General features: G+C 46.1%; 2 protein-coding genes, 1 long non-coding RNA gene and 1 other non-coding gene across 6 annotated transcripts; 2 read left to right on the plus strand and 2 right to left on the minus strand.

Moving 5' to 3' along the window:
* Positions 1-45699: 45699 nt before the first annotated feature.
* On the minus strand, positions 45700-107221 carry PRSS55 (serine protease 55). 3 transcript variants are annotated; one of them, XM_063709051.1, is made up of 8 exons: positions 107113-107221; positions 100590-105245; positions 66677-66937; positions 58747-62565; positions 54799-54991; positions 52968-53218; positions 51467-51609; positions 45700-46043 (listed from the first exon to the last, which is right to left on the minus strand). In XM_063709051.1, the coding sequence occupies exons 4-8, from the start codon at positions 58898-58900 to the stop codon at positions 45726-45728; spliced, it is 1059 nt and encodes a 352-aa protein (XP_063565121.1). In that variant the 5' UTR covers positions 58901-62565; positions 66677-66937; positions 100590-105245; positions 107113-107221; the 3' UTR covers positions 45700-45725. The 3 variants fall into 3 exon arrangements, with proteins under 3 accessions (XP_063565121.1, XP_055205052.2, XP_055205051.2); XM_055349077.2 differs by lacking the exons at positions 66677-66937; positions 100590-105245; positions 107113-107221 and having other exon boundaries at positions 54799-57494; positions 58747-58873; XM_055349076.2 differs by lacking the exons at positions 66677-66937; positions 100590-105245; positions 107113-107221 and having other exon boundaries at positions 54799-57581; positions 58747-58836.
* On the plus strand, positions 66375-107271 carry PRSS51 (serine protease 51). The gene is made up of 5 exons (XM_063709674.1): positions 66375-66621; positions 85765-85957; positions 86601-86860; positions 87821-87963; positions 107176-107271. The coding sequence occupies exons 1-5, from the start codon at positions 66375-66377 to the stop codon at positions 107269-107271; spliced, it is 939 nt and encodes a 312-aa protein (XP_063565744.1).
* Positions 107272-111079: 3808 nt separating this feature from the next.
* LOC129524211 (uncharacterized) lies at positions 111080-113096 on the plus strand. The gene is made up of 3 exons (XR_010134920.1): positions 111080-111227; positions 111845-111912; positions 112936-113096. It is a non-coding gene; the product is annotated as an uncharacterized lncRNA (long non-coding RNA).
* Positions 113097-114051: 955 nt separating this feature from the next.
* LOC115935756 (U6 spliceosomal RNA) lies at positions 114052-114158 on the minus strand. The gene has a single exon (XR_004071359.1). It is a non-coding gene; the product is annotated as a U6 spliceosomal RNA (small nuclear RNA).
* Between the last annotated feature and the right edge of the window lie 7738 nt (positions 114159-121896).

A 121896-nucleotide genomic window follows, 5' to 3' on the forward strand; every position in this document is an offset into this window, starting at 1 on the left:
AGGACAGGTGTCCCATCTTTGCCAGCACTGACGTTGGAGACAAGACTCTAGATCCCATCAGCTGTGGGGTAAAAGCTTGGCCAAGCCAGGCCTTGAATGCAGTTCTTAGCTTCCCCGTCTGCAGATGGAGCCTAATGATGTGTCCAACTCTTCTGCTTTCTTTCCTCCGAGGGCTGCACACGTAGCTGCGCCTTTGACTAGAGAAGAAGGGACGGCCTGGGCGGCTTTATTTTAGGAAGTGTCTGAACTCTGGACTTGGCCCTTTCACACTTGCTAGGCTTGTTACTGGAAAGGGGTCTGGATCCAGACCCCAAGAGAGGGTTCTTGGATCTCATGCAAGAAAGAATTCAGGGCAAGTCCACACAGTGAAGTGAAAGCAACTTGATTAAGAAAGTAAAGGAATAAAAGAATGGCTACTCCATAGACAGAGCAGCCCCCAGGACTTCTGGTTGCCCATTTTATGGTTATTTCTTGATGATATGCTAAACAAGGGGTGGATTATTCATGCCTCCCTTTTTTAGACCATGTAGAGTAACTTCCCAACGTTGCCATGGCATTCGTAACCTGTCATGGAGCTGGTGGGAGTGTAGCAGTGAGGACGACCACAGGTCGCTCTCATGGCCATCTCGGTTTTGGCGGGTTTTGGCCCACTCCTTCACTGCAACCTGTCTTATCAGCAAGGTCTTTGTGACCTGTATCTTGTGCCAACTGTCTATCTCATCCTGTGACTAAGAATGCCTTAACCTCCTGGGAATGCAGCCCGGTAGGTCTCAGCCTCATTTTACCCAGCCCCTATTCAAGATGGAGTTGCTCTGGTTCAAATGCCTGTGACAGGCTGAGTGCAGTGAGACGCTGTCTGACACTGAGAGAGTCCTGGTCCCTGATAAGCCCTTACTCAACTCATGTCCCGCTGGTTAACCTGCCCTTGGCATCAGATTCACACCGAGAATGACACAAGCACTCTACCTTAGTGGCATCACTGATCACCCATGTGTTCTGGCCTGGAGGGTCCGAGAAGGTCTTACAACCCTCTAATCTTTTCTGTAGCTGCCAACGTCTGTCTGAAAGCAAGTGGCCAGCATTTGACTCTTCGGGTTACCAAAGGTTGGCGTGCATTGCAAGTTGAGGCATAGTGTCAGGAAAGCCCTGTTGGGGTGGATGTAAGCCTGTGAGGGAGATGTAGGGCCTCAATCTCTTTGTTTGGGAAGACAGGGCAGCTGTCAGACAGGGCCTGGGGAGTCAGAGGGCCTGGATAGGACACTGTAGGGGCAGGAGGGACAGAGGAGGCTGGCCTGGGGTCTGGGGAACTCTTGGAATTATTCAGGGGACAGAGGGGAGAATAAATCTGTGAGTGCTTGTCTGTAACGTTAAATTCTGAAATCTAACACAAAAGAGTGGACTAATATATTTTTTTTCCAGGTATAAACACTACTTTACTCAGTCTCTATTTTTCTTCTACACATGATGGATGCCATTCCAATTATGAAACAAACAAAATTGTCAATATATAAGGCAATCAACAGAACCAGACTCAGATATGGTCCAGATATTGCAGCTATTATACAACAACTTTAAACATAACTATAATTACTATATTAAAAGATATACCAGGAAAGGTAAGCAACATATATGACGGTGAATTTCAGCAGAGAGAAAGTACAAAAAGGAGTTAAATAAAATGCTCAAAATACAAACAAATCAGATACAAAGGATTAGTATGAGAAGCCCATGGATCCCTATCCAAAATTTAGTTCAGATGGGAGTGGACTAATAATACCTTATTTTGAGTGCTCAAGGGGCAAGGATTCACTTTTCAGAGCTAGTATGCATCTCAGAGACTACTCCAGGCTAAATGCTGAGGCTCAGAGGGAGGATGTGACTTGGCAGTGGTCACAGCATGAGTGTGACGGGTCAGAGGTGGGAGCCTGGACTTTCCCAGTCTGGCCTTCCTCCCCACACACCTCACAGCTCCCACCCTGCAGAGCCTGAGATGGCAGCAGATGTCCTGAGAGCTTCCCAGCTTCTCAACCCCAGAGAGAGGCCTGACCCAGCACCCTGCTCAGGGAGTACCTGCATTCATCATTCCCGGAATCCCCAGCCTACCTGCCTCCTAGGAGCTCACAGCACAGGGCCTCCCCGGCAACCTCTCAGCAGGGAGGAGGAAAGCAGGCTTGCTGGGTGCAGCACCCTTTCATCCCTGCCTGAGAACGAGGCTTCACCCAGGCCAGGAGAAGCCCGTGACCAGCCACCGGACCTCACCCGTGGCCACTCTGCCTTCCCTGCCGTCCAAGGAGAGGAGGGAGACAATGGTGAATGCTAGCAAGGACCACACACACACAAAATCATATCCCAGGACACCAAACTCACTACGCCAAAGGGAAAAGTTCAGCTAGGAACTGAGTCACACAAAAATTATCCTCCTTTTGTTCCCAAAAGCAAAGCTGTAGGGGCACATTCTTACTTTACCTCATGTAAAATGTAGATTTACTTTCACATGTAAAATATGGATTGGCTGGGCACAGTGGCTCACGCTTGTAATCCTGGCACTTAGGGAGGCCGAGGTGGGTGGATCACTTGAGGTCAGGAGTTCGAGACCAGCCTGGCCAACATGAGGAAACCCCGTCTCTACCAAAAAAATACAAAAATTAGCCAGGCGTGGTGGTGCATGCCTGTAGTCCCAGCTATTTGGGAGGCTGAGGCATGAGAATAGCTTGAACCCAGGAGGCGGAGGTTGCAGTGAGCTGAGATCACACCTGGCTAATTTTTCTATTTTTTGTAGAGACAAGGTCTTACTATGTTGCCCAGGCTGGTCTTGAACTCCTGGGCTCAACTGATCCTCCCAGCTTGGCCTCCCAAAGTGCTGGGATTACAGTCATGAGTCACCACGCCCGGCCTATTTTGTATCCTTTAACAAATCTCCCCTTATTTCTCCCTTCACCTGCCCTTCCCAGCGTCTAGTATACTCTATTCTACTTTTTGCTTGTATGAGATCATTTTTTTTTTTTTTTAGCTTCCATATAGGAGTGAGAACATGTGCTGTTTACCTTTGTTCCTGTCTCCAGCCTGGGTGACGGAGGGAGACCCTCTCTCAAAAAAAAAAAAAAAAAAAAATAGGATTCAGTGAGTGCTAACCAGAGCCTCAGGGGAAGGGAACCACTTGCTCATTTCCTACCCTCAGAATGTGCTTCTCCACCCCCTAGAACACTTTGGGGGTGCAGGCAGTCCCCCCTGGAAAGACCTTGGTATTAACTGATAACATCAGCTGCCACTTGCCAAGTGCTAACTGCCTCGGAGCCCTCTGCTAACTCTAAGCACATCGCCCCACCTAATCCTCGCCCCCACCTCTCACATTAGGTCTCATTATTTCCACTTTCAGAGGAAGATGCGGTGCTTAGAAAGGCCGCCGGAGCTCATCATTTTCCCCCACTTCTGCCTCACAACCATGTGAGGTGTTATTTCTACAGGATGGTTCGCAAAATTGGGGTTCAAAAATCTTCAGCCACTGGCCCTTGCATGTGGTGGAGCTGGGATGAAAGTCCAGACCTGGGGACTTTGCTCCCTGGGTCCACTCTGTTGCTACTGACAGGGTGGAGGGAAGGCTCACCATGGGAGCCCAGCAATGGCCTGCGGGCACTCCCATTGCTTCACTGAGCGGAGGAAAGGAGGTGAGGAGCTTATCATTGCTTTCAAGGGACAATGAGGCACATCACATATGATGCATGAGTCAATTAACTAGGGGGTCCCAAGACCTGGGAAGAGGTCTTGCTTCTGTTATTAGCTGTATGTCATGGGCAAATAACTTAACCTCTCTTAGCCTCCTTTTCCTTTAACTCTAATTTGGTGTATTAGGCCCTTCTTGTGTTGCTCTAAAGAAGTTTGGGAGGCTGGATAATTTATAAGAGGTTTAATTGGCTCACGGTTCTGCAGGCTGTACAGGACGCACGGTGGCATCTGCTTCTGGGGCAGCTTCAGGAAGCTTCCAGTCATGGTGGAAAGCAAAGGGGGAGCAGGTATGTCACATGGTGAGGGCGGGAGCAAGAGCAAGGGAGGGGGTGCCATACACTTTTAAATGACCAGACCTCATGGGAACTCAGAGCCAGAGCTGACTTATCACCAAGGGGATGGCCTAAGCCGTTCATGGGCGATCTATCTCATGATGCAAACACCTCCCACCAGGCCCCACGTCCAGCACTGGAGACTACAATTCAACCTGAGATTTGGGCAGGGACATACATTCAAGCTATATTACTTTCTTCCCGGCAAGAAGCAGAGCGGGAAATGGTGAGCAAGTAACAATCAAGATGCTTGCAGATAGCGATAATGTGATAACTGATATGGAGGAGAGGAACAGATTCGGTAGGGGATGGGAGAGAGAGAGGGACGGGATCGCATCAGCCTGTCCCTGCTGAATCTGTCCCTCACCCCCACTCCCGCCAAGCTGGAGCCAGGACTGACCTTTCTCCCCTGTGCCTGAGTCATGGGTGATTTGCCTCCTCTTGTACCCGGGGCATGAAAATCTCCATCCTATGTTTCTTCCACCTGCCTCCCCCTTTCCTTGCCCGGAAGGCATGAAAGCAGTGGCCTTGCTGGTGGTCATATTCCTGGTCTCCTTCCAAGGGGATTCCTTTGGTACTGGGATAGAATTTTCAGCTCTGTGGACAGTTGTTTAGTGGCTGGCTCACTTACCTCACAGCCCTGGCTGTGACCGCAAGCAAAGTCCAGAAACCAGGTGCAAAACCACATCTGCATCAACACAAGGGTGCATTCCACACCCTTCCCCAAAATATGAAGATTAGAAAGCCATCTACAGCCAACACAGCGTACCCAAAGTGTGAATTCTAGGCCATGGGGAGCCTGGGGGGGATGGGGGGTGGGGCTGTCCTGGTTTGCACCTTTGGAACATTCTGGAAAGTAAGACTCAGAGCTCAACTTGGAAATTGCAAAAGTGTGAGGGGTGTGGTTCGGCAGTGGAATCGGTGGGGAGGTGCTGACCTGGGGATAGAAGGTGCGCTGGGCCCAGTGGGGGGCCGGGTGGGGGAAGGCTGGGTTGCTGCTATGGGATCTGCTGTTTCAGAGCAGGGTCTTGACCTGGAAGATGGCTGGGGTTTGCACAGCTGGAGCAGATGAGGAGAACCTTCTCCCAGGGGTGGCACCTGCCTCCCGCTCTCAGTTCTCTCTTATTCCACGTAAGAAGATGGTATTGTAGTAGCCTCCACTGGGTGGACTTCTGGAAGGCTCAAGCAGCCCCTGAAGGGCCCTGGAGCCATTTTAGAATCGCTCATAATAAAACTGGATGGAAACACAACAGAGTATGTAATTGAATTCCTCGACTTCACAGATGAGGAGACTGAGGGCCGTTCAACTAAGATCACACCGGTAGAAAGTGGCTGTCTTGTGGCTGTCCCGTGATTCAACATAGATTTTTGGCATCTAGTTTGGTGGCTTTTTTTTCTACCACACTTTTCATCTGCCTTACGCCCGGCAGCCCTGAGCCTGACACGCCTACAGACTGAAGGATGGAGGAGAGACAGGCTTGCATCCTGCAGAGTCTAGCAGAGGCCCTGGGTCACTTTGCTTCCCAGAGGCACATCCGATTTCCCATACTTGTTGTAAAAGAAACTAAAGTCGTCCAGTTCCAGTGGTGTTTCAGAGCCCAACAGACTCCCCCAGCGTGGCCAATATTCAGGTGGCCTGGGATCTTCTGGGCGGTGCCACCGTGCTAGGCTGCAGACCTGGCTTTTTGGCCGAAAAGACAAAAGATGGTCTCTTCCCCTCACTAGTTATGAGACTTCTGACAACCCACGTAACTTCTATGAGCCCCCGTGTTCTTATCTGTACAATAATCTATACTCTTCTTACATCAATTAGTCGCTAGAACAAAAATAAAATGTCTGCTATGAAAAGTCCATAGCTCCGCATTCAGCCTGAACTGTTTATCTGTGTCTCCTCCTCCTGATCATGGCCTGGGGGAGCTGAAGATGTGCATTATCTTGGATGTCATTATGCATAACTCTAATTAGTGATTACCAAAGGCCTCAGGGGACTAATAAGGATACCCATCAGATACTTGGACTGCCCAGAGTTGGAGCTTGTATTCCCAACAACTTCCTCTTTTTGAACCAGCCTTGTATACCTGGGATAAATTCCACTTGGTCTTGGTATATAATTCTTTTTATCCAGTGTTGGATTTGATTTTCTGATATTTAAGTAAGGATTTTTGCATCTATGTCCATGCAAATACTGGTCTGCAGTTTTCTTTTGTTTTGTAGTATCTGTCTGGTTTTGGTATTACGGTAACACTGATCTCATAGAATGCACCCAGGCTGGAGTGCAGTGGTATGATCTTGGCTCACTGCAACGTCCGCCTCCCAGGTTCAAGCAAATCTCCTGCCTCAACCTCCCAAGTAGCTGGAATTAAAGGCACATGCCACCATGCCTGGCTAACTTTTGTATTTTTTGTAGAGAAGGGGTTTTGTCATGTTGGCCAGGCTGGTCTTGAACTCCTGGCCTCAAGTGACCCGCCCACCTTGGCCTACAGGCATGAGCCACTGCACCCGGCCTCAGAACAGTTTCAGTGAGAGGACTGCTCTGCTCCCAGTAGTTTCTGTAAATACTGATTTCTTGACTTACCAACCTCTCCTGTAGGTGGAACCCAGAGAAGCTGGGCATGGAGGTGGTTATATTTAGGGCTCACAAATGGAGGTTCTACCACCAGCCCTGGCGATGCTGCAACAGCTGGATCAGCACAGTGATCCTCGTAGAGGCATGACTCCCAGACACTGCGGGCTCTGTTCCAGGCAGAGGCATGCCTCAGAGACACTGCAGTCTCCATTCCAGACCATGGCAATAAAGTGACTACCGAGCTAAAGCTACTCACACTAATTTTTGGTTGGTTTGTTTGTTTCCCAGCACATATAAAAGTTATGTTTCCAGCCAGGCGCGGTGGCTCATACTGTAATCCCAGCACTTTGGGAGGGTGAGGCGGGCAGATCACCTGAGGTCAGGAGTTTGAAAGCAGCCTGGCCAACATGGTGAAACCCGGTCGCTACTAAAAATAAAAAAATTAGCTGGGCATGGTGGTGGCACGCCTGTAATCCCAGCTACTCGGGAGGCTGAGGCTGGAGAATCACTTGAACACAGGAGGCAGAGGTTGCAGTGAGCTGTGATCGTGCCATTGCACTCCAGCCTGGGTGACAAGGGCGAAACTCTGTCTCAAAAAAAAAAAAAAAAAGTTATGTTCCATTGTAGTCTGTTAAGTGTGCAATAGTGTTGTGCCAAAAAAAGCCATGCACATACTTTCATGTGCGTCCGTGTGAAGAGACCACCAAACAGGCTTTGTGTGAGCAATAAAGCTGTTTATTTCACCTGGGTGCAGGTGGGCTGAGTCCGAAAAGAGAGTCAGCGAAGGGAGGTAGGGGTGGGGCCGTTTTATAGGATTTGGGTAGGTAAAGGAAAAAGGGGGGTTGTTCTCTGGCAGGCAGGAGTGGGGGTCACAAGGTACTCAGTGTGGGAGCTTTTGAGCCAGGAGAAGGAATTTCACAAGACAATGTCATCAGTTTAGGCAGGAACAGGCCATTTTCACTTCTTTTGTGGTGGAATGTCATCAGTTAAGGCAGGAACGGGCCATCTGGATGTGTACGTGCAGGTCACAGGGGATATGATGGCTTAGCCTGGGCTCAGAGGCCTGACATTCCTGTCTTCTTATATTAATAAGAAAAATAAAACGAAATAGTGGTAAAGTGTTGGGGTGGTGAAAATTTTTGGGGGTGGTAGGGAGAGATAATAGGCGATATTTCTCAGGGCTGCTTCGAGCGGGATTAGGGGTGGCGTGGGAACCTACAGTGGGAGAGGTTAAGCTGAAGGAAGGTTTTGTGGTAAGGGGTGATATTGTGGGGTTGTTAGAAGAAACATTTGTCATTTAGAATTATTGATGATGGCCTGGATACAGTTTTGGATGAATTGAGAAACTAAATGGAATAAGAGAAGGAGAAAAACAGGTATTAAAGGACTAAGAATTGGGAGGACCTAGGACATCTAAATAGAGAGTGCCTAAGGAGGTTCAGCATAGCCTTGCTGGCAAAGATTATTTATTTACTTTAAGAGTTAAGAGTGGCAGTTTGGGGATAGCACCAGGAGATATCAGCTGCGATGGCTTGGGGAAACAGTGTAAACCGGCAGTGTAAACAAGAGCAGGGCATGTATGAGTAGTTGAGAATGGTGAATAGGAGTATGACTAGACAGAAGACAGTAGGGATGACAAGTTTTTTGGGGCACAGTCCAAGTTGGTCCATTGTCTGGAATGAGACTGGGGCCTAATAAAAAGGAGCATCTATACAGGAGTTTAAATGGGGTGTACTTTGTAGCATTCTGAAGACAGGCCTGAATTCTGAGAAGGGAAAATGGTAAAAGTATTGTCTATTCTTTTTTAAGTTGGTGGCTGAGCTTGGTGAGGTGTGTTTTTAAAAGACCTTTAGTCTGTTCTACTTTTCCTGAAGACTGAGGACTGTAAGTGATATAAAGGTCTCACTGAATACTAAGAGCCTGAAAAACTGCTGGGCTGATTTGACTAATAAAGGCTGGTCTGTTATCAGATTATATAGAGGTGGGAAGGCTGAACTGAGGAATTATGTCTGACAGAAGGGAAGAAATGACTGCGGTGGCCTTCTCAGACCCTATAGGAAAGGCCTCTACGTATCTAGTGAAAGTGTCTACTTAGAGTAAGAGGTATTTTAGTTTTTGTGACTTGGGGCATGTTGAGTAAAGCTAATTTGCCAGTCCTGGGTGGGGGCTAATCCCTGAGCTTGATGTGTAGGGAAGGGAGGGGGCCTGAATAATCCCAGAGGAGTAGTAGAATAGCAGATGGAACACTGAGAAGTTATTTCCTAGAGGATAGATTTCCACGATGGAAGGGAAATGAGAGGTTCTAAGAGGCGGGCTAGTGGCTTGTACTATAACATAGCCTGCCTTTGCTGGTGTGTGGCGATTAGGCCTGGTGGAACTGCCATCAATAAACTAAGTGTGGTCAGGGTGAGAAACAGGGAAGAAAGAAATATGGGGAAATGGGGTGAACGTCAGGTGGATCAGAGAGACGCAGTCATGAGGGTCAGGTGTGGTATCAGGAATAATGTCTGAGGCCGGATTGAAGTCCTGGCCGGGAACAATGGTAATTGTGGGAGACTCAACAAAGAGTGAGTACAGCTGAAGGAGCCAGGGAGCAGACAGTATATGCATCAGGTGTGTGGAAGAAAATAGATTTTGGAAATTATGAGAGCTGTAGAGAGTGAGTTGAGCACAGTTTGTGATTTTAACGGCCTCTAAAACTATTATGGAGGCAGCAGCTGCTGCACGGAGACATGATGGCCAGCCTAAAACAGTAAGGTCAAGTTGTTTGGACAAAAAGGCTACAGGACGCGATCCTGGTCCTTGTGTAAGAATTCTGACTGCACAGCCCTCCCTGCACTTCAGCTGTATGTAATGAAAAGGGTTGGGATGAGTCAGGGAGAGCTAGAGTGGGGGCAGTCTCTAAAGCTGTCTTCAAGGAATGGAAAGAGGAGTGGGGAAAGGATTTAGGATATATGGGGTCAGCTAGTTTTCGTTTTGTGAGTTTATATAATGGTTTTGTTAGGATGGCAAAACCAGGTATCTAAAGGCGAAAGTATCCAACTATGCCCAGGAAGGAAAGGAGATGTTGTTTTGTAGAAGGGATTGGGGTTTGGGAGATTAGTCGGACACGATCGGCAGGGAGAGCACGTGTGTTTTTATGAAGAATTATGCCAAGGTACGTAATGGATGGAGAAGAAATTTGAGCTTTGGAGGGGGATACCTGATATTCTTTGGAAAATAAATGCTGAAGGAGCAGAAGTGTGTCTTGTTGAGACGATTCAAAGGAGGGGCTACAAAGATGAAGGTCATCAATATATTGAATAAGGTGAGAAGCGGAGGAGTGGAAAGAAAGTAAATCATGGGAAAGAGCTTCGCTGAAGTAATGAGGGCTGTCCCTGAAACCTTGCGGCAGTACAGCCCAGGTAAGCTGCTGGGACTGATGGGTATCAGGGTCAGTGCAGGTGAAAGCAAAGAGAGGCTGGGACGAGGGGTGCAGGGGAATAGTAAAGAAAGCATGTTTGAGATCCAGAACAGAATAATGGATTGTGGAGGGAGGTACTGAGGATAGGAGAGTATATGGGTTTGGCACCACAGGGTGGATAGGCAAAACAATTTGGTTGATAAGGCATAGATCCTGAACTAACTTGCAAGGCTTGTCTGGTTTTAGGACAGGTAAAATGGGAGAATTGTAAGGAGAGTTTATAGGCTTTAAAAGGCCATGGTGTAGCAGGCGAGTGATAACAGGCTTTAATCCTTCCAAAGCATGCTGTGGGATGGGATATTGGCATTGAGCAGGGTAAGGGTGATTAGGTTTTAATGAGATGGTAAGGGGTGCATGATCGGTCGCCAAGGAGGGAGTAGAGGTATCTTATACTTGTGGGTTAAGGTGGGGGAATACAAGAGGAGGACGCAAAGGAGACTTTGGATTGGGAAGAAGGGTGGCAATGAGATGTAGCTGTAATCCAGGAATAGTCAGGGAAGCAGATAATTTAGTTAAAGTGTCTCGGCCTAATAAGGGAACTGGGCATATGGGGATAACTAAAAAGGAGTGCTTAAAAGAGTATTGTCTAAGTTGGCGCCAGAACTGGGGAGTTTTAAGAGGTGTAGAAGCCTGGCTGTCAATACTTACAACAGTTATGGAGGCAAGGGAAACAGGCCTTTGAAAAGAAGGTAATGTGGAGTGGGTAGCCTCTGTATTGATTAAGAAGAGGACAGACTTATTTTCCACTGTGAGAGTTACTTAAAACTCGGTGTCCGTGATGGTCTACGGGACTTCCGAGGCGATCGTGCAGCGTCAGTCTTCAGCCGCTAAGCCAAGAAGATCTGGGAAGGAGTCAGTCAGAGAGCCTTGGGCCAGAGTTCCAGGGGCTCTGGGAGTGGCTGCCAGGTGAGTTGAACAGTCCTATTTCCAGTGGGGTCCTGCGTAGATGGGACACGCCTTAGGAGGAATCCTAGGCTGCGGGCATTCCTTGGCCTGGTGGCCAGATTTCTGGCACTTGTAGCAAGCTCCTGGGGAAGGTGGTTCTGGAGGAATGCCTGGACACTGCGGTTTAGGCGTTTGGAAGTCCTCGTGTGCTGGAGATGTGGCTGGGGTTTGTCTCACAGTGGAGGCAAGGAATTGCAACTCAGAAATATGCTGCTACTTGGCTGCCTCTATTATTGTACACCTTGAAGGTGAGGTTAATTAAGTCCTGTTGTGGGGTTTGAGGGCCGGAATTTAATTTTTGGAGTTTTATTTAATGTCAGGAGCAGATTGAGTAATAGAATGTATATTGAGAATAAGACGGCCTTTTGACCTTTTAGGGTCTAGGGTTGTAAAGTGTCTCAGGGTTGCTGCCAAATGAGCCATGAAATGGGCTGGATTTTTGTATTTGATGAAAAAGAGCCTAAACACTATCTGATTTGGGATAAAGAAAAAAGAGCATTAACCTTGACTATGGCTTTAGCTCCAGCCACCCTTTTAGGAGGAAATTGCTGGGCAGGTGGGGGAGGGCTAGTCAGGGAATGAAACTGTAAGCCGGACTGGGTGTGTGGAGGGGAGGTGATAAAAGGATTATAGGGTGGAGGAGCGGAGGCTGAGGAAGAATTGGGACCTAGCTCAGCCTGGCGAGGAGGGGAGAGGTCAGATGGGTCTGTAGAAAAGGAAGATTAGAAAGACTCAGTGACACTTGGGGTTGGGACTGAGGGGACAGGTGGGAGGGAAAGAAGGAAGATTTGGGACGAGTTGCATGGGGAACAGAGACTAGGGAGTGACTGATGTGTAAAAGAATGCCTGAATGTCAGGCACTCCAGACCATTTGTCCATTTTACAACAAGAATTATTTAGATCTTGTAGGATGGAAAAATTGGAAGTGCTGTTTTTTGGCTATTTGGAACTACTGTCGAGTTTGTATTGGGGTCGAACAGCATTGTAGAAGAAAATAAGGCATTTAGGTTTTAGGTCAGGTGTGAGTTGCAGAGGTTTTAAGTTCTTGAGAACACAGGCTAAGGGAGAAGAAGGAGGAATGGAGGGTGGAAGGTTGCCCATAGTGAAGGAAGCAAGCCCAGAGAAAAGAGAGAGTAGAGACATGGAGGGAAGGGGTTCAGGGGTTCTTACCCTCCAGAAAAGTGGGAAAGGGGTCGGGGTGTGGAAATAAGGGGTTGGGGCACAGAGATAAGACGTCAGGGTGCAGAAATAAGGGATTAGGGTACAGAGATAAGAGGTCGGGGCATGGAAATAAGGGATCGGGGTGCAGAGATAAGAGGTCAGGGTGCGGAAATAAGGGATTGGGGTACAGAGATAAGAGGTTGGGGCACGGAAATAAGGGATTGGGGTTTCTTGCCCCCTAGAAAAGTGGGATTTGCCGCTAAGGGGTTGAGAAGGAGAATGGGTTGAGGGGTTCTTGCCCCTCCCCCAGAAAAGTGGAGAAGGGGTAGAGACACGGAGGGAAGGGATTGGGGTACTTGCCCCTCCCCTAGAAAAGTGCGACTTGCTGCTAAGGGTGAAAGACCAAGGCAGGCATCCTTGCGTAGTCTGACACCTCTGAAACCTGGGTGAATAATCAGAGAGGTGTCCCTGCAATGATTAAACACTAAGGGAAGGCTGCCTTCCGTAGTCCGTGAGCAGTGCCAGAGTTTTGGGTCCATGGATAAAACGTGTCTCCTTGGTCTCTACCAGAAAATGAAAGGAACTGAAATTAAGAGAAGGGAGAGATTGAAGTGTGGTGCCAAGATTGAAAGGAGAAAGAGGTTGAGGGATAGTGAGGGAGGTTGGAGAAGAGAGTAAAAAGAGGCTGCTTACTGGATTTGAAATTACTGGATTGAAACTAATGGATTTGAAATTGGTGAGATGTTTCTTGGGCTGGTCGGTCTGAGAACCTGAGGTCGTAGGTGGACTTTTCTCACAGAGCAAAGAGCAGGAGGACAGGGGATTGATCTCCCAAGGGAGGTCCCCTGATCCGAGTCACAGCACCAAATTTCATGAGCGTCCGTGTAAAGAGACCACCAAACAGGCTTTGTGTGAGCAATAAAGCTGTTTATTTCACCTGGGTGCAGGTGGGCTGAGTCTGAAAAGAGAGTCAGCGAAGGGAGATAGGGGTGGAGCCGTTTTATAGGATTTGGGTAGGTAAAGGAAATAGGGGGGTTGTTCTCTGGCAGGCAGGAGTGGGGGTCACAAGTTACTCAGTGGGGGAGCTTTTGAGCCAGGATGAGCCAGGAGAAGGAATTTCACAAGACAATGTCATCAGTTAAGGTAGGAACAGGCCATTTTCACTTCTTTTTTGGTGGAATGTCATCAGTTAAGGCAGGAACCTGCCGTCTGGATGTGTACGTGCAGGTCACAGGGGATATGATGGTTTAGCTTGGGTGCAGAGGCCTGACACATACCTTAATTTGAAAATACATTATTGCTAAAAATGCTAATGAAGTAAGCACTTGCTGTTGGAAAAATGGCACTGATAGACTTGTTTGATGCATGGTTGCCACAAACCTTCAATTTGTAAAAAAATGAAATAGCTATGAAGTGCACAAAGTGAAGAATAATAACACAAGTTGTGCCTATAAAATGTTCTTAGGGACTATGGGGTGAGCTATCCATATACACGAAGCAGGGTCCCCCAGGTGGGGCAGTCAAGAGATGCTCTCTGGAGGTAAACCTTCTTACCTGGGCTGGGGGATGAGTGACTGGTTCCCTGAGCAGGTCAGAACTATGGCTGGTCCAAGATCTCTTGTCCATTCGGCTAGTGTGTGTTGCAAACCATCTGCTGTGTAAAAAGCCAAGTCATTCATGAGATATTTCCTACCTCCAGAGAATGAACCCCCTCTTTGAGAGTGACAGGGCAGCATGTCTGTGAATCTGCTCCCCTGAAACAGTTAAAGCACAGTGTGGACTTCACACCCCAGCAGCCTCCCCAGCATCCAGTGACAGGAAGGCTGTCTAAGTGGGCCCCTCATCTGGTAGCAGGTATATGTTCCGGGGCCTGCATGCTGTTGCAATACACAGACCGTGGACATCTGTAGGAGGGTGGTGGACCCATGCCCCATGGCCCCCATTCCTCCCTGAGGTCTTGTGCCAGGTCGACTTTGCTCATCTGTGTGTCCTGCCTGGTTCACGTGAACAAAGCCTCCCTTTCCCTGTGTGCAATTCCACAGATGTGTGTGTGATTCTGCAGACGTGTGTGCGATTCTGCAGATGTGTGTGCAATTCTGCAGATGTGTGTGCGATTCTGCAGATGTGTGTGTGATTCCGCAGATGTGTGTGTGATTCCGCAGATGTGTGTGCGATTCTGCAGATTGCATCCTGTGTGGAATCTGGTTTTGGATCATTTCAGGTACCACTGGGTGAGCAGGCCATCCCCACCTCCTTGTTTGGGAACGAAGGGCCAGCTTTGGCGGGGCAAGTGATGAGCTCAAGGTCACAGGGCGAGTTGGAGGCGGCAGCCTCCAGGCTCCTAGCTCTGACTGCTGCAGTGTTCCCCTGGCGTGGCTATGCCTTAGCTCCTGCAGGTAGATGGATGCTCCTCCTCAGCTTCTAATCCAGTCCTCCCTGCTTTGCCAAGGCCCTCTTGACTCCAGTGTCTCTGCCCCCCATCACCTGTGGCCACCTGTCTCCATGTGCACCTGGATCCCCTCTCCTGAGCGTCTCCTATGGAGAATGAGGGGGCGACAGACCTGGGGGAGCTGTCATCTGGTGACCACCTTCTCTCTCCCACCCCTCACCATCTCCTTCAGAACAGATCTCACAGAGCTGGGGCCATAGGGATGAAGCCATGCTCATCATAGAGTCCCGGGAGCCCAGGCCCGAGGGGCATCTGGTGGACACGGTGAGGTCACGGGCACGGGGCAAGGGGCCGGGGCTGGGCGGGGGATGATTTGGCCCCATCGGCCATCCCGAGCCTGAATGGATGGAAGTCCTGGCGGAAACACCTGGTGGGGACGGAAATCCAGGACAACTTTTATTATCCCTGTTCACAGGTCCATTCAGACTATATTGGGGGCTTCCTATTTCCTCTGCTGGCACCTCACACTCATTCATAACAAGAAAGGCCATTGTGCTCCTGAGTTATGGGCCCAGGAGCCCCATGGGGCGGGCATTAAACACATCAGCCCCAATACTTATTTTTAAAATCGTATTCCCTGCTGAGTTGCGATTCTTATTTTTTCCTCCTCCCACAAAGAAAACTTTATGGGTAGTTTTGTCCCAACTTTGAGGGTGAAAAATAAGTGAAGTCCTTTTCAGGCACCCTGTGGGATCCCGCTGATTGGGAGGGGAGCTCCCCACAGCTCCACTCCGATTCCAATCCTGGCTGTGCCCACATAGTCACTGCTTAGCGTTGAGTGAGGGATTTAACCCAATGTTCAGTCCCTAACTGTCAAATGAGGGAGTGAGCAAGATCTCTAGTGTCTCTTTCAGTTCCTAAATGCTATAATTACATGGAGCGTGCAATGAAGAGTGAAATCTTCCGCTGGGATGTGGCCCGCGGAAAGGAGCTCCACTCAGAGAAAGCAAGGAACCAGGCCTGGTGGCTCTTGCCTGAAATCCCAGCACTTTGGGAGCCTGAGGCAGGCGGATCACTTGTGCCCAGGAGTTTGAGACCAGCCTGGGCAACATGGGGAGAACCTGTCTCTACAAAAAATAAAGTTAAAAAAATTAGGTACGCACGGTGGTGTGCACCTGTAGACCCAGCTACTCAGGAGGCTGAGGTGGGAGGATTGCTTGAGCCCAGGAGTTTGAGGCTGCAAGTGAGCTAAGATCACTTGCCTGTACTCCAGCCTGAGCAAAAGAGCAAGACCCTGTCTCAATACACACACACACACACACACACACACACACACACACACACGGCAAGACTTGGCCGCAAACCTGGTTGTTCATCTCCATGCAAGAGTCAGCCACAGCTCCAGGAATCATAGCTTCCAACACAGACCCTGGCCAGCACCCCGTGATACTAGGAGACTATCTCCAGGGGCGAGGGTGGCTTTCAGCAGAGGCTCCATTTTCAAGTCAGACCCTCAATAAACAGGCATCCAGCCTTGGTAACCACCAACAGAGCAGTGGCTGGCACTCTGCTAGGGCTCCCCTCCAGGGCTGCTGCCTGCAGCTGCTCAGGCTCTCCTCCCCACAAGGGAACTCCTGCACAACTGGGTCTTCCACCTGCCACAACTCGGTGTTGGTATAAGGCCCCATAATGGCTCCTCGAGTCACCGGGTCAGCTCCATAGCTCATGCAACTCATAGTCAAGCGCCGTATTCAGCTGAGCACCCAACCAGAGCAGATATGCATTTGTTTGTGTTTGCTCCTAATATTACCTGTTAAAGGAAACATTATTTTGATGCGTGTTTAAAGGGTAAGGAAGGCTTTACTCAGGACTATCTGGGCAGGTTTCAAGACTGTCACAATAGAGGAGAGAGATTGGCCCAACTTGGAACATAAGAATAAGTGGGGATTTATCACCAAAGAGCAGGTTAGGGGTTCAGTGGGTGGAAAATCACTAAGGGGAGGTACCAACGGGTGGGGATTCTGGCAAAACCGACCTACCACATTCTCGCTGAAGGCAGAGGCCAGGGTGACCAGACACCACAGAGGGAATGGGGCAGAGGAGGAAATTGACCCACCTTCACGGGTGACTAGCGGGATTCTTAATTAAACGGAACTCTATAAGGACAGACAAGGAAGCCCAAGGAGGAGTCTGTGCTGAAAAGACAGCCCAGAGGAGCCTGTCTCATGTTTGACCATGGCAAGTGACTTGGTCCTGCCCCTGCCCAAACATGGGAAATGGATTTTCCAGGGAAAAACCATGCCTTTCTCTTCTGGGTCTTGATGATCCTGCAATTGATGAGTTCTCTCCTTTCTTTGCCTGGCAGGGAGAGGGTCCTGGCCTTGGGGGGAGTTGGGTCTGGATCCTGACTCAGTTGCCTTTGGATTCCGAGTCCATGATGGGAGGAGTGCTTTGGGAATGACGGGGAGAGCCCAGGGCTACCGGGTGCACCAGTTCCTCCCCCAGTGCAAGTAGCCTGCAGGAAGCTGGCTTTCTTCTTTTTCTTTCTTTCTGTTTTTTTTTTTTTGGAGTCTTGCACTGTCTCCCAGGCTGGAGTGCAATGGCATGATCTTAGCTCACTGCAATCTCTGCCTTACAGGTTCAAGTGATTCTCCTGCCTCAGCCTCACAAGTAGCTGGGATTACAGGCACCCGCCACTATGCTCAGCTAATTTTTAGTAGAGATAGGGTTTCAATATGTTGACCAGGCTGGTCTCAAACTCCTGGCTTCAAGTGATCCACCTGCCTTGGCCTCCCAAACTTCTGGGATTATAGGCATGAGCCACTGCTCCCAGCAAAGCTGGCATTTTTCTTTGTCTCTTTTTCTTCTTCCTTACTTAGCTGCTTGTAGCCAAGGGGAGGGGCCACATGGATTGTCAAGCCTGGGTGGAAAGGGCTGGGGTAGGACCTGTTCTCTGTGCAGAGACTTCTCGAACAGTGCCTGCAGGAGTGAGCCAATGAAGAGCAGACGGGATGGGGGCAGAGACACAGGGTGGGCAGGTCCCTGGGATGTGAGGCTTTGTGAGGTTGTGGGACCCTTGGCCCACTGTGGCTTCTGAGAAAGGTCCAGGTTCCCCTTGTCTGCCTTCTTAGCTCTGATCTGGGGTTTTGCTAGTTTGGCAGCCATTGCAAGTGAAAAATGGAAAAGACAAGACACTGATGACCCTAATTACTCCTAGTCCCAGACCTCAGTGGGTCAGATCAGAGCCAGCCTTGTGGTGGGACAGCTGGGCAAAGAGGCCTCTGTAGACCAGTTCTGCTCTCCGCGGTCCTGGGCTGTCCACCTGCCCTCTTGGAAGGTCAAGGAAGCAAGGAGGGGCTGCCACATCTATCTCCAGTTGTGCTTCATGGTTTACTTACTTTGTCTCATCAACCACTGCGAAAGTCCTTTGATAGATTCCAACATCCCCATTTTACATCTAAGGACATTGGGGTTCAGGGAGGTTAACCTTGCCCTAAGTCACACAACTGCAAAGAGGCTGAGCCAGGATCCCCACCCTGATCCCCACCCATGCTGCCAAACCAGGCAGTACTACCCGCTCTGCCACAGAGCCACTGTGAGAACCCCGTGGGCATGTCTTTTTGTGGTGTGGAAGGGCTTCCTAGGATGATCTGTGTCTCTCCCAGTCAGAAGATTCTTCTTCTCTCAAATCCCGATCACCTCTGTCTCTTTATAATGGGGGGCTTCCTGGAGAAAAGCAAACAGACCAGCAATGAACCAAAGGAAACCTCTGAAGAAGGAACTGGCTGTAGGGGAGAAGCACATGCCTCCATCTCTCTGGGGTGCAGCCAGTGCTTGCTGTGCTGGCCCCACTCACAAGGGGCCTACAGCCCAAACTGCAGACTCCTTATTCCTCCTGGGCCCAAGGGCCTTTCATCACCTCATCCAGGGCACTCAGCCACTTGTAGTGCATGAGGGTGCGCACACACACATGCAAACCCACGCACGCACATGCATGCAGGGGGACACACGCACACACATGCACACACATGCATGCCCACACATACAGGCACACGTGCATGCACACATGCATGCACATGCATGGCACACACATACATGACACACATATGCATGTACACACATGCACACACACACTACGGAGTAGAAGCCTAAATCTCAGGAGCCACTCAGGGACACCCAGGACACCACACATCTGCAAGGCAAATGACTCGTGGTAAGTGGAGCTGTGGCTGCCATGACGACAGAGGCAAGCGCTCCTCGGAGCCTTCAGCACCCCTCAGAGAAGCTTCCTCAGGGCAAGTGAGCTGTAAAACAGTTACCAGGTGGACTCATGGGGACATGGGGTGTGTCGGGGGCAGGTGGGAGGTAGAAATCCCCAGGAAGAAGGAGCTAGTTCCAGAGAGGGGAGCCCCAGCAGCGCATGGATTTTCTGAGCTGGAGCCAGGTGGGCCAGAAGACAGGAGGTGAGAGGGATTAGTGAGGGATGAATCGGATTTAAATGCACGGGCACTAGTAATGGGGGAGTGGGAAGAGTGGGGTGGAGGCGCTGAACAGTCCTCAAAGACTGGCTCTGAGTTCGGAGGAGCCCTCGGCCCCCCTGGCCTCCCCTTCTTTCACAGGTTTGACCTGGGGGGCTCCTTGACAGGGCAGCTGGGCTCCGGTTGAACATGAGTGTGGGAGGGGACTCCCTGGGTTCTAGTTTTAGCTCTGTCCAGGCTCCCTGGGTGGCCTGGGGTGGTCCCAGGGTGAGCTGAGCCCCAGCTTCCTAGCCCCGTCTCAGTGGTCTCCAGACACCCTCTGGCTCGTAAATGCCGCTGCTCTGCTTCTCGGGGTGGGAGTTTACTGCCTTCCCGGGGTTGTATGTGCACCTCCAGCATAGGGGAGCATCCTTTATTGACAGGATCTAGGCTTCCAGGAGTTTCCACCCTGGTTCTAGGGTCTGCCCTTGAGTTACTCAGAGTAAATGTGCGCCTCTGCTCCATGGCAGCCCCTGATAGATGAGGAACCCCCATCCGCCACCGCCCCACTGGCATCACGGTGCCGTGGTCTTCTCCAGGCCTGGCCTCTGGAGTCCACTTGACTCCTTTGCCTTCCATGGAACTTCCAGGCCTTTCCAGGGCCTTCTCTCCCCTCTGCCTGGTCGGTCAATGTTCCTTTGAAGACGTGCGTGTCTCATCAGCTTGTGTCCCTGTGGCTGCAGAGAGTTGGCCCTTTCTCAGGACAGCCTCAATTTCTAAGATGCCACCCTCTTCCCCTCCTGCCTCTCCCATGTGCCACCAATCACCCAAACTATTCTTTGCCCAGGCCCTTCCTGGAACCCCGTGTCACTGTCCCCAGCCAATACCGGGAAGATGGGGCCGGGGTCTAGGCTGGCTGCACCTGTTGTTAGAGGAGCCCCATTCCTTCTTTTGCTCTTTGAAGGGTTAACAGAACCTCGAGACCAGAAGGCCAGGGTAGGAAGCTGGCTCCGGGGCAAAGAGAAACCCCCTGAGATCTGACTTTCTAATCCAGGCCACAATGCTGAAAGTGAGCCAGTGGGGGAAGGGCCACAGCCAAAACCCAGCCACCCCAAGCAAAATTCTGAATGGGCTGCTCCACAGTGTGCAAAGTTTGGTGGGGGTGGGGGGCCAGCCTGTTGACAAGTAGCAAGGTCACGGCCCCCGTTAGCACTGTAAACAGGGGCGCACAATGCCCTCCCTTCCTCCGGAGAGGCAGCTCCTCTCCGGGCTGGTCCCCTGGGTCCAGGCCTCCCTGTCCCCCATCCTTGCGGGAGTCTGACACTGAAAAGCCGCTGCTGCTTCCTCAAGGAAAAGCCGAGCCTTTTGTGAGCTCTCACTTCCTCCTTCTGTGGGAACCATTCCTGGGCCTATGAACATCTGCCTGGGGCGTCTTTCTCAGAGGCCCGAGGTGGGAAAAGAGGAGGGGTGCTGATTGCCAGGGAGGGGGCTGCAACCCGCAGGGCTGGGATTGTCATCACCAGGCTGGGGAAGAGAACAATGGGGGACCCCCAGCCCCCCCTGGCTTGGCTTCCCTCTTCCCACAAGCCTGCTCTTTTGTGCTTAGAGGGAGGCCAGGGGAATTCTTTTGTTTGCTTTTGTTTCCCTTGTTTTGTTTTGTTTTTGTTTGGCATTTGGCTCGCCCCCCAAGGTGGGGGGTCGGGCGTGCAGAGGGGGTGGCCCAGGCAGAGGGGCAGCGATGGGGTTGGTGGGAAATCCCACAGCTTCTCTGGGAGGAAATGTTTTGGGGGCTTCACGAGGTGAGGAGAGTCAGATGCTGGGAGTCAGTGCCAGATGTTTCACTGCTGGGCAGACCGGGCCTCCGAGGCGTGTGCTTTCATCTGGGCAGCTCATGGAGACCCTAGGCAAGTGCAGCGCGGGTGACAGGTGCCCCATGGTCATCCGAAGGGCCACTGGAGGTGTGGCCTAGAGCTGTCTCTGGAGGGGAAGCTGGAAGCAGCTCAGACTCAGGGACTCCGATCCTTGCTTTCAGGCTGCATTCCAGGAAATGTGTCCAAGGAAGTCCTGCCCATGCTCCCAGGGTGGCTGTCCCAGGGGTTTACCTTGCCCGCTGCCTGGACAGAGCTGATTTATCAAGACAGGAGAATTGCAAGGTAGAAATAGTAACTCACGCAGAGCCGGCTGTGTGGGGGATCAGAGTTTTATTATAACTTTCTTGACGAAGAGAGTCAAACTGTAAAATATTTGAAGAGATTTATTCTGAGCCAAATATGAGTGACCATGGCCTGTGACCCAGCCCTCAGGAGGTTCTGAGAACATGTGCCCAAGGTGGTCGGGGCACAGCTTGGTTTTATATATTTTAGGGAGGCACGAGACATCAATCAAATATGTTTAAGAAATACATTGGTTTGCTTCAGAAAGGCGGGGCAATTCAAAGCTGGGGGCTACCAGGCTATAGATAAATGTCAACATTTTCTGGTTGGTAATTGGTTATCTGAGGACCTGAGACCAATGGAAAGGAATGCTTAGGTTGAGGGAAAGGATTGTGGAGACCACGTTTCATTGTGCAGAGGAATCTTTCAGGTTGCAGACTTCAGAGAGAGAGCAGGTTGTAAAATGTTTCTTATTAGACCTAAAAGGGTGCCTGGCTCTTAGTCAATTATCTACTGGATCTGGAAAGAAAGGAGGGAAGACAAAGGGGGAAGGGGATTCTCTATAGAATGTGGATTTTTCCCACAAAAGACTTTGCAGGGCAATTTCAAGGTGTGAAAGGAAATATATTTTGGGGTTAAATATATTTTCCTTGTCTCATAATGTTATGCCAGAATCAGACTGAAAAGTAAGTCGCAATATATCGGGTCAAATAAAACCCCCATCTGATGACAATGTATGGTTTGTAGGGCCTGACTCCCTAGCCCCCTTAGGTAGGAATTTGGCTGAGATAAAAAATCAGAGCTTAGTCCTCAACTTAAATCATTCTCCCGAAGTATTCAGGAATTTGCGTTTTTAAGGATAATTTGGTGGATAGGAGCTCGGAAGAGGGGAGTGCTGATTGGTCATGTTGGAGATGGAATCAGAGGGGGTCCGAAGTGAGTTTTTCTTGCTGTCTTCTGTTCCTGGGTGGGATGGCAGGACTGGTTGAGCCAGATTACCGGTCTTGGTGGAGTGCAGGGTCTGCAAAATACCTCCAGCACTGATCTTAGGTTTGACAGTAGTGATGTTATCCCCAGGAGAAATTGGGGGAGGTTCAGACTCTTGGAGTCAGAGGCTGCATGACCCCTGAGCTGTAATTTCCAATCTTGTAGCTATTTCGTTAGTCCTGCAAAGGCAGACTGGTCCCCAGACAAGAAGGGGGTCTTTTTGGGAAAGGGCTGTTATCAATTTTCTTTCACAGTCAAACCATGAACTGAATTCCTTCCTAAAGTTAGTTTGGCCTCTGCCCAGAAGTGAACAAGGACAGCTTAAAGGTTACAAGCAAGATGGTGTCGGTTAGGTCTGATTTCTTTCACTTTTGTGAGCTCTCACAAGTTATAACTTCCTCAGTTATAATTTTGCAAAGGCGGTTTCACCAGCTACAAATGCTATTTGCTCCTCATGGCTGGAAAAGACATGGAACACTCATCCCAGAACACCCAAGGGTGCCCAGAGAAGTCACACCTCTTGGGAAAGAAACTGCCTTGACTTCGATTCTTTGCAAGCTCTAGCATGAGGCTCAGGGCACAGGAACACTGGGCTATGGCAAAAGAGCACTGTTCTGGAGAAAAACCCCTCAGCCTCCAAGACACAGTGCCAGCAGTCAGAAAAACAATTGCCCCCAGTCACAGAGCTCAGCCAGACCCCCCAGTCAGCTGCATTTTAGGCCAGTTTGCTACCCCGAGACCTGTGTAGATGTCAGTGTGGACACTGACATTCTCTTGAGCTCACACCCAAGTGGCCCACACATAAGTTCATTAAGAAGACAGAGGAAACGGCCCACTTCAGTAGCTGGGAGATGATTCAGAAAGATTTCCCAGGAACTATCCCTGAAAACAACTGAGTACCTTGTGTTCTGTGTGGATGAAATGAAGACCTCAGCTTCATCAGCTGACATTCCGGCCACATCTGGGATGCCTCAGTTTGGCTTCCAGAGCAGTAATGCTCAGCCCTGACTACACAAGAGAGTCATAGGAGAGTTAAAACAACAACAAAACCCATCTCTACAGAGAGAGAGAGAGAGAAATTAGCAGGGCACAGTGATGTAACCATGGTCCCAGCTACTTGGGAAGCTAAGGGGGAGGATTGCTTGAGTCCAGGAATTCGGGGCTGCAGTGAGCTATGATTACACAACTACACTCCAGCCTGAGAGACAGAGCGAGACATTGTCTCAAAACATGCCCCCCAAAACCAAAAAGCAACAACATCAACATAGGCATTTACTGCATTTACTGTAGAAAAGAGTTAGGCTGTATCGTATAACACTGAAATGCAATTATCACAGAACGCAGCATTTGCGCTTTTGGGCATTTATTCTAGAGAAATGAAAAGTTATGTTCACATGAAAACCTGTACCTGAACGTTCATGGCAGCTTTCTTTGGGACAGCCCCAAACTGGAAATAATCTGGATGTTCCTTCATGGGTGAGGGTGAAACAAACTGTGCTCCGTCCATGCCAGGGAGGTTTGCTCAGCAGCAGAGATGATGAACTCTTGTTGTGCATGACAACATGAGGATCTCAAGGGAATGATGCTGAGTGAAAGAAGCCAGTCTCAAAAATGTTCTTGGAGAATGTGTGATTCCATCTAAATAACATTCTTGAAATATCAACATTAGAGACGGAGAACATGAGTGGCTGTTCAGGGTTAGGAATGGGGATGGAGCCTGAGGGGTAATGAGGGATGTCATTGCCCGGTGGTCATAAAGCAGTTTTGGCTGTTGTCACTTGTGATGGCCACATGAATCTGCACACATGAGGAAATTGCACAGAATGATACACACCCACACCCACAGGCATGTAAACCAGTGAAATCTGAAGAAGTTAGGCTGGGTGTGATGGTGCATGCCTGTAGTCCCAGCTACTTGGGGGCTGAGACAGGAGGATCACTTGAGCCCACGAGGTTGAAGCTGCAGTGAGCCATGTTCCCAACACTGCACTCCAGGCTAGGTGGCCAAATGAGACCTTGTATCAAAAAGAAAAAGAAAAAAGAGAAAAAGAAATATGAAGAAGTTCTGTGGATGGTACCAAAGTCTCCCTCGTCGTTTTGACGCCATCCTGGAGTTCTGCACAGCATTACCTTTGGAGTTGAGGAAAAGACATACAAGCCTGCTGTTCACTGTTTCGCAAATTTCTGTGCATCCATAATTGCTTCCAAATAAAAAGTAAAAACCAAAACCTCAAACAAAGCATTCTAGCCTTCATCCCTACCTGCTGCTGCGTCCGATTCTTGTCAAGTACACCCATTGAACAAGGCCAAAGCCTCACATATGAGCCACTGTTAGAGCCTTTTATTACACACAGAGATGGAGAAAAGAGTTAGGCCAAAGGTGCCATCTCCCCCCGAGCCTCGTCCCACACACTGGAAACCCTGACCAGGACACCACCAAGACAATGGGCTGGATGGCTGGGATAGGAGCTATGGGACACCCCATTGCTAGGGAGCTGGTTCTAGACTGCAGCAGAGTGGTTTTGTATCGTGCACCTGCACTCTAAGCACTGAGAGTGTGGGAGAAGACCTTTACTTCATTAGCCCTGAGGAGAAGGAGGGGGAGGTGGGGGTGGCTCTGGAGCAGCTCCTCGTAGGCTCCCATCCTCTTGTGGTCTGGGGAATCACAAACTGTTCTGCCAAGATCCAGATAGGCAGTACTTCGATGGAGCCTGTGTGGATCCACACAAGGTTGTCCTGGCACCATGGCAGAGCAGTACCCATAGAACTCTGTTGGAGTGGGCTCTGGCATCAGAATTTGTAAAAGCCTCCCCTCTAATTCTGCTGGGAAGCTGGGCTTGAGATGTCCTGTCTAGCTTGGCAGTAGGAGGAGCCAGAAACCTGCTTTTGGCTTATGCCTGCAGCGTGGCCCCAGGCAAGTCAGCATCCTGCTCCACTTTGGTTCCTCATCTGCAAAAGTGCGGGCCTGGCCAGCCTGAAAGGGAAAGCCACTGGGTGTAGGATTGGAACTTGCTCCCTGGCCACTCTGGCACCTGCTGCTATGAGCTGCGGCACAGCCTCCCTGTTGATAGAGAAATGGTCAGGACATGCAAAAGCCACAGTCATCAACTGTAGGCCCCAATGAGACTTTTTCCTGGCCATAAGCAGGACAGTGAGAAAGGCTGGAGAAAGAGTGCACCTGCTACCATATGCCACAGCTGCATGCTGTGTCTAGAGCTTTCTAGAGCAACTCCTCCCTCAGACTGGGAGAGTCTTTTGCACATTCACATACATGCGTCTAAGAGGGGAATATGATGGTTTTCACCTACATATAAAAATACATTAGAACAATGTCCTAGATCCTAGCTTATTAGCTTTCTCATTCATTCAGCTAATCCACGTGTCCCTTCAATCCTGCATTCATTCAGTCCACGTACACTAAAATATGACTCAACATCACCGAGCTCTGCTTACATCAGGTTTCAACTTCTCACTTGGGATTTCATGTTCAGGCTGGAACTCTGGGGCCTCTAGAAAAGTCCCAGCTCCTTGAGTGACAGAAGCAAATAAAAAGAAAAGAAAAGAAAGCCCCAGCTCCTTGCTATTAGATCAGGGCTTGAAATATAATGAAGTAACCAGGATAAAGACAAGGCTAGGGGCTTGCAGAAGAAGCAGGGAGCTGGGCTTGGGATACCTAGGAAGAAAAGGGCTGGTGCATGTGCTGGTAGCCAAATTATTGGTGCTTGGCTGGAGCAATCACACCTGCATGCCTGTGTCAAATGTCTGCGTCTGTCTGCATCATTCGTGGCATGTTCACAAATGTTATGTGGACATGGGCGTCCAGGGTGATGAAGGTTTAGGGAAGGCCCCGTTCACCAGATGGAACAGTAGCTTATACTGCAGAACTTTCCAGAAACTTTACTGTGCTAACACAGTGAATCTCCAATATGAAGATGGAGATGCAACCAGGAGAGTTTCCCAAACATGCATCGATAAGGTTTGGATCTGTGTCCCTGCCCAAATCCCATGTCAAATTGTAATCCCCAGTGTTGAAGGTGAGGTCTGGTGGGAAGTGGCTGGATCATAGGGGTGGAAACTTCATGAATGGTTAAGCACCATCACCTTGGTGCTGTCTTGTGATAGAGTTCTCAGGAGATCTCATTATTTAAAAGTATGCGCCGCCTCCCCCCTCCTGCTGTTTCTTGGTCCTGCTCTGGGCATATGAGATGTGCCTGCTTCCCCTTTGCCTTCTGCCATGATTCTAAGTTTCCTAAGGCCTCCCCAGAAGCAGAAGCCACCGTGCTTCCTGTACAGCCTGCAGAGCCATGAGCCAATGAAAGCTCTTTTCTTTATGAATTACTCAGTCTCAGGTATTTCTTTATAGCAGTGAGAGAATGGACAAACACAGCCATGAACACGAAGCATCTCATGGGACCCTTGGAAGTGTTACCTGAGGGCAAGGACAAGATCTGTTGGAAGGGATGGCTGACTCTGGGTCCCCAGAGAGGCCAGGCTCATGCCAAGGGCCAGGCAGCCAGGTCAAGGGTGGGGACAGGAGGAAAAGGAGTCAGCTGGGATGGCAAGGGTGTGAGCTGGGAGGTTTTTGTAGGATTTGGGACCAGGAGTGACCTGAAAGTGACAGGAACACATTCTGTCGACTCTAGAGGAAGAGGCAGCTGCTTCTCCCTGGGTTCTGAAGGACTTGGGGCAACCCAACTTAGAGTGAAGGCTGACTCTAGAGAGCAGGAAGAAAAAGCCGGATATCTCATTTGCAGAGAACAAAGATCCTGGCAAGAGAAGGAACAGCCCTGGGGGGTTGCAGAGGCTTCTGTAACAGAGGCTTCTTCTAGACTCACAGCCCAGGCAGGATGGGGCCTGGTTTTCTAGTCTGAACCAGAACCTTCCCTCCTGTGGTTAATCCATCAGTTTAGCAGTCATAAGAAACCATAACTGGGGGAGCTGTTGGTAGAAGTCTCAGAATCCAAAGGCCCAAGAATCAGGATCTCCAATGTTCAAGGGCAAGAGAAGATGGATGTCCCAGCTTGAGAAGAGAGAGAACGAATGTACCCTTCCTCTGTCTTTTTGTTCTATCTGGGTCCTCAGTGGATTTGGTGATGCCCACCTACATGGGAGAAGGAGGATCTTTCTTACTCAGTCTTTGTATTCAAATACTCATCTCTTCTGGAAACAGCCTTGCAGATACACCCAGAAATAATGCGTTCCCAGCTATCTAGGCATCACTTAGGGTAGTCAAGCTGATACATGAAAATAACCATCACACCCTCTTTCAGCCTCTGAGATCCAGCATGTCCTCTCTTGCTACAAGGGTGTTGAGCACATTGTGCCCTTTGCCTGGAATGCTCTTTCCTTCGTTGTTCTCCTACTCGTCACTTCCTATTTTGGTTTTAAAACTGAGTACTTCCATCTTTCTAAGAACAAGAGAATGAGTTTATTATTTTTTTTCTTCTTTTCTCTTTCCTACTTTTCCTCTGCTCCCCACTTCCTACTTAACTCTTTAGAAGTGCAGTTATAGCCTTTTACCTCCACTTCACCAGGTACTGTCTACAGGGCAAGTTCAGCTAACTAGGTGCTTAGTAGCTCCAGGGTGGAACTCTCTGTCACCTTGAAAGAGAGCAATCCATCTATACAACTCAAAGTATCCCCAACATGAAACTCTCTCCCACCTGGAGATTGCCTCAAGACAGCAGTCTATCCACAACTCAAAGTATGGCCAACATGAAACTCTCCCACCTTGAGATATTCAATCACTTTTACAACTTAGTTCTGCCCGTGAAGGTGCCAACTCGACCACCTAGTAGATAAAGCACCAAAGTGAGTTACACAGACCCCTACCTGCCTGCTTCCTCCACTGCATGCCATTTATGTCAATTTTCCTTTTTTTTTTCGAGACAGAGCTTCGCTTTTGTTGCCCAGGCTGGAGTGCAATGGTGCAAGCTCATCTCACTGCAACCTCCGCTTCCCAGGTTCAAGCGATTCTCCTGCCTCAGCCTCCCAAGTAGCTGGGATTACGGGCAGGCGCCACCACGCCAGGCTATTTTTCTTGTATTTTTAGTAGAGATGGGGTTTTGCCATGTTGGCCAGGCTAGTCTTGAACTCCTGACCTCAGGTGATCCACCTGCCTCAGCCTCCCAAAGTGCTGGGATTACAGGCATGAGCCACCATGCCCAACATGTCAATTTTCCTTTTAAAAGCACCTGCTTTCTGTTCCAAAAGGGAAGCAGCACCCTTAAGGCAGAAAGCCTGTACTTCTTCCCCTAAGCTAGCTCTGTCATAAAAAGTCACTTTCTTTATACTCTTGTTAATTAAACTCTGCCAGCAAAGAACAACTGAGCCTGTGTTTTGGTTACAGCTTCAATGCCATGTTCACAGGAAGACTTCTAGGAGGCTGTCCAGAAACCAACTCCTCCTCTCATCTCCATTTTCTCCCTGCAAAGTCATGTTGACAAAAGGAGACAAACTAAAATATTTGAAGAGATTTATTCTGAGCCAAATATGGGTGACCATGGCAGATGGCACAGCCTAGGAGATCCTGAGAACATGTGCCCAAGGTGGTCGGGCTACAGCTTGGTTTTATACATTTTAGGGAGACAGAAGACATCAATCAATACATATAAGATGTAAATTGGTTGGTCATGGGGCTTCCAGGTCATAGGTGGATTCAAAGATTTTCTAATTAGCAATTGGTTGAAATAATTAAATTGTTATCTAAAGACCTGGAATCAATAGAAGGGAGTGTCTGGATTATGATAAGGGGTTGTGGAGACCAAGGTTTTTATTATGTAGATGAAGCCTCCAGGTAGCAGGCTGCAGAGAGAATAGACTGTAAATGTTTCTTATCAGACTTAAGAAGAGGCCAGACTCTCAGTTAATTCTCTCCTGGATCAGAGAAAGATCTGGAAAGGGAAGAAAATTATAGAATGTTGATTTTCCTCACAAGAGACAGCTTTGTGAGACCATTTCAAAATATGTCAAAGAAATACAGTTTAGGGTAAAAAGCTTCAATTTCTTTCAGGGCCTGCTATCTGTCATGTTGGTATCTTATTGCTACAAAGAGTCTGTTTCCTCAGTCTTAATGCCTCTGTTTTAATGTGAGTGCTGGCCAGCTGTGCCTGAATTCCAAAGGGAGGAGGGCATAATGAGGCATGCCTGATCCCCTCTTCCCATCATGCCCTGAACTAGTGTTTCAGGTTAACTTTGGAATGCCCTTGGCCAAAAGGAGGGGGTCCATTCAGCTGGTTGGGGGGCTTAGAATTTTTGATTTGCATTCATGTTTATTGCAGATGCAAGTTACGTATATTTGTGTAGTGATTTCATAGATGCCAGGCTTCCCCATACGGTATATGCTCCACAGAGCAATGCCTGTTCCTTTTTGCTCACTGCTCCATTCCCAGCCCCATGCCCATGGATGGCTTCTCAGGAGGCATCTGTTAAATAGTTGTGAGACAAATGGAGGACATCAGGACAAACAATAGGGGCAGGTTGGTGGGGCTAAGCATTCAGAGTGAAAGGGATTATAATTAAAACTTGTCTCACCATTGGATCCTTTACAAAATAATTGTTGGGTTATTTTCTTGGTGATGCAGTGATCCATATTGATTTTAGAAAATGCATGCATCTTGGCTGGGGGATCTGGAAGTCTGGAGGGTGGCCACACGAGCAAAGACCGTGCAATGCAGGCAGAAGAAGTCCTTGGAGCCCTGTTCCCTAGCTTAGGAGACCACATGCCCCAAACCTGGCTGGCCACCAGGGCTTGCTCTTTTCCTGGGTGGTTCTCAGCAATTTCATGGAGGATGACCCAGAAGGCAGGAAGTCTACTGCCAGTTCCTGTGTGCCCTTGGGCAAGCTATCTAAACCCTTTTATGTCCCATTTTCTTAATCAGTCAATAGGTATAAATAGTAGGGCCTACTTCATTTGGCCATATTGAGGATTAAGTGAGATTTTACATACAGTGCTTAACAGTATACATAAAAAGTGTTAAATAAATATCATTATGAAATCAGTCATCATTCAAAGGTCCACCAAAGCAAGCAGACTCCTGGCCCCCTCTCTTGCCATGAAATAAAACCTGTAGTCATAATCATGATGAGGCCTAATTCTCCTACCAAGGCAACTTGTTATCTTTGCTAGTAATTGCCTGGATTTTCATTATTAGACAAGAAAAGGGAACCCTTTAGCAACACTTTGAGGCTACTCCCATCACAAAGCATGAGCATCATGAAAATGGGGAGGCTTTTGTTGATTTTTTCAGTCATTTGGACAGAAAACACCCTCAAAGATTTTCAACTCAAGGCTATGCCCAAGGGTATGTTTTCTGCCCCAAAAATGGCTCCATGTAGAAGAAAGAGCAAAGCATCAATTTTGCAGATGAAAGGTGTGAGACCCAGGCGGCTTTGTTTGAGAGCTTCCAGTGTTCATTCTTTGTAAAGTGGGAAAATAGCTTTGCTTTTAAAAAAAAATTAAATTGACAAATTAAAAAAATTTTATGTATTTATTGTACAATGTGGTGCTTTGATTTTTGTATACATTGTGAAATCGTTACTCCAATTAAACTAATTAACATATCCATCACCTTACATATTGCTTTTTTGTGATAAGAACATTCAAGATCTCTTCTCTTAGCAATTTTCCAGTCTATAATACGTTATTACTGTATTAACAATAATAACCATGCTGTACAATAGATCTTCAAAATTTATTTCTCCTGTCTAACTGAAATTTTGTGTCCTTTGACCATTTCACCCTCCGGGTCTCATAACCACCATTCTATTCTGTGATTCTATGAGTTCAAATTTTTTAGATTCCATATGTAAGTGAGATAGTGCAGTATTTGTCTTTCTGGGCCTGGTTTAATTCACTTAGTCTAATGTCCTCTAGGTTCATCTGTGTCATTGTCAATGACAGAATTTCCTTCTTGTTTAAGGCTGAGTAGTATTTTATTGTGTACATATATATCACATTCTGTTTATCATTCATCTGTTGATGGACACATAGGTTGTTTCTATGTTGTATTAGTCCATTCTCACAGTGCCATAAAGACATACCTAAAACTAGGTAATTTATTAAAAAAAGAGGTTTAATTAACTCACAGTTCCACATGACTGGAGAGGCCTCAGGAAACTTACGATCATGGCAGAAGATGAGAGAGAAGCAAAGGCATGTCTTACATGGCAGCAGGTGAGAGAGAGAGCAAGCAAAGGGGGAAGAGCCCCTTATGAAACCATCAGATCTCGTGAGAACTCACTCACTATCATGAGAATAGCATATGGAAAACTGCCCACATGATCCAATCACTTCCCACCAGGTCCCACCCTCTACACTTGAGAATTATGGGGATTACACTTCAAAATGAGATTTGGGTGGGGACACAGAACTAAACCACATCTCATGTCTTGGCTATTATGAATAATACAAGCATGAGAGTGCAAATATATTTTCAACATACTGATTTCATTTCCTTTGAATAGATACCCCGAAGTGGGATTGCTGGATGATATGGTAGTTCTATTTTTAGTTTTTGAGAAGCCTCCATAGTGTTCCCCATTTTGGTTGTATTAATTTACATTCCTACCAATGGAGTACAAACATTCCCCTTTCTCCACACCCTCACCAACACTCACTATCTTTTGTCTTTTTGACAACAGCCATTCTAAAAGGTGTGAGGTCATGTGTCTTTGTGGTATTAATTTGCATTTCCTTGATGATTAGTGATGTTGAGAAGTTTTTCATTTAGCCACTTATGTGTCTTCTTTTGAGAAATGTCTATTCGGGTCCTTTGCCCATTTTTAAATTGGGTTATTTGTTTTCTTACTACTGAGTTGTTTGGGTTTTTTGTATATTTTGGGGATTAACCCCTTAAAAGATGCATGGTTTGCAAATGTTTTCTCCCATTCCAAAGGTTGTCTCTTTACTCTGCTAATTGTTTCCTTGGCTGTGTAGAAGCTTCTTAGTTTAGTGCAACCCCATTTGTCTAATTTTTTGCTTTTGCCGTCTGTGCTTTTGGGGTCATATCTAAGCTTTGCTTTTTCAACCCAGTGCTCAGTAGATTAAAGTAGGAAGATGTTTCCTGGAGGTCTCCAGCCATCCGTAGATTTGCCATGATTAACACTCCCATGATTTCACTCTCTCAAAGAATGGGATTCTTTAAAAGTTCCAATCTTGAGGGCATCAGTAAGTTAGAAACGGGCTCTCTGCTTTCAGTCAAATGGATCCCAGCGTTTGTTCTAAGAGAAAGATGAGGAGGTTCCTCATAACCAGTAGGTTCCAGTATTCTTTATTCTAAGCATGAAGACATTTCCCTTTGCACAGAGCACATTAAGGCTTCCTGAGGCAAGGCAGGAAACGGTGCCTTTCCCCAGTAACTTCCGGCATGTTCTGCCGTGCATCTCCACACCCGGCTGCTCTGTATAGCTATTATCCAAACGGGCAATGTTTCTGTCGTTTAACTGCCTCTTTGGGCAGCAACATTTGAAAGCAGGGATTTTGCAAAGGTTCTGCTTTTGGAAGAATTTGTTGGTTCCTATTAAATGGGCAGATGGAAAGCACAGGGAATCTGGAGGTGCTTTGCAGTGAGGACAGTACGGGGCTTGACACAGGAGAGGGAGGAGTGCGATTTTTTGTGCCCCCGCTGAAAGTTTGGGGTGGGAGCTTATCCCCATCACCAAGTGCTCTCAGAGCCCGTGCAGATGGAGAGACATGGTTCCAATGTTCTCAGCTGTTCCCTTCAGCCGCTGTCATTGGCACATTGGTCAGCGTTGCCAGCGTTAGGAGGTGAAGCCCCTCTGTGGGGTGCCCCTACCTCACACAAGATGACCTTGCAGGACATGCAGTCACAGGGAAGCTGGTCCTTGATCTGCTGGGATTTGTGGCCTCAGTTCATGCCTCCACCTGTGCTGCACGTCACAGCCTGCAATGCTGCCGGTTACCCTGCCGTCCCCACCAGAGGTCGAGCTCCCTAAGACAGCCACTGGGCACTGCCTGTCTTTGTGTTTCCCAGCACAAAGAAAAGAACTGAACACTTATTCTGATTCAATAACAGGAAGAATAAGTGAATGAATGAATGAGTGAGTGAGGGCATTTTAAAGCCAAGGGTGTTTCTGCCCCACAAGCTCATTGTCTTAGAAGAAAAGAAGGCAAATAAGGAGATCAGTAAGAAGTCCTGTGTGCCCGATTGCTTCCTGTGCCTTTCGACCTTCAGCCATGAAGCACGACCTTTATTGCTTGTTGAGCACAGACAGCTTTTAAAGGATATCCTTCCACTGCCCTCTCAGAAGGAAGGGGTCTTGGAAAGTGCTCAAAGCCCATCACTTGCAGGACCTTCTGAGTATGCTATGAATAAGAAGATAGTAAGAGAAGGTGGTGGCAACAGGGGATTTCAAAGTGTCCTGGAAGGCTGGGTCCATTTCAGCTGTTGGGGCAGAAAAATGTTTTAGTGGGAGTAATTGATTTATTCAGTGTCATCTGAATGTGAAAGAAGACAGGATAGCTGAGCAAGCACTCCTCCCTCCAGCTTTCCATGCACTCCTACAGATGTGTTTGTGCTCATGCACACACACGTGCACACACACACATGCATACACACACCTGCCATGTCTTTTGCATGTACATCAGGTGATTAACACAGGTATCGAATGGAAAGCTACATCTTCAGGAGAAGCTGATACAGTAAAAACCAAGGTAACACATCCCAGGGTAACACAGTTATCATCAAGCATTGTCTCAGGGCAGGCAGGCAGCAGAGGGGAAGGCTGGTTGGGAAACTGCAGGCAATCGGTCTCAGAAGTGGGGAGGCAGAGATTGGGTCCCTGTGCCCCAATTTTCTCCAGTCAACTCAACAAAACGGCATCAGCTGGGAGTGTTCTGGAGTTTGTATCTGTCTTGGAAGTTCCATCAAGAGTCCCAGAAATTCTTGTTGTTTAAGGCACAGCAGCCAACTGCCACCAGGTGATGCTACACCAGAGCCAGGACTAGTATAGGCTTATGGGGCCAGGGACGTGAGGCCAGGCTGCTGACTCCATAGGCTCGGCCCCTTCCTTCATTGACTTGGCCATAACCAGCCTTGCATTTCAGGAGCTGGGAGTTCTAGACCCCCACTTATGTGTTATGGGGCTCCCTAGGTAATTCTCTGTGGATAGTGATGACTTGGATAGCTAAAATGCCCTGTGGGCTGGGCGCAATGGCTCACACCTGTAATCCCAGCACTTTGGGAAGCCGAGGTGGGTGCATCACCTGAAATCAGGAGTTTGAGACCAACCAGCCTGGCCAACATGGAGAAACCCCGTCTCCACTAAAAATACAAAAATTAGCAGGGCATGGTGGCGTGCACCTGTAATTCAGCTACTTGGGAGGCTGAGGCAGGAGAATCGCTGGAACCTGGGAGGCGGAGGCTGCAGTGAGCTGAGATCACAGCACGGCACTCCAGCCTGAGCGATAGAGTGAGACTCTGTCTCAAAAATTAAAAATAAAAGATAAAAATGACTTACGGATTATCAGTGCTTCTCTATGCATCATTTTACTATAGAAAGACTGAGAGCCAGGCCAGGAACAAGGCCTTACCTCCATCTTGCAGATAAGAAAATTGCAGTTTAGAGAAATGACAGAGTGGGGAGCTGCTGGCTGTGCCTGTGCTGTTTCATGGTCCCAAGCACTCCGTCTTTCTCCAAAGTCAGGGGGAGAGACACAGCTGAAAAGGGGCACTGAGCGTTGGAACCGACGTCAGGAAGCCCCTGCCTGGTACCCTAACATGGCCACTGAACAGCAGGTGGGCTGAGCTCCTGGGGCTTTGTTTCGCATCTTAGAACCAGGGTCTTTTCTTGATGATCTGTGGGGTCTCATCACTGTCACATTTAGCAGGGCTTGGTGAGCCCCTGTGTGACCCCCAGTGTGCTGGAGACAGGCTGGACGTGGGCTTAGCCCCGAACCCAGCCCACATCCCAACATGCCGATGCCATCATCCACCCTCTGAAATGCCATCAACTCGGGCCATCCCTACAGGCCACCCGTCCTAGGCTCTTACAACCATCTCCCACCGGGGCACTGGCTCTGCAGCTGTCTCCTCACTCCCACTTCCCACACCAGAGTTTCTGGGATTGGATTACATCAGTCTTGCTCAAGCCTCTTCAGTGGCTCTCCGCGGCCACGGCCACTGCAGGGACCTTTCAGAGGCCTAAAGGATAGGACCCAGTTCCATCCTTCATCTGCCCCCGCCTCCATCCTAGCACTTATTATGATGAGGTGACTATCCGTTTACATCCACCTCCCCCTCTAGACCAGGGTAAGCGAATGTTTTCTGTCAAGGGTCAGGTAGTAAATGCTCCAGGCTCCAGGGGCCACCTAGCCTTGGTTGCATCTATTGAGCTTATGCCTATATATACAGCAGCACCCACAGACCAGATGCCAGGGAAGAGGCATGGCTGCGTTCCAATAAGACACACAGTGGGCTTGATCCAACCCCAGCCTCAGTCAGACCCCTGCTTTTGACTTTGATCTCTGGGGCTGGCCATTCCTAGTCTGTCTCCCCCACCACCAGGTCCCCAGCACAGTGCCTGACACACAGGAGATGCTTAATAAAAGGCTTTTGAGTGGATGCGTGACCAGGAGGGCTGCCTGGAGGGGGCACGGGAGCCCTGGGGCTGCCCTGCGGATCCAAGTCTGAGGCTTTGGAGCCCTGGGTGCCTCATGCTGCCGGGTCCCACCTTGTGCCTGGGCTTCTGTCCCAACAGCTCCTCATCTGCTTCCGGAGGAGACTTGCAGGCAGGGGGAATGGCCGGGGCTAAGGTGTTGGCCCAGATTCCTGGCTCACTGTGTCAGGAAGGAAAGGGTCCAAAGTGACCCCAGCCTCAGAGTGAGGGAAACCGTCTCCCAGCTCCCAGGACCCAGTGGAGCCCCGCGGTGCCACAGCCCATCGGATGCAATGCCTGGGCCCAGGGCCCCACCCGTGAGGGCCCAGCAGGGTGGCAGCCACCGGGAGGGTGGGGACAAGCCTCTCCTGGAAGGCTCCAGCCAGCTCTCAGGGAACCTCTGCTTCCCTCCCCCTCCAGGCCTGTGTCTGTCACCTGCCTGGCTGCCCCAGGTCTCCAGGCCTGACCAAGCACAGGGAGACACTGAAGCCCTCGTGCCTGGTCTGGAGTCACTCTGCCACCTTGAGGCGACATCTGGGAACTGCACCCCACCCCAGCTAGGCCCACCTGAGCGCTCGCTGCCTGAGCCCCCTCTCCAAAGCCCGCCCCAGCTGCCTAAGGAAGCCTGTTCATTCTGCAAATCTCTGGGAATCTCTGTTCTGGAAAGGCCCAGAGATCCCCGAGACACTCTTTCACACGGAGCAGTCCTGTCCTGGGCCTCCTGTCCTCCAGGTCTCTGCTCTCATCCGGGCCTTCCCTGTGACCTGAGGTAGGAAGGAGTCCCTCCTCCGCCCACACTCCTTCTTCCCTGTTCTCCTCTGTGCCTCTCCACCAGTCATGTTCAGCAAAGCTGTATGTTTACGGTGTCTGTCCCCCTAGAGTGTCGGCTTCAGAGGGCGTGACATGTTGTTCCCTGCTCTTCCCCGTGACTGGAACAGCAACGGCACATAAAAGACTCTCAGCAAATGTTTGATGAGTGAATGAGCAACACCAGATCCAGAACAATCCACCAAGACTGGGGCGGGGCGGGGCGGGGGGTGGGGGAAGGGGAGAGGAGCGAAGGAGAAAGGTATATAGGAGGGAAGGGGAGAGGGAGGAAGGAAGGGAAGGAAAGGGAAAAGGAGGGACGGGAAGGGGAAGGTGCCAGCTTGGGATTTCGAGCCTGGGTAGTGCCTGCTAACGGGGTTGGCCGGAGGAGCAGAGCACCGGGAGGCCCAGGGATGTGGCGAGGCAGCCGCGGTGTCAGAAAGAGGAAGGCAGGAGGCTGAGGCTGAGGGCCCTGGAATCTCGCACATTCCAGGGTTCAGAAAGATCACGGTGGGGTCCACCTCTGGAGTCCACAAAAGGTAAGTGCTGGGTAGGGATTAGTCTAGAAGCAGCTCTGCAAAACAGTGCAGGTTTCCAGTCCACCGGAAGCTCAAAGAGGAGAGAAAAGACATGGGCTCTCGGGGAGGGAGGGGGCGTTGTTGGAGGCCCGGTCTTTGGGTGAGGGCTGATGCCCCTGTGTCAGAGGCCACAGGCTGGCGCACGCCTGGACCACTATGCTCACCCCTCGGCGGCTCACTCTGGCAAGAGTGTTGCAAGAGAGGTTGTCGAGTGACAAGGATGGCGGGAATTGTGGAGCTATAAATAGGAGCGGCGACTGCAGTAGCTGAGATGTGTGGTTTGGGGATGTCATGGCTCCATGAAGCCAGAGCGTGGTCTTCCCGCCTGCACACTGCCATCTGCTGGGCTACAGCGAGGCTGATGTGGCTCAGCATAGGATTCTGTACTCTTGGTCAAAGCTGAGGGCTGGGTCGGACGCCGTGGCTCACACCTGTAATCCCAGCACTTTGAGAGGCTTGAGGTGGGAGGATCATTTGAGCCCAGGAGTACAAGGCCAGCCTGGGAAACATAGGGGGAACTTGTATCTACAAAAAATAATTAGCTAGGTGTGATTGCACACTCCTGTGTGCAATCAGCTACTCAGGAGGTGGAGGTGGGAGGATCACTTGAGCCTGGAAGGGTGAGGCTTCAGTGAGCCTTGATTGGGCCACTGAACTTCTGGGCAACAGAGTGAGACCCTGTGTTTTTTGTTTGTTTGTTTGTTTTATTTGTCAAGAGCAGGCAGCAGAGGGCTGCCTGTAGGTGGTGAGTTCTCCATGTGCGACCAGGAGGGCTTCCTGGAGGGGGCAACAGGAGCACCGTGGCTGCCCTGCAGAGCCAAGTTTAAGGCTTTGGAGCTGGCTAAGGCTGGGTTGACAGGGTGTGTGGTCAGTTTTCGGATGCTGGATGCCTGGTTACTGCAGAGGCATTCAAAAGTGCAACTAGCTGCTGGGATTGATGTGAAGAGCATCAAGGGGACTTGAACCTGTTGCAGGGAGGGATTTGGGGGTGAGATCGGGAACTGGCTAGCCCCGAGGGTTATAAGGGTCTGTGGCAACCCTGGGGTCATGTGGCTAAGCTTTGTCTGGGGCTGTTTAGTTCCCTGAGTGTTCAGTGTATGGCAGGCTTTGCTCATGGCTTTTTCTGCATCGTCACAGCCTCAATAGCCTTACTCTGTCCATGCAATGATTCTCATTTTACAGGCAAGGGACCTGGGACATAGAGGCTCACGTTCTTGGGGCTAAGCTTTGAGCCGTGGCCAGCTTCATTCTGGAAGCTGGCTCAGCTCAGGGGAGCCTAGTTCCCCTGGTCATAAGTGACACCGAGCCCTGCCTTTGCTCCTTGGACCTCAGATGGGGGCTGTCTTCCTCTCCCCATCTGTGCCCAGCAGCTGCTCACGCAGTATCTGAGCCTCAGGGTAATCTGGGGACAGCGCTCTGGCAAGAAGCTCTGCAGGGAGGGGCCCAGCATTCACACTCGCAAGCAAAGAGCAATAAGCCAGGACTAAAGATAGAAGATGCCTCTTACTGGGCCGGTTCTGATGTAAAAATGCAGAACTCAGAATTAAACAGGCACTTTGCATTGCAGAGCAACAGTACCCAATTAAGCTATTCTGGGCTAGGACACTGAGAAGCTTTGTGAGTTTTTACTGCTCAAGACAATGAATAACACGTCTCCACAGTCTCGATTCAAACGATGATTCACGAGCCACACCGAAAGCTTCATTCCAATCCAATCCATATTCTAATGTGATCCTCTTATACCTTAGAAAGCCTGGGCTTGGTAGCCAGGTGGCCTCTATTTCTTGGTGATTAAAGTCTGGGTCTTCTAGGGAAACGCTTCTGAAGTGTGGAACAGGGACTACTGCTGGTCTGAAAACTGCTTGTTACTGGCCCACGAAGAGATAAGCATAGAAATGGAGAGTAAATGCTTAGAAACCTTTACAGCAACTTAAAGTTAAGTGGGTTATGTGGTTGACTGTAATAATAATGTTTGCAGCCTGGGCAACATGGTGAGACCCCATCTCTCCATAAAATAAAATTAGCCAGGCATGATGGTGCACACCTGTGGTCCCAGATACTTAGAAGGCTGAGACAGTAGGATCACTTGAGCCTGGGAGGTTGAGGCTGCAGTGAGTCCTGACTGCACCACTCCCCTCCAGCCTGGGTGACAAAGTGAGACACTCTCGGAAAAAAAAAAAAAAAAATAGTGTGGGCTTGCATTTTATTTGTTCATTTTCGATTTCATTTTTCGAGTAGTTCAATTTTATGTTTTATGAAAATATTGGTTTGAAATAAGTTGGAAATTTCAAAGCAAAACCAAAAACCAAACGCCCTGGTCTTTTTCCTCACAGATGGTCTGAGAAGTATGGGTCCAGGCCACCATGTCCTGTTTGTTGAGGCTGGGTCAACAGAGCACACAGTCAGTTTTCTGTCCCTGTTAAGGTTAATATAAAAATTCTATAAATGCATACTTTATCTTCTTTCTTCTCTTAAAATCTATGAGACATAAAGTTAGATAATGTAACAATTATAGTGAGGTATTTTTGGATTTATAACATATGTAGATGTAAGTATACGAAAATAATAGCAAAAAAAAAAAAGAGGAGGAAATAGGACTACGTAGGAAGAAAGTTTTGATCTCTTACTAGAAATAAGTTAGTCTAAACCAGAAGTTAATTCTAATAAGTTGAGATGTGTATTATAAGTTCTAGTGCAACTACTAAGAAAACTCGAAAATATAATTAGCATCATTAAAAAATTAAAATGCTACACTAGAAAATATTGACTTGACGCAAAAGGCTGTAAAGGAAGGTCAGAGGGACAAAAAGGAAAAGCATCATACAGGAAAACAAACCAAAATGGCATATGTAAATCAAACTATATCAGTGATAACATTAAATGTGAGTGGACTAAAAATGCAATTAAAAGACAGAGATTGTCAGACTGGATAAACAAACAAGTTCTATGTGTTGTCTACAGGAAACACATTTAAATTCACATATATAAGTCGGTTAAAAATAAAAAGAAACAGATAAACTATACAAATGATAATGATGAAAGAGCTGATATGGTGCTAATAATATCAACAAAATAGACTGTAAAATAAAAAAGTCATTAGAGATAAAGAGGGACATTTTATAATGACTAAAGGGTCAATGATTCAGAAAGCTACAGCAGCTGTCAACATACGTGCATCTAACGATAGAACATTGAAATATTGGAAGCAAAAAATGACAACTGAAGAAAGAGACAATTTAATAACAGAAGTTGGAGACTTAAATCTCATGTTAAATAATGGATAGAACAACTATACAGAAGATTAACAAGGATATAGAGGATTTTGGCAATACTATAAACCAGCTAGACCTAACAAACATCTATAGAACACACTACCCAATAATAGCAGAATATACTTTTTAAAAGACAGTACATAAAATATTCTTTAGGATAGACCATATTCTAAGCCATAAAGCAATTCTGAAATTAAAAGGATTGAAATAATACAAAGTATGTTCTCCAACCTCAGTGGAATTAAATTAGAAATAAATAACAGAAGAATAATTGCAAATATATGAAAATTAAATAGCACACTCTTAAATAATCAGTGAGTAAAAAGAGCTTACATGGGAAATTAGAAAATACTTTAAGGTCAATGAGAGTGAAAACATAACACACAAAAACATATGTGATGCACTAAAGCAGCACTGAGATGGAAATGTATAGCTGTAAATGCTTATATGATGTGGAAACTAAAAGATGTTCATCTCATAAAAGTAAAAATTAGAACAGAGAATAGTAGAAACCAGGAAGGATAAGGGAAAGGGGAAGATAGGGACAGATTTGTTAAAGGAAACAAAATTGTGCCACTGCACTCAGCCTGGGTGACAGAATGAAGACCTTGAAAAAAAAAAAAGAGAAAGAAAAATAAATAAAGAAAGAAATCTGTTGTTCAGGCATGCCTGGCTCTACGGGCTATAAAAATGTCACCAGGATGTGATGTCTTCATGCTTTGACTTCACTCTCAGGGCAGTCACCTCCGCATGGGGCCCCCAGAAGCTCCGGGCTTACATTCTCCAAGGGTCAGTCCTAGCAGACAGAGAGCTGCTAATCTCAAAGAGCCTGTGCATGTCCCAGGTGAAGTTCTGGGACTTGACAAGATTGCCAAGCTTGATTGTTAGGGCCATCCTGAAAGACATCCTGAGGCCCTGGGTTGAGGGCCTCTCATTGGCCAGGCCTGGTCCCATGCAACCTCTGGAGTCAGAGGTAGGGTCTACCTGTCCATAAGAAATGGATCTTGAGAAAGGTGAGATCAGAAACTGGCAATAAGGAAGAGGGTTCCCCCAGATAAACTGGAGCCACTGGGTGCAGAGCAGACAAAACAGCCACAGACACCTGAGCCTTGATTCTTGATTTCATATCTCTGCAAGAGGTTGTCTTTTTTTTTTTTTTTTGAGACAAAGTTTTGCTCTTGTCACCCAGGCTGGAGTGCAACGGCATGATCTCGATACCCTGCAACCTCCGCCTCCCGGGTTCAAGCGATTCTCCTGCCTTAGCCTCTCAAGTAGCTGGGATTACAGGCACCCGCCACCACACCCAGCTAATTTTTTTTTTGTATTTTTAGTTGAGATGGGGTTTCACCATGTTGGCCAGGCTGGTCTTGAACTCCTGAACTCAGGTGATCCACGTGCCTCAGCCTCCCTAAGTGCTGGGATTAGACATGAGCCACCGTGCCTGTCCAGGTCATCTTTAAGGAGACGTTTGGGCTACTCTCAAATTATCTACCACAAAACTATTGTAAAAACTCACTCTTTATTCTTAAATACAAAACATTAACATCAGCAATTATCCTTTAGGCCAGAGGTTTTCAAACTTTCCTTTATTGTCTTAGCTTCCCCCCCACCCCCCTCATGGTGCTTCTAGGCCAAATGAAATACCTAACAGTTGCATTTATTACGTTGTTAAGTTTAAACACCTTAGCAGCAGTGGTCAACTCCATGTCCAACAGACATTGTTGTTTCCCTTGATGTCCAACAGATGTCTCTGTGTGTCTGTTTTGTCCCCACACATCCACACTGGGGCACCACAGTGCAGTTTAGACACTACACTGTGTGACTCTAGGTATGAAAACTCTCTTGGGACACACATGATAATCCTGTAGCCTAACTAATCACAATTGACTGGACAATGTTTAAACTGACAATTTCCATATCATGACAAAACGTTGCTTTCACGGGTGAAACAGGGCCAGGTGCGGTGACTTAATGCCTGTAATCACAGCACTTTGGGAGGCCATGGCAGAAGGATTGCTTGAGCCCAGGAGTTTGAGACCAGCCTGGGCAACATAGTGGAACTCCCATCTCTACAAAAAATTTTAAAAAATGAGCCAGGTGTGGTGATGTGCGCCTGTAGTCCCAGCTAATAGAGAGGCTGGGACTCAGCTATTAGAGAGGCTGAGTTGGGAGGATTGCCTGAGATGTAGGTGGCAGTGAGCTGTGATCATGCCACTGCACTCCAGCCTGGGCGACAGAGTGAGGCCATGTCTCAAAAAAAGAAAAGTGAAACAGCAACATTGCTTCCACCTCATTATCTAAGAAGCCCCTTCACAGTACAGAAGCTCTTCCCCCATATTAGTCAGGTTCTCCAGAAAAAACAGAATAGGAGAGATAGATTAGATAGATAGATAGATAGATAGATAGATAGATAGATAGATAGAGCGAGCTGATATAGAGATGAGATATAGATGATATAAATATAGATATAGGTACAGATATGAAGCTGTTTATTATAAGGAATTGGCTCACCTGATTACAGAGACTGGCAAGCTCAAACCTGGGGTGTGGACTGGCAGGCTCTAGACGCAGGACAGCCGGTGGTGCTGCTCTGGTTTAGAGACCGGCAGGCAGAGCCCCAGAAGAGCCGACAATGCAGATGAAGTCTGAAGGTGGACGGCTGAGGAATTCCCTCTTGTGTGGGGAGGCCAATCATTTTTGTCCTACTCAGGCCTTCAACGGATTGGATGAGGCTCACCCCATTATGGAGGGCAATCAGCTTCGTCAAAGTTTACCAATTTAAACATTAATCTCATCCAAAGATCCCCTCCAAGTTGACAGACAAAAGGAACCACCACACTCCCCAGCAGCCTTCACATGAGCAGTACTTTCAACATGCACCCTACCATGTTGGGAGTCCCAGGAGAGAGAGTCAGTCTTGTTCCTGATAACTCCAGCAGAAGTCTTGGTCTTGCTCTTGTGACCTATAAAGCCCACAGCCCATTGCTGCTCCCATCCCTGTGGCCAAAATCAATGTCCTTCTAGGCCAGGCTCGAGTTCTATGCCCACCCCAGCCCCCAGCAAAGGGCCAGCCATCCAGAACTATGCAAATTGGAGAGTGGGTGAAAAGGGAGGGCCCCACACAGAAGTCAGAGGGCGTTGAGCAGGAAAGTGGAGTGGACAGTGGTGATGTCCTGAGATGGTGAACACTCCGGCTGGCCACCCTCCACTGGGCCTGCCTGAGTCCCAGGTTCTTAGGAGCTTCTGAAAAAATGGCTTCTAGACATTGTAGCTGTAGGACCTCTGGAGGAGTGGGGTTAGAGTGGGAAAAAGGAGAACTAGGAAGCTTTTTTTCTTTTTTCTGGAGATGGAGTTCACTCTTGTTGCCCGGGCCGGAGTGCAATGGCGTGATCTCGGCTCATTGCAACCTCCACCTCCTGGGTTCAAGCCGTTATCCTGCCTCAGCCTCCCGATTGGCTGGGATTACAGGTGCCCGCCACCACACCCGGCTAACTTTTGTATTTTTTAAAGTAGAGACGGGGTTTCACCGTGGTGGCCAGACTGGTCTTGAACTCCTGGCCTTAGGTGATCCACCCACCTCAGCCTCCCAAAGTGCTGGGATTACAGGCATGAGCCATCTCGCCCAGCCAGGAAGCTTTTCTTCCGTCTCTTTCTGGAGAACACTCAGCCAGGCTGTAGGTCCCCAGGAAAAGCCCAAGCTTCCATTTAAGGATTTGCATTTCCTGAATTTGCCTTTGCATCTTTGGTGGTGGCCCAGGAAATTCGAATCCAGAGGAAAGAAGCACGTGGCAGCACTGGGTCTACATGAGGGGAAGACAGGAACACGTTCTCAAGGGGCTTCTTGTGAATGGTGGTCTGCCCCACACCAGCCCGTGCAGTTACATGCTGCAGGGTGGGGGAGTCCTGCCTGGTGCGGGCGGCGGGGGCATTCCACACGCTGGTGGAACACAGCAAGCAACTCGGAGGGGCTGAGCCATGGAGGGAGGTCAGCTGAAAGCAGAGGCGAGAGCCTCTGAACATGAAGGAGAGGGCAAGAGGGGAGCGCCATCAGCTTGGCTCCAGGATGAGCCAGAAGGGAGAACTGGTGACAGCTTGAGAGGCGAGGGAAAGGGGAGCCCAGGCCTGCCTGCCCCAAAAGAGAGAAGGCCCAAGGTAGGGAACGGAAAAAAGGTGATTTTGAAAAGTGGGTGTGTTAGTCGGTTTTCACACAGCTGATAAAGACGTACCTGAGACTGGGTAATTTATAAAGAAAAAGAGGTTTACGGACTCACAGTTCCATGTAGCTGGAGAGGCCTCACAATCATGGTGGAAGGCAAAAGGCACATCTTACGTGGCAGCAGGCAAGAGAGAACAAGGGCCAAGCAAAAAGGGAAACTGCTTATAAAACCATCAGATCTCGTGAGACTTACTCACTACCATGAGAACAGTATGGGGAAACCACTGCATGACTCGATTATCTCCCACTGGGTCCCTCCCACAACACGTGGGAATTATGGGAGCTATAATTCAAGATGAGATTTGAGTGGGGACATAGCCAAACCATATCAGTGGGGTCCTCAGGAAACATTAAGGTTGCTCGACAGAAGGGTTACAGTAAGCTGTTGTCTTTAAGGTAGGGTGAGCATAAACACGTCATTCGTTCTGATGGACAGGGGTAATGTAAAACACCATGTGAAGGCTGCCTGGGCAGTGTGATGGTTCATATGTCAACTTGGGGGGTATCTTTGGATGACATTGACATTTAAATTGATAACTTTTGAATCAACAGATTGCCCACCATAATGTGGGTGGGCCTTGTCCAATCCACTGAAGGCCTGCATAGAACTAAGAGACTAACTTCCTAGAACAACAGGGAATTCTTTGTTCTCATCATGGCCACTGCTGAGAAGCCCTCTTGAGGGTAATGGCCACAGACAACAGTCACTGCCTTCACCTTTCAGCCCCTCGACTCAGCCACGCCTGAAGTCATCATGCCAGCCCTGGATATTTGTTTATTGGCTTCTTTTTTTTTTTTTCTGTTATATGTATCCATAAATGCCTCATTTTGGCTGAATTCAGTCAGAATTAGGTGACTGTCACCTAGAATGGAAAAAGTCCTGACTAATCCACAGACCCAAAGTGCAGTCCCCAAACCAGGGCTCCAGGGTGACTCTCTGGTCCTCCTGGTCCCAGCCTCAGTTTCCATCCTTGAGCCCTGAGCTGCAGACAGAGCCTCTGCTGGAGACGCACTTGCATGCACCCTCCCTCGGTTGAAAGAATAGCCTCTATTTTATTATCAGTACAAAATAGCTCTGAACAACACATGGGACAGGGGACAGAGCAGGAGCCAGGATCTGGGGCTGCCTGGCTCTGGAACTCCCGAGACTCGGGAGCCCATAGGTTTCTGTTTGACAGAGGTCCTCCTTTTCTCCGCATTGAAGGGCCTGCCCTCTAGCTGGGTCACTTTCTCGATCCAGAGGTTGTAGTTCACCAACGAGGTGTATATCCCTGGGGTGTTCTCCTCTCCACAGCTCTTTCCCCAGCTGATGATGCCCACCTGGTACCACTTCTCACCAGGCTCTGGGGTGCAGACCAGAGGCCCCCCACTGTCACCCTGTGGGCAGAGAACACAGCTCAGCAGGGAGTCCGGTTCTAAGCTGCCCATCTGAGGCTGGGCACAGCTCATTCATGGAAGAGGATTCCTCAGCCTCCCCATCTCTGGCTGCCAACCCACCCCATCCCTGCTCCACGGGAGAAGCATGTGGCTGCCAGGTTGGCTCTGGAGGTTGTAGGGGTGTAGAGCGTTGGGGGTGGGGTGCTGTGGATGAGACAGGACTGAAGATGGGGGAGGAAGGGGGAGGACTTGGTAAGAAAAGACAACTCCATCTGCAGCACAGAGAGATGCAGGCCAAGGGATGAGTGGAGACTTGTTTTGAGGGTCTTATCAAATGAGAGGCTCTTATCCAATGAGAGGCTCTGGAAAGGGCAGGAAAGGGAATGGGACATGTGAAGTGTTGCAGGGCTAAGAACTGGGTCTCCTTTGTGTTCTTGCAGAAGCACAGAGAGAAGGACATTCCTTTTTAATTCAGCCACGCTTTTCAGAATGTGTGACCCTTCCAGGATGGAATCACATGGTCTGTGACTCGCATAGTTATCCATTTATGTTGAGCTTCTGAACCAAGTCCCTGCCATGCCCCACGTCTACATAAATGAAACAAATGCCCCACATCCTTCCGTCCACCTTCACACAAGGCATATGAGCCTGCAGGAGGAGAAAGGGCTTGCTGAGTGTTCTATGGTAGACTGACTGGGATTGGAACCCAGGATTTTCTTTTTATTAATTTTAAATTAATTATTATGGGTACATAATAGTTTTATATGTTTATGGGGTACACGTTTTGATATAGGCATACAATGTGCAGTAATTAAATCAGGGTAATTGGGGTATCCATGCCCTCAAGCATTTATCATTTCTTTGTATTAAGAACGTTTCAATTCCACTCTTCCAGTTATTTTGAAATATATACTTGTTGTCTATAATCACTTTATTGTGCTACCAAATACCAGACTTTATTCATTCTAACTAACTGTGTTTTTGTGCTCCTTAACTGGAGTCCCCAGCTGCTTTCCTCCCCAGCCTCTGGTAGCCATCATTCTTTATCTCCATGAGTTTTTTTTAAAGCTTCCATTTACAAGTGAGAATATGCATTGTCTTTCTGTACCTGGCTTATTTTACTTAATGTAGTGTCCTCCAGTTCTATCCATGCTGTTGTAAAGGACAGGATTTCATTTTTTATGGCTGAATAATATTCCTTCGTGTATACTGCCTAATTTTCTTTATCAATTCATCCATTAGTGGAAACTTAGGTTGGTTCCATATCTTGGCTATTGTGAATAGTGCTACTATAAAAATGCAAGTGCAGATGTCTCTTCGATATACTGATTTCCTTTCTTTTGGACATATACCCAGAAGTGGGGTTGCGGGATCATATGGTAGTTCTATTTTTAATTTTTTTAGTACCCTCCATCCTGTAACCCAAGATTTTCTTATTTTCTTTTTCAACTTTTATTTTACGTTCATAGGGTACATGAGCAGATTTGTTATGTGAGTAAATTGCATGTCACTGGGGTTTGGTGTACAAATGATTTAATCACCCAGGTAGGAAGCACAGTATCTGATGGGTAGTAAAAAACTACCTTACCCTCTTCACACCCTCTACCTTTAAGTAGGCCCTGGTGTCTGTTGTTCCCCTCTTTGTGTCCATGTGTATTCAACATTTAGTTCCAACTTATAAGTGAGAACATGCGATATTTGGTTTTTTGTTCCTGCACTAATTAACTTAGAATAATGGCCTCTAGCTGCATCCAAGTTGCTGCAAAGGATATGATTTTTTTTATGGCTTCGTAGTATTCCACAGTGTACGTGTATCACAATTTCTTTATCCAGTTCACCATCGATGGACATCTAGTTTGATTCCATGTCTTTGCTACTGTGAATAGTGCTGTGATGAACATATGCATGCATGTGTCTTCTTGGTAGAATAATTTATATTCCTTTGGGTATGTACCAGTATTGAGATTGCTGGGTTTAGTGTAGTTGTGTTTTAAGTTCTCTGAGAAATCTACGAACTGCTTTTTACAGTGGCTGAACTAATAATTTACATTCCCACCAGAAGTGTATAAGCATTCTCTTTTCTCTGCAACCTCACCAACATTTGTTATTTTCTGACTTTAATAACAGCCATTCTGACTGGTATGGGATGATATCTCATTGTGGCTTTGATTTGCATTTCTCTAATAATTAGTGATATTGAGCTTTTTTTTTTTTTCATATGCTTGTTGGCTGCATGTATGTCTTCTTTTGAGAAGTGTCTGTTCATGTCCTCTGCCTTTTGAGACAGAGTCTCGCTCTGTCACCCAGGCTTGAGTGCAGTGGCAGCAGTCTGGGCTCACTGCAAGCTCTGCCTCCTGGGTTCACGCCGTTATCCTGCCTCAGTCCCCCGAGTAGCTGGGACTACAGGTGCCCACCACCACGCCCGGCTAATTTTTTGTATTTTTAGTAGAGACAGGGTTTCACCGTGTTAGCCAGGATGGTCTTGATCTCCTGACCTCATGATCCGCCCGTCTTGGCCTCCCACAGTGCTGGGATTATAGGCGTGAACCACTGCACCCAGCCCCTCTGCCCATTTTTCTAATGAGGTTGTTTAGTTTTTGCTTGTTGAGTTGTTTAAGTTCCTTATAAATTCTGAATATTAGATCTTTGTCAGATGCATAGTTTGCAAATATTTTCTCCCATTGTGTAGGTTGTCTGTTTACTCTGTTAATAGTTTCTTTAGCTGTGCAGATGCTCTTTAGTTTAATTGGGCCAACGTGTTATTTTGTTGCAATTGCTTTTGGAGACTTCCTCATGAAATCTTTGCTGAGGCCTATGTCAAGAATGGTGGTTTGTAGTGTGACTTTCTTTCAGTGTTTTCACAGTTTTAGGTTTTATATTTAAGTCTTTTTTCCAGCTCGCGTTGATTTCAGTTGATGGTGAAAGGAAAGGGTCCAGTTTCAATCTTCTGCGTATGGCTAGCCAGTTATCCCAACACCATTTATTGAATAGGAAGTCCTTTCCCCATTGCTTGTTATTGTTGACTTTGATGAAGATCAGATGGTTGTAGGTGTACAGCTTTATTTCTGGGTTCTCTAACCTATTTCATTGGTCTATGTGTCAGTTTTTGTACCAGTACCATGCTGTTTTGGTTACCATAGCCCTGTAGTATAGTTTGAAGTTGGATAGCATGATGCCTCCAGCTTTGTTCTTTGTGCTTAGGATTGCCTTGGCTACTTGGGCTCTTTTCTGGTTTCATATGAATTTTAAAATAATTTTTTCTAATTCTGTGAATAATGTCATTGGTAGTTTGATAGGGATAGTATTGAATCTGTAAATTGCTTTGAGTAGTATGGCCATTTTAATGATATTGATTCTTCCTATCCATGAGCATGGAATGTCTTTCATTTGTTTATGTTGTCTCAGATTTATTTCAGTAATGTTTTGTAATTCTCATTGTAGAGATCTTTCACCTCCCTGATTGTCTGTATTCCTAGATATTTTATTCTTTTGGCGGATATTGTGAATGGGATTGCATACTTGATTTGACTCTTAGCTTGTATGTTATCTGGTGTATATAAATGTCACAAATTTTTGTACATTGATTTTGTATCCTGAAACTTTGCTGAAGTTGCTTATCAGCTCTAGGAGACTTTGGGCAGAGACTGTGGGGTTTTCCAGGTATAGAACCATATCATTTGCAAAGAGGGATAGTTTGACATCTTCTCTTCCTATTTGGATGCCTTTCATTTCTTTTTCTTGCCTGATTGCTCTGGCTAAGACTTCTAGTACTATGTTGAATAGGAGTGATGAAAGAGGGCACCCTTGTCTTGTTCTGGTCCTGAGAGGGAGGCTTCCAGCTTTTGCTCATTCAGTATAATGTTGGCTGTGGGTTTGTCATAGATGGCTCTTATTATTTTGAGGTATGTGTAACCTAAGATTTGCTGATGCCAAAGTCCATGCCCTCTCTACCTTTGTTATATTACTCTCTTACCAAAGGAGCTGAGCAGCTACAATGTTGCAAGCAGTCTTCAGTGGACAGATGATGTCTCATTCCATGATCCTTGAGAGGCGACTAGAATAAATGGAGTATTATAACAAACTCTAATCAGGGAGGACAATTAATGTTTTCTGGTCATGATGTGTGTAGTGCGTTCTTGCATTGCTATAAAGAAATAACTGAGGATCTCCAGCCAGGCCACTTTCTCTTCACCTTTCAGAGCCTTTTTGTTTTTATTTTACAAGATACTATCCTGTGCTTTTAGTTGTACTTAGTGGGAGGGGCTGGGAGAATTGTGTTTACTCCGTCTTGTCTGGAACCAGAAGTCTCAATTCTGTGTGCAGGTTTTTTTGTTTTTTGTTTTTTGTTTCGGTAATATTTTAAATTGCCCAGAAAGTGAAGAAAATACAAGGTTCATGTGTCTTTTTGGTCCCCACAGTATTCACCACATGGGGGGCTCCTAAACCTAGTGCTATGCTGCCAGGGTCTACTTCTTACCTCAGAATGCCTTCTCCTTTCTCTCTTCCCTTTCTGCCTCCAACCCCTGTTCCAGTACCCACCTCTCAAGGCTCTCATAGCCTATCAGGGAAAACTACCAATTTTCTTACATTAAACCATAACAGATAGATAAATATCTTTCTTTTCCATGGGGCAGCCTCTCCATCACTGTTCAGAATATTTATCATCTTCATTTGTGGTTTTATACCAACGACAAGGTCCACTGCCTGGCCAATCAGCAGGTCCCTAGTCTTCAGCTGGGACTAAGCAGGTTCATCAGGGTGGCCACTTTTAAGATGAAGGGAGCACCTCTGAGCATTAAAGACAAATTTCATCATTCGTCCTTTGAGCCAGAGGAAATTTATGATTTTTTTTCTATTTTTCTGGCTATCAATAATTTTTTAGAAAGAACGTGTGTTCATTTTATTAAAGAGAGGCAAAGAGACCAGTCTTTGGTTCAGTGAAACCCACATGCAACATCCAATATATTATCATTGTTTGTTTATCCACTGCCTGTCCAGGAAACTGTAGGGTCCCTTAGGTAAGGAACCATATCTCATTTATGGGTCTCTAGGGCCTTGTATGCTCAACAAAGGTTTCTAAATTAATGAACTAAAATGACTTCTTATATAGATACGAAATCCTCCTTGGATTTTTTTTAAGAATTCCCAGAAATGAGAAAAGCGTTGGCATCCTGTTTACCTAGTGTACCTGAAGAAGATCAGAAATAGTTAAGCAGGGTTGCAGCATATTGACTCCCAGGGTGCTCACTCATAGCTCCAGAGGATCTGCAATCCACATACTCATTCTCATGGCTGAAGGCCCTAATTCCCATACATTTTCCAGACTCAGAATTGTCTATTTGCAGCAGAGAGAGAATACCCTTGCACTGGCAGTTTCCAGAGGGTGAGGACCTATAAGGTGAGGGAGGGTACCCCCTAGTTACCTGGCAGGCATCATAGCTCTCATTCTTGTATCCGGCACACAGCATATTTTTGGTAAGTTTTGGAAACATCTTTGAACACTCCTCCCAGTCCATGATGACCATTGGCGCTTTCATCAGATCTGTTTTCACAGAGTTTTTGTCCGCTGGCCCAGAGAGAAAGCACATTAGAGAAGCCACTGGGCCTCATGTCCCCACGCTCGTGATGCAGCTGACTGTGCCCTCCATCCTGTGTCCACCAGCCCCCATCCCCTGCCTTCACAGGCTCTGCAGCCCCTCACTTCCTTCAGGTTACCCCATGCCTGCAACTTACCCACTCCGCCAACAACTCCCACAGCTACTGGAATTATTCTTCTCATTCAAAACCAAATTTCTACTCCCAAGAAGACTTCCAACTTGACCCCAGTCAGCCCCACAGACTCAGCTTCTTGGAACTGGCTACTGACTGTTTCTCAGCATAATCCTGCCTCATCAATACATTTGCCTATTGTGACATTTTATTACACGAGGATGGCATTTCCTTCACACAGGGCCTTGGAAAGTGGGTTTGCACTCCCGGTGAAAAAGTTTAGGCCCTCAGCAAGGGCAGGTTGGCAGAGTGTTTTGAGATGGGATTAGAGGGGATTTGCAGAGGCCCTTTCTGGGCTGCCAGATGCCGGGAATTCACCTGAATTCCTCTCCATCTCATTAACTCTGACCACAAAGAGATTTCACATTTCTTCCCCTGATTGAAGATTTTTAAACCTGTGCATGCCCATGTGCCTCCTCTCCTTCTTCTACCTTTCCAGGAGTGCCTGGAGCCCAGAACTAAGGTCCCACCACTTCCCCCTCTGGTTGCTAAACTCCTGAAACACCCACGGTTGTCCAGGCCCAGGCTCGCTGCAAATCATCCCTGTGGATCGAGAGTCTCCTTCAGGCTGATGCAGTGCTTTGCTGTTCTCACCCCTCCCCTCCCCTATCTATTTGCTTTTGGTTTTGTTGGGTTTTTTTTGGGGACAGTCCAGCGGGCCCTTCGTCATATCTTTCTGTCCCAATAGACTTTCTTCTATTTTGGCCAAGTAACAGCATAACAACAAGTAACAACAGATTCATTTCTAAGAAGAGCCAGGCAATGCTCCAGGACCATCAAAGCCTAGCCCAGGGTGGGCATCTCCAATGCCTGGAGGAGCCAGGTAGGAAACATACCCGTGGGAATCAGGGAAGATGTTTATGAATACAGAGTAGAGGGGCCTCTGGCTAACTGCAGAGTTTAAATTCGATTAAACACACAAACCACACTGCTCTGTGCTAGCTGGATCAGACTGCACTAGGGGACTGGCTCAGACCTGGTGTCTCACCTTGGGGTTTCGGCACTCAAAAGGAGCTAAACTTTGGGCACTGTGAGACTCCACTGAGCGGGAATCTGCTCCAACGCAAGTCTTATCCTCACTCCTTCCTCAGCTTCCTCCCCTCTCCTTCACATTGCAGTGGCTTTTTCCCCAGGGGAAGCTGAGCAGTCACATACCAGCATTGGTCTGGCCCCAGCCTGCCACCCAGCATTCGTGCCATGTGGCAGGGCCAGGCTGCGTGGGGAGGCAGATGGGCACCTTCAGGTCATCGAGCTTGACGGGCGAAGCCAGCAGCAGCAAGGCAATGTCATTGTCCATGTTGGCTCTCTTAAAGTCCTTGTGAAGAATGATGCTGGCAACCTCCTTTATTTCCATGGATGGGCTAGTTAAGTCGTTGGTCGCCAGCACGACACTGAGTTCTTCTGGACTGGTGGCAGAGAACCAGAGAGGGGCAAGTGGAAGGGGAAGGGAAGTCTCAAAAGTGGCAGAATTGGCTGTGCCCAGAAACCTAAATCCCATTTAGCTCTAGGACCTTTAAACCCTACTGGGGCTGTTGCTCCGAAGGTGTGAGGATTGGAAAAAGGTAGGAAAAAAACAAAACAAAACAGAATAGCTGGTGAGCAGACCACAGCCAGACCACTCTCGGGGCCCCAGAGATGTGAATGAGGTGCTTCTGTCTAATACAGCAAAGGCCGAGCTGGGTTTAGAGCACTCTACAGAGCCCACAAAAAGCCACTTGGCACAGATCAAACTGACCTTCAGATAGACAAGGCATTCATTATTGTATCTGTTTTGTATCAACTGGTCTACCAGCACTTTAGAAACTCAGGACCAGAAGTTAGTCTAGACCTGCCACTGACCAAGCAGACAGGATCTTCAGTAATAAGCCCACATTCCGAACCCCAGAGGATATTTGATATCCCACGACAGCGGGTGCCACAAAGGTCTTTGGTTATGCCATGAAGAAACTGTCCCCGGGTTTTTGATTAACCTTCTAAAATCAGTCTGTGTGTCTTCAAACTTCCTTGAGCTGCTGTGGCAGAAAGCACAAGTGCTAGAGCCAGAATTTGAATTCTGTCTCTATATACTAGATGGGTACTGTCAGGGAGCAGCCTCAATGTATTGGACCTCAGTTTCCTTATCTATAAACGAGGGCTATTCATTCTACCTGCTCCAGGGGTCACTGTGTGATTAAATGAGTTAATAGACGAAAGTTTCTTTTTCTTTTTTTGAGATGGAGTTTCGCTCTGTCGCCCAGGCGGGAGTGCCAGTGGTGCGATCTTGGCTCACTGCAACATCTGCCTCCTGGGTTTAAGCAACTCTCCTGTCTCAGCCTCCTGAACAGCTGGGACTACAGGCGCACGCCACCATGCCCAGCTAATTTTTGTATTTTTAGTATAGATGGGGTTTCACCATATTGGCCAGGCCAGTCTCGAACTCCTGACCACCGAACTCCTGATCCACCTGCCTCAGCCTCCCGAAGTGCTGGGATTACAGGCGTGAGCCACCGCTCCCGGCCAATAGTGGAAAGTTTCTTAGCAGGGTCCCCAGCACATAGTTAGTCCTTGGTAATGCCAGGCATCCATCCACATGCTGTCACACAGAGAACGCTCTACAAGGAGCAGGAGAGTAGGGGGTCAGGTGGCCCAGGAAGCCAGGCTTCCAGAATTAGAAGGATTTCCCCCTAGATGGACTTGAATGCCCTAGGAGAGGCATTTGGACCAAGCCGCTTGGCTCCATCAAGCCACACGTGTTCCGGGAGAGGGTAGGTGTGACCTCAGGGAGGTCGTAGTCACTGGCTCTGGTGATATGAGGAGGACACAGCCTCAGGCTGGTTACCTCCACGTCCCCACGGGCTGGGGGGTGGGTGGATGGGTGGGAGCCATTCATGCCGACTGGATACCGAACAGTCGCAGGTTCGTCTCAGCCACCAGGTGTGGGTGAGGGGGAGGGTGCCCCGGGGGTGGGCGCCCTGAGAAGCGGCAGTGGGAGGCTCATGGTACTTACCACAGCTCCTCGGAATATAAGCAGTGAGCCGCAGTGAGAATCCACCACTTGTTGAGGATGGAGCCGCCACAGAAAGGTTCACTTCTTGCCTGAATACTCACCTGCCACGGTAACTCACCCACCTCCACCTCCATCCCCCCTGTGATTCTGGAATACTGAGTTCTTCCCTCGAAAATGGATCTGTCACCACATTCTGGTGGAATGAAAGAGAGTGGAAAGGAAAAGGGGAAACATTTAGTCAGCATCCAGTGTGAGCTGGGGACTGGGCTGGGAGAAGGAGGCTTCCAAGTGGATATCCTCATCCCCATTCTAGAGAGGAGCTCACTGAGGCTGGTGAGCGGGACAGCCCTTGTGACATCAGCCGGCAGATGCTTTATTTTGTCTACACAGAGCTCAGCAGCAGATAGAGTCAGAAGCATTGGCTCTGACTCTATCCAGCATTTGTGACCTCAGGAGAGTCACTTCACTGAGCTTGTTTCTGCTCTCATCCAGGAGAAATCGGAAGAAAACAGTGTCCAATGCTAACCCCCCGTGGTGGGCAGGACAATAGCCCCCAAAGAGGTCCAAGTTCCAATGGGCCATGTCCCCAGAACCTGTGAATATTTTAGCTTGCAAGGAAAGGGGGGCTTTGGAGATGGAATTTGGGTTGCTAAGCACTGCCCTCAGAGTGGGAACGTGATGCTGGCTTTTCTGAGGGGCCAGTGGAATCACTGAGGCCCTTGAGAGGGGTGGAGGGAAGCAGGAGGTCAGGCAGAGGGAGAAGTGACTGCAGAGGAAAGGCAGAGAGATGCAACATAGCTGGCTTTGAAGATGAAGGCAGGGGCCCAGAGAAGCTTCTAAAAGCTGGAAGTGGAAAGGCAAATAATTTTCCCCTAGAGCATCCAGTAGGAACGCAGACCTGCTGCACCCTGAATTCAGCCCCAGAAGGCCTGTGCTGGAGCTCTGTCCCACAGTACTGTAGGATAAGACATTTGTGTTGCTTAAGCCGCCAGGTGTGTGGTCATTCATTTCAGCAGCCCTAAGAAACCACAAGGGGCGGGGCATAGAAAGTGCCAGAATCTACCGGAAAGCCCTGGCTGTTGTAGGCTAGTCAAGGCTGAGCAGCTCCTTTACTTGGGGGACTGAGAGCAAAGCTGTAGCGCCTCTCAGGAAATGCCCCTTCCGGACAGAGGCTGGGTCCAGCTCCTCGCCCCAGGAAGAGGAGATGCTCCGTGAATATTTGCTGACTTGACTGTCTGCCTTGTGTTCTGGGACAAGGCATGAGTTTGACTCTAAAAAGCCCAAGACCCTAATCTTGTCTCTTTCTTGCTGCTTATTTTCCAACCATCAGCTCAACAGAAGCTGTGAGTGTTCTGTTGTTTGGGTGACCCTGTGGTGGTCATTTTTGGTTTAAAAAAAGACGGGAGTGAGAACTTAGCAATGTGCATCCAGAGCCTTCTGCTCTCAGCAATGCATAAAGGCTCTCTTCGGGACTTTTTTTTTTTTTTTTGAGAGACGAAATCTTGCTCTTCCGCCCAGGCTGGAGTGCAGTGGCACCATCTCGGCTCACTGCAACCTCTGCGTCCCAGGTTCAAGCAATCCTCCTGCCTCCTGCCTCAGCTTCCCAAGTAGCTGGGACTACAGTTTTTGTATTTTTTAGTAGAGACAGGGTTTCACTGTATGTTGGTCAGGCTGGTCTAGAGCTCCTGACCTCAGATGATCCGCCCGCCACGGCCTCCCAAAGTGCTGGGATTACAGGTGTGAGCCACCGTGCCTGGCCTATTTGGGACTTGTGGATCCACACTTCCTCTCTGATTCCATTTACATATGATGCTTACTGTGCGTCAGGCACTGTTGTAAGCACTTTGCAAGCACCGATTCACTTGGTTATCATAACTGCCCTATTGAGGTAGGCCCTCTTATTTTCATCCTCACTTTATAATTGAGACAACTGACGTACAGAGAGGTTAAGTAGTTTGCCCAACGTCACACAACTAGTCAGTGACTGAACTATGATATGAGCCCCAGGCCGGCTGGCAACAGAGCTGGTGCTCTCACCACTGCGCCACGTGACTCTCTGCCTGAAATATTCTTCCCCAGGCAGCTACCTGGCTCACTTCCTCCCTACGCCCAAGAATCCCTTCTTCAGAGCGGCGTTCCCTGTCCTGTGTCTATAACAGCCCCTCCCATCCTGGTGACTCCTTATTTCCTGCCCTGCTTTATATTTCTTCATTGCATCCTCATTACATCAACTCCTACATTATCAGTTCCTTTTGCCTGACTCTGGTACCAGAATGTAAGCTCCAGATGGAGAGAGCAACATGCTTGTGGGCTGATTCCCTGATTCAATGACTCCACTCCGGGTGTCTGGAAGGCAGCACATGTGTGCATCTGATGATGTTCACTGCAGCGATCTCTGTCATCATGACAAATTGAAAACAAGCTAAACGCTAGGGGTGAATAAAGTAAGCCACATCCATATCATCAACTACTTCTCAGCCACAAAATTAGGCTCATGGGGGATTTTTAACGACACAGGAAAATGTTTGTGACATAAAATTGAGTGAAAAAGTCAGGATGAAAATCATATTTAAAACTTGTGATTTTATTACATTAAGAATGTGGGTTTATAAGTATGGAAGGAAGTACATCAACATGCCGAATGTCTATGAGCTGGGTTGGATGGTGGGCAGCTATGATGGGTGCCCTCTGTCTCTCTGTCGGAGATGCAAAACATGGCACGTGCTCAATGTAGGCTCTGGGCCAACAGCCCAAGCTTGAATCCAGGCTCTGTTGCTTATTCACTAAACGATTTAGGGAAAGCTACTTATCTTTGGGTACCCACCCCCCTTTCTTCATTCCTAAAATAAGCATAAGATAATGCCAACTTTATAAGACTGATGTGTGGATGAAATGAGAGGATGGATGTTGAAGCGACCAACAAGTGCTTGGACCAAAGTCAACTCTCCAGAATGAACTGGCAGAAGTTCTCATATCCATTTTGCATCAATGGGAGCCATCCCCCACATTCTTGGTCCTGAGATCAACCCACAACATCTGTATGGAATCGTGTTGACTTTCAGGTTCATGCCAGAGCTGAGAGCCTGGAAGCAGTGAGGGAAGCAGAAATGGCTGCTTCTGAGTGATCTGAGCGATCATGCATTAGAGGAGCATGTTCTGCTGATGCTCTCCCCTCATGCCTCCCACCCCTTGTTCACACAGAGTGTAGTGGACCCTAGGCTGGACTGAAGGAGGCCAGGTGAACTTGCTGTGTTCTGGGTAACAGGCGGTGTGCACAGGGCATGCAGCCTGGCGCTGCGGTCACCCAGTGCAGGCCAGGCAGACAGCTCTATCATTTCCCCCTGGGGCAACTTTGGGCAAATCCTGTTCCTCAGGCTCTGAGTTCCTCATCCACACGTTGTCTGAGAGCACATGCCCCACCGTGGTGGTGTGGGCGTTGAACATGCGGAAATGCTCGACCCCTAGCAGTTGCTAGGTACCCCAGCATCCCTGAAGTCTTGACCACCCCCTTGGAGAAAGAAATGAGAAATCAGGGAGCTCTGGGGGTCCGGGCACAAGGACAGAAGCACCCTTGAACTTGGCCTGACTGAGCTAGGCATCCCTGGGTCTCTGTGGCTCCTGGAAGCCTGGTGCTGATGGGAGCCACAGAGGCCCAGGGTAGTGGTCCCCCTCTGAGGGAGGACTCAGTCTCAGCTAGTTTTAGGCAAGAGCTTCAGGGCAGCCTACTATTCCTTTGAGGATAAAGTGTCAGATTTCAAAACCAAAACTCAGGGCTAGACAGGTCAAACATTGGGCCAGGGGAGAGAGGAGAAAAAGGAGTAGTAGTTTGGAGAAGGGGTATGTGGGGACCCCTGGAGCTCTGGCCTTGTGCTCTGCGATCCACCCTCCTGGCAGCCAGTCAGCTGGACCATGAGCCCCCATCCATGCCCCCTCTACCCCTGTACTCACCAATGACTGGGCCGGGGGGATGAGGGGGCTGAGGGCGGTGGGCTCCCTTAGCCCCGCCTAGGATAGCCACTCCAGCCTCTGGGAGAGGAGTCCGTGGACCGAGCTGAGTTCCTGTGACCAGGGACAGGAGCAGCAACACTGAGAACAGGAGCATGGCCCTGGGCTGTGCTGTGGGCCCGGGGGGTGACAGAGGCCAGGGCTGAGGGAGTGAAGCTGACAGCCCCCAGCTCAGATCCAGAGCCCCCAGGTGATGTCACAATGGGCTGTGGAGCCGAGAACTCAGACTGTAGCCACGAAGACTTCTTTTCTGGCTGCTTTGTTTCCGGGACGGCTGCACAGAGGCACCTCATCTCAGAGCCTTTCTTATCCCAGGTTCCCTTCTCCCTGACCTGGGCACCACCCAGCTTCCTGAGTGTATTAGTCCATTTTCATGTTGCTGATAAAGCCATACCTGAGACTGGGTAATTTATAAAGAAAAAGAGGTTTAATGGACTCACAGTTCCAGGTGGCTGCGGAGGCCGCACAATCATGGTGGAGGGCAAAAGGCATGTCTTCCATGTTGGCAGATAAGAGAGAATGAGAGCCATGTGAAATGGGAAGCCCCTTATAAAACCATCAGATCTTGTGAGACTGATTCACTACCAAGAGAGCAGTATGCGGGAAACTGCCCCCATAATTCAAGCATCTCCTACCGGGTCCTTCCCACAACACGTGGGAATTATGGGAGCTACAATTCAAGATGAGATTAGGGTGGGGACACAACCAAATCAAATCATTGAGCCCCTGTGGGCACAATGATGCTTTCAGCCATTGTCACCCCCAAACATTTTTTGAGGCTCAGTTCAGGCCACGGCTTCTCTGTGAATGTGGGAGTAAGATCTGGGGGAAGGGCTTCCAGCCTGGACCCTCGGGAATGGGGTAGGGCCCGGGGACGCCTGGAGGCCTCTGCCAGCACCAGCACCCTGTGGGGTACAGCTGCCCACTTAGTTCTCTGCCCAGGACTCTGACCCAGGGCCTCAGGTGTGGCCGCACAGGTCAGGTTGAGAGGTTCTGGCTTCCCCTCATGCCCAGCATGGTAGGTCCCAGTCCCCCTCCTACCACCTTCTAGATGGATCCCACATGGCCACCAAGTCTCCTGATGGGCCCCTGTGCATTCAAGATGAAATGACCAGCCTCGGATGGAGGTTGCTGGTGTGTGGTCTCCCTGGATGTCAGTGAGTCAGTCATGGGCTTTGGACTTTGTGTATTTTTAAAACTTCCACACCCCTCAGCGCACTGACCCAAGTGGACTTACGCAAGCAGCCTGGGCACTGCCTTCCTGGCCACAGGCTGAGCCTAGTGGTTGGAAGTGACTTATGGGCTCAATCGCCAAAGTGCCCACGTGTCTACCTGCCCAGTCTTACCTCCTCGGTTTTCTCATCTGCAGCAGAGAAACACAGTGCTCGCTGCCATGCAGGTTACTGTGAGGCTTAAAGTGAGATCACATGACCGGCGAGGTGGCCTCTCATGGGTGTAGCTCGAGCTACTGCCCAGGGAGGAGATTCCAGGACTTCTCTGCTCTTTCTCCCAAGGCAGCTCCCCGGTGAAGGTTGCTCCTCACTGCTCAGGCATCCCCTTCGAGACTAAGCCACAGCCTGTTGAGTGGCCCTGGGTGGTGCCCTCCCCACCTGCTCTGAACCATGTCTCACCCATCTCTTCAACAGTGGATGCCTGGCCCTGATGGAGGCCAGGACTTCCTGACTGGCATGTGGGACAGGAGTCCACAGCACAACCAGGCACCTGGCCCTGGTCTCACCACTTAGTCTCACTCCTTGGCCCTCAGGGTGGCTAATAGGGAGCTCCCTGGCTTTCCTCTTCCCCTCCTTTGGGCTCAGGTCCCACTGGACCTGCTACTCATGCATCTGCTATATGCCAATGCTTTCTCCTTCGCTCAGTTTCTATTGGTTCTGGGAGTAGGGTGTGGTGGGGAGGAGGAGTCTGGGCTCCAGGTCTGATGAGGGAATGGAAGATGACAGCTAATCTCACAGATGGAGAGACAAGGGGCACGGGCATATCCACTGCAAACTGCTGCTCATTTTCAATAGAAGTATCTGAACAAAATCATCCATCACCTCCAGAAAGATTGATTTCCTGCTGAAGACCACCCTGTAGAGTCTACGTCCCTCCCAAGAACATGACTTAGGTCTATTCTTCTGAAATACTCGTTCACTGTCCAGCATTGCTTTGCAAATCTTCACAGCGATGCTGGGTTGCACCACGTCCCATCTTCTGGATGGAGACATCCCAGCCTCACATGCTGAGCTCTGCACAACTCCAGAGAGCGCCAATCCCCCATAGACTACAATGGGAAAGTCTCTCCCTTGGACTGGGCAAACTAGGGGGTCCAGGGTGAGGAGAGCAATGCCAGTGCTCTAGAAGGAATTTGATGAAATTCAAAGAGGAAAGGAGGCACATGATGATATAAGTCGGATATGGGTTGCGTGGGGACTGTTGCCTGGCTGATGCCCCAGAGGCCCCTGGGTGGCATTGCCTTGGGGACTTTACCAAAGTCTTGGCCAGTGGTTCTCTGACTGTCTTAGCCTGTTTGTGTTGCTATGACAGAATACCACAGATTGGGTAATTGTTTTTTTTTCTTTGAGATGGAGTCTCGCTCTGTCACTCAGGCTGGAGTGCAGTGGTGTGATCCTGGCTTACTGCTACCTCCACCTCCCGGTTTAAGCGATTCTCGTGCCTCAGCCTCCTGAGTACCTGGGATTATAGGTGCACACCACCATGCCTGGTTAATTTTTGTATTTTTAGTAGAGACAGGGTTTCACCATGTTGGCCAGGCTGGTCCTGAATTCCTGACCTCAGGTGATCTGCCCTCCTTGACCTCCCAAAGTGCTGGAATTACAGGCGTGAGCCACCACACCTGGCCAGATTGGGTAATTTATAAAGAATGGAAATTTATTCTTTCACAGTTCTGGAGGCTAGGAAGTCCAAGATCAAGGTGCCGGCAGGTTTGGTCTCTGGTTCCAAAATGGTGCCACATTTCTATGTCTTGTGGGGAAGAGGAATGTTGTGTCTTCAAGTTCTTCAGAGGAATAGAAGAGAGTGAACCCACTCCTGCAAGCCCTTTGTATAGTGGTGTTAATCTATTCATGAGGACAGAGTTTTCATCACCTAAACGCTTCCCAAAGGCCTCACCCCTCGACGCTGTTGCATTGGGGATTAAGTTTCCAATGCATAACTTTTGGAGGAGACACATTCAAACTGTGGTCCTGACTTGGATGTGCAGCCTAGGGAGCGTGTTCAGTGCAGATAAGGGTTGCCAGATTTAGCAAATAAAAATACAGGATGCCTTGTCAAACTTGAGATAAACAAATATTTTTAGTATAAATACACTCCATACTGTTTTTAGGACATATTCATCCTAAAATAATTTGCTATTTATTTGAAATTCAAACATAACTCATGTCCTATATTTTCTCTGTCAACTCTAGTACCTGTTGACAGGCTTAGTCCTTCAGATCCTGATCCAGTGGGATGGGGCGGGCTGGGGGTGGGGGAGAGGTCTGAGCACTTGTAACAGCACGGCTTCTTCCAGATGAATCCAATGCAGATCTTCTCTGGACATCTTTGAGAAGCATCAGTTAGGCCTCCTGTAGAGAGCTTTGCTGGGATCCCTGGGGTCTAACTCACACTTGGGAAATCTGGAGGTGAGAGAATGCTTCTGGGAGGGATGCTGCTGGGTAGGGACTGTCCTGAACCCACAGTTTTTCCTTGGAATCAGTGTGTGCTGCGCAGAGAGAGAAATGCCTGAATTTCCCATGAGGCTTCCTGGAGGGGGCAAGGAAATCTGTTAGAAAGAGTCTGGGGTGTATCACCAGGTGCACACGGGATGACAAACAGCAGAAAGCAGCACGGTACAGAGAGAGCCCCACCCTGGCCTGGGGACTTCAGTAGAAAGCCACCCAGCAGGGAACCATGGAAGAGCCCGTGAAGATACCACCTAAGAGCCAGTCTTCAATGTCTGCCAGGCCCAAGGAACAGTGAGCTGATGTGTGGGCTCACCTGGACCTGTGCCTTCCCCTAAACTTTCACCTGCTGGGGGCAGGTGAGCAGAGTGGGAGGTGAGAAAGGAACCTTGTTCCTAACTGGGCCCAGGTCTGGAGGAGGCTGAGCACTGAGTCAGACTCTGTGTCGAGAATGTGACAAGGGCTAGGGTATTCTAATACATAAATCACCCTGAATGTGGACCCAGATGACTGTAGGACTATTACCTAAGAATAATCAGAAAAGCTCCAAGTCTAAGTTTTATCTGGACAGAACATATCATGCCCTCTGAATGGCTTTTTTATTTTTTATTTTTATTTTTTTGAGACAGAATCTCGCTTTGTCCCCCTAGGCTGGAGTGCAGTGGCATGATCTCAGCTCACTGCAACCTTCATCTCCTGGGTCCAAGCGATTCTCCTGCCTCAGCCTCCCAAGTAGCTGGCACCACAGGTGCCCACCACCATGTCTGGCTAGTTTTTGTATTTTTAGTAGAGACCGGGTTTTACCATGTTGGCCAGGCTGGTCTGAAACTCTTGACCTCAGATGATCCACCCGCCTCATCCTCCCAAAGTGCTGGGATTACAGGGTGTGAGCCACCGCACCCAGCCTCTGAATGGCTTTTAACAGGACCGTGGGAGACAACGAGCTGTGTTTTGATCACAAGCCACGTCGCAGTGCCCATTCCACTCCTCAGTGCCTTTGCTGCAGTGTTTTCCTTTCAGGCTGGTGGGAAAGGTCTGGCTGAAGCTTCACGATTCCTCCATGTACAGCAGTTTGCTGAACAGCATGTGTGGAAACCTACAAAATCACACAAGCACGGGCAAGTCCCCTGGCACAGGCAGGCTGATGTCTGGAACAACGGCCACACTCTACCTCCTCCCCCTCCCCAGCTCTCATGTCGGTCTTGGCCGATGGGTCACAGCTGAGCCAAAAATTGGCCTTGGAATCTCTTCCAATGTAGTAGTTTGGGCATCTATCACCCGGTGAGCAGATGAAACCCGCTGTCATTGTTGGACTAGGACCTTACAGACATAAGGACCTCACAGGAATGAGGGATCTCCAGCAGAGATGAAGGTCAGAGGCTTTGGGAGGATGCTTCTTGTGTCCTCTCTGATATTTACACAGGCACTTGGTGTTCCTAGAAGCTGTTCTTCTATTTAGATTGCGTGCATTGTTTAGGAGGTGGTCTGACTGTTGCTTTAGAGAGTGGATTCTGGAATCAGACGTACCTTGCTTCTAATCCTGCTTCTGCCATCTCCACAAGGGGCTGTGGACAGGTTATCTAGCCTCGCAGAGCTTCACTTTCCTTATCACTACATGGGGGATAAGAATAGGCTGACCTCTGCAGTCACAGTGACGACAGCATAGTAAGGCGTCTATAACTAGTTTGCTGTGATGATGGCGTTGGTGTTCTGCAGCCCAGGTTACAACTTTAACCACCAAGTTGGCATTTTCAGCCAGTGATAGATCACAGCCATAGACTTGGCTCAGGCACATGGGATCTCAGAGGCCATTCCCATCTAACCCTGTCTGATTCCAAGTGAGTCACTGGGGTGCCGGAGGGGCCGGGTGTTGATTGGTTCTGATGCTTTCCTGAGTGCTGATGGGTTTGCATTTCAGAACAATCCCGAGAACCAGATGAAGTCAGCCCCTGCCTCATTTCATGGAGAAGGATACAGCCAGCACCACAGGTCACTGAGCATCACACCTGGATTCCAATGTAGGTTGCCAGTCTCAGAGGCCATGCTGCTGTCACGTGTGCTTTTATACACAATCCTATTGAATGCTCACGATTTTCCTTAATCCTCTCAAAAAACCCACGAGGGGGAAGGAGACTCAGACTCATTTAAAGTCTTTTAAATGACTTGGTCAAGAGAATGCAACTCATCAGGGTGAAGCCAGGACCAGAACACCTCAGGGTCAACCCCTAGCTTGAGTGAGAGGCAAGGCCTTCTCTTCTCAGGGCCAGCCACGCATGCATGCATTCATTCATTCCGACTATTTATAAGTGCCTAATAGGTTCCAAGCATCATTCTGAAAACTGGAGATAAGGGAGTACATATAAAGGAAAAAGCTCTCACCGTCATCCAGGTTATAGTCTAGTGAGACAGACAGAAAGTAAATACTGAAGGCATACATGATGTCAGAGGGTGATAACTGCTAGGAAAAAAAATGAAGCAGAGAAGGGCATGGGGAGGGCAGGCTGGGAGGGGTGCGTGCTGTTTTCTGCAGGATGATCGGGCAGCTCTCACTGACAGGGCGACCGGGAAGACACCTGAAGGAAGGCGGGAGTGAGCCTTGGAGATAACTGGGGGTACTTCTGGATAACTTGTGAGCCTTGTAGATAGCTGCTGTTCCAGGCAGCAGGCACTTCATTCATTTCTTCTTTGAATGACAAGGACTGTGGTTGTAAATGAGAAGAGATGGGGAGGAGGCTTGTAGGTAAGTCAATGACAGGGAGGGGATTGGGGAGCTGTTTATTTTGAAGGATTTAAGGTGGCATGACTAAAGCACCTTCAAAGGCTGATGAGAAGGATGTGGAAGAGTAGGAGAAGGGGATGATGAGGGAGAGTGCACATAACCGATGGTATCAGATCCCTGAGGCTGTGGGAGGAGCAGAGGGGAGGGATTATCTGTAATCAGAGGCACCTCTCCTTGGAGCGTTCTTGGCCCATTTTCCGTTTTTCACAGCAACTCCCTCTCCTGGGTTTCCTCCAGCTCTTCTGGCAATTGCCAGCTTCCTTTCCCAGCTCTGCCTCCTGTGTGGATGCTGAGGGTCCTTCAGGGTCCAGCCCGGGCTCTCTGCGCTCCTCTGTGCAGATGCTCTCCCTGGGCGACCTCACCCACCCCCGGACTTCAATAGGCTGACGACTCCCCAGTTTATCCTTCCACCCTAGACTTTCAGATTGGGCTTGTGGCTGCCTGGTCATCCTGCCCAGCCCATCACCCATGGTGCCTCTCCGCTCCGCCTTGTTGCCTGTGTTTCTCTCCAGGTCCACCATGTCTTTCCTACTTTAGGCCCCTGTCATGTCCCATCTGTATGACTGGAGCCACTTCCTACGTGATACTCTCTTCTAGTTTCATCCGCTCCAAAGTATTTTTTTTTTTTGGACAGGATTTTGTTCTGTTGGCCAGGCTGGAGCAGTGGAGCAATGACAGCTCACTGCTGCTTTGACCTCCTGGGCTCAAGCATCCTCTTGCCTCGGCCTCCGGAGTAGCTGGAACCACACGCACGCACCACCGTGCCTGGCTATGTTTTATTTTTATTTTTTTTAGTAGAGATCGGTCATCTTTTAATGCAAATGTTACCACATGACCGTCTTTAATTCTATTGCTTCCTCCCCAGCTGTCCTCATGGGTAAGATCCAAATGTCTTAACAAGGCATTTCAGGCTTTCTGTAACCTGGTTCCAGAGAACATAAAAAATCACCCAAAGACCTAGAGCTATTTAACACCAAGGCAGACAAGGAGTAAAAGCACAGCGTCAAAGGTGGGAGGGATGCAGGCCGACAGCCACTCACCCAGCCTGGCCCTTCCAGGGTGCCCCATTAGCGCCTGCTGCAGAGGGGACGCGAGACAGGGAAGGACTGGACATGTGGACTCTGCTCACCCAGGCTGACCTGCATCCCCTGCCCCTCCCTGAGCCCAGGGCTCAATGTGAAGTCACCAGCCCCACTCTGCCCTGCATTGTGACGCCCCTGACAGAAACCACTGTGGCTGGCATGTTATCAGCTCTGGCTGGAGGGAAAGGTTTGGCAATTTTGGACTGGAATGACAAGATGTTCCAGCTTCTAATTCCCCTGCTTTTGGCACTCAAGGGACATGCCCAGGACGATCCAGGTCTGTGCCAGGCCCGCCAGGAGCAGAGGTTGGGGGAAGGGATGCCACCTCTTACCTGGCTCCTGGAGAGTTGACTTAGAGGCCCCAGGGATGCTGAGTTAGGGCCAGTGACTCAGGAAATGAAGAGATTATAATTGATCAATCCAAGTCCGTGTATTGGTTCTGCAAAGATGCTGTCTAAAATGATTCCCCAGGGTCTGGACCCAGAGTTCTGGAAGCTCAGGGGAATTGGAGGAATGACTTAGCAACTGACTTTGCTTCTCATCTCCACCTTCCTCTTTGTAAAATCATTAACAATCCTTCCAGGCCGAACACCCTGGGGGAGGCAGCAAAGTAATGGTGGAATAAGACCTTATTTAATTTAGAATGCTGGTATTAGATTATATCATCTCGTAACATGGAGAACATGATAGGGCTATTATGTGGAGTAAATGAGTTAATGCAAAGCTTGTTCTGCAGAGCCTCAGTCCTGGGAGAAGCTCCGGAGGGAAAAGTTCTATGTTAGACATGATTTGGAAATGTTCCATTTGATAATTTTTCTGTAGTATCACTGTGGATAACCATATATAAAAGGCTCTGATATATTTTGCAGTAAAGAAAGTGGCGTAAGTTTAATTTTATTGAATCTGGCATTTTTGAGATGTACCTATCCATAAGATCACTCTTGCCCCAACTCCCAGCCTGATTCAGAACATTTTATATTTATTCTTTTGAGAGTTACCTGTTCCTAGAGTTTTCCCATTTTTCTTATCTGGGTGAGCTTTTAAAGTTGATTTGCAGGACCGTTTTGAATTTTAATGACATCAGACCTTGTCTCTTATAAGTGCTGCAAAATCTTCCTAATTCTTCAGTTCTCTTGCAATTTTATTTTGGACGAAACAAATTTAAAACGTGTGTAAAAAAATTGTCGGTATTTTTACTTATGATTCTTGACTTTTATTTCATGTTTTTGGAAGGGCTTTTTCATCCCAAGAACATAAACCCAGCATATTGGACAGCATAGAGTGAGCTCTGAAGTAAGATTGTGTTCTAATTATATTTCCTCCATGTACCTGCTATGTGACCTTAGGATGAGTTACTTAACGTTTCTGCATTTCAGCTTCCTCATCTGCAAAATGGCTGTATTAAGGTTGTTGTGAAAATGCGATTTGCACAAAGCTCTGAGAACTGTGCTTGAGACTTTGTACATACTCAAAATTCGTTAGCTTTTATTATTCTAGAGCTTTCGTGACTTCACTTCTTAAATTAATTTTTCTGCATTCTGGATTAGTATTTTCCTATGTTATTCTCTAGACGTTTCATACTTTAATCTTTTACATTTAGATTTTGAATCCATTTGGTATCAATTTTCATATACAATAAAAGGATCAGGATGAATTTTTTTCCACCTGGATATCCTACTGACCCAGCTCATGTGGGAACATTTGTTCCCCAGCTGCCACCTTTGTCAAAAATCAGGTCTCATTATATCTATCAGGCTGTTTGTAGATGCTGCTTATTTCATTGGCATATTTATTGATCTCTTTGTCGCACCACACAGTCTGAATTCACACAGTTTTATAAAAGTCATTAATGGGCTATGCACGGTGGTTCATGCCTGTAATCCCAGCATTTTGGGAGGCCGAGGTGGGTGGATCATGAGGTCAGGAGTTCGAGACCAGCCTGGCCCACTTGGTGAAACCCTGTCTCTAATAAAAATACCAAAAAAAAAAAAAAGAAAAAAAAATTAGCCAGGCGTGGTGGCGGGCGACTGTAATCCCAGCTACTCAGAAGGCTGAGACGGGAGAATTGCTTGAAGCCAGGAGGTGGAGGTTGCAGTGAGCCGTGATCATGCCACTGCACTCCATCTGGGCGATAGAGTAAGACTCTATCACAAAAAACAAAAACAAAAAATCAACAACACTGCACCAATGCTTGCTGCTTCACCTTTGTCCCCCTCTGCCCATCACATCCAAGGTGCTCAAGCTGTCATGTGCCATGTAGGTGAAGCTTCTGGGCCGTGTGTTGTTATTGCCTAGTATATTGCAGCAGCTCTTGAGGAGATGAAATATTATTCCATGTGTACACTTGTAGCCCAGTTTACTTGTGAAGTGCCCATACTCCTAGGGTGCAGACCATGAAGCTCCTAAACAAAGCCACAGGAACTTAGGCCCCTCCCCATCGACTGGTCCTAGAGTCACAAACTGCCAAGTTGCCCCCAGGGCATTCCTATTGCCTGGCTCACCTCTTTGGATTTCCTTCTTTTGCTATAAACTGGCCCAGTAACTCTTCATTAACTTAACTCTCTAGTGCTTTCGAGCAAGGGATGTTACATATTTTACACTTTGTAGTTATTCTCAGCAACAAGGTTGTCCAAATTTCATAGTCCATCTATTTTGGTTTTAATTTTTCTTTTCTTTTTCTTTTTTTTTTTTTTTGAGATGGAGTCTCGCTCTGTCTCCCAGGCTGCAGTGCCGTGGCATGATCTTGGCTCACTGCAACCTCCGCCTCCTGGTTCAAGCGATTCTCCTGCCTCAACCTCCTGAGTATATGGGATTACAGGCGCCCGCCACCATGCCCAGCTAATTTTCCTATTTTCAGTAGAGTTGGGGTTTCACCCTTTTGGCCAGGCTGGTCTCGAATTCCTGACCTCAAGTGATCTGCCCACTTCCGCCTCCCAAAGTCCTGGGAATACAGGGTTGAGCCACTGTGCCTGGTCTAATTTTTCAATTCTGTTATGACCCCTTATTTTTTCTCTGTTCCTGCCAGCTCCTTTTTATTTTATTCTTTCCTCTTATGAGCTCCTGTTTTATAGTGTTTCATCTTTTCTTCAACATCCTTGCATAAAACAGCTCTAAGCTATTTTTTCCCGATACTAGCCAAACAAATGTATTATTCATATGTATGTTGTACATTTTGTTTCTTTTTTTGTAATAGTTTTGCAAGATTTTCCTATTTTTCAGCTTGTTTGTTTTTAACTCGGGGCCAGTTCTAGGAGATCTGCCTTTTGGTCCACATGATCTAGATAGAAATCCACTGCTGTCTTTCCCTTCTGACATGAGCCTAGTCATGATCTTCTCTCTGTACTTGGAGGGCTGTATGCTGGCAATTTATCATCCTGTTCAGCCTGCCTGGGGACAGTGGCGAGGGAGTTGGGGTCAGGATCAGTCACAATCCAGGAATACATTATTGGAATACTTTCTCTCAAAAGGGGGCCAGGAAAGGAGTGAAGTTCTATCAGCTTGGATGGAATCTTTTCATGTGTAGGGGTATCCTTGGATTTTAGGAGTTTCTTCCCTCTTTGTGATGAGTTTCTTGAAACTCAAAGCCTTTTTAATTTCCTGAGCCAGATACATATTTTTCTCTGTAAACATGGCTCTAGTACCGGCTGGGAAACTTAGTTGCCTCCTCATCATGCCCCAGCCTTGTAAAAGCCGTGTCAAGGGTGGGAGGGGAGGCATACAGGCAGAGTGTTCTCTCCAGCCTGTCCCAACAGAGGTCAAGTGGCTTCCAAGGAGAGCTCCCTGTTCTTTCATTGTCTGCCTAGCCACAGGCTTTTGTCCTCTGAGCTGTAGGCGGTGGTGGGACTTTGTGGACTTTTCTTCATGTTGTTCCCAGGCCTCTGCATTTCAAGGAACTCTAGAATAGCAATGCTACATGTCTATGTGTATTTTCTGGGTCTCCTTTCATCCTGGTAAAATTATAATGAAAACATACAAAGTTTGCAGCAAGAGTTTGGTTCTTCTAAGTTCAACACAGATACTTTTTTTTTTCTTTTATAAAAATGCATTTTGGCCAGGCGCGGTGACTCACGCCTGTAATCCCAGCACTTTGGGAGGCCGAGGCAGGTGGATTACCTAAGGTGAGGAGATCGAGACCAGCCTGACCAACATGGTGAAACCCTGTCTCTACTAAAAATATAAAAAGTTAGCTGGGCGCAGTGGTGGGCACCTGTAATTCCAGCTACTTGGGAGGCTGAGGCAGGAGAATTGCTTGGACCTGGGAGGTGGAGGTTGCAGTGAGCCGAGATCGCACCATTTGCACCCCAGCCTGGGCAACAAGAGCTGGACTCAGTCTCAAAAAAAATATTAAAATATATTTGGTTAATTTCAGTATGCACCTAGGATAGGTGTATATGTATATTGTATGCATGATGTATTTATAAGCCATCTTTCCTCAAATGTCACTGTAAAGTTATTTTACAATTCAAACAAAAGATTATATATTAAAACTCAAACTACAGACCCAATTGTATTTTAAAACAACTGAGGCATATTGAAAATATCTAAATATATTAATAAAGGGTCCAAATCATCAAAAAGAATGGTGGTGGAACTATGGCCAAATATGGCCAATATCTTTTCATAAGGGCCATAATGTAGAGAATGTATGTCAGGGCCTGGCTATTTTCCTGGTTCATCCATGGAAAATGTCCAGAAGGTGGAAATCCTTGGTGGAAAAATCTCCAAGGTTTTGCTATGCGTAAGGCAAAAAAGTGATGATTTCCCATGGGGGCTAGTGAAAATAAAGCATATAAAATGTAAGTTAGAATGGGGAGCTTGCTTATTTCAGCTGTGTCCAGAGAAGCAACCCTAAAACATGAGTCTAGCGTTACAGTGGCCAGAAGGAGCAACGGCACGTGAGTAGGCAGAACTGTGCACTAAAGGCAGTATAGTGCTGTATTAGTCCATTCTCACATTGCTATGAAGAAGTCCCTGAGGCTGGACTGAGACTGGGTGATTTATAGGAAAGGAGGTTTCATGATTCAGTACACTGCACAGGAAGCAAAGTGGCATCTGTTTCTGGGGAGGCCTCAAGAAGCTTCCAATTATGGCAGAAGGCAAAAGGGAAACAGGCACGTCACATGGCCAGAGCAGGAGCAAGAGGGAGAGAAGGGGAAGGTGCTACACACTTTTAAACAACAAGATCTCGCGAGAACTCACTATCGCGAGAACACAACCAAGGGGATGATGCTAAACCACTCATGAGAAATCCAGCCCATGATCAAATCCCCTCCCTTCAGGCCCCACCTCCAACTCTGGGATTACAGTTCAACATGAGATTTGAGTGGGGACACAGATCCTAACTACATCAAGTGTAGTGGTCAATTCCAGTGACTCTAGAACCAGACTGCCTGGCTTCTTTTCTGGGTTCCAGCACTTACTAACAGTATGCTCCCGAGGAAATTGCCTGCCTCTCTGGGCCTCCATTACTTCTGTGAAATAGATTTAATAATAGAATCCATCTTATAAGTGAAGATTAAAGCAGTTAATATGTATAAGATCAAGAACATAGCACAGTGCCTGGGCTACAATAGATATTAGCTGTTACTATTGTAATGTCCTGCCCTGTAGGATCCTTGAGGAAGGGGCTGGGCCTGATTGACAGATGGTCTATGTGGAAGGAATAGCATTGAACTAGGATTGAGAAGACCTGGGTTTGAAGCTCAAATTTGCCACTAAGATAATATACAACCTTATGCCTGGTTGACTTTCAGTAAATATTTCTGAGATGAATAGATGAGTGAGTGAATAATGAATAATTAATAGCTCTTTATCGCTACCCAGATTCAACCAGTTCCTGAGAGAGAATCAAGGTTTCCAAGGTTTTGTGCCAGCAGAACTAAGACTTTCTGATTCAATCCCCTAAACGAGTTGTTCTGAGCACAGTTTGAAGATCCAAAAAGCTTAAAATTGGGATAAATAGAAAGTGAAAATTATGGGTGGTGAACCTCTGTGAGTAATGACTCCAAAAAGCTGCATAAGCTGAAATTATAAAGTGCTCAAAACATTCAGGAAATGTATAGCTTTTTTGTTCACTCATTTATTCAATAAACATTTACTGAAACTTAACATATTCAAAGACTGTTAAATGTTAGCAACACAAAGAGGGCACAATATGATTTACAGCCTCAAGACATTTATAGTCTAGTCACGGAGACAGACATGTCAACAGATAATTAATACAACATGGTGCGTGCCCTGTTGACATGTTTTCAAGATGCTTTGGGGTCTCAGAGGGGCTGAACGTTGAGTTGACCACAAATGGCCAATGATTTAATCAATCATGACTATGTCAGAAAGCCTCCACAAAACACCCAAAGGCAAGAATTTGAAGCCATTCCAGGTTGTTGAACACGGGGAAGGTGGCGTGCCCAGAGAGGGCATGGAAGCACCACGTCCCTTCCCCCATACCTTGCCCTGGGCATCTCTTCATCTGGCTGTTCATCTGCACTATTGAAAATATCCTTTGTAATAAACGAGCAACAGTAAGTAAATGGTTTTTCCTGTGTTCTGTGAGCTGCTCTAGTGAATCATCAAACCTGAGGATGGGGTTGTGGGAATCCCCAATTTGTAGTCAAGTCAGAAGTTGTGACCTGGGAACCTACTGTTTGTGATTGTCATCTGAAGTGGGGGGTTTGAAGTGTGAGACTGAGCCCGTACCTTGTGGGGTCTGCGCTAACTCTGGTTTCTATCAGATTGAGTTGAATTGTAGGAGGCCCAGCTGGGGCCCCATGGAAAATTGCTTAGTGTGGGGAAAACACCCATCCATCTGGCATCAGAAACGAACTATTGAGAGTGGGGGCGTATAGAGTAGGAGGAAACAGTTTGTTTTTTCCTACCCACTGAGCAATGTGACTTTGTCTTGTTTGTGGATGTGGGAAGGGACTGTGGAAGGATTTAAGGAGAAAATCAGCAAGATCACTCCCACATGCTAGCCAGGGAACTGAGGTGGCCGTGTAGGAGGTGGGAGGAGGGGGTCGAGGGATCAGGGCTAACATGAGGGTGAGGAGACTGCCCCACAGTCCCAAGGAGAGATGCCGAGGGGGCTGACGGAGGGAGGGGCACAGGAAGAGGAAGGACAGGGTCCTCCTCTGCGTGTTGGAATCTGGGGGATTATTGGAGGTGAAGGGGCTTGAGGAAGAAGTGGCAGCTTCAGTGGGGAAGAGAACAGCTCCAGGCGACATAGGCCAAAGCAATCTCTGATTCACGTGGGGATCAACCTGGGGAAACAGGAGGACTGAGAACAACCAACTCAGAGTAAATTGCAATATCCTCACAGGGTGGCAAGAGTAAAAAAAGACAGTGCCAGTTTCTGCAAAGTGACATCTTCTAACATAAATATTACTAATTTATTGCCATAAACTTGGGTGTCCTGGGCAGTCTGTGTTTATTGAATTTTAAGCACTGTTAGCATTAAACATAAAGTGAATGTTTACTCTCTGTTTAAATGCTGCTAGCCGTAGGGTTTTCCTTAGTGCTGTGACCAAGACTGTTACAAAATTCTATCGCTGCAACCACGCGTTCTTAAACTTGGTGGCTGTGAGCTCTGAGAATTGAACAAACTCTTTGATGAAGAATTTGGGCACTGAATTCAGATTTGGTTTAAATCTTCAATATAAAAACAAACATTTCTCTATTTTTGTATTGGTGGAGAATGACTACCACTCAGTTTCAGTGTAACAACCAAAACTGAAACCAACCAGGCATCTGTAACAGCAGCTATTGCTACACATTCATGCTAAGCTGGGTTTAGAGCTCACCGTGGGCTTGCATCCTCCGTGGATATGTGTTCACTTGGGAATATGAGAAACTCTACAGAGATGGGGAGGGAGCAATGCAGAGAGAATGGAGAGAAAATGAGGAGATCAAGAGTGGAACTGTGAGAAATGGGGAAGACCTTTCCTACTCTGATTTAAATTTCAAGTCCGGAATTGCAAAACGTTAAATAAAAATCTGGGGCAAGAGATGGGATGAGAAATATCCACCCTGAATTAACAAGAGATGAGCCCTAAATAAATTCTCCTAATGATGTTACAGCATTCTAATGCTGCAGAGTGACATCTTCTAACATAAATATCTACTAATTTATTGTCATAAACTTGGTGTCCTTGGCAACCTATGTTTATTGAATTTCCATTCTAATGCTGTAACATCACTAATGCTGCTTCTCTTAAAGAGAAGATTATTAGAGCAAACGATGGCAATCATGACAGATGGACATGGACAGATTCATTCAAAAGAAGCTTCTTCAATAATTTCTTATAAAAGAGAATGACTTTCTAAGCATTTAAACCATAAGAAGAAATGAAAAGATTTAATCAAGCAACAAATTTTAACTTCCAAACATCAAAACAGAAGAAATTGATACATTGGGTGAGCCGAGTGTTATTCACTGAAAAACAGTTTTTTGTTTTTTGTTTTTTTTTTTTTCAGAAAAAGGACGTTCAAATTTCCTTAAAATTTAAATAACTTTTTTACAAAAACAATTGGTAAATATTATACTTAAAATGAACTTTAAACAAGTTCATAGGTAAAGTCCTAGGAGCACAGAGGTAGAGAAATGACCTTTCAGAGCAGATTCCTGGGGGGAAAAACCAGGTGGGACCCCAAATAAGTATCCTGAAGGAGCCAGGGCAAGATCACATCCCTCAACTTTAAATACAGTCAGGGGGCCAGGCGCGGTGGTTCACACCTATAATCCCAGCACTTTGGGAGGCCGAGGTGGGCAGATCACAAGGTCAGGAGATTGAGACCATCCTGCCTAACACAGTGAAACCCCTTCTCTATTAAAAATACAAAAAATTAGCCGGGCCTGGTGGCGGGCGCCTGTAGTCCCAGCTACTCAGGAGGCTGAGGCAGCAGAATGGCGTGAACCCGGGAGGCAGAGCTTGCAGTGAGCCGAAATCACACCACTGCACTCCAGCCTGGGTGACAGAGCGAGACTCTGTCTCAAAAAAAAAAAAAAAAAAAAAAAAGAAAAAAAAAAAAAGTCAGGGGATGCATAACAACGTTTGGGGCAATGACAAACTGCATATATGACAGTGGTCGCACAAGACTACAATGGAGCTGAAAAATTCCTGTCCCCTAGTGACGTGGTAGCTGTCACCAGAGCACAACTCATCACTGATGTGTCAGTGGTGCTGCTGGTTTTAGCAAACCTCCCATACTGTCAGTTGTATAAAAGTCCAGCATATACAATTATGCACATCAAATAATACTTGATAAAGATAAGCGATGATGGTACTGATTTATGTATTTATTACACTATTTTTCATAATTTTAGAGTATACTCCTTCTCATTAAAAAATAATTAACTATAAAACAGCCTGAGACAGGTCCTTCGGGAGGTATCCAGAAGGTATTGTTATCATAGGAGATGACAGCTCCATGCATGTTCTTGGCCCTGAAGACCTCCCAGTGGGACAAGAGGTAGAGGTAGAAGACCGTGATATCAATGATCTTGACCCCTGTGTAGGTCTCTGAAGGGCTAATGTGTGTGTTTGTATCTTAATTTCTTTAAAAAATGTTTAAAAAGTAAAAAAAAATAATTTTTTAAATCTTTTTTTATTATAGTTTAAGTTTTAGGGTACATGTGCACAACATGCAGGTTAGTTACATATGTATATATGTGCCATGTTGGTGTGCTGCACCCATTAACTTGTCATTTAGCATTAGGTATATCTCCTAATGCTATCCCTCCGCCATCCCCCCACCCCACAACAGGCCCTGGAGTGTGATGTTCCCTTTCCTGTGTCCATGTGTTCTCATTGTTCAATTCCCACCTATGAGTGAGAACATGCGGTGTTTGGTTTTTTGTCCTGGCGATAGTTTGCTCAGAATGATAGTTTCCAGCTTCATCCATGTCCCTACAAAGGACATGAACTCATCATTTTTTATGGCTGCATAGTATTCCATGGTGTATATGTGCCACATTTTCTTAATCCTGTCTATCGTTGTTGGACATTTGGGTTGGTTCCAAGTCTTTGCTATTGTGAATAGTGCCGCAATAAACATAGGTGTGCATGTGTCTTTATAGCAGCATGGTTTATAATCCTTTGGGTATATACCCAGTAATGGGATGGCTGGGTCAAATGGTATTTCTAGTTCTAGATCCCTGAGGAATCGCCACACTGACTTCCACAATGGTTGAACTAGTTTACAGTCCCACCAACAGTGTAAAAGTGTTCCTATTTCTCCACATCCTCTCCAACACCTGTTGTTTCCTGACTTTTTAATGATTGCCATTCTAACTGGTGTAAGATTGTATCTCATTGTGGTTTTGATTTGCATTTCTCTGATGGCCAGTGATGATGAGCATTTTTTCATGTGTGTTTTGGCTGCATAAATGTCTTCTTTTGAGAAGTGTCTGTTCATATCCTTTGCCCACTTTTTGATGGGGTTGTTTGTATTTTATTTCATAAAATAACGATATAAAGAAAGAATTTTTTTTTTTTTTGTGACGGAGTCTCACTGTGGCTGGAGTGCAGTGGTGCAATCTTGGTTCACTGCAACCTCTGCCTCCGGGTTCAAGTAATCTCCTGCCTCAGCCTCCCAAGTAGCTGGGACTATAGGCACGCATCACCATACCCAGCTAATTTTTGTATTTTTAGTAGAGATGGGGTTTCACCATATTGGCCAGTCTGGTCTCGAACTACTGACCTCATGATCTGCCCGCCTCGGCCTCCCAAAGCGCTGGGGTTACAGGCGTGAGCCACCGTGCCCAGCCACAAAGAAAATATTTTTACAGTGTACAATGTGTATTTTAAGCTATGTTATGACCAAAGAATTTTAAGAGATTAAAAACATGTAAGTTTATAGGTAAGAAAGTTACAGAAGCTAAGATTAATTTATTAATGAGGAAAGAAAAACTATTCTTTATAAATTTAATGTAGCCTAAGTGTACAGTGTTTACAAAGTCTACAACCATGCAGAGTCCTGTCCTAGGCCTTCACATTCACTCACTGCTAACTCACTGACTTACCCAGAGCAACTCCAGTCCTGCGAGCTCCATTCATGGTAAAATGCCCTGGACGAGGGCACTATAATATCTTTTATGTCATATTTTTACTGTACCTTCTCTATGTTTAGATACACAAATACCATCTTGTTACAGTTGCCTACAACATTCCGCACAGTAACTTGCTGTATGGTTTTGCAGCCTAGGAGCGATAGGCTATGCCATACAGCCTAGGCGTGAGCAGGCTACACCATCTAGCTGTATGTAAGTTCACTCTATGATGCTTGCCTTTAACCACACATTTCTCAGCATGTATCCCATTTTTTTCTTTGCCATATTTGTTTATTGTGCAGTATCATTATGTTCAATGCATAGGAGATACGAAAATATCACCTAGGTTATATTATCCTATAATTTTCTATATATGACTTCATAGATTTCTTCTGACAGAAGCATTTGTTGATGTGGTATGGTACAGAGGGAATAATGTTTGGAAGAAGGTAAATTTGTGTTTAAACCCTGATAACGTCTTCCAGTTAGCAGTGTAGTTTTTCCTGTTCCTTGAAATCTTCAAACCAAAATTTTCATATTTGTAAGATGGGCTAGTAATACTTGTCTCAGTGAATGTTAGTTATCTTTTTTTTTTATGCCAAACTCCTCCCTGCCCTCCCTACCAACCTGGATCAATAGACCTGGTTACTGTTTGAGGATTATTAAGTTTTGAAAACCTCTGTGACAATCACAGATGATGTGCTCCAAGAAAATATCACTTTTTGTTTAACTACATCAACCCTACAAAGGATCATGTATCTCCATACCCACTTTTCAGTGTCAGGAGCCAACATCATATTTTCATCCTCCTCTGGCTAATAATAGGAATCACCTGACCTTAAAAACTTCCTTCCTGTGAATGCCCCTTATTTTTCTATGTTAATGGAATTTGGTTTCAAACTTGAAAGACTTGCCTTTCCCTATGATTACTGTTTACTTGTCAACCAGTTGTTCTTATTAAAAAGATAAAATATGCCTAAACATACTTAAGAGTCTTATATATTAAATTCATAATCAAGAGATTGCCTTACCTATTGAGAATATGAAAGTTGGAAGGTCTTTTTTTTCATAGGGAGAGGAAGAGGAGAGAGATGGTCACAATATTGACTTTGGGCTAAAAAATATGAAATATGTTTATTTGATAGGGATTTCATTATTTGATTAGATGTTATCTGAAATGAAGAATGTTTTCCTGATAAATTCATATTTTGAGGCTGTATTAGTCCATTCTTGCACTGCTATGAAGAAATACCCAGGACTGGTTAATTTATAAAGAAAAGAGGTTTAACTGATTCACAGTTCTGTGTGGCTGGGGAGGCCTCAGGAAACTTATAATCATGGTGAAAGGCACCTCTTCACAGGGCGGCAGGAGAGAGAATGAGTGCCAGCAGGGGAAATGCCAGATGCTTACGAAACCATCAGATCTTGGGAGAACTCACTCTGATTCAGTTACCTCTTATGGGGTTCCTCCCATGACACGTGGGGATTATGGTATTACAATTCAAGATAAGATTTGGGTGGGTTCACAGAGCCAAACCATATCAGAGGCCAATATAAAATAGCATCTCATCTTTTCACTATTCAGCTTAATGAAAATTATACATGTTCTCTAAATAATGCCTTACTGAATTTAACATGTTTCTACTGAAAATTTCCTCAGGCCATCGATTCACAAATTTTAATGAACAAAGGTGAAATTAAGATTCCTTTGAAAACACTGAATGTAGTCATAATGTTTCGGAGTTTGAACTTAGGGTCACCAATTTTCATTTATGAATGAAACATTCTCATGTCATAATAGTGATGAGAGTTTTTCAATGAAGAACTAAGTATGTGTTAGTTAATGAAGAATGAGAATTAAAGTATATTTTGTCAGTGTGATTTTTGTCATTACTGAAAGTGTAAACTAACCTTAACTATAAGGGGAGTTACTTGAAAATCAGTAATATTTACATAGTAATTGGTAAGAAGAGAGTTTATGAAATCTGTACTTTTTAGTTGTGTGTTTCTTGTAAAATTCTCCTGTTACCACTTAACTTTTCTCATTACTTGGAAGAACCTTCCACCTTCTTGTGTTTAAAACGTCTTTCTTCTCATGGGGCTTTCTGTCAGCCTTGCCATAATTTAGTTCATTTTAGTAAATGCTTTTTGAGCTCAGTGTTAGTAGACACTGTGCTAACCATGTGGGATATGCATTATATTTAAATCTTGGAGCAGGTAAAGCAATTGAGAATTTTGTTATTAGAAAGAAATTATTAAGTGCCCAGCAGTTTGTTCCATCATATTGGTGCAACACAGAGTGTTAACAGGCAAATTCTCTTGTCAGTCATTCTTAATCTGATATAGACATTGCCCTTAGGATAGATAAAATGTGATTATATATAATAATATAAAGCTATTTTCAAGGAGACAACTCAGATTTGTGAGGAGGGAGATAATCTTTGATAAACGGTGTTTGGATTTTTTCTTTTTATTATGTTATTATAGTTTAAGTTTTAGGGTACATGTGCACTATGTGCAGGTTTGTTACATACGTATACATGTGCCATGCTGGTGTGCTGCACCCATTAACTCGTCATTTAGCATTAGGTATATCTCCTAATGCTATCCCTCCCCCCTCCCCCCTCCCCCCACCCCACAACAGTCCCCGATGTGTGATGTTCCCCTTCCTGTGTCCATGTGTTCTCATTGTTCAATTCCCACCTATGAGTGAGAACATGCGGTGTTTGGTTTTTTGTGCTGGCGATAGTTTGCTGAGAATGATGGTTTCCATTTTCATCCATGTCCCTACAAAGGACATGAACTCTTCATTTTTTATGGCTGCATAGTATTCCATGGTGTATATATGCCACATTTTCTTAATCCGGTCTATTGTTGTTGGACATTTGGGTTGGTTCCAAGTCTTTGCTATTGTGAATAGTGCCACAATAAACATAGGTGTGCCTGTGTCTTTATAGCAGCATGGTTTATAATCCTTTGGGTATATACCCAGTAATGGGATGGCTGGGTCAAATGGTATTTCTAGTTCTAGATCCCTGAGGAATCGCCACACTGACTTCCACAATGGTTGAACTAGTTTACAGTCCCACCAACAGTGTAAAAGTGTTCCTATTTCTCCACATCCTCTCCAACACCTGTTGTTTCCTGACTTTTTAATGATTGCCATTCTAACTGGTGTAAGATTGTATCTCATTGTGGTTTTGATTTGCATTTCTCTGATGGCCAGTGATGATGAGCATTTTTTCATGTGTGTTTTGGCTGCATAAATGTCTTCTTTTGAGAAGGGTCTGTTCATATCCTTCGCCCACTTTGTGATGGGGTTGTTTTTTTCTTGTAAATCTGTTTGAGTTCACTGTAGATTCTGGATATTAGCCCTTTGTCAGATGAGTAGGTTGCGAAAATTTTCTCCCATTTTGTACGTTGCCTGTTCCCTCTGATGGTAGTTTCTTTTGCTGTGCAGAAGCTCTTGAGTTTAATCAGATCCCATTTGTCAATTTTGGCTTTTGTTGCCATTGCTTTTGGTGTTTTAGACATGAAGTCCTTGCCCATGCCTATGTCCTGAATGGTATTGCCTAGGTTTTCTTCTAGGGTTTTTATGGCTTTAGGTCTAACATGTAAGTCTTTAATCCATCTTAATTTTTGTATAATGTGTAAGGAAGGGATCCAGTTTCAGCTTTCTCCATATGGCTAGCCAGTTTTCCCAGCACCATTTATTAAATAGGGAATCCTTTCCCCATTGCTTGTTTTTATCAGGTTTGTCAAAGATCAGATGGTTGTAGATATGCGGCATTATTTCTGAGGGCTCTGTTCTGTTCCATTGATCTATATCTCTGTTTTGGTACCAGTACCATGCTGTTTTGGTTACTGTAGCCTTGTAGTATAGTTTGAAGTCAGGTAGCGTGATGCCTCCAGCTTTGTTCTTTTGGCTTAGGATTGACTGACTTGGCAATGCGGGCTCTTTTTTGGTTCCATATGAACTTTCAAGTAGTTTTTTCCAATTCTGTGAAGAAAGTCATTGGTAGCTTGATGGGGATGGCATTGAATCTATAAATTACCTTGGGCAGTATGGACATTTTCACGATATTGATTCTTCCTACCCATGAGCATGGAATGTTCTTCCATTTGTTTGTATCCTCTTTTATTTCATTAAGCAGTGGTTTGTAGTTCTCCTTGAAGAGGTCCTTCACGTCCCTTGTGAGTTGGATTCCTAGGTATTTTATTCTCTTTGAAGCACTTGTGAATGGGAGTTCACTCATGATTTGGCTCTCTGTTTGTCTGTTATTGGTATATAAGAATGCTTGTGATTTTTGTACGTTGATTTTGTATCCTGAGACTTTGCTGAAGTTGCTTATCAGCTTAAGGAGATTTTGGGCTGAGACAGTGGGGTTTTCTAGATATACAATCATGTCATCTGGGAACAGGGACAATTTGACTTCCTCGTTTCCTAATTGAATACCCTTTATTTCCTTCTCCTGCCTGATTGCCCTGGCCAGAACTTCCAACACTATTTTTAAGCAACCCATGACTATACCTCCAACTATCCCTGGCCCAGTCAGAGACTCTCTTTTTTTTTTTTTTTTTTTTTTTTTAAACAGAATCTTGCTGTGTCTCGCAGGCTAGAGTGCAGTGGTGCGATCTTGGCTCACTGCAACCTCTGCCTCCCGGGTTCAAGCAATTCTCCTGCCTCAGTCTCTCAAGTAGCTGGGAGTACAGGTGCCCACCACCATGACTGGCTAATTTTTGTATTTTCAGTAGAGATGGGGTTTCACCATGTTGGCCAGGCTGGTCTTGAACTCCTGGCCTCATGTGATCTGCCTGCCGTGGCATCTCAAAAGTGCTGGGATGACAGGCGTAAGCCACTGCACCCGGCCCCTCATAGACTCTTCTAGATGGAAGCCCTGTCTCACTCTCCTCCTGTGTGAGGAGGGATCCTCTGGGCTCTCTCTGCTCAAAATCTATCACCATCTCCTCCTAGCTGCCCGTACAATGATAACAAGTAGCAGAGGTAGTGGACATCTGTGCTGTTCTTGACTCCGTACAGAGGCTTCCAGCTTTTCCCCAGTCAGCATGCTACTCACTTTCTGGCCAAGATAGATATACTTTATCATGTTAGGGAAATGCTCATCTATTCCTATTTTTATGTGTCATTTAAGACACAAAATTCAAGAACAATCATTGCCTATATTCTCTAGCTATCATTTTTCTAATTATTTTTACAAAGAGTAAAATTTATGTTTTGGGGTACCATTCTATGGGCTTTTACACATGCATAGATTCATGTTAACCTCACTTTTAGACAAGATATTGAAATTTTTAGTACTCCCAAGAATCCCCTCTATCTGCTCCTTTGTACTCACCCCTCCCCGACCCCCAACTCCTGGCAGCCACTGACCTGTTATCCACGCCCAGAGTTTTGCCTTGTCCAGAATGCCATATCAATATAACCCTACACAGTATGTGACCTTCTCAGCCTGGGTTCTCTGACTTAGCATAATGCACTTGAGACTCCTCTGTTGTTGCATGTGCCAATAGTTCCTTTTTATTCCTGGATGGTATTCCATCATGTGGATAGATTACAGTTCACTTATCCATTCACCCATTGAGGGATATTTGGGTATTTCCAGTTTGGAGGATTGTGAACAATCCCACAATAAATATTCCTGTGTGTCTGCTACAGTGGCTAAAATAAAAACTTCTGATAGTACCAAGTGTTGGCAAGGATGTAAAGATGTAAAGTGATAGGAACTCTTATCCACTGCTTTTTTTTTTTTTTTTTTTTTTTGAGACAGAGTCTTGCTCTGTCTCCCAGGCTGGAGTGCAGTGGTGCGATCTTGGCTCACTGCAACCTTTGCCTCCTGGGTTCAAGTGATTCTCTTGCCTCCTGCCTCCTGCCTCAGCATCCCAAGTAGCTGGGACTACAGGCCCATGCTACCACGCCCAGCTAATTTTTGTATTTTTAGTAGAGACGACAGGGTTTCACCACGTTAGTCAGCCTGGTCTCAAACTCCTGACCTCAGTTGATCTGACTGCCTCAGCCTCCCAAAGTGCTGGGATTATAGGCGTGAGCCACTGCACCCAGCCGGAGCTCTTATCCATTGTTGATGGGAAAGCAAAATGGTGCAGCCATGTGGAAAGCAACTGGGCAGTTTAGTAAAAGGTTGAGCGTGCGCTGACCACATGACCTAGCAGTCCCTATCTAGGTATTTATCCCCCTAAAATTAAAAATTACATTCACACAAAAATCTCTCTTTTAAACTCTGCTTTAATTTTCATTGCTTCTCTAATTTACATACTCCTTATCCCTTACTATGCTGTCCAAAGAATTTTATGTATTTTATTCTTCCATTTCTAGCCCGACTTCTGCCAGCTCATGCCCCAACTCCTCCTGTTTTCTCACTTTCTCCTCGTGTTTTCTTATAAAGTCTTCCCTGAGTTTCTAATTTATAATCTTCTTTCACATAAGGTGATTGCTTTATAAGGTTTTATTTTTTATGATTTATGGCAAAATATACTACTCAGATTTTTTTTATTTGTTTTGGGTAACATTTTCCTATTTAGAGTTTCATCTAGTAAATGTTGCTGTTTTTTCCCACCCCTGTTCCTTTAAAAAAGAATACACATTTATTATGCCTGTGCCAAGTCTCTATTTGCTTCTCATTTTCCTGGGCTATTTCCAGGAGTCCTTCAGGGCATGGATATTTGCTGGAGACTGGTGGCCACAGTGACCATGTCCTTTACTCTGCATGTCTTTTTTGCCCGCCAACCCCCTACAGGCCTTCTTTGGATCCCTGTTAATTGGGTTGGCAATAATGCAGCTGGACCTTGTAAGAAATTTTTCTTTGTAGCAAGCACAACATTAAGCTTTCTCAGCAGTGGGTGCTGGAAGGATACTGCAGGTGGAAGGGGCCTTTCTTCCTGGTCCTCTCCAGCATGCTTCTGTTTGCTGCTTCTTGCTCCTATGGCGTGGTTGCCACCAGCATGTGGGGAACACCTGGTGTTGCTCGGCTCTGCCATGCCTCTCTCAGTGAGCTCAAGCCCTGTCTTCTGTTCAGTGACCTGTTCTACAAATGAGCCAAGGATGGCCCTTAGTTTGTCAATTTCTTCACAGCAGGCTTCTCATTAGCTCAAAAGCCTGCTGGTCCCAAACTCAGTGTTTTACACATCCAGCTGTTTTTGAACATAGTCTAAATAAACAGATATTTAGCCATCTAAGGCTTGTCTGCTTTGCATACCCTGTGAAACTGCACCCAACATCTGCTAGCCACAGGTAATATGAAGCCTGTGGCTATAAAAGAGCCCAAGCCATTGCTGCCCTTGAGAGCTCTCTGACCCAGAGACTCCCCACTGTGCCAGTGAACCACATCACCTAGACGAGTAACCCCCTGTCAGAGTCCTCTTTCCTCAGAAGTCCCCTTGTCCTCTTCCTCTTCTGGATGGTGTCTCCTTAACCTCCAGATAGTCTCAGGCTGTAAAGGGCTTCCCCTGCATGCAACCTCCCAAAGCATTTCCCAAATGAAACTTGTGTATGCTGCCACCACCTTGTGATCATATCTTTTTCTTGGATCAGCCTCGAAATCCCCCGAGCCCTCTACACCTTTTCACTGCAGCTGTCCCAAGACAGACACACAAACACCCAGGTCTTGCACCGCCCCCTAGCCAGTGGGCAGGCTCTTGACAAGCTCCCTGCAGGCACCTGTGTGGTGCACCAGTCCACCTGCGCTCCAGAGGGGTGTTCCTTGTTGCCAGTCCTGGCCACCGTTTCCTGACCACCTGAACTCCCGAGAGGTGCATTCTGCTTCTCTAGCAAAGGGGATCAGCTCTGGCCCAGGGAAACCCGGCAAATGTCTCTGCCTTCCGCTGGGCTGCAGACACCTTCTTCAATGTGTTGTGAGTCCCACTCCTGGGGAGGGGGAGAGGCTCCCCTGCCAAGCTCGGCTCTTCCTCAGATACTCTCCTCCTGCCCTGCTGTATCTTAAGAGTGCTCCTGATGCTTTGTAGTCACTTCCCAGTTACAGTTTGTGATTCTTCCTGTTAAACTTTCCTTGTTCAAATCACTGCACAGTTTCCATCTCCTGAGTGGACCCTGTGTATCTTTGGTGCATCTCCATGGCCACTCTAACCCCACATGCCTCTGAAAGAGCCCTGCTCAGACTTCCCCAGGTCTCTCAGCTCTCTGCGGCTGTGAAGAATGAACACGGAAAAAGGTGCAGGTTGCTGGTGTTTTCAGAGCTCTCCCTCTCCTCGGCCTGTTCGCTGTTTGTGCTACCTTGTTCAGCTTTCAACACTGGTCTTACTTGGGAAGATTCTGGGAATAAGGGATAGGGATCTCTCCATGCTTCTCATGTACAAATGGCTCTTTCCTTTCTCTTTCAGAAAACGGTCAATCTGGCCACAGGTCTGCTTTTCCAAACTCGTCATGGTTACCATTTCATAAACGGCTTCAAGTCCAGAATGGTGAGTTCCTGTGGCAAGTGAGTATCCAGATGTCACGGAAACACCTCTGTGGAGGCTCAATCATACATCGGTGGTGGGTTCTGACAGCCGCACATTGCTTCCCAAGAATGCTGTAAGTGTCTTCATCTACATCCCGTGTTGTCAATGTATTGTCTGGGCTGGGCAGCTCAGTAGGCTGGTGCACAGGCCTATGAAGCCCTAGGTTCTATGTGCAAAATGTTGCATGGGCTTTGTACCCCAGGGTCTCTGCGGTACACCCACTCCCTCCCCTTTATTTAGCCAATCATATCCAAATGTGGGCTGTAGTCAGAGCTATGCACCCAGTATATCCAATACATTCTCTCCGCCTGTCATCTGTGTATGAAGACAACACACTGGAGTCACTGATTGAACACCTTCCCACTGAGCACCTACTATGTACTGTTCCAAGTGCTGTGGACATAGGAGTTGACAACACTGCCAAGGTCCCTGTCATCAGTGAGCTTACAATCTCATCTCTCAGAGGGATTCATTCCTCTTCTTTTGGTCAGGAGAGTTTCCCTGGACTGTCAACCCACTGGTTCAGAGATTTGTCAGAGCTTGGGCCCCGGTTTCCTACCTATCTGATCCTAGCCATGCTCCAGACCACTGTAGCTCACCCACTGCACTGGACTTCTCCTTAGTTGTCAACTCACTGTTTACAAATGTGTCTAGGAATGTGAATTGCACTATCAATCACCCTTGTTAGCACTGGTGTTTTTATATTCATTCTTTAGATTAGACATGGCCGTGGTAAATGTCACTGTGGTCATGGGAACGAGAACATTCAGCAACATCCACTCGGAGAGAAAGCAAGTGCAGAAGGTCATTATTCACAAAGATTACAAACCGCCCCAGCTCGACAGTGACCTCTCTCTGCTTCTACTTGCCACACCAGTGCAATTCAGCAATTTCAAAATGCCTGTCTGCCTGCAGGAGGAGGAGAGGACCTGGGACCGGTGTTGGATGGCAGAGTGGGTAACGACCAATGGGTATGGTACGTGCTCTCTTTTCAGAACTCATAGAAAGCCCCAGTGTAGGGTACCCTAGGCTAGAGAGCATGATGCTTTGGGTTTGGTAATGCTTGGGTCTGAATTGTGGTTTTAAACCTCTTGAGCTCCTTCACCTTCCTCACCTTCAGTTTTCTCATCTGCAGAATGCCAGGAACACCTCCTCAAAAAGGTATGGGGATTAAATTATATGAGGTCCCCAGTAAAAGCCTAGGACATAGAAGAATCTCAAAATATGAGAGCGATGATAATTTTAGTGGAGCCAAAAGCATGATAAGCCCGTTTGCATCTTCCCACCTGCATCTTCCCACCTGTGGCTCTTTCACGATGGCCATCTCCCCGTCTATTGGCCACCCCATGTAAAACACCATCCCAAGATAGCTCTGAGCCAGTGTTTCTCCAACCAAGCTCCATCCTTTTCCCTGCAAGGCACCAGGCTGCCTGGCCAGGGAAGATCTCTGGGAGGGTGCGAGTGTGGTGGGGAGAAGGCCAAGAGTTCCCCTGGCATTGTGGTCAGTTCCTTCCTACAAAGTGGCATGACCAGATGTGTCTTCTTCTTGGTTTCTCCATTTGGCTTACTGGACAACACCAGTTCAGAGGTTGGGCTGCTCTGATCCTCTGCCTGGGGCAAAGCCTGGCTGTGAAGAGATGGTGGGGCTGGGGAGGACCTTCATTCCAAATTCCCCTGGCAGGGGCTGAGGCTGGGGCTTTTGTGGGCTGCTTCTGGAGAGAGTGAGCTTCCCACAGGAAGCACATTTAGTGGAGGAACTTCTTGTTGGGGCTGTTGGAGAGGAGACTGAAGTCATCCCAGGCCTCCACGCCCTGTGAATTTGTGATCTGCTGGACGTTGGTGGCCTCCCAGGCTTCCATGCTGATCGCGTGTGGGCTGTTCACTGTTGCTGGCTGATGCAGTGCTCACTCTCACACCAGCTTTCTCCCTTTGTCAGACCAATATGATGACTTAAACATGCTCCTGGAAAAGCTGAGAGTGGTGCAGATTAGCCGGAAAGAATGCGCCAAGAGGGTAAACCAGCTGTCCAGGAACATGATTTGTGCTTGGAAGGAACCAGGCACCAATGGTATCTGCAAGGTACTCACCCCTGCCCAGCCCCCTCCTCCTTCCAGGTACCCCCTCACTTTCTAGGTTCCCAAATTGGGGGGGCCCTAGCCTACACCACTAGGACCCTCCCATTTTCCCCTCCCTGTTCCTGCTGGAGGTGCCATTGATTGCAGACTGTTCTTCCTTTTCTCATTCCCAGGGAGACAGTGGGGCACCTCTGGTTTGTGCTATTTATGGAACCCAGAGACTCTTCCCAGTGGGTGTCTTCAGTTGGGGCATAAGATCTGGCTCCAGGGGGAGACCGGGTATGTTTGTGTCTGTGGCTCAATTTATTCCATGGATCAGGAGGAGAAAGAAAAGGAGGGGAAAGCCTACACCATAATCTCAGGATCCACGAGAAGCTCACTGGTGTGTGTTCCTCCGTACCCCTTCTTGCTAGGATTGGGGTCTCAAATGCTGCTGGCCACCATGTTTACTGGTGATAAACCTAACTGCTAAGCTTTGGACCCACCCTTTTTCCTTCTCTTTCTTCTCTCTCCTTTCTTCCTTTCCATTCTCTCACAAGCATCTGTGGAGCATCTGCTATGGGGTAGCATCTACACTAGCCCCCAGAAGTTAGACATGGACTCAGTTCTCCCAAATCTCACAGTCTAATGAATGAATGTTAAACACAGTGCTAAAAAGAGGCACGAGCAGTGCATGGGGACTCCCAGAGGAAAACAATAACCTCCAACAAAGAAGGACGGTTTCAGGAAAGTCAACCTTGGGAAATGACTTACGTTTGTTGATCTCAGTTTCCTTGTCCATGAAAAAGCAGATTCCATTAGATGAACTGTAAGGTCTTCCATCACACCAACATTCCGTAACGCTTAATAACTTATTTCTCTCATGGAAGGCAATATTACCTCGTCATTGCCCCACTCTAATTCCGTCAGTTCAGTGCATGATACGGACGCACACACAGGGAACCCCCATCTGAGGTGCAAATTCTTTCATCTCCTGGGCCATCCATGAAAGAAAGTCTCCGGTAGAGTTAGGATCAGGGGTCTTTTGTCCAGTTTGAACTAGAACATGGGGAGATTATGGCTTGCTACTTACCACACCATCCTTTCTCTATCCTTAATTATTCAAATAAAAAGTTAGTATAATGAGGTGGATTGGAGGAAGTGGCAACATCTGCCCTCTCCACATATGTGGGTCACTGAGTGAGGCCCACTGCCAGCCGCCAATGTCATCATCCAGCCAGTAAGAAAGGATAAAAATTCCAGATGAGAAAGCAAGCACATCTTTTCACTGAGTGGAAACAAAATAGCTTGTGTGGCCAGACTGAAATACAAATGATAAGAATTTGTTTTTAGAAAACTAAGAGACCATGTTTATTTAAAGATGGGTGCCATGAAGGACAGTCAGGGACTGGTGGTAGTTTTCTGGGAGGGTCCTTTCTTGGTTATGTCTACCTGGCATAGCTACAAAGGAGACCAACCATATGTGGCCCCATAAAAAAGAAAGACATTCATCTGCTCATTCATTCATTCATTCATTCAGATACTTTGTGAAACAGGCACTGGAAAGATACAGGAATGTAGATGGTATGGGTGGTTCATGACATCTAATGTATATGTCACAGCCAAATTTGTGCCTCTTCTCATAGGGTCCCTCGCAATTAGTAATTAGTTTCATAATATAAATGCAGTTGTCCCTTGGTATCTGTGGGAAATTGGTTCCAGGACCCTTCTTGGATACGAAAATCCATGGCTTCTCAAGTTCCTCATATAAAACAGTATTTGTATATACCCTATGCAATCCTTCCATATACTTTAAATCTTCTCTAGATTACCTATAGTGCCTAATACAATGTCAATGCTACGTAAACAGTTGTTACACTGTATTAAGGATAATAATTTTTAAAAAGTTCGTGCATATTCAGTACAGATACAACCATCCATATTTTTTCCAAATATTTTCTATCTGAGGTTGGTTGAATCTACAGATGCAGAAACCATGGATATGGAGGGCCAACTGAACTTGTACACATACATGTATACATATACTTATGTATGTACATGCGTCTGTATACATACCTATGTATGTATGCACGCGTCTGTATACATACATAATTTTATATATACGTAAGTATATAAAAATATATATTGTTTTATTTCTAAATACATATCATTTATTTATGGATAGTTTGCTTTCATTACATATATGTAAAGAGACAGGGATTTATTTTAAAGAACTGGCCCATGTGATTGTGGGGGCTGGCAAGTCTAAATCCGTGGGGAAGGCAGGTAATGTGGAGACCCAAGGAAGAGTTGATGTTGCAGTATCAAGTCCGAAGGCCATCTAGGGGAAAAATTTCTTCTTTGGGGGGACTTAAATCCTTTCTCCTAAGACCTTCATCTGATTGTATGAGGCCAACTCACAAATGGAGGGCAATCTGCTTTCCTCAAGGTCTACTGATTCATATGTTAATCATGTCTAAAAATACCCTTCAGAGCAACATCTACACTGCTGTTCAACCAAACAACTGGGCACCAGAGCGTGGCCAAGTTGGACACATTAAATTAACCATCAACAGTGTCATAAACCCATCTCTTGGACTACTGGGAACAACATGAAATACAGGACTTCCTTCTTTGAAGTTTAATGGCTTACCAACCAAAAAAAGTCCAGGACCAGATGGATTCACAGCCGAATTCTACCAGAGGTACAAGGAGGAGCTGGTACTATTCCTTCTGAAACTATTCCAATCAACCGAAAAAGAGGGAATCCTCCCTAACTCTTTTATGAGGCCAGCATCATCCTGATACCAAAGCCTGGCAGAGACACAACAAAAAAAGAGAATTTTAGACCAATATCCTTGATGAACATCTATGCAAAAATCCTCAATAAAATACTGGCAAACCGAATCCAGCAGCACATCAAAAAGCTTATCCACCATGATCAAGTGGGCTTCATCCCTGGGATGCAAGGCTGGTTCAACATATGCAAATCAATAAACATAATCCAGCATATAAACAGAACCAATGACAAAAACCACATGATTATCTCAGTAGATGCAGAAAAGGCCTTTGACAAAATTCAACAACCCTTCATGCTACAAACTCTCAATAAATTAGATATTGATGGGATGTATCTCAAAATAATAAGAGCTATCTATGACAAAGCCACAGCCAATATCATACTGAATGGGCAAAAACTGGAAGCATTCCCTTTGAAAACTGGCACAAGACAAGACAGGGATGCCTTCTCTCACCACTCCTATTCAATATAATGTTGGAAGTTCTGGCCAGGGCAATCAGGCAAGGCAATCAGGGCAATCAGGAAGGAAATAAAGGGTATTCAGTTAGGAAAAGAGGAAGTCAAATTGTTCCTGTTTGCAGATGACATGATTGTATATCTAGAAAACCCCACTGTCTCAGCCCAGAATCTCCTTAAGCTGATAAACAACTCAGCAAAGTCTCAGGATACAAAATCAATGTACAAAAATCACAAGCATTCTTATACACCAATAACAAACAGAGAGCCAAATCAAGATGAACTCCCATTCACAATTGCTTCAAAGAGAATAAAATACTTTTAGGAATCCAACTTACAAGGGATGTGAAGGACCTCTTCAAGGAGAACTACAAACCACTGCTTAATGAAATAAAAGAGGATACAAACAAATGGAAGAACATTCCATGCTCATGGGTAGGAAGAATCAATATCGTGAAAATGTCCATACTGCCCAAGGTAATTTATAGATTCAATGCCATCCCCATCAAGCTACCAATGACTTTCTTCACAGAATTGGAAAAAACTACTTTAAAGTTCATATGGAACCAAAAAAGAGCCCGCATTGCCAAGTCAATCCTAAGCCAAAAGAACAAAGCTGGAGGCATCATGCTACCTGACTTCAAACTATACTACAAGGCTACAGTAACCAAAACAGCATGGTATTGGTACCAAAACAGAGATATAGATCAATGGAACAGAACAGAGCCCTCAGAAATAATGCCGCATATCTACAACCATCTGATCTTTGATAAACCTGATAAAAACAAGCAATGGGGAAAGGATTCCCTATTTAATAAATGGTGCTGGGAAAACTGGCTAGCCATATGTAGACAGCTGAAACTGGATCCCTTCCTTACACCTTATACAACAATTAATTCAAGATGGATTAAAGACTTACATGTTAGACCTAAAACCATAAAAACCCTAGAAGAAAACCTAGGCAATACCATTCAGGACATAGGCATGGGCAAGGACTTCATGTCTAAAACACCAAAAGCAATGGCAACAAAAGCCAAAATTGACAAATGGGATCTAATTAAACTCAAGAGCTTCTGCACAGCAAAAGACACTACCATCAGAGTGAACAGGCAACCTACAGAATGGGAGAAAATTTTCGCAACCTACTCATCTGACAAAGGGCTAATATCCAGAAACTACAATGAACTCAAACAGATTTACAAGAAAAAAACAATCCCATCACAAAGTGGGCAAAGGATATGAACAGACCCTTCTCAAAAGAACACATTCATGCAGCCAAAACACACATGAAAAAATGCTCATCATCACTGGCCATCAGAGAAATGCAAATCAAAACCACAGTGAGACACCATCTCACACCAGTTAGAATGCCGATGATTAAAAAGTCAGGAAACAACAGGTGCTGGAGAGGATGTGGAGAAATAGGAACACTTTTACACTGTTGGTGGGGCTGTAAACTAGTTCAACCATTGTGGAAGTCAGTGTGGCGATTCTTTGACCCTGCCATCCCATTACTGGGTATATACCCAAAGGATTATAAAACATGCTGCCATAAAGACACATGGACATGTATGTTTATTGTGGCCCTATTCACAATAGCAAACACTTGGAACCAACCCAAATGTCCAACAATAATAGACTGGATTAAGAAAATGTAGTACATAGCGGGGAGGAGCCAAGATGGCCGAATAGGAACAGCTCCGGTCTACAGCTCCCAGCATGAGCGACACAGAGGATGAGTAATTTCTGCATTTCCAACTGAGGTACCGGGTTCATCTCACTGCGGGGTGCCAGACAGTAGGTACAGGACAGTGGGTACAGCGCAACATGCGCGAGCCGAAGCAGGGCAAGGTATCGCCTCACCCGGGAAGCACAACGGGTCAGGGAATTCCCTTTCCTAGTCAAAGAAAGATGTGACGGCACCTGGAAAATCAGGTCACTCCCACCCTAATACTGTGCTTTTCCAACAGGCTTAAAAAACAGCACACCAGGAGATTATATCCTGCCCCTGGCTCAGAGGGTCCGATGCCCACGGAGTCTCACTCATTGCTAGCACAGCAGTCTGAGATCAAACTGCAAGGCGGCAGCGAGGCTGGGGGAGGGGCACCTGCCATTGCCCAGTTGGTTGGTTGATTAGGTAAACAAAGCGGCTGGGAAGCTCGAATGGGGTGGAGCCCACCGCAGCTCAAGGAGGCCTGCCTGCCTCTGTAGGCTCCACCTCTGGGGGCAGGGCACAGACAGACAAAAAGACAGCAGTAACCTCTGCAGAGTTAAATGTCCCTCTCTGACAGCTTTGAAGAGAGTAGTGGTTCTCCCAGCACGCAGCTTGAGATCTGAGAATGGACAGACTGCCTCCTCAAGTGGGTCCCTGACCCCCAAGTAGCCTAACTGGGAGGCACCCCTGAGTAGGGGCGGACTGACACCTCACACAGCCGGGTACTCCTCTGAGGCAAAACTTGCAGAGGAACGATCAGGCAGCAGCATTTGCGGTTCACCAATATCGCTGTTCTGCAGCCACTGCTGCTGATAACCAGGCAAACAGAGTCTGGAATGGACCTCTAGCAAACTCCAACAGACCTGCAGCTGAGGGTCCTGTCTGTTAGAAGGAAAACTAACAAACAGAAGGGACATCCACACCAAAAACCCATCTCTACGTCACCATCATCAAAGACCAAAGGTAGATAAAACCACAAAGATGGGAAAAAAACAGAGCAGAAAAACTGGAAACTCTAAAAATCAGAGCGCCTCTCTTCCTCCAAAGGAACGCAGCTCCTCACCAGCAATGGAACAAAGCTGGACAGAGAATGACTTTGATAAGTTGAGAGAAGAAGACTTCAGATGATCAAACTACTCCGAGCTACAGTAGGAAATTCAAACCAATGACAAAGAAGTTAAAAGCTTTGAAAAAAAATTAGACAAATGAATAACTAAAATAACCAATGCAGAGAAGTCCTTAAAGGACCTGATGGAAGTGAAAACGAAGGCCCAAGAGCTATGTGAAGAATGCAGAAGCCTCAGTAGCTGATGCAATCAACTGGAAGAAAGGGTATCAGTGATGGAAGACGAAATGAATGAAATGAAGTGAGTAGAGAAGTTTCGAGAAAAAAGAATAAAAAGAAACGAACAAAGCCTCCAAGAAATATGGGACTATGTGAAAAGACCAAATCTATGTCTGATTGGTGTACCTGAAAGTGACAGGGAGAATGGAACCAAGTTGGAAAACACTCTGCAGGATATTATCCAGGGGAACTTCCCCAATCTAGCAAGGCAGGCCAACATTCAAATTCAGGAAATACAGAGAACTCCACAAAGATACTCCTCAAGAAGAGCAACTCCAAGACACATAATTGTCAAATTCACCAAAGTTGAAATGATGGAAAAAATGTTAAGGGCAGCCAGAGAGAAAGGTCAGGTTACCCACAAAGGGAAGCCCATCAGACTAACAGCTGATCTCTCAGCAGAAATTCTACAAGCCAGAAGAGAGTGGGGAGCAATATTCAACATTCTTAAAGAAAAGAATTTTCAACCCAGAATTTCATATCCAGCCAAACTAAGCTTCACAAGTGAAGGAGAAATAAAATACTTTACAGACAAGCAAATGCTGAGAGATTTTGTCACCACCAGGCCTGCCCTAAAAGAGCTCCTGAAGGAAGCACTAAACATGGAAAGGAACAACCGGTACCAGTCACTGCAAAAACATGCCAAATTGTAAAGACCATCAAGGCTAGGAAGAAACTGCATCAACTAATGAGCAAAATAACCAGCTAACATCATAATGAGAGGATCAAATTCACACATAACAATATTAACTTTAAATGTAAATGGGCTAAATGCTCCAATTAAAAGACACAGACTGGCAAATTGGATAAAGAGTCAAGACCCATCAGTGTGCTGCATTCAAGAAACCCATCTCACATGCAGACACACACATAGGCTCAAAATAAAGGGATGGAGGAAGATCTACCAAGCAAATGGAAAACAAAAAAAGGCAGGGGTTGCAATCCTAGTCTCTGATAAAACAGACTTTAAACCAACCAATATCAAAAGAGGCAAAGAAGGCCATTACATAATGGTAAAGGGATCAATTCAACAAGAGCTAACTATCCTAAATACATATGCACCCAATACAGGAGCACCCAGATTCATAAATCAAGTCCTTAGTGACCTACAAAGAGACTTAGACTCCCACACAATAAAAATGGGAGACTTTAACACCCCACTGTCAACATTAGACAGATCAACGAGACAGCAAGTTAACAAGGATACCCAGGAATTGAACTCAGCTCTGCACCAAGTGGACCTAATAGACATCTACAGAACTCTCAAACCCAAATCAACAGAATATACATTTTTTTCAGCACCACACCACACCTACTCCAAAATTGACCACATAGTTGCAAGTAAAGCACTCCTCAGCAAATGTAAAAGAACAGAAATTATAACGAACTGTCTCTCAGACCACAGTGCAATCAAACTAGAACTCAGGATTAAGAAACTCACTCAAAACTGCTCAACTACATGGAAACTGAACAACCTGCTCCTGAATGACTACTGGGTGAATAATGAAATGAAGGCAAAAATAAAGATGTTCTTTGAAACCAACGAGAACACAGAAACAACATACCAGAATCTCTGGGACACATTCAAAGCAGTGTGTAGAGGGAAATTTACAGCACTAAATGCCCACAAGAGAAAGCAGGAAAGATCTAAAATTGACACCCTAACATCACAATTAAAAGAACAAGAAAAGCAAGAGCAAACACATTCAAAAGCTAGCAGAAGGCAAGAAATAACTAAGATCTGAACAGAATTGAAGGAAATAGAGACACAAAAAACCCTTCAAAAAATTAATGAATCCAGCAGCTGGTTTTTTGAAAAGATCAACAAAATTGATAGACGGCTAGCAAGACTAATAAAAGAAGAATCAAATAGACACAATAAAAAATGATAAAGGGGATATCACCACCAATCCCACAGAAATACAAAGTACCATCAGAGAATACTATGAACACCTCTACGCAAATAAACTAGAAAATCTAGAAGAAATGGATAAATTCCTTGACATGGACATCCTCCCAAGACTAAACCAGGAAGAAGTTGAATCTCTGAATAGACCAATAATAGGCTCTGAAATTGAGGCAATAATCAATAGCTTACCAAACAAAAAAAGTCCAGGACCAGATGGATTCACAGCCGAATTCTACCAGAGGTACAAAAAGGAGCTGGTACCATTCCTTCTGAAACTATTCCAATCAATAGAAAAAGAGGGAATCCTCTCTAACTCATTTTATGAGGCCAGCATCATCCTGATACCAAAGCCTGACAGACACACAACAAAAAAAGAGAATTTTAGATGAATATCCTTGATGAATATCGATGCAAAAATCCTCAATAAAATACTGGCAAACCGAATCCAGCAGCACATCAAAAAGCTTATCCACCATGATCAAGTGGGCTTCATCCCTGGGATGCAAGGCTGGTTTAACATATGCAAATCAATAAACGTAATCCAGCATATAAACTGAACCAAAGACAAAAACCACGTGATTATCTCAGTAGATGCAGAAAAGGCCTTTGACAAAATTCAACAACCCTTCATGCTAAAAACTCTCAATAAATTAGATATTGATGGGATGTATCTCAAAATAGTAAGAGATATCTATGACAAACCCACAGCCAATGTCATACTGAATGGGCAAAAACTGGAAGCATTCCCTTGGAAAACGGGCACAAGACAGGGATGCCCTCTCTCACCACTCCTATTCAACATAGTGTTGGAAGTTCTGGCCAGGGCAATGAGGCAAGGCAATCAGGGCAATCAGGAAGAAAATAAAGGGTATTCAATTAGGAAACGAGGAAGTCAAATTGTCCCTGTTTGCAGATGACATGATTGTATATCTAGAAAACCCCATCATCTCAGCCCCAAATCTCCTTAAGCTGATAAGCAACTTCAGCAAAGTCTCAGGATACAAAATCAATGTACAAAAATCACAAGCATTCTTATACACCAATAACAGACAAACAGAGAGCCAAATCATGAATGAACTCCCATTCACAATTGCTTCAAAGAGAATAAAATACCTAGGAATCCAACTTACAAGGGATGTGAAGGACCTCTTCAAGGAGAACTACAAACCACTGCTTAATGAAATAAAAGAGGATACAAACAAACGGAAGAACATCCCATGCTCATGGGTAGGAAGAATCAATATCATGAAAATGTCCATACTGCCCAAGGTAATTTATAGATTCAATGCCATCCCCATCAAGCTGCCAATGACTTTCTTCACAGAATTGGAAAAAACTACTTGAAAGTTCATATGGAACCAAAAAAGAGCCCGCATTGCCAAGTCAATCCTAAGCCAAAAGAACAAAGCTGGAGGCATCATGCTACCTGGCTTCAAACTATACTGTAAGACTACAGTCACCAAAACAGCATGGTACTGGTACCAAAACAGAGATATAGATCAATGGAACAGAACAGAGCCCTCAGAAATAATGCCGCATATCTACAACCATCTGATCTTTGATAAACCTGAGAAAAATTAAAAATGGGGAAAGGATTCCCTATTTAATAAATGGTGCTGGGAAAACTGGCTAGTCATATGTAGAAAGCTGAAACTGGATCCCTTCCTTACACCTTATACAAAAATTAATTCAAGATGGATTAAAGACTTACATGTTAGACCTAAAACCATAAAAACCCTAGAAGAAAACCTAGGCAATACCATTCAGGACATAGGCATGGGCAAGGACTTCATGTCTAAAACACCAAAAGCAATGGCAACAAAAGCCAGAATTGACAAATGGGATCTGATTAAACTCAAGAGCTTCTGCACAGCAAAAGAAACTACCATCAGAGTGAACAGGCAACCTACAAAATGGGAGAAAATTTTTGCAGCCTACTCATCTGACAAAGGGCTAATATCCAGAATCCACAATGAACTCAGACAAATTTACAATAAAAAATCAAACAACCCCATCACAAAGTGGGCGAAGGATATGAACAGACCCTTCTCAAAAGAAGACATTTATGCAGCCAAAAAACACATGAAAAATGCTCATCATCACTGGCCATCAGAGAAATGCAAATCAAAACCACAATGAGATACCATCTCACACCAGTTAGAATGGCAATCATTAAAAAGTCAGGAAACAACAGGTGCTGGAGAGGATGTGGAGAAATAGGAACACTTTTACACTGTTGGTGGGACTGTAAACTAGTTCAACCATTGTGGAAGTCAGTGTGGCGATTCCTCAGGGATCTAGAACTAGAAATACCATTTGACCCAGCCATCCCATTACTGGGTGTATACCCAAAGGACTATAAATCATGCTGCTATAAAGACACATGCACACCTATGTTTATTGTGGCACTATTCACAATAGCAAAGACTTGGAACCAACCTAAATGTCCAACAACGATAGACTGGATTAAGAAAATGTGGCACATATACACCATGGAATACTATGCAGCCATAAAAAATGAAGAGTTCATGTCCTTTGTAGGGACATGGATGAAACTGGAAACCATCATTCTCAGCAAACTATCGCAAGGACAAAAAACCAAACACCGCATGTTCTAACTCATAGGTGGGAATTGAACAATGAGAACATATGGACACAGGAAGGGGAACATCACACACTGGGGACTGTTGTGGGGTGGGGGGAGAGGGGAGGGATACCATTAGGAGATATACCTGATGCTAAATGACGAGTTAATGGGTGCAGCACACCAACATGGCACATGTATACATATGTAACCTGCACATTGTGCACATGTACCCTAAAACTTGAAGTATAATAATAATAAAATTTAAAAAAAAGAAAATGTGGTACATATACACCATGGAATACGATACAGCCGTAAAAAATAATGAGTTCAAGTCCTTTGTAGGGACATGGATGAAGCTGGACACCATCATTCTCAGCAAACTATTGCAAGGACAAAAGACCAAACACCACATGTTCTCACTCATAGGTGGGAATTGAACAGTGAGATCACATGGACACAGGAAGGGGAACATCACACACCGGGGCCTGTTGTGGGGTGGGGGGAGAGGGGAGGGATAGCATTAGGAGATAAACCTAATGTTAAATGAAGAGTTAATGGGTGCAGCACACCAACATGGCACATGTATACATATGTAACAAACCTGCACATTGTGCACATGTACCGTAAAACTTAAAGTATAATTAAAAAAAAGAACACAACACACACACAACATTAGATGGCAAAAGAAAGTGAATTCCCCTATACCACTAAAACGCCACTCTTCTTGATGCCCTTCAGTTCACAGAAGGAGACACTTGGTTCTTTTCTCTCATGACCCTGAGGTAGGGTTCCCTGTTTAAGTCCAAATCACAAAGGTTAATTTTTGTTTTAGTTTTTTTTATCTCTACATTTAAAAAAATGAATAGGCTTTTGACAGTTACAGGTTTATAAAAAAACTGAGCAGAAAGTATTATACAATGGATTCCCATATGCCCCATCTCCTCCCAATTTCTCCTATTTTAATATCTTGCATTAGTGTGGCACATTACAATTAATGAGCCAATATTGATGCATTATGATTAACTAGAATCTAGAGTTTACGTTAGGATTCACTGTTTGCATTGCACATGCTATGGGTTTTGATGAGTGTATGATGACATGTGGCCACAATTGTAGTAATCACACAGAGTGGCTTCCCTGCCTAAAAATCCTCAGTGCTTCACTTGTTCATCTACACGCTGGCAACCACTGATATTTTTACAGTCTCCCTCAGATTCCCACGAATTAAGTTTGGCCAAACGTGAGTACAAAACATACAACTGCTAAATTCATAAACAGAAAACAAACCATCACGAAAAAGAGCAGGAAAGAAAATTACACACCCAGAGTTCAGATATTTAAATTATTAGATAGTAAATATAAATAATTATGTATAAAATATTTTTTAAAAGGAAGAAACTTAAAATGAGACTGAAAACAAAATACCATCAAAAAATGGCCAGGCAGAATTGAAAAAGAATCCAGTGAAATTTATGGAAATAAAAATATAATCAGTAAACCAGGAGATGGATCTGAATATTACTCAGAATGCTAAAAAGCAATATGGGAAAACATGAGAGAGAAGTTACGAAACAAGGCAGACGGAGTTAAAAGGACTAACATGACTACTGAAGTTTCAGAAGAAAAGAATAGAAATAATGGAGAAAAGGAAACATTCAATGAGTCCGTGACCAAGAATGTTCCATAATTAATGAAAGACATTGATCTTCCCATTCTGGAAGCACAATAGAGTCCAAGCAGAATTTATATATCTATAAACATATTTTAGTGAAATGGCAGAACAATAAAGGCAGAGAAGATCTCAAAATTAGCATATGCGAGGAAAAAATGGCTTACTTACAGAGAAGTATCAAATCAACAGACTTCTCAACGGCAGCAAGGGAAGCTAAAAGATGTTGGAATAATACCACCAATGTGCTGAGAAAAAATAAGTGCCATATTTAAATTGTTGACACTAAAAACTATCATTCATGTAAAACAGATTTTAAACAATCGTTTTGCACTAAAAAATTTTAATACAGACATGCCACAGAATGCCATTTTGGTCAATGATGAACTACTACATATATGATGGTGGTCAGAGCAACACACTACACCATATGGCCTAGGTGTGTAGTAGACTATGCCATCTAGATTTGCATACATTGATGTGTGCCTAGCAATGAAATTCCCTAATGATACATTTCTCAGAACGTACCCTGACATGACTGTATTTTAAAAAACTTTGAAATTTTAAAATTTTGAAGGTGGCATATACAGGAATATTCATAGCACCATAGTTTATAATAACAAAAAATTAGAAACACATAATTGCTAAATTCATAAATAGAAAACAAACCAATCTAAATGCTCATTATCAGAGACCTGAATAAATTTTGGTATAGTCAAACGACAGAATAATCATCAGGGATGATTACATACATCAGCTGGAGTTAAACAGATCAACATAGCTGAATCTCACAACGCAGTGCAAAGGCAAGTTACAGAAAAATGTATTCAGTGTGATATTTCTATAAATTTTAAAAACGTGTAAGGATATATTCAGATGTAGAAAAAATAAACAACCACAAAGGGAAAAGAAACGCAAAGTTCAGGATATTCGTTATGGCTGGAAGAAATGGAGAGATCCTCAGAGGGCTTCAACTATGTAGTGTTTTATTTTATGGTATTATTGTTTTGTATAAATACAAAAATATTTTGTATATTTAATATTTTACTGTAATTTTAGAAAGAAATGGAAAGAAGTGAAACAGAGGGAGAAAATTTGAAGTATTTATAAGCTCTTCTCATTTTGCAAAACAAAATGCGTATTTAATGGCAAAATTAGTACTTGCGTGAGACAGTTGAAAGGGGAACAAGGATGAAAGAATAGAGCAGCTCTAGGTTAGTAAACAGAAACCCTTACCTTAGAGCAGGCTTGGTTACAGGGCTGCTCCTCCAGCTTGCCAGGGATTTTAGGAGGTCACGTCATTGTGGCTGCGACCTAAGGCCAGGAGGCTGGTGCGCCAGCCAGTAGTTGGGAGGTAGTGGGAAACATGGCTACCCTGTCTCCCCCAGGCTGTCTCACAGCCTGTAGCTGATGACCATGAGGAAATATCACACTGAAGAGGTAGGTCACTGTAAAAATCCAATCCAACTCTACCAGAGCTCAGCTTTAGCTGGCGCTGCTGCTGCCTGCATTGTACACTGCAGATATTAGTAAGTGCATCTCATTGGACCCAAAATCGCATCCACAATACTAGAGTAAGGCAGCTGCAACATGACACAGAAAAATGGAATTAGGATTTAGGGGAATTGGATTTGAGTGCCTATTGAGACACGATCTAGCAAGCCTACCACTTTGGCTGCTCAGCGTATGCACACAACCTTCTTTATTAAAATTTCTAGAAAACAAGAATAGTAACAGCATGCTCCTAACACAATATGACTATTCTCTACGCAAACAGAACACTCTTTTCCTCTCTGAAAAGTCTCATAAAATCATCATATCCATCTTTGAGTGAGATTGTTTAATCACAATCTCAGCTTCACATCCCTGTCAGTTTGGGTCCTCCAAGAGCCGATGCCAAGACTGAATTATATGTGAAAGAGATTTATTGGTGGAAATGCCTGGCAAGGAAAAAGGATCTTGGGAACAGGAGGAGGCAGAGCATCTTCAGACCCCATTGCAAGTCTGAGAAAGTCTGGACCAGGTTGATGAGAATTCCTGAGCAAAGGGTGCCAGGTTGAGCAGTAATGGTTCAAGAAAAGTTGGACCCTGCCACTCTCAGCCATTGGCTGGGTATACTCCGTAGAAATGCAGTGTTGGTCTGACAGCTATGATGGATCTGGAGGAGCAGTAGCTGAAGGCCGTCATCAACTATGCTTCCCACAGCAGGTTCTTTTGAAGTAGATCTGGGTGGTACACCTCCATGGCCACCACAATCTTATGTTCTAAAGATCAGTAATAAATGTAACCAATGTGAACACTTGGGGAAAAGAAGGAAAAAAGGGAAATTGGTATATACAAATACATAAAACAACATGAAAATCCAGGCTGCTGCAATTGTTCTCAAGTCTGCAACTGATCCTGAGGCCACAGTTGGCCTTCTTCCAATTTGAACCTCAGCTGATTGTTGTTCTTTATTTTTTGGGGTGACCAGACATTCATTTCTGAGCTCTTGATGGTTTTTCCTGTATGGCGTTGCTATAGTTTTCCACTGATTTCTCCCTTTGGACAATTAAATAGAAAGAGCATCTTCAAAGGATGTAATGGATTTCAGACATATTCCTCCTTGTCCCCATGTGTGGAGCAAATCTCTGTTCTTTGATATTAGGGGTCAGTCTTCTCAGCCAGGACACTAACCTTCCCCTTTGCCTATTGGCTTAGTGGTGTAATGAACTCCAAATGTCCAGGTGGCAGTCTCAACTCTCCATGCAATAAACCATCGTATTCCCTGGTAGAGACATTCTTCCCTTGGGAACTAAGGTCTCTAAACCTCCAGAGCTCAAAGTTGCAGTGGTAAGAAGCACAACTTTATTGGGTGTGGATCATTACGTGCAATAGTAAATGAAGCCAGTCCCATTCTTATCCCTTGGTTCCCAAACCCAAGTATTCTGGCCATAAAAGAATCAGCTCCTATTGAATGTGCTTCATAATAGACACAGTACTTTGTAAAAGAGCACTCCATCCTCACATGTCATGAGATCTCAACAGGCTCAGTTGCATAAACTTCATTGGGCCATTCCACTGTTCTATCAGGCATGCTGCTTCTGGGTGGTAGGGCCTATGGGAAGATCCGTGAATCCCATGGGCACCAAGTGCATTGCTTCAGGTCTGTTGCATTTTAATCTGTCGCGTTTTAATCAGTTTGTAAGAAATAACGCCAAATGCAAAACCATTGTGATGAATAACCAGGCATTTGGGAAGTTTTGTGTGATGAGGCAGCAAAGGCCTTGTGGGCCTGGGAGACACATCCATAGACAGAATAAAGAAATATCTACTACTGTGATGGAAAATTGCTGACTACTCCATGAGGGAAGGGGTCAACTGTGATCAATTTTCCACCAGATGGGTATGTGCTACATCACCCCCAGCCTACAGATGATGGCCACAGCAGGGCCTTCCAAGGATGCTGGTGCTCTCCTTGGAAATGTATTTTTCAATGCCTGATATAACAAAGCATCCTCAGGAATCTCATAAACTAGAGTTACAGGATGGGGGAGCAGGTCACAATAAATCCATTCTGGCATTCTTATCTAAGACTTTGGATTCCTTCTTTTATATTCTGGAAAGCAATTCTGTTTAACGTAGGCCATTTTTTTGGTCCAAGGTTTTAGTCCTTCAACCAAATAGAGCCACTTCCAGCTGCTCTAGGTAAACCACTGAATTCAAAGTTTCTCTTAAGTGCACATAGACTGATAAATTTGGCCCAGTCAAATCAAATTCTAAGTCCCTTAGAATCCATTCTTGGACATAATCATCAGATTTCTACAAATATACATTAGAAGAATGTTGCAGTTATTTTAATGTTTTCTATCTTCTCCTGGGTCATATTTGAACTGATTTCTATGAATTCTACTGGGATGACTCTAATGACTGCTGTGAGAGGTGATGGGGGGTAGTGGGCTATGGGAGAATCAGCATTCCCTGGGAAAGTATTTTCTTCAGGTGAGTCTTTACAAAGTCTTCAAGCAAGAAGGGACTAGGTTCCCAGAAAGGAAAGGAAGGGAAGCTCAGTGGACTTTAAGGTTGTGAAGTACGCTGATTCATCTTAACATACCCAAGTTTCCCAGTGCAATACTCCTGGTCACAGTCCTTCCCCATTAATCACCTTTCAAGGAAGCACCTAAAGAGGCTGTGAATTCAAGTTAGGTTGTAATTCTGCCACCTTGTAGGAACAACTCTGGGTTCAATTTCTGCTACGATAAGAGATTCTTTCAGGGGCAGTTGTAGAAGCTTCTCTGATGCTTCTCCAGTGCTTTTGAGTTATGCCTCTGAGTTGAAATTTTAAAGCCCTGAGATTGTTGGGGTATTTTGTTCTGTATTTTTTCTGTAAATTTTCCATTGCATTCAGTAACTTTAACCCTTGTACTTATCTCTTCCACCAGAGTATTCTATCAAAAAGGTGCTTGGTGTCTTTTAACAGGCAATTGATTCCATGAATGACAGGCCATAACTTAAGACATTGCATGCCATGGACTACCAGAAACCCATTTTCCACTAGCCAGGAGGTCATTATTGGCTTCAAGCTAATCCATGCCTAACAACACATCTTAGATTTCCCTCCATCTTTGCAGTTGTATTTCCTGGAACCACTTTCAGTACCAAATACTGTATCAGTCAGGATTCTTTCAGGAAAATAATAGAAAACAATCATGTATCTCAAACAGAAAGGTATTTAATACCTGAAAATGGGTACTTCTAGAACCATCAAAAATGCTTGAGTGTCAAGGTCAGGAAAAACGGTTGCTTCTTTACAAGAGCTCAGTAAACTACAGGAATCATTGGAACCCCCTGCAAATGATATAATTATCTTCAGTATCAGGATGATTTGCAGAAGACCCAAAGTTAATGGCAAAACCTCATGACTGCCATCTGCTGAAATCTGCATGCCTGCACACAGCTGCCATGGGAAAATGATTGCTCCCTTTCCTCTGCCTCCTAAAACTTGGCAGAGAATCTAAATTGGAAGCCTGCTGGGATCCTGAGAAACATAGCTCTTAGGCTTTCAGCCTCTACAATACCTGAGAGATTTAGAAAGGCAGCGATGGTGCTAAAAATCAGTATATAATATCTGGCATATTGACCTGCTAAATGTGGAAAACAAGAAGAGTAATTCCCGCATGTGGGTGCTATGAGGATTAAGCAAGATAACACTTGCAAATCCTGGGCATAGTATATTGTACATGATAAGGCTTAATAATGGGTAGTGTGGTGTCTTTATCAGCCCTAAAATCACAATAGCTCATAGCTGTCAACTCTGTCCTCTGTGAGAATGTGCTAGATGATGCTGAGCCATTATTTTCCATTTGTCTCCCATTTCCCCAATACAGATCCATGTGCTGTACTTCCCTGGGTCCTGGGAGGCTGGCTCCTAGGGACTGAGTTACCTGGGATCCTAAACGCCACTTAGCTTGACCTCAGCAAGTACCAACATAAAGTACCAGGGCAGGAAGGGAGAGGGTTGGGGTATTTCTTCCCTGTCACTTTCCTGTGTGGGCCACTGTTCTGCCGCTGGCTGGGTCCCTTCTATACCCAGTCCCCACAGGGTACTCCCTCCTTCACGCTTGCGGTCCTCACTGGATTCCAATGACAGTAGCTTCCCCTGTGGCTTACTGCTACTGTTCAACTCTGGACATCTTGTTCTCCTTCGCTGAATCCCTTCACAATGCCCACAACTTTCAGTGCCTTCATTAAAATGCCTTCATTTGCACTTTCAGAGTAGAATCCTGTTTCCTTCTGAAGCCCTTCCTAATTGATATACTTAGGGCCATCTTCCTTAACACCCCAGACCTGCTGGTTTCGGAGCCATCGACCTCCTCATTTCCACCGCAGAGGGCTGGAGGAGATTCAGAAAATCTGGGCAGGGCCCAGGAGAAGGTGACGAGTGATGGCGAGTGGAGAAGTGGAGTGATGCTGAACTCTAAGTCGGCATCGCGTACCCCTCTTGGCTGGCATGGGGATTTCATCTCCAGGAGGCCGGTGGACTGTGGCACATAGACAGTGCCCTCCTGGACACAAGTCTGGGGCCCCCACCTGGCACCTCTGTCCAAAGTGGAATCACTACATCTGGAGTTGCACCTCTGTTGCACTGCCTGCAAAGATCCAGCTGTCCCCGTACAGGGAAGAATGAGGGCACAGCTGAAACCCAAAAGGGCTGAAATCCACGGGGAGCAATGTCTATTTCTTAGTCTGTCTCCTGCCCCAAATAGCTCCCCTCTCCTCCCGCAGCTCGTGTTGACGAGTGGCTTTCCCTGGCAGCAGATGCCACCGGAACGTAAACTAGGACGCAGAGGGTGGTGATGAGCCACAGGCCCTCAGGCCATGTCCTTTCCTGCCCTGACTCCCCAGGCTCCCTTGCCTGGAGTTCAGAGCACAGACCCTGAGTGACCCCCTGCTCGCCAGGATGTCCCAGCAGGGCCCCTGCTCCCCAGAGCCACAGCAAATTAGGGGGACCCTCTGTTCCGCCTGGGAGGGGGCCGGGGTCACATTTGTGAACTGGTGGGCAGAGGGGGTAGTGCTGGGTGGAACTGCAGACCTCCCTCCTATCCCTGCCCCATCCCTACCCTGTCCACCCCTTTCATTCCCTCCCACTGCGGCCCTGATGAGGCCTCTCAGGGAAGCCCATTCTTCCCCTGGACCTTCAGGGAGCCAGGCTTACCTGCTCTTTCCCCTGGGAGAGCTTTCAGGTCGGTCTCAAACAGGTCTTTCTCTCCCTGCACAGGTTCTTTCAGAGCATGGCTTCAGCCTGGTTACTTCTGACACCAGCCAGGAGGAACAGACTTTTTCCTATATAGCAGGTACCACCAGAAGTACTTGAGCAAGATCACCCTCAGCTCCTGCAGCCTCAGGGCACCCGAGTGTCCTGTCCACTGGGCATTTGTTATGGACAAAGATTTGTGTGGCCTTTCACTTTGCACACTGAAGCTTAACCCTGGCTGCAACGGGACAGGGGGCCACCAAGGAAGTCATTAAGGTTGACTGAGGTATAGGGTGGTGCCCTGGTCGACAGGATGGTGGCCTTATGAGGACACTTATAAGATGGATGCCCACTTGTCCCCCTGACCCCTCTGGCACAGGAACTGAGGAAGAGTCACAAGAGGACACAGCAAATGTTGGTCACCTGCAGGCTAGGAAGAAAGCCCTCCCCAGGAACCTGGGTCTTGGGGACTTCCAGCCTCCACTGTGGGAAAGAAATACGTGTTGATCAATCCACCCAGTCTATGGTGTTTTGTAACGCTGGCCAGAGCAGACAAAGACAGTATGAAAACATAACTTTGCCCCACACGTTGAAGTTATAACAGCAATGCTTTCAACAAATTGGGCAACGCTTTTGTGGTTCCCACTGGGTGAGTGTTGAAGCTTACAAAACACAAAGGCATTTTTGAACGTCTGGTCTTTGAGGTATAATTTCTATTCAGCAAATTCACCACTTCAAGATGGATGGTTCTGTGAATTCTGATGAATGTAAATGGCTGTGACCAGACATAGAACTGTGGCCGAATGTGGTGCCTCATGCCTGTAATCCCAGCACTTTGGGAGGCTAAGGTGGGTGGATCACCTGAGGTCAGGAGTTCAAGACCAGCCTGACCAACATGGTGAAAACCCGTATCTACTAAAAATACAAAAATTAGCTGGGCGGGGAGCCATGTGCCTGTAATCTCAGTTATTCAAGAGGCTGAGGCTGGAGAATTGCTTGAACCTGGGAGGTGGAGGTTGCAGTGAGCCGAGATCACACCATTGCTCTCCAGCCTGGGCGACAAGAGTGAAACTCCGTTTCACAAAAAGAAAAGAAAAAGACAAGACATAGAACATTTTCATCACCCCAAAACATTCCCCTGTGCTTCTTAGTAATCCATCCTCTTCCTGGAACCCCAAACCCGGGCAACAACTCATGCGTTCTCTGTGCTTGGAGTTTTGCCTTTCCCAGAATGCCATGGAATCATGCGGTGTGCAGCGGCTCATGTCTGGCTTCTCCAACTCGGTGCGATGCTCCTGAGATCCAAGTTGTTGTGCGTGTCAGTCGGCTGTTCCTCTTCGCTGCTGTGTAGCACTGCTGTTGTGTGAATGCACCACAGTTTGTTCATCGCTTCCTCTGGAGATGGACATTTAGGTTGTTACCAGTTTTTAGCAATTAAGGAGAAAGCCACCATAAACATTGGGTACTGGTTTTCACATGGATGTATGTTTCTATGCAATCCTGTTTTGATTAAAATGTGAACTCGTCTAGTGCTGTGGTAGGCAATTTTTGGATGACTTGGGGCCTAAATGAAGAGAATGCAGGCGCTTGCTGTGTTCTCCCTTTCTGAAGTCTGGGACTGCCATGGAAGTCGTGTGGTTTCTTTGGGCAGGATGGTGGGTAATGCAGGAATTCTTTTATCTATGCCCTGTTCCATCTCATATGCATGTCCCCTCCAGTGCCCAAAAGTTTGCAAACACTTAGAGCAGCGATCAGATGTTTTGCTCTACTGACCCCAAATACATGCTGTTTGCAAAGAACAGAGGCAAGGAGGATTTCTCTCCCATTTCACGACCCCGCTTGGCAGAGAAAAGAAAAGCATTAGGTTGCTGAATTCTAATGCTTTGCTTACAGCTATGAGAAATACAGTAAATGCTGGTTCTGACAAAACTCCACGTCCAATAAAATGAATGAACTGCCTAATGTTTTATCTGTCTTCCAGTTATTCCGATGGGATAGTTCCAAGAGGTTCTAAGATAAATTTTAAAGCCTCAGAACAGCTGGGGAAAGAAAGTCCCATAGTCATTTCCCCTAAAATAGAATATGGATAGAATTTTCAAAAATGTTTGCAAACTTCCCTTATGTATGGAATTTTGGAAAATGTTCACAACCAGAGCTCCCTGCCATTAATTAGTAATACTAGCCATTCTTCATACACGTGTCACATCCACGGTGATTTCTTATCAGAACGATTCACTGGCCGCATAGGAGGGAAGACGATTTATTCTGATTTGAGCTTTATTCAGTAAACTGACCCCCCCCACCATCTACCACTCAACCTGGTACATTATTCCAACTTGATAGCTTAACTTGAACCATGCAAATTTGTCAATATTCTCCTATTTTTGAACCACCAAAACAGCAATTCTGATTTAACTCAGAAGTTCCCGCAGTTCCCGTACACCTCTGTACCTTTGCACACATTTTTTGCCCAGATAGAATGCTGCTTGAGTTTCAGGGTTGCTGTAACAAAGTTCCACAAACTGTGTGGCTTAGAACAACAGAAATATTGTCAGGAGCTCTGGAGGCCAGAAGTCCAAAATCCCAGTGTTAGCAGGACCGGGCTCCCTCTGAAAGTGCTAGGAAGGATCTGTTCCACTTCTACCTCCTGGCTTCTGGGACATTCTTGGCTTGTGGCAGCACAACTCCAGTCTTCACATGGGGCTCTCCCTGTGTGGGTGAGTGTGTCCAAATGGCCCCTTTCTATAAGATCACCAGTCATATTGGATTGGGGGCCTGTCCTACTCTAGCACGGCCTCCTCTTAATCAATTACATCTGCAAAGACCCACTTCCAAATAAAGTCACATCCTGAGGTCTGGGGGTTAGAACATCAACATAGGAATTTGGGGGACCATCACTTAAACCGTAACAAATGCATTCCTGCCCTCCCCCCAGGGCTTTCCCTTTGGGAATTGGCTTAGCCCAGACAATCCTTATTTCCTCTAGACAATTTTCCCCCTCGCCTCTTCTCCCACCCACCACTCACCCGTGCCCCTTCCCTGGCTGCCAATGATACTCTTACCCATTGTATTAAGGTAGTCTCTCTGCCAATGTGTCTCTCCAGATGATTATGAGCTTCAAAGAGACAGAGAACATCTATTGTTCATCTTTGCATTGTCCTCCAAGCCCAGCAAGTAGAAAATGCTCCAAAGAGCTCTGGATGACCTCATGAACAAAGAAATGAAAGAATGGCACCACCAAAAGCCACCCTGCAGCTGATCCAGGCATGGATCTGTACTTTGGACGTGTCTTGTTCATAGAAACTGCTGGCCAAGGCGCCTTCCTTTGCAGGAAGGCATTAGTAGAGATGAAATGGGAGAATTAAAATCGTGGGCTTGGTATTTGCCATGTCCTGTGCTTGGATACACGGATTAGCTCATTACTCCTCTCAACCATATAGTGCTGTGCTATCATCATCCACATTTTACAGGGGAGTCATCAGAGGCACAAAGCTAAGGGCCTCTGCTAAGTTCCCACAGCCAGTGCCCTGTCTGCTGTTTCACTTGAGAGGTTTGGAACAGCAGCCTGAGTCCTTCTCATTCCCCAAGGCTATTTCTAGAGTGCGCTTCCAGCTATTTTGTCCTGACAGGTTCAGGAAGCTGAGACGCCGCCTCTTATAGGAGCACAGCTGGCTGGGGAGTCCTCCCACTCTGAGCCTCTCACCCCCAGCTCCATCCTGACCTCCACACCCCACAGGGTTCAGGGTGACCCCGGCTTTGTCTGGACTGTGGCAGCTCCACCCATTCCCTATTGTGACCCAGGCAGTCAGGCTGGGCTGTGAGCTAGCGGGCATGGAGAGTGAAGCCCCGCCCGGCCCCCCTTCCACACCAGAAGCCTCTCTGTGGCTGATGGGAGGACCAGGGCTGATGAAAGGATGGAGCCATGAAGGGCAGCCCTCCTGCTGCGGGTCGCCCTGCTGCTGCCCTGGGCCTGCAGCTCCTGGCACGTGGGTCTCTGGGAGTCCTTGTGGATGTGCCTCTCCAGGGCCCTCCATCCTCGGTGGGCAGGAGACTCCCCTAGGGAGCTTGCTCTCAAGGTCAGTTCCCAGGCTTGCTGACTCAGTAGTCACGGGGTGGGATCCATAGGGCAGCACCTACCAGGTCTAATGCAAAACGATGACATCATGCAGCTAGAGCAAGGGCGGCGCATTAACATCTACTATGGATCCATCTTCTGGAGCCTGAGAATTTCTGTAGCCTTGTTCCATGTCCATGGTCAATGACTATCAAACCTCTGCAACAGGCTGGGAGCTGTTTTATTTTTTTTTTATTTTTATTTTTTTTGAGACGGAGTCTTGCTTTGTTGACCAGGCTGGAGTGCAGATCTCGGCTCATTGCAACCTCCGCCTCCCAGGTTCAAGTGATCCTCCTGCCTCAGTCCCCCTAGTATCTGGGATTACAGCCACACGCCACCATGCCTGGCTAAATTTTTTTTATTTTTATTTTTAGTAGAGACAGGGTTTCACCATGTTGGCCAGGCTGGTCTTGAACTCTTGACCTCAGGTGATCCACCCACCTCGGCCTCCCAAAGTGCGGAGATTACAGGTGTGAGCCACCACGCCTGGCCTGGGAGCTGTTTTAAAAGCTTTTAAGCTTTTTAAGCTTAACATGGCTTTTATCATGCTTGAAGTTAACGCATGTTCTATTTTTACAGTAAATTCATGGCCATCGGATGATATTAATGAGACATACACGGCATCAGGACCTTCACAGCCACTACAGGTTTTCCCCTCTCCATCCATTATGTTCTTAGGAAATTCTACTTGCTTCCCCCAAACTTTAGTAGTTTCCCATCAGCCCCACAACCACTGCAGCCTGACAACCACTGCAGCCAGGCGTACCACCACAGCCCCTATTCCAGGGCCGCCCCCACACCCCCAGCTGTCTGCCCCGATGGGTTCTGGGGCAGTCGGAGGAATTACTTCTGCTGGGTCACTGGATTAGGGTCTATTTCAATCCACTATGACCTCATCTTAATTTAACTAATTATATCTGCGAAGACTCTATTTCCAAATGAGGTCACATTCTGAGGTTGTGGGTAGACATGAATTTTGGGACGATACTATTCAACCCAGTGCAGATCGTCTGTGAGATCTTAAAAGAACAGGTCCTCTGTAACAAAAGGGAGGCAATGAGGGGCAGTAGTTAGGGGTGCAGACTCTGAAGTCAGATGACCCAGTCTCCCTCCTGGCTCCCCTACTTGAACTGCCTGTGTGACCTCGGCAAGAGGTATCCCCCATGCCTGTGCCTTTTCTGATTTCCTCATCTGTAACATGGGAATAGTAAGAGTTCCTACCTTTTTGGGCTGTTGCGAGAATTCAGTGAGGTAATGCACATGAAGCATTCAGCTAATAGGTAATAGGAGATGCTGTATAGACTGTTGTCTTCATCACTCTCTTTCACTCCCGTCCAGTTCTCAATAGCATACACACAGCTGCCACAAATACACAGAAGTGTTGGGAATTAGCTCTGTGAGACAGGCCTATTTCAGATAAGAAAAATGAGGATCAGAGAAGCTGAAAGTCTTGCGGAGGACACCCCAGCAAGGCGAATTACAGGCCCAGAATTCTAACAAGGGCATCCGGACTCTGGGATTAGAACCGCCTTCTGCGTCCCAGGAAAAACGTCCTCTAGTCATGCCCAGATCTGCCTGGTCTAAAAACCACAAAAATAGCAGGAGTTTCCACTGAGTCAATGCTTGTCATGTATAGAGACCTGGATTGAGCTGTTTCCTTCCATTCACAGAGCCGTCCTGCAGGAGAGATGTTACTTTTACCATCAATGTAAAAACTGAGCCTTAAACTGCTTCAGAAACTGTTTAGATTCCTTCAACTGAATATTCACACTGGATTTTGAATCAAGGCCTACGTGGCTTTAGAAATTTAAGATCCAAACCGTACCACTGTTGTACCTGACATCCTTCGTGCACCTCCCTCATCTTCAGAGAAACAATTCTAATTCTTCACTTTAAAGCAAGGTCGTGTGACTTTCCAATGACTTCAGGGCATTCGGTAAAGAAGAGCTTGGTTCAAAGTAAGTTGATGAGCACAGCAATTTCTTCATAATGGCAACCTGGTTAAAAAAAATAAAATAAACCCATACCCGGCTTTGGGAAGGAAGTTGTTTGTTTTAATGTTTTGTATTTGGACTTGCAGCACATAGAGTGGTGATTTTTTTCAACATTTTGTGTGTCACTTAACATTTTTAAAAATGAAGTCTTACAAGCTGTGAAACAATATGAACATCCTGATCCTATCTCTGTAAAATATGATGGGTGCACATTGATAGACGAGGGTGTGGAAAGTTACATCTGAAGGTGGCAACAGGAGTTGCCTCTGCATGGGTGGAATTAGAAGGATTGTTGATTTCATTTATTTATTTGAATATACGATAAAGAAAGTTCAAGTAGCACAGATGGCTGCACAATGAAGAGGAATTTCACCTCTTACACTCATTCTCAGTCCACTCGCCAAAGGCAATTATATGGATATGTATTCTTCCTGAAATATTGTTTTCATACACAATCGTGTATAAAATCGTGTATGAAAAAAAGTCTGCTCATCATGTAGTGTGTGTTTATATATAAATGTACTTATTTATATAGTTATGGGTATTCTTCATGGTCTTTTTCCATATGTGAGTTTTCCAACTTTTTATCATACATTTCTTTTTTTTCCTTAAGTTCTGGATACATGTGCAGAATGTGGAGGTTTGTTACATAGGTATACATGTGCCACGGTGGTTTGCTGCACCCATCAACCCGTCATCTAGGTTTTAAGCCCAGCATGCATTAGGTATTTGTATTAACGTTCTCCTTCCGCTTGGCCCCCACCCCCACCGAGAGGCCCTGGTGTGTGAAGTAAACATATGGAACGCTTCACGAATGTGCATGCCATCCTTGCGCAGGAGCCATGCTAATCTTCTCTGTGTTGTTCCAGTTTTAGGATATGTGCTGCCGAAGTGAGCACTATACATTACTTTTTAATAGAAGTTTTTGAAAGGTCCAAAAGATTTGGGGAAACCTTGAAAACCATGAGAGTTACCATATTCCTCAATTTTTACATTACGTCTGCTCCATTTATTTGTGCTATTTGGCCATCTTTTTCAGCATGTTTTAGAATCTGTAAGTTGTTTGTAATTCAATGTTTTGTGCCACAAGATAACATTTTGATACAATATTTGTAATTTTTGCATTGGCATATGTCAGTTTGTGTATCTACTGTATTCGTCCAGTGACCTATTATGAGGTGCAACGGGTTTTTGTTGGTGTTTTTTACTTTTTGTTATTGTGAACAACACAGGAAGAGAAAAATGGGTTGGCTGAAAATGGATTTGGGGTGAAAAGGCAGGGGGAAAATGTGAAGAACTTTGAAAAAAACATACAAAAGTGCTTAGAGGTAAAACAGATTACAAAACCAGCCCTTGTTGTATTAAAACTAATGCACGAGCTGGGCGCAGTGGCTCATGCCTGTAATCCCAGCACTTTCGGAGGCCGAGCTGGGTAGATTACCTGCAGTCAGGAGTTCGAGACCAGCCTGGCCAATATGGTGAAACTCCATCTCTACTAAAAATACAAAAATTAGCCAGGCATGGTGGCATTTGCATGTAGTCCCAGCTAGTCGGGAGGCTGAGGCAGGAGAATTGCTTGAACGCAGGAGAATTGCTTGAACCCAGGAGGTGGAGGTTGCAGTGAGCTGAGATTGCACCACTGCACTACAGCCTGGGTGACAGAGTGAGACTCTGTCTCAAAAATAATAATAAAACTAATGCATGAGACTAGATGGTGATGATTGAGAGTCCTTGTTGACCAAATTGTTTTCTTCTCCAGAAGTCCCAGAGCATGGCTATGTGGTTGGAGAGCCTAATCAAAACTACTGTCCCAAAGGCTGTAGTCCCAGCCCTTTCAGAGGCCAAGTCAGGAAGATTGCTTGAGCCCAGAAGTTCAAAATTGCAGTGAGCTACGATTGCACCACTGTACTTCAGCCTGGGCAACAGAGCAAGACCCTGACTCTTAAAAAAAAGAAGTCTGCTCATCAAAAGGTGCCATAAGTGCTTTTTGCCTCGTGCCAGCGGGCTGCACCTCAGTAGGCTATAGGAGTAACTTGTTCCTGCCCCTTCCCCTCCCAAACAACCTTTCTTTCCTAGGGTGACAGTAGGGGGGCCTCTGGTTTGCCAGAAAAAGAACAAAAGCACATGGTACCAGCTGGGTATTATCAGCTGGGGTGTGGGCTGTGGCCAGAAAAACATGCCTGGAGTGTACACCGAGTTGTCCAATTATCTGCTTTGGATCGAGAGGAAGACTGTGCTGGCAGGGAAGCCTTATAAGTATGAGCCAGACTCTGCGTACGCTTTGCTTCTCTCACCCTGGACCATCCTGTTACTGTATTTTGTGATGCTTCTATTATCCTGGTGATTAAACACCACGTTGTCTCAAAAGCCAAGCGTCCTTCTCCGTTTGTGCACAAAGGTAGAGAACAACTCCACGTTGCAATGAGTGGCTCTCAGATGATGAGTTGTGCCTGAACTAATCATAGAACTATACTAGTACTTAAAAGATAGCTAAGACTCACATCACAGCCTATGGGTCACCTGGAACTTGGAAGTAGCTTGCCACTTTCCGCCTGAGTCCTCTCCGAGAGTTTGGAGGGAGTGCCTTTCCACCAGGGGGAGCATGCCAGGGACCTGGGAAGCAGGAAGCTCGCTCTTTCCTCCTTGCAGACAGGCATCCTTCCACAGCAGCTTTTATCCTACAAAAGGGCAGACGGTTCCTGAGATAGGAAACATGTTGAACTCCCTCCCCCTTCATTGGTAGTTCATCCCGGAAACCTGCCGGTTTGGTTTCCAGAAAGATCCTTGTCCTTCACCCTGCTTGCTCCCTCAGCCACCATCTGGTCCTGAGTCCCCAGTAAAAGTTGCTTCTGGCCCTCAGAGATGAGCAACAATGCTAAGATTCAGGATGAGAAGTCACTGAAGCAGAAATGTCCTAGTGTTGGGGTGGGAAAAAAACCACACAGCTAATGAGATGTAGCAGTCAACGTACCTTTGCTCGCAAGCATCAGGAGCTCCAACTGAAGCTTAAAAGGATGTCGGTGGTGCAGACTCAAAAGAAGAGCAGAGACCCTGGGAGCTGCCCCAGTAAACAGCAGTCTGACAGTCTGATGGACACCAAGGGCACCTTTCGGGCCATCTGGATGAGAGGGTGGACTGTCCATTCATGCAATCATCGTTCAGCAGATTTTTTTCAATCAGGCATGACATACAAAACAGCATTCTTTACTGAGGCAACTTGGCATATTTTTGAAGACAGAGAATGAAAAAGCTGCAGGATATTTTTAAAAAATGAGAGCATTTTATATGAGTTTCCCTTAAGTGGAATTCCACGAGCTGTGAACAACAACAACAACAAAGGAAAAGCAACAACCTTTGTCCATATACATTTGAGAAGAAAGAAAATATGATGTAAAGACAGTTCCTTTAGCCTGGCCTTCATTAGCTTTCTCAGAACAGGATAGCTTGTCCACCGTCTGAGTCTAGAAAGCATTTAGGTGAGGAAGCACCTAAACGCTTTAGCAAGAAGAATCAGTATATACCTGCAGTCTATTTTTATCTAAGGCTGTAGTGGCCACAAGAATTTTGGCAGCTGGGAAGCAAAGAATGCTGGCTACACACAGATGGGGTAGTGTCCCCAAGAAAGCTGGGTTTAAAAAAGATTTCCTCTTGTCTATGAAATAAGAGGAGTGACGATTCCCTGGGCTTAAAGTTCAGAAGGCTGAGGCTAGGAGAGGTTGCAGTCTTGTGCCTTCAGCTCAGGCCAGTAGGCAGATAGAGAAGCTGAAATGACCAGACCACTCCACCAAGCTCCTGTGAGACGGTGTGTGTGTACATGTATGTGTATGTGTGCATGTACATGTGTATGTGTGCAGATGTAGTATGTGCATGTACATGTGTGCACATGTACTGTTTGCATGTATGTGTGTACTTGTGTGTGTACTGTGTGTTTAGGTGCGTACTTGTGTGTGTGTGTATGTGTGTGTGTACGTGTGTGTGCATGTGTGTTTAGTGGGAGTGCTTCTCTGCCTCCATCACAAAGTAGTTGTCAAACTTTCAGATTTTTGCTAATTCTATAAGAGAGAAATGATAACTCAAAGTCGGTTTTTTAAAAAATTGAAATTTGCACAAAGAGAAATACTCTGATCTTAAGTATACAATGTGAAGAGTTCTTAAAAATGGTTTTAATTTTTATTAAACCCATTTTATCAATTATTTATTTCATGGTTAGTACATGCTGAATCCTAAAAAATTTTCACCTATTCCAATATTGAGAAGATATTGTATTATTTTCTTTTAAAAGCTTTATCATTCTAGCTCTAACATTTAGGTCCATCATCTATCTTGAAATTACTTCTGTGTATGGCGTGATATGGGTCAGGATTCATTTGTTTCATATACACAGCCAATTGAATTGAAAAGGCCTTACTTTTTCCATTGGATTGCCTTGGCATCTTGGTCTAAATCAGTTGGTCTAAATTAGTGTAAGTACAGGTCTATTTCTGGAGTTATGTCATTTTTCTGCTGACCTGGGTATTCTAGGACTGGGTATCTGGTTTGGTTTTTATTTGATATCTGACCTGGATGTCTTTGTTTCCACTTGAAAATGGCATACAGATAGTCGGTAAAAATAGCTATTTAAGGCAAGCTTTTGGTAGCCCAAGTGGTTGCTGCTATTGGCCATTATGATGGGAACGAGGAACACAAGTGCTAGAATAGGTGGCGAGGCAGACACGAGCAGAGCAGGAAAGAGCCCCATCCCCCAATGAGGAGTGGCAGGTGACTGTCAGGTAATGGTCAGCAGTTGTTAAGCTGTCTCTTTAAAACAATAATAGGTAACAGCTGGCACCAGGGAATGGCAGTCTCACAGCAGATAGAAAACACCTAAAGCTGGTGACCAGCAGCTTCCCAGTAAGATCTCAGGAGCTGGGTTAGTGGGCCCAAGCATGTGCACTAAGACGCAAAATGGCAGAGTTTAACTGGTATATGACCTTCCTCCAGAAATGTTCGACTGATAAGGGAAAAATGCCTCAAGTGAACACGCACACAACTTTAGTCAACACACTACGCATCCTCACCTCCCAAGTGCTGGCAGGCCACTGGGCGTGTGGAGAGCCCACCCCAAGGGAAGAATCAGGGAAAAAGAGATGCAGACCCCCCCAAGCCTGCCAACGTATAAAACCCCAAGTCAAAGGTCAAACAGCGCACTTGAATCTCTCAAGCTGCCTGCTTGGCCCTCTTCCAAGTGCACTTTACTTCCTTTCTTTCCTGCTCTAAAACTTTTTGATAAACTTTCACTACTGCTCAAAAACTTGCCTTAGTTTCTCCCTCTGCCTTATGCCCCTCAGTCAAACTCTTTCTTCTGAGGAGGCAAGAATTGAGGTTGCTGCAGACCCATATGGATTTGCTGCTGTTAACACAAGAACTGTGGGGGTAAGCTAACTGTTTAGAATAGAGCTCAATTTAAGAAAATAGCAGCTCAGGTTTTTATTTTATTTTATTTTTGGCTTAAGTCTCTTTTTTTTTTTTTTTCCTGAGGCGGAGTCTTGCTCTTTCACCTAGGCTGGAGTGCAGTGCATTATCTCGGCTCACTGCAAGCTCCGCCTCCTGGGTTCACGCCATTCTCCTGCCTCAGCCTCCCGGGTAGCTGGGACTACAGGTGCTCGCCACCGCACCCAGCTAATTTTTTGTATTTTTAGTAGAGACAGGGTTTCACCGTGTTAGCCAGGATGGTCTCGATCTCCTGACCTTGTAATCCACCCACCTCAGCCTCCCAAAGTACTGGGATTACAGGCGTGAGCCACTGCGCCTGGCCAAGCCTCTTCTCTCTTGTAGCTGTAGAACCGGTGTAGCAAATTCTTGGGCTCCAAATTTAATCCTATTGATTGCACGAATACAATATAAATAGAATTCACAGCCTTTCTAGGTCTCTCATGTGAAAGGTAGGGTTGGGGCAAAGATTAGACATCTGAGACTCAAAATAGGAGGATTTGGGTAGATTTTCATATATCTGTTATAAAATGGAAGCATTATTATTGTTTACGTGTGGTAAAGCCAACAGATCAGAAGACAACTGCCATTGAAAAGAGAGTTTGTTACAGTTTCTGGGAGAAGGAGCATGCAGAACCACATGGGGAAGCACCAGAGGCAGAAGGAGCAGGGAAGAGCATGTAGGCAGAGTCTTTACTGTGGGCTTTGCAGGAAGGAGTGGGTGAGGCAGGCTCCACAGGCTGAGGATTGGCTAGTGTGGATAATTCAGCAGGCTCTGGAGGATAGAGATTGCTGCCAGTTGCCTGGCACCTGGCTCTGGTGATTAGGGGAGAGACAGCACAACAAAGGAGGTATTTGGTGGGTAGTCGCTTTGCATTGGTTGGGTTGCATATGAAAAGTGCACTTGCAGATGGGTCTTTTACTCTGTCTAGGAATTGTCCAGCCCTGGGACGGGCAGACACTCTAGGATCAACAAGGTCCCAGATATCAAACACCAAAAATACAAAACATTGAAAATACAAAAACTTCAATAACACAAAAAGGCACGATTAATACAGTATTCAATCACCTTGAACACACAAATCCCACCGAGTCTCACTTACCAGCAAAAAAACCTTTCCTCTCTTCTGAAAACTCTGGCCATTTCCTGCTTGAGAGTCCTGGAATGATCTCATATGAAGCAGTTACTTTAGAGAAGGATGCTAATTATCTTCAAAACTCAACCCACCAACTCTCATGGCCTCCAGGATTATAAATACAACTCAATTTCACAGTATCCCACAGGAAAAAACGTACAAAAATTGGATCTGGAGGACATTAAACAACAAAAGGATGCTAAAATTTTGCTAAGACATCAAAATGCACATGCAAAATATGGTTGAGATAAGGCTAAAAGTACTAAAACAAGTGGGAAAAACATAGCATTGGAGTGGACTGGATTAATCCATATAATTAGTTTATGGCATATTCTGAATTCAGTAAACTAATGAACAGCTGGGAGTGGCTCTAGTAGTTTGCTTGGTTGGTTAATTAAACCTTGCATTTAAAAGTGGTCTACATTAAATGATGCAGTCATGTCAGATATTTCTAGTTACACTGAAGAGAAAGGGATACAAATTCTTAGGGAGATGAGAAGTTGGGGCAGATTCATTATGCTAAGGAATTCCTCTCCATCCCTCTCTATGTCCCATAAGAAGGTCTAAAGATGCTTCTTTCACCAAAGCAGTAGGAATGCATCAATGAAGGGTAACGGGCAATATGCTGGAAGTGGTTAACTGTCTACAGAAATCATGCTTCCTTTCCATGTTGTAAAAGGACACTAGAAAGTGTCTCTGCCCAGCTGGGCACAGTGGCTCGCGCCTGTAATCCCAGCACTTTGGGAGACCCAGGCAGGCGGATCACGAGGTCAAGAGATTCAGACCATCCTGGCCAACACGGCGAAACCCTGTGTCTACTAAAAATACAAAAATTAGCTGGACATGGTGGCATGCACCTGTAATCCCAGCTACTTGGGAGGCTGAGGCAGGAGAATTGCCTGAACCCGGGAGGTGGAGGTTGCAGTGAGTGGAGATTGCGCCACTGCACTCCAGCCTGGTGATGGAGCGAGACTACGTCAAGGAAGGAAGGAAAGAAGGAAGGGAGGGAGGAAGGAAGGAAGGGATGGAGGGAGGGAGAGGAAGGGATGGAGGGAGGGAGAGGAAGGGATGCAGGGAGGGAGGGGAAGGGGGGAGGGAGGGAGGGGAAGGGGGGAGGGAGGGGAAGGGAGGGAGGGGAAGGGGGGAGGGGAAGGGAGGGAGGGGAGGGGAAAGGAGGGAGGGAGGGAGGGGAAGGGAGGGGAGGGGAGGGGGAGGGAGGAAGGGAGGGAGGGAGGGAGGGGAAGAGAGGGAGGGAGGGAGGGAGGGGAAAGAAGGAAGGAAGGAAGGGAGTCTCTGCTCATCCAGACATTGCATTTCATAATGTCCCCTTTGCATCTAGGCAAGACCATGGGACTAATTTTCAACACTGGAATTTAAGCATAAGTTAAAAAGTCTGCCGACTTCACTGTTATTCCTCTGATGATAGTATGTATTGTTTTGCTGTTTTTGAGATTTTTTTCCCTTCTACTTAGTTTTCAGCAGTTTGAACATGGTATTCCTAGGTGTGGTTCTCTTGTATTTATTTACCTTGCTGGTGACACACAAAATTATTTCAGTTGATGAGTTGATGTCTTTCATCAATTCTTGGAAGTTTTTGCCTGTCATATCTCCAAATACTGACTCGGCCTCAATTTCTGCTTTCTTCTCCTTTTAAAATTCCTAGGCTTGCTTTAGCAGGTCTTTATGCCCTTAAACATAAGGTTTCTGCATTTTATCTGAGTTTTCTAGTTATTTTTGGCAAGTGCTTTAATTTCCTGCAAAGTTTTCCAACCTGCCTGGAAGAGTAAGTTCTTATATAAAATTCTTTTTCTCTGTAGTTTAAATCTTTGTTTCAAGAAAATTGTTTTTATTCCTTCTGTTATGGATTTCAAAGGCTTTTCAGTTCCAATTTTTTCCCTTTTCTTTACTTCAGGTATACTGGTTACTCACATGCCGAGTCCAAGTTGTCCATCCCCTGTGTCTTTCATCTTATTCCTGCAATTCTGCATTGAATCGTGCATGAATGTCTGCTGCGTTCTTCTTCTTTTTTGTT

The sequence above is a fragment of the Gorilla gorilla genome, chromosome 7, assembly GCF_029281585.2.
Source record: "Gorilla gorilla gorilla isolate KB3781 chromosome 7, NHGRI_mGorGor1-v2.1_pri, whole genome shotgun sequence".
Classification (NCBI taxonomy): domain Eukaryota; kingdom Metazoa; phylum Chordata; class Mammalia; order Primates; family Hominidae; genus Gorilla; species Gorilla gorilla.

Coding starts and splice junctions, on each gene's coding strand:
- PRSS51 (XM_063709674.1), top strand. CDS start 66,375: ATGTGGACTCTGCTCACCCAGGCTGACCTGCATCCCCTGCCCCTCCCT. Junction 85,958..86,600: donor CATTGCTTCCCAAGAATGCT/GTAAGTGTCTTC, acceptor TTCATTCTTTAG/ATTAGACATGGCCGTGGTAA. Junction 86,861..87,820: donor GGTAACGACCAATGGGTATG/GTACGTGCTCTC, acceptor TCCCTTTGTCAG/ACCAATATGATGACTTAAAC.
- PRSS55 (XM_055349077.2), bottom strand. CDS start 55,217: ATGCTTCTGACTCTATCTGCTGCTGAGCTCTGTGTAGACAAAATAAAG. Junction 53,219..54,798: donor TTATATTCCGAGGAGCTGTG/GTAAGTACCATG, acceptor CTCTGCCACCAG/TCCAGAAGAACTCAGTGTCG. Junction 46,044..51,466: donor AGAGCTATGATGCCTGCCAG/GTAACTAGGGGG, acceptor CTCTGCCCACAG/GGTGACAGTGGGGGGCCTCT.